The following is a 115,256-nucleotide window of genomic DNA, read 5'->3' as shown; positions in this document are numbered from 1 at the left end:
GAGAGCAGCTATGAGGGAAATGTGCCCATATTAGGCAGCCTGAGCTGAGAAGAGGAAAATGTGTGCTTTGCCCTGCCTCTCCCAGGGATTCTAGAAACTAATCTCTAACTTGCTCATCAGTCTTTTAGGTGACGCAGATGATGAGCTTGCCCTCTGCATTTGGTCCAGATCTCCCTTGTTTGAACTGAGCCTGGCCCAGCCACTGAGCCAGTTTACAATCCATCAGCATGTTTAGAATACAGAATCATCTCTCTTCCAAGTACACATGGATTTGTCTTGTCAGTGCTGTTTCACCATCCTGAAAATACAGAGGGAAGAGTAATGCTTGAGCTGACTTGCTGGAAGAGGGCTCCTTATCAGCACGGTCACTCTCACAGATCCAGGGTGGGAAGCAGGTGAGTTTCACAGCACACTTTGGTGTTCTGCAAACACCAGAAGGGAGGGAAGAGCAAGCAAGGGAAGAAAAGGTGATCACCACACCACAGTGATGAACAAACTTGTGTGTCTTTTATTGAAATAGTTACAACTGTAGCTCTGGAAAAAAGGACTGTGAATGCCTGGTCAGTGTTCATGTGAGGGAAATAATGGGGGCAGGGGGAGGTTGTGCTACCATTATATACACCTTTTGTCATACAAGGGCCACCAAGGTGATCTGGGACAGAGAGTGCCACAGCTAAGCGTTAAAGACCCTGCATATCAACAGATCAAGCTCTGTACACGTTAGAAAGTGGGTTCTGGCCTCCCCCCCCACCCTGCCCTGAGCCCTTCCCTTGCCCTGGTATTCAGTGGTGTGAATTTGGAGTGCTGGGCCAGCCTCCTGGCACCAACTGTCACAGGCATGACAGGTGAGTGGAAACACCTACTAGGTGATAGAATCATAGAATCAACCAGGCTGGAAGAGACCTCCAAGATCATCTGCTCCAACCTAGCACCCAGCCCTAGCCAGTCAACCAGACCATGGCACTAAGTGCCCCATCCAGTCTTTTCTTGAACACCTCCAGGGATGGTGCCTCCACCACCTCCCTGGGCAGCCTATTCCAATGCCAATCACTCTCTCTGTGAAGAACTTCTCCTAACATCCAGCCTATACTTCCCCCAGCATAACTTCAGCCTGTGTCCCCTTGTTGTCATTGTGCAAAGGTGGCTTCCCTCTCTCTGCACGGACTGAGCCATGGCACATGTCAAGCAGCTCCAGGTATGGCTATCTGCAGACACTCAGCAGCTCCCAGGGGCAAGTACTCCACAAGGGCCACTTTCCAACCAGTAGGGTTTGTGTCTTCTCTTGCCCTTCACCCATTCACTGTTAATGGAGTAAAGGGAGTGTCTCCCTCAGAGAAACCACCTTAGAAAACTCTCACCTCACTTTCAAATGAAACATCCTGAACCTTGTTAACCTGTGAGCCTTTCCCCATCACTTTCTTAATGCCTCTCAAACTAATGTGATGCTCTCAGATTGTTTTAGAGGGCAGCTGGCAGCATCACGACCCTCTTAGCAAGTCCCATTATGGCTACGGTGCTTCAAAGCACTACTTTGGGTGGAATCACAGGGATGGCCCAAGAGGCCATTAGCTGCTCCTTCCGAGTGGTGCAACACCAGTAGCCTGCTTAGAGCATCCCTGCCTGGCACTTCTCCAGACTTAATTCTGCTGGAGCACACTGAGCCATGCACTTTGCTGAGTGGGAACTCAGTGCTTCTCTGAGACAGCATCAGTGCTGTTGAAGCCTGGACAGTCTTAGCCTAGGACTGTCTGACAACTTTCTGGCCAGATGGGGCTTTGCTTCAGCATCCACTCAACAACACTCTTGACAACTTCCACAACTCCTTGACCTCATGCTAAAGCCAAATCCTGCTTAAGTTCCTCTTAGCGTGACTAGGACTTTGATTTGTTGCTTCAGTCACACTGCCTCTGGAAAGGGCCTTCTGAAATGTCACCACCATTTACAGATGTACAATGTCACCTTGTGCTTGAACTAAAAGGAACAGCTACCCCCAGAGGACACCAAAGAGGACAGATGGTTGTAGCCCTGCCAAAGTGACAGTGCTAAAATCCCTGTGGCTCTGTCAAATGCTAGCTTGGAGGAGAAGAGAGAAATCAATGCACAATTAATTGGGGTGGGGAAAAAAAGGCAATCTTGGAGTTAAGATGTTAAATATGTTGAGCTTTGGGCACCATTTGGTGTTTCTGGAACCCAGCCTCAACCAGTAAGGAGTACAGACTGTGAGCTAGACCACTGGGGGACAAAAGGTGAGCAGAGGAAGCAGCAGTGATTCCTGGGATGGAGGTGGAGGAGTCTTCCTTTGGCTGAAGGGTGAACAGTGGAGGATTTTGTGCAAGCATAAAAGGTTTGTAACTAATCCTGATGAAGCACTGTCTGTCCCAGCTCTCCAGCCACCCCCACACAGCAGCAGCTGACTGGAGAAAATGAAGCAGGATTTCTCCTTTCCTGCTTTAAAAAGAAATGGAATCAGAACTTATACAGGTCAGTATTCCCTGGACAGAGAGGGCCTGGTGGCACCCAGTCCACTAGAAAGGTCTTCCATAGGAAAAGAAAAAAAAGAAACAAAAAAAAAAGGGGGGAAAACCCAGAAAAATCCCAACAAGAACAAACCTCCCTCCTGCCCCAGGCAAAACGAATCTTACACCTCAACATTACATACACATTAGTGTCACTTTACACTGATTGCCCCATGCAGCCTGCTAGATTCTTCACACCTCAATCGTATCTTACAGAAACCATACTCAGTTCTTCCACAGCCACCCCCCCCTGCTCCCCTAGACAAATGTCTCTTCTGCAAACGCCACTGTCTCATGCTCCTCTGGGGCCACCTCTGCCAGCGGCTGGCTCCTGTGCCACTCCACCCTGCTCCGAAGGAGTTCGTTCTCCACTGCTTCTGCCTCCGCTGTGGGACAGCTCTTGGTTTCGTCGTGCTGGAAATACTCCCTGACAGTGTTTCGGATGGAGGTGGGGAGGATGATGCGGATGGTGTGGCTGAAGGTGTTGAAGTCCTTGCTGTGGGCTGGCGCCTGCGCCGTTTCCACCGGCTTGCTCTCCGGCCCCGCGGGGGTGGAGGCACTTTGGGGGCTCTCTTTGTGCTCTGCCTGCAGGAATGGGAGCCTTGGTCTGTTGTGGCAGCGCCTGGAGATGGACTGCAGGACAAGGGGAGTGTTCTGCCCATAGAAAACTGTCTGGGGGATATGGACTCTCACAGTCTGCAAGCTCTTGGAGAGACTTTGCTCACTGCTGCTGCTGGGCAAGGCACTGCTGCTGGGGTTTGCTGTGGAGCTCTCCTCTTCCTCTTCTACTGGCGACCCCCAGGAGCTTTCCTTCTCTGGGGCCACATAAAATGTGATCTTGGTGCGCTTCAGGCTGTCCTGGCTTGGAGGGCAGGCATCAACACTTTTGATTTCTATGCTCTTCACTACTTTCTCTCTGTGCTGCTGGTGGCTGATCTGTGGGGGTTTCTCGTTGACTAGGGGTGGTTCAAACTCTTTGGTACAATCCTGGCTCTTAAGCCCCGGGCTAGGGGTCCCTACAGCACTCAGCTGTCTCTCTTCTTCTTCCCAGTCAATGTCAGTTTCTGGGTTCCTCGCAGCAGCTCTGCTGACAGGTGGCAAACCTTTTCTTTCTCCAAAGCAATGGTTGCTCTCTGCAGCCTTGGGTTCACGCTCAAGGAAACTGTCCAGGTCACACGGGTGCAAAGGCCCAGGGGATGTGAAGGACTTGTGCCACTCCTTTGGGGACCTCTTGGCAATCCTGGGGGACACAGCATGAAGCCTGGCAGATGTGCCGAACATGAAGGGCAGGGATGAGACGTCTGTTGGACTAATGGCTGACGACTCTGAGCAGTAGGAGAAAGCACTGTCTAAGGAGCTGAGTGAGGAGGCAGACGGGGAGGTGGTAGTAGAGGACAGGCTAGAAAAGCTGGACCTGTTGGACAGGCTGGATTTCTGAGGGCTGAGTTTCATCACCCGAGAGCCTGTCTGAGGTGACTGCCACAAACTCTGCCTGGCCTTGCTGACCCCAGGGCTGAGGCCTTCATCAATCAGCTTCTGACTCTCCACCTGCAGCTGCTTGAGCCTGTGGATGTAGTCTGTGTGGCTGTGCATGATGGTGGCGTCGCAGCTGGACTGCCTGGCCACGGGCTCGTGGCTCTGAGCGGGAAGCTGGGAGCTGAGGCAGACGCTGGGCTCGGAGGAGCACCGGTCCCTGGCCGGGCTGAGCGAGCGGATGGAGCCGATGGAGCAGAAGGAGCCCTCCTCCTCCAGGAGGTCATAGCTGTCAGCACTGGCGTTCTTCTGGGCTTTGCTTTGGTAGCAGGCTGTGATCTCACTGAACAAGTCCCAGTCTTCCTGATCCTCGTCAAGTAGCAAGCTGCCAGAGGGTTCAAACAGGGCATCTGTTTCAGGTACCAGGGGGTGCTTGGGTCCTTCTGGGTCACAAGCAGAAAATTCCAGCTCGTCAGAGGAATCATCATGCTGAGCCAAGCCTATGCCTGGGGCAGAGAACACAAATCAGTTTGTTGCCTGTCTTCTAACCCTGTATGTTACCTTGCAACCAAGGCAGAGAAATACTAATCAAGCCCATGGCAAAGCAAAGATGATCCATTCTTTTCACAGGGACCCGAGCAGGACTGAGAACAGGACTGGCCTGATCCAGGGTAGGGTGTCCCTGCCCATGGCAGGGGGGTTGGAACTAGATGATCCTTGTGGTCCCTTCCAACCCTGACTGATTCTATGATTCTATGATAAAATATCCTGGCTCTGTGGCCTGAACTTCCACCACTGGCCTGTCCTCACAGGACAGCTAACAGAGACAACTTGATCTCTTTCCAACTCTTTCCATTCAACCACTTGGTGTAGCTTTACAGCACTGATCTGGAAGAAAAGCTGCTGAGACATGGCATTGCTAAGCCTACACTACATTTTTGTGATGGCTGGAATAGGTTGGACAGCAGCCACAGAGAAGACAGCTGTCCTCAGTGACACATTTGGAGTGCTGCACCTCAGCCCTCAATTCCTGCCTATGCCTGACAGGCAGAGGGATAACCAAAGCCAACTGTTTTTCAGTGCTTAGAATCATAGAATCAAGCAGGTTGGAAGAGACCTCCAAGCTCAGCCAGTCCAACCTAGCACCCAGCCCTAGACAATCAATCAGACCATGGCACTAAGTGCCCCATTCAGGCTTGGCTTCAACACCTCCAGGGACGGTGACTCCACCACCTCCCTGGGCAGCCCATTCCAATGCCAATCACTCTCTCTGACAACAACTTCCTAACAACATCCAGCCTAGACCTCCCCTGGCAAAACTTGAGACTGTGTCCCCTTGTTCTGTTGCTGCTTGCCTGGCAGAAGAGACCAACCCCACCTGGCTACAGCCTCCCTTCAGGGAGTTGTAGACAGCAACGAGGTCTGCCCTGAGCCTCCTCTTCTTCAGGCTGCACACCCCCAGCTCCCTCAGCCTCTCCTCATAGGGTTTGTGTTCCAGGCCCCTCAGCAGCTTTGTCACCCTTCTCTGGACACCTTCCAGTGTCTCAACATCTCTCTTGAATTGAGTAGCCCAGAATTGGACACGGTACTCAAGGTGTGGCCTGACCAGTGCTGAGCACAGGGGCATAATAACCTCCCTTGTTCTACTGGCCACACTTTTCCTTGGAAGACACATGAAGGGAAAAGCAAACTCTTTTGCATGAGGAGTTTACCTCTCAAAAAGGTTTTAAACACTTTTGGAAGATGCAGCGCCACAAAACTTACCCAGGGAGTCCTCTGAGTTCTTGGATGTCTTTTTGTCTGGTCTCTGAAACAAGGAGGCAATGTCACCTCCAAAAATCTCTCCTGAGTTTTCAATCAGGAACTGCACCAGCAGGGCCACCTGGCAAAGGCACGGATTTACATTCAGTTTCATGGCTGTCCAGCCACCCATACAGACAGAGCAAGCCAAATCAGCCCCACAATACTCCTTTCCCTTCCATGAAGAGGTCATTTCCTGCAGAACCTTTTGCTCAAGAAGCTGTTAAGAACATGGCATGCTGTAAAGATGTGGCAGTGTACCTGGATGAACCACACCTGAGGCAAGAATATGAGCCACATGAATGGGAACAGTGAGCTGGGTACAGCATGGTCTACAAGTTTCCTCACTGTTGATAAGCTAAAATCAAGCATTCCTCCCCCCACCTCTGATGCACTGGTGTGTTCACCTCTTCCTTTCTCTGCCAGGTGGCTTTAGAGCCAGCTGAAGTGGAAGTACCTAACTGCAGCTGCTCCATCTTTCTTGTGCTTGCTTGACCATATAGGAAGTTCAGCTGGCAAAGCACCCACAGCTTCTTTTTCCACCCTGGATAAAGTGAGTGGCTACATTCCTCAACCAGCATGGGCCAGGAGCACAGGGGAAAGGACAAAGCCTGCATGCCACTCAGACAGCACTATCACTGATCCTGTGCCTTCCTTTAGTCTACGAAATATGGTGCCCAGAAAAAGCAGTAAAAGGGGAAGTCAAGCATGAGGCTGAACCCATGAAAGATTACCTTCTTTGTAGACCTGCTCTCCTCCTCAGGACCTGTGGGACTTGGTAGCCACAGCATATTGGGTGCTATGCAAAGAGCCAGGTTAAAGGCATTCATCTGATTGACGCCAGAATTCTGCTCAATATGATGCAGGACTCCAAAGAGGTGTCTCAGTAAGATGAGGTTGGCCTCTGGAAGCTGGTTGACTAGGCTGTTCAGGCAATGGGAACAGAGGAAAAGAGAGCTGTTTGCATCTGCTCTTCAGATATCAGAACCTGCTTCCCAAAGCTTTTGGTCCCTTCTGCCCTTTTGCAACCAGTTTGAGACATTTACATTCGATACACTAAGACTGTGTCACTTCCCTTACTGACTGCTGTGAGAGCCACAACTTTACAGCCATCCAGCCCACCCACTCTGCTCTCAGAGCTGAATGACCAAGGGACCTAATGTCCAGAAGGTGGGCAGAGTCCATAATGCCTTAACAAAAGAACGGTTGCCCAAAGGAGACAGGTACAGCACCAGGCCAGCAGCACACAAGACAGTGCCAGTGCTCTGTGTCTCATGCTATAGAGACAATGGAGGAAGGAGGCTCAGGCCAGATGAATCATAGAATCAGCCAGGTTGGAAGAGACCTCCAAGCTTATCCAGTCCAACCTAGCATCCAGCCCTATCCAATCAACCAGATCATGGCACTAAGTGCCTCATCCAGGCTTTGCTTCAACACCTCCAGGGACGGTGACTCCACCACCTCCCTGGGCAGCCCATTCCAATGCCAATCACTCTCTCTGACAACAACTTCCTCCCAACATCCAGCCTAGACCTGCCCTGGCACAGCTTGAGACTCTGTCCCCTTGTTCTATTGCTGGTTGCCTGGCAGAAGAGGCCAAGGTTTGAGGTTGATCTCCTACAGGATGCCAACTGACTCTTTCTGCTCAGGGCAGCAGTTTCAAGGCAGTAAAGTTGTTTTTAAGGTCCTGGTCACCACCCTGGCAGGGCTATTTCTTCTAACTGCCAATATGATGATCAGCTTCATTTCATGCACATAAGAGAGAAGATGCCACTGTCAAGGATCTAATTCCACTAACATCTGAGCTGCTCCTGGTAGCTGAACTATTGTGTGCCTTGAGTTTGCCAGTTCTGGTAATTTGAAGCAGCTATCAGAAAATCATTTTCTGATGACATTTTTTGGGGGTCAGAAACATTAACAATGATCATAAAAGACCATTAAGAGAAAAATGTTCTGACTGGCAACACTGGTAGTCAGCAATAGCTCTATTGTGCCCTGGAGCATCACCAGGAGACTCAGAATCAATCATAGACTGGGTTGGGTTGAAAGGGACCTCCAAAGGTCATCTAGTCCAAAACCCCTGCAGTCAGCAGGGACATAGAGCAGGTTGCTCAGAGCATTGTTGAACCTGGCTTTGAATAGCTCCAGGGATAGGTCCTCAGCTACCTCCCTGGGCAACCTGTTGCAGTGTTCCTCCACCCTCATGGTGCAGAAATTGTTCCTAACATCCAATCTAAATCTCCTCTTATTTCAAACCACTGCCTCTCCTCCTATCCCTGCAGGCCTTTGCAAACAGTCCCTCTGCAAACAGTCCCTCTGCAGCCTGCTTGTAGCCCCCTTCAGGTACTGGCAGGCTGCTGTTAGGCCTCCTTGGAGCCTTCTCTTCTTCAGGCTGAACAACCCCAGCTCCCTCAGCCTGTCCTCATAGCAGAGCTGCTCCAGCCCCATGATCACTTTCACAGAATCACAGAATCAGTCAGGGTTGGAAGGGACCACAAGGATCATCTAGTTCATGGGCAGGGACACCCTACCCTAGATCAGCCTGACCAGAGCCTCATCCAGCCTGGCCTTAGACACCCCCAGGAGTGGGACCTCAACCACCTCCCTGGGCAACCCATTCCAGCCTCTCACCACTCTCCTGCTCAACGACTTCCTCCTCACATCCAGGCTGACTCTCCCCACCTCCAGCTTTGCTCCATTCCCCCCAGTCCTGCCACTACCCGAGAGCCTAAAAAGTCCCTCCCCAGCTTTTTTATACCTCCCTTCAGATCCTGGAAGGCCACAAGAAGGTCCCCTGGGAGCCTCCTCTTCTCTAGCCCGCACAGCCCCAAACTCTTCCAGCCTGTCCTCACAGCAGAGCTGCTCCAGCCCCTCTGACCATCCTCGTGGCCTTCCCCTGAACCCACTCCCATCAGGTCCAAGAAGACAACGTTTGGGGCTGTGTGCTTCCCTTTCTCCCACCCAAAGAAGCTTTTTACAGAGGCTTTCCACAAACCTTTTGATAGCTTCAATCTTATGTGCCCGATTCTCCGTGTCCACAGCTTCCATCCACAGTCCGTGCATGTCTGAGGATAGAACACTGTCAGGTATATTTCGGAGAAAATCCTGAATTAAATATATACATGCAGAGCAGTCTGGTCAGTTTGGAGTTCCTTGGTTTGCTTCCACCATGCATACAGTCATTGGTTATTCACATTAACAGCAAGACATGACACAAACGCATTTCTCCTCCCCTCCCCGGTTGCACCAAGCTGGTCTCCTCAGGGCACTTCCACTGGTGGAGGGTGAGCAGCCAGCTTTCATCCCTGCCCCTTCTCTGAACAGGACTCATCATTACTGTGGTCCCTAAGGCTGTGGATAGTTCTGTTTGAAACATTTCTCAGCTGTGAGGATTGCTGATCGTTTTTTCAGTGGACTACTTAACATCCTTGCTTGGAGAGTGCCTGAATATCTCCCCAGTCATCACCTTTTGTATTAGAATCATAGAATCAACCAGGTTGGAAGAGACCTCCAGGATCATCCAGACCAACCTAGCACCCAGCCCTAGCCAGTCAACTAGACCATGGCAGCAAGTGCCTCATCCAGTCTTTTCTTGAACACCTCCAGGGGACAGTGCCTCCACCACCTCCCTGGGCAGCCCATTCCAATGCCAATCACTCTCTCTGTGAAGAACTTCCTCCTAACATCCAGCCTAGACCTCCCCTGGCACAGCTTGAGACTGTGTCCCCTAGGCCAACAAGAGCATGAGCCAGGGATGGTTTTGGTACTTCAGGTGACTTAGTTATTCTGATCAGATTCAACTGCCAGTGCAGAATCATAGAATCAAGCAGGTTGGAAGAGACCTCCAAGATCATCCAGTCCAACCTTGCACCCAGCCCCATCCAGTCAACTAGACCATGGCACTAAGTGCCCCATCCAATCTGTTCTTGAACACCTCCAGGGATGGTGACTCCACCACCTCCCTGGGCAGCCCATTCCAATGCCAATCACTCTCTCTGTGAAGAACTTCCTCCTAACATCCAGCCTAGACTTCCCCCAGCACAAAACAAAAAGATAAGCTTTTTCTTACTACAACTTTGTCTTATCACAAGCTTCATGTCCCACCCACCACGACCCCTCTGCTTGGATTTGGCAGCTGTCCTTTCTCTTGCTCAGGGGCTGATCATAGGGTGAAGGCTTAGGGTCCAGACAGTACAGGCCAGCTCCTTTGAGCATGCTCTCTCCATATGGAAGGGGTGCAGCTTGTTGCCTTTAAATGGCTCAAATCCTCCCATATCTCCTTGCAGCCACTTCTGTGTGCCCAGAAGGACAAAGAGCATCTGAGCTGCTGCCACCAAAGAGCTTCATGCCTATGTCAGTGCAACACCCGAACTGCTGAGTCTGAGCTCAGGTCAGCTATTTGGCTCTGTCTAGATACCACAGTTCTCTTGAGGGCAGACATTCCTTTATCACCTGCTGGAGGCTGTTTGGTACAAGAAGGTGCAAAATGAAACCCTGGCCTGAGGGCCACTGCCTGTATCTGCATGGGACAACAATACCAGGTCGGGCAGGTACTGCTGTGCACACAGATGGACCAAGCCATCAGGTGAGAGTGTGCCTTGCTGGAAAATGCTTTCTATTGCCCTCCCAGTCTTCCCTACCCATAAAAACTCATGTAACTTCCTTAAAGCATTAACCCAGGCAAGTGAGTTACTTGGCCAAACATACCGTGATGACAGCTGCAGCCACAAAGACTGATTCTCCATCCACCTGGACATCATCTCCAGAGTTCAGTTTCTCTTTCAGCTCCTTGCAAGTTTTGGCATTGGCAGAACGTCTGAAAATGCCCCTAGTAGAGGGACCTTCGTGGTACAGCAGGAGCAGCATATCCTAAGAGAAAGCCCAGCTGTGTTTAAGAGCCTAACATTTCCCCCTCTTGTCTGTGTGTACTACACCTCACAGTTTATAACAGAATTAGCAGAAGACCTAGTCAGTACCATGAAGAGGACAGACATATCATGCTTTAACCAGGGACAAGAGCCTATTGCAGGTGCAGTTCATGTGGGTGCACTTATCCTGTGCCAAGTGTGAGCCCAGCAGACTCCTGCAGTGAATGAGTTCTAGGCTGTGCAGCATGGCATAGGCCACTGCCATTGCCTTCTGTCAGCTGGCTGGAGACACCCACTGAACCATGATGGCCATCTGTGCACAAGGTGATGTGGATTGCACAGAAGAGGGATGTTCTCACCCCTACTGCTGAGTTAGATCTGAATCTGAATGGGTCTTCCCCATACCATACCACGAGTGGCTTTAGATTCTGAGTGCTAAACACATCAAGCTTCTGTCAGGATGAACTGTCCAGGCTGCTCCTTACCATGATTGGCTTGGGAAGGATCCCATCAGGACAGACAGAGGACAAAGAAAGGCCAAAGAGCTTCCGTGGGGTAGTTGGTGACTGCGAAGGAGGGCTGCCCGTGGGGGTGCTGGTGCTGCGGCGCAGAGCCCAGTCAATCAAGGACTTCTTCCTCTTGGTGTGTTTCTGCAGTGACTCTGAAAGAAAGCAACACGACCTACAGTGAAACTGTGTCCAGTTCTGGGCTCCTCAATTCAAGAGAGATGTTGAGACACTGGAAGGTATCCAGAGAAGGGCAGCAAGGCTGGGGAGGGGCCTGGAGCACAGCCCTGTGAGGAGAGGCTGAGGGAGCTGGGGGTGTGCAGCCTGCAGCAGAGGAGGCTCAGGGCAGAGCTCATTGCTGTCTGCAGCTCCCTGCAGGGCGGCTGTAGCCAGGTGAGGTTGGGCTCTGCTGCCAGGCAAGCAGCAACAGAAGAAGGGGACACAGTGTGCAGTTGTGCCAGGGCAGGTCTAGGCTGGATGTTGTTAGGAAGTTGTTGTCAGAGAGAGTGATTGGCATTGGAATGGGCTGCCCAGGGAGGTGGTGGAGTGGTTGTGCCTGGAGGTGTTGAAGCAAAGCCTGGATGAGGCACTTAGTGCCATGGTCTGGTTGGTTGGCTAGGGCTGGGTGTTAGGTTGGACTGGATGAGCTTGGAGCTCTCTTCCAACCTGATTGAGTCTATGATTCTATCACTGAATTGTCCAGGCTGTAAAAGACCCTCAGGATCACCAAGCAAATCTTATAGCTGAGGAGGCAGAGTCCCCAGCAAAGCAAGGGCTTTCCATCATCCTGTGTTAAATCCCTGCCCTCTCATTGGGGCGGGCAGATGACATACAGCAGTGGAACCACTTGTTCATCTCTCAGTCATCAGCAAAACTCTTACTCAGACAGTTCTTCAGAGACCCTTCCTGTCTGTGCAGCATAAGAAAGGTAATCAAGGACTGGAAGCTAATTCTGAACATCTGCATGGACGAATTCAGCCTCTCTGCCATCTCTTGCTCTTTTGCATCTGCTCAGGTTATGACACAACTCTGGGACATGTGTATGGTGCTAAGGAAGATCTTGGCGCTGCCATGGAAAGCAGTGAGGCCTCTGCCTGGTGGCAACACACTCCTGCAAGCCCCTACCTCTCCTCAGTGACACTGGAGCTTGGAGCCTGGGTTTCAGGACAAACTGACACTGCTTTTCCTTTGGGAGCTGATCCAGGAAGGAAGCCTCTGTCCCATCAGCCAGGAGGGTGTTGTTGTTGGTTCCTTGTTGCTGGTCAGCGGCGTCCCGGAGGCAGTTCAGAGCGATGCTGAAAGGATGCTCGTGCCCTGGGGAGCAAAGAGTTGTGTAAAGGGCAAGCAAAGCTGCAGAGTGGTCCACAGGTGCTTGTGAAAACCAAACAAGTATCAAAAGAGTAGGATAAAAATGCTAGCTGCTTAACTAGGGGCTTACAAGTCACCAGTGGATTCATCTGAACGTTCTGCTTCCCTCAGCTGCCAAAGTGCAGCATGTCCTCGCTGAATGACCACTTAACTGCAGTGACTCCTTTTGCTTCTGACAGAGCCTGAAGGTAAAGTGCTCAGGAGATGCTCTGGCTGATGGACATCAGTAGATGTCCCTGCCACAGGTAGCAAAGGTGGGCTGAGGCTGCCCAAAACAAGTGTGAGGCTGGTGAGAGCAGGAGAGGATGTCCAGCTTCCAAGCATGTAACCCTGCCCTTGGAGAGTGCAGAGTCTGAGATGCCTCTCTGCCACACACACACCAGTGTAACTTAGCACTTCTTCCCGTGGTGCTAGAGCTGAGGGAACATGGGAGAGCTCTTACCAATGAGAGGGTAGGCAGGGTCATCTTTTCCTGAGATCACCCAGAGGTGGTGTTCACTTGTCCTGCCCTGGTGGTTGAGTAACAGAGAAGAGAAAAATATCAGGTGAAGGAACACATGGTGAAGGTCTCCAAGGGTTGCACTCTATTCAGAAAGCAACAGACAGCAACAAACAGCTTAAAGGCCAGGGAAACAGACATGTACAGCTCTCTCTGGGACACCTGCATGGCTGGGAAGGACAGCACTTTGGATTAGTCTGTCTGGAGTGGAAAGGGAGATGGTCAGTAGAAGAAAAGACTGAGATGCAGCAGGATGTAAATGCACATGATGGTTTCCCAGCCTGTTTTAGCAATGCTCCACAACCTTCTTGGTATTAAACTACTGGAACACAACCAAAGCTTCCCTGTTAACCTCTGCAATGGGAAAGGCTGGACCATTGCAAAGGGCAATGCTCAACAGATAGCATCAATGATATGTTCAGCATCTCATGGCTACAGCAATAATCTCTTGGCCAGCTTTGCCCAGTTCTAATTCTGGATTGCAAGCACTGAAGTCCTTTGAAATCTAAAGGACTTTATTATGCAGGATTTGGATTGAGTACAGGCATGTAAATGTCTGTCTTCATAACACTTAGCACCCACAGAAAGGGATTGCTTCAGCTTCTGCTCTGGAGCCTTCCTGGGTGGCTACAGCAAACCTAGACATCTCCACATCTGCACTGTCCTGTACACCAGGAGCTGTCAGCAGCCAGCAGGCTATGCAGCTGCCACTTACAGGAAGTCCAAGCTGTTGAAGGGTCTTCTTTATCACACTCTCTGCAGTTTCCACATTGGACACGTTGACTGCAGTAGTCTAGAATGGAAAACAGAGACAATACAGGGAGCTAAGAAGGCAGGGAGTTTGGTTGCAGTTCCTCCTAGCTTGAACATCTGAGGGAAGCATCACTCATCTGGACACTGATTGACATTAGTAAAGGGTCCTGGTTAGAGAGTTGTGTAATCTGAACTACTCTGGAATCACTGGTAAGGTTGGTGGCTGTATGCTGTGAAAACTGTTCTTTGCTGCCTCCCCTGTCCAAAGATTTGGTCCAGTAGAAGTAATGGGAAGCAGGTGGCATTCAGATGCTGTATTTGATCACATCAGAATCTGGTTGATAGCAGTGTCACTGTCACTGGCCTAACAGTAATGAACCATGAGTTTCTGGAGTCAGTCTCAGAGGGAAGAGTGCCCAAGAGGTAAATAAGATCCACTGAGCTTGGCATGAGGCCTAGAAGTGTACAATGTTAGTATGAAGAGACTGGACCACATTCCAGTAGATCAATTCAGGAGAACACACCAGTGACTCTCTCATGGTCAATATCCTCATCTGGCTGCACTGAAAACAGGAATGAATGACTGACTGGGCACTCAACCACAAGCCATCACCAATAGTGAGGTGCAGCAGAAGGAAGAGAGAAAAGAAGCTAGAGCCCAAGAACAGTTTTAAGCATTAACTGCTCTTTGGTAAGGATTTAGCTACCTCCTGCTTACCCAAACTTTCTGAGCTGGCTCCTGGGGGGAAGGATGAAGCTCTAAAAGAGCTCTAGATGCTTTTCATGTAGGACTTGAATTCAGAAAAGGGATAGCAACAGCAGCAGCACAGCCCTGCCTTCCCACCTCTGCCCAATAGCTTGTCAGGTAGCACTGGCCTGAGGAGCAGATTCTTAGTTACACTTACAGAAGAACAGTTGTCAGCATCCAGCACAAAGATCTGAAGTGTTAGGCTCTTCAGGTATTCATTCTCTTTTGCCTCAGTGATGTGCCTAAAGACATAAGACAAGGGAAGGAAATGTAATTTCCCAATTAAACTTGTTAAGAACCTTAAGATTTGGATACAGGAGGTCCAAGGAACCTGTTCCTTGGCACTGTAACAAATACAGGTTAGTTATGATGGTGCCAATATCAGGCAATGCTTTTAGTGTGGCCACATGCTCTTGCTGGTTTCTTTATCCTTCTTGAGGCCTCAGACCAGCAAAACTACATGTGGCAGTATCCCTAATGCAGGTGGATGGGTCCAGCACAATGCCTCCTAGCATCTTCACCTGGAGGACTGTCTCCAGCTCTGGAGCCCTCAACACAGGAAGGACATGGATCTGACAGAGTGGGTCCAGAGGAGAGTCACAAAAACAATCATCATGGGGCTGGAACACCTCTACTAAGAGGACAGGCTGGGGGATCTGGGGTTGTTCAATCCAGAGAAGAGCAGGCTGCAGGGAGACCTAACAGCAGCCTGCCAGTACCTGAAGGAGGCTAGAAGAAGGCTGCAGAGGGACTGTTTGCAAAGGCCTGCAGGGATAGGATGAGGGGCAGTGGTTTGAAATGAGAGAAGAGGAGATTCAGATTGGATGTTAGGAACAATTTCTGCACCATGAGGGTGGAGGAACACTGCAACAGGTTGCCCAGGGAGGTAGTTGAGACCACATCCCTGGAGCTATTCAAGGTCAGGCTTGGCAAGGCTTTGAGCAAGCTGCTCTAGCGCAGGATGTCCCTGCTGACTGCAGGGTGGTTGGACTGGATGACCTTTGGAGGTTCCTTCCAACCCAACCCAACCCATTCTGTGATTCTATGATCCTCAGATCACTGCTGTTCTCCATAAATTAAGAGACTTGCCCTCCCTATAGCTATGCAAACACTTCTGGCTGGGTGTTAGTGGGAACAACATACAGAAATATAACATGGGAAAGAAACAGCTGTAGTCTCTACATGCCATGAAAGCAAAAACTTTAGTTTCAATTAACACCTCTCTGAAGGATCAGTAATACTTGTGACATTTCCACAGTGATAAGCAAAGTCAGCCTCTGGTTCTAGAGGAGAAGAAGAGCTCCAACGATGTTATCTTCTAGTGGACTTCATCTTTTCTGGACTGTTAACATCAACCTTGCTGCCACATTCAGGTTTCTAAAGTAGATTTTTCAAACAGCAGCTAGATAATGTGCTGAAAATCAGAGGGCCATCTGACACCTAGCATAGAATCATAGAATCAACCAGGTTGGAAGAGACCTCCAAGCTCATCCAGTTCAACCTAGCACCCAGCCCTGTCCAATCAACCAGACCATGGCACTAAGTGCCTCATCCAGAATTTGCTTGAAGACCTCCAGGGATGGTGCCTCCATCACCTCCCTGGGCAGCCCATTCCAATGGGAAACCACTCTCTCTGTGAAGAACTTCCATGAGGAGGAATTTCTGTGAGGACTGCAGAGGAACAACCCAGGAAGAGGACCAAAGGAGGATCACTCACCACTGCAACGCCGACAGCCATCGCTCCTTCACGTCAGCTGAGCTGCAGATAAAGAGGGAGGCAGATGATCAAACGAGTGCTGAGTGGCTGACAGCCTTTGCTAACTCTACCCAGCCTCACTTATATATAGCTGTAAGTCAAAGTTCCTTCCTGCAAAGCCCTGGAACAAAAGTGTAGTCCTTTCCTGCTTCTGTCCTATTTTAACATGTAGCAAAAATAATAACAACAGAACAATCCCAGCCACAAACTGGACTCACATTTCCTACCCAGGCTGGTGAATGTTCAGATAAGGGGCAAGTATCTTTCTGGGATGCTGGAGTTAACTCCTCTTGTGAGCCCTTGTTTTTTTTTTTTGCAGTGACCTTTGATTGCTATTTTCTTGCTCTTATTATTTCCTTCCCAAAGGCTGCTGTTCCTAGAAGCTTTGGCTGCCAACATGAGCTCAGTGATGTGAAGGAAATGGAACTGCTGCTGAGTTTGGACTGAGACACAAATGGCAGCTTGCATGAATCCTAATCAGGAATGTATGACCTGGGAGAGACCATCCTGACCCTTGGAACTGATGAGACAGCATGTATGGAACCATGGGATGGATCTCAGCTCTTCTCCCACCAAAGCTGCCCCGCAGGAGGAAAAGCATCAGGCCAGATCAGACCTTCCTAACTGCCAGCAGAACCCCTTATGACAGAGTGACCCTTGAAGACTGCCAACCTCTCTGCTTTGCAAAAGAGAGCATGAAGCAGAGATGCCTGAGCCAGCTCCCTGTGGAGGTAGCACCTTTAGATTCCATCTAGATAGGCTAGGCTGAGGTCCAGCTCATTAAAAGCTCACCTGCTTTTTGAGGAGCACAGCACTGGGACAGCCTTTGAGGTGGCATTTGGACATGAATGGGCTACTCTCTAGCCTCCTCCATGTGTCCCTGCACTTCTGATTTTGGGGTCAGCAAAGTCTAAGCAAACTCTGGACCATGCTGCTTGTGTAGACCCATCTTGAAGACCCTCTCATTTAGTATAGATTTTAGCTGTGGACCTGGGGACAGCCTGGCAGACAACTGCAGGAGGAAGGCTTGCCCAGGAAGTGTCCATGCCACATTAAGTGTGGGTAAAGGATTTAATCCTGGCACAAGGCCAGCTGCCATTTTTCCACTGACACCACCAACCTGTAATGAAAAGCTCTCAAACTAGAGCTGATCTCCCACAGAAATGGCTGCTGGCAGGCACTGAAGCAACCTGCTTGCAGCTTGTATGATGGCACAAGCTGGTTAGCTAGGGCTGACCTGGCTGTGATGTGCCAGGGTGCTCTGCAGCAGGGTTAGCCCTTCCTATAATAACAACTGCAAGGGTTGGTCCCCTGAAAGGCTCTCAGGGACCCATCTGCAGATATCTTTCTCAGATGACTGTCTCCCAACATCTAAGTTTTTACTACACTACACTTGATCTTAGCCAAAAGGCCAAGAAGCCTGAGGCAGAACAAGCCCAGGGATCAGGATAGGTTGGGGTCTGACCTGCTGGGAGGCAGTGAAAGGGAAAAGGATTTGGGGGTCCTAGTTGATGGGAGGTTGACCATGAGCCAGCAGTGTACACTTGTGGCCAGGAGGGCCAATGCCATTCTGGGGTGTATTTGAAGGTCTGTGGCTAGTAGGTTGAGAGAGGTTCCCCTGCCCCTCTACTCTGCCCTGCTGAGGCCACATCTGGAGGACTGTGTCCAGTTCAGGGGCCCCCCAGTTCAAGAGGGACATAGAACTGCTTGAGAGAGTCCAGCACAGAGCCACAGAGATGCTGAAGGGAATGGAACATCTCTGTTATGAGGAGAGCCTGAGGGAGCTGGGGCTTGGAGCTTGGAAAAGAGGAGGCTGAGAGGTGACCTCATCAATGGTTATCAATATGTGCAGGGTGAGTGCCAGGAGGCTGGAGCCAGGCTCTGCTGGGTGATGTCTGATGGCAGGCCAAGGGGCAATGGGTGGAAGCTGAGGCATAGGAAGTTCCATTTGGACATGAGGAGGAATTTTTTTCCCTGTGAGGGTGACAGAACCCTGGAACAGGCAGACCAGTGGAGTTGTGGACTCTCCCTCTCTGGAGATATTCCAAACCTGCCTGGGTGTGTTCCTGTGTGATCTGCTCTAGGTGATGCTGCTCTGGCAGGGGGCTTGGACTGGATGAGCTTTCCAGGTCCCCTCCAGCCCCTGACATTCTGTGATGCTGTGAAGTTTTTACCACACTGCCTAATGTGAGTAGAAGTCCTCCCCTCAGTGGAAAGAAGGGCTGTAGTAGAGTTTGGGGCTGTACAGCCTCATGACACACGAGAGAGAACTGGGCAGCTGCTAGGCTGCAGAGGGAGGTCTGATGAGGTACCTGAAAGTAACAACATAGTTGGTGGTAGGCCAGCCAATGACAAAGGAGTTCTCAGGACTCATCTTTTTCTCTGTCACTTCACTGAGACAGGTGCCAGTCCACACTTCACTCAGGTGCACCTGCTTCTTCAGCTTCAGGCTGGAGGAGGATCTGCAATTCAAAGGATGGATTTCTTAGCCCACAGCCTAACATCTAGACCTTCAGAGACTGGTCATGCAGATACAATGACAGCTCCCCAAAACATGAAGAGAAAGCTCTGCAGTGGATTTGGGGGTCGATGGCTGCAGTGGGACAGCTGCAGCTTAGAGCAGTGCAATTCACCAGAGCCACATGCACGTAGGTGGTGATTGTCTATGCTAACAACTCAAGTCACCATCTATGCATGGTAGAATTAGCCAGACCAGCAGCCAATTTTCTGTCCTTACAGCTTTTTGCCCTCAGAGTGTTTCTTCACGAGGGAAAGGGCAAAACCAATTAGGTAACCTTTTACTTCAGGAAAACAGAGTGAAACATCAATACCCAGAAGAATTTCTGCTGGAGGCAGGGGGAGAGATGCCACATTTTAGATCCACACTTGTACAGAAGAGTTGCTCCACAAACAGCTCCGAGCCTAGCTCCAATAACACAGGCTGGGGAGAAGGGGATAGTGTGAAGTCTTCTTACTTGGACTTGGCGATGACCAGCACATCACTCAGCAAGATCAGATGTCTCTCCTGGGTCTGCAGGCCCACGGTCAGCTGTACTCGCTCCTCCAGGATGAAAGTGGAGCCTGGGCTGCTGAACGCCCCACTTGGCAGCCCATTGTCTGAATGGGAGGAGGAAAGGGTAGTTTCCCTGGGGGAGGAAGGAAAATAGTAAGACTTTGTCAGAAGCTTTTCTCACAAGGGTTCATGATTGGATACAGGCAACTGTTTTTGGAACAGTTTCATAACCTTCTGCTTCAAGAGATGTTGAGACACTGGAAGGTGTCCAGAGAAGGGTGACAAAGCTGGGGAGAGGCCTGGAGCACAGCCCTGTGAGGAGAGGCTGAGGGAGCTGGGGGTGTGCAGCCTGCAGCAGAGGAGGCTCAGGGCAGAGCTCATTGCTGCCTGCAGCTCCCTGAAGGGAGGCTGTAGCCAGGTGGAGTTGCTCTCTTCTGCCAGGCAAGCAGCAACAGAACAAGAGGACACAGTCTCAAGCTGTGCCAGAGGAGGTCTAGGCTGGATGTTAGGAGGAAGTTGTTGTCAGAGAGAGTGATTGGCATTGGAATGGGCTGCCCAGGGAGGTGGTGGGGTCACCTTCCCTGGAGGTGTTGAAGCCAAGCCTGGCTGGGGCACTTAGTGCCATGGTCTGGTTGATTGTCTAGGGCTGGGTGCTAGGTTGGACTGGCTGAGCTTGGAGGTCTCTTCCAACCTGGATGATTCTGTGATTCCATGATTCTCCCAGCACTGCCTCTATTGCTCTCAGGTATGACCTGCATTTGCCTATCTCTGCCCAGTTAAGTTTAGCAACCTCAGAGAGATCTAAAACTGCCTAAATGCCCACACTAAATGTGGGGAAGTGAAGCTGCTGAAGCATGTGAGCCATGATTCAACAGGACCACGGAAAACCCACGGCTGATGGCACTGCTCAGCCTGGCACAGGCAGGGACTGCCATTCCTGCACATGTTTTCCACTCTTCTGGACAGGGCAAGGGCTGCAGCACACAGGAAATGAACTGCATGTACTCATCTAATTCCAGCCATCTGATTAGGGCTTGCCTGGCTGCAATCCAGCACCCTGCTGCTTCTGAGACTGATATAGGTGCTGACTGTTCCTGAAACTCCCAGGTGGGTTTTGTATGTCAACTGCAGTCAACAAACCACTGAATCAGATCAGTTCTCTATGCTCTACCTAGCTGGAGGAGCTCTGACAAGTGCTAATCTCCTCACTTACCTCACAGCACCCTTGCCAGTGCTGCTGCTGGCTCTGGTTGGCCATGCTGGCAGCACAAAAGGTACCACAGTGATTTCCTGGGCCTACACTTGCTCTGCAAGTGGGATTGTGCTGAATGAAGGAGGAGCAGCTCTTTGCTGAGCCCTGCTCAGAGACTGTTCTCATGTGCCCGACCCTGGCTGAAGTATCCAACCTCTGAGATGTGGCCTCAGATTTACATAGGTGCAAAAAACCCCCCCCGAAATCTTCTTGTCTCTCTACACATAAACAAAATTACCTACCTTGCCTGCAGGCAAGACATCTGTGAAAGAGACACTTGACCTGAGGCTGAGGGAGCTGAGGGTGTGCAGCCTGGAGAACAGAAGGCTCAGGGCAGAGCTCATTGCTGGCTACAACTACCTGAAGGGAGGCTGTAGCCAGGTGGGGTTGGGCTCTGCTGCCAGGCAAGCAGCAACAGAACAAAGTGACAGAGTCTCAAGTTGTGCCAGGGGAGGTCTAGGCTGGATGCTAGGAGGAAGTTGTTGTCAGAGAGAGTGATTGGCATTGGAATGGGCTGCCCAGGGAGGTGGTGGAGTGGCTGTGCCTGGAGGTGCTGAAGCCAAGCCTGGCTGGGGCACTTAGTGCCATGGTCTGGTTGATTGGACAGGGCTGGGTGCTAGGTTGGACTGGCTGAGCTTGGAGGTCTCTTCCAACCTGGTTGATTCTATGATTCTTTGACTTCCCTCCCCCCTCAGCAGTACTACCCTGGTCTGAGGGCAGTCTCTACACAAACAAATGAAAAAGAGGAAAAAAAAGAGCTCTCAGGGCAGTATTTTTGCCATTGCCAGTCTTAATTTCCACTGACCTCAGAACTGGGTTCCTTTGATTCCTCAGGAGTGAGATTAAAACTGGCCAGTAGCTGCTTTTCAAAGTCACCCCCCAGCCCCAGGAATGCCTGCATTCCAGCAAACTGGAATTCCCTCTTCTCTCCTCACCACTCTGCAGCCACCACCAAAGGAATTCTTGGCTTATGCACTTGTTGCCTCTACAAGTTGAGAAGCTAAATCACCATTACACTTGATAATAAAAGCTTTCCTTATGTGTGTCAGTTGAGCAGTGAGAACCACACCGTATCACTGCCCCAGCAGTGGACCTCCTAATGCTGGAGGAGTTACATAGCTTTGTAAACACAGCAGGACAGCAAAACAAGAAAGGGAGAGAGGGAGAGAGAAAGGGAGAAAGGAAGGGAGAGAGAAAGGGAGAAAGGAAGGGAGAGAGAAAGGGAGAAAGGAAGGGAGAGAGAAAGGGAGAAAGGAAGGGAGAGAGAAAGGGAGAAAGGAAGGGAGAGAGAAAGGCAGAAAGGAAGGGAGAGAGAAAGGCAGAAAGGAAGGGAGAGAGAAAGGCAGAAAGGAAGAAAGGGAGGAAGATGGAAAGGGAGAAAGGGAGAAAGAAAGGAAGGAAAGGAGGGAGGGAGAAAGAAAGGGAGAAATAAAGAAAAAGAGAAAGGGAGAAAGAAAGAGAGGGAGGGAGAAAGAAAGAGAGGGAGGGAGAAAGAAAGGGAGGGAGGGAGAAAGAAAGGGAGGGAGGGAGAAAGAAAGGGAGGGAGGGAGAAAGAAAGGGAGGGAGGGAGAAAGAAAGGGAGGGAGGGAGGGAGAAAGAAAGGGAGGGAGGGAGGGAGAAAGAAAGGGAGGGAGGGAGAAAGAAAGGGAGGGAGGGAGAAAGAAAGGGAGGGAGGGAGAAAGAAAGGGAGGGAGGGAGAAAGAAAGGGAGGGAGGGAGAAAGAAAGGGAGGGAGGGAGAAAGGGAGAAAGGGAGGGAGAAAGGGAGAAAGGGAGGGAGAAAGGGAGAAAGGGAGGGAGAAAGGGAGAAAGGGAGAAAGGGAGAAAGGGAGAAAGGGAGAAAGGGAGAAAGGGAGAAAGGGAGAAAGGGAGAAAGGGAGAAAGGGAGAAAGGGAGAAAGGGAGAAAGGGAGAAAGGGAGAAAGAGGGAAAGAGGGAAAGAGAGAAAGAGAAAGAGAGAAAGAGAGAAAGAGAGAAAGAGAGAAAGAGAGAAAGAGAGAAAGAGAGAAAGAGAGAAAGAGAGAAAGAGAGAAAGAGAGAAAGAGAGAAAGAGAGAAAGGAAGGAAGGAAGGAAGGAAGGAAGGAAGGAAGGAAGGAAGGAAGGAAGGAAGGAAGGAAGGAAGGAAGGAAGGAAGGAAGGAAGAGAAAGAGAGAGAGAAAGAGATCTCACCAATGCTCTGGTGGCCTCAGCAAAGATGGCATCGTACCAGCTCCCTCCACAGCCATCCATCATGAGAGCCGTTCAAAGCTTCCCTCCCTCACAAGGATGTTCTCCAGCCAAATAAAGTCAAGAATTTGTTTCTCTTTGCCTTTTTATTTTTTTTTTTTGGTGCAATTTGGAAGAGGGTGGGAGGAATAACAAAGAGGCCACATAACTTGGGCAGAAGACAAGCAAAAGGCAAACCCAGTCCTGCCTTCTATATTAAATGACCCTACGGGATTGACCCCCAGGCGCTTGCCTTGCAACAGCAGGATGTACTCTGCAGCAGTTGTCTGGGGTGTGATATAAGAGGGGCACTTTTCAGGAGGGCTGATCCAAATCAAAATGTCAGTCAGTTCAGTTTGATCATCTCTCTCTCTCTCTTTTTTTCCTTCCCCTCCCCCCGAATAAGGAGTTAAAAAAAATCAATCTAAAGGAATCTCTCAGGAAATGTTATTTTGTAGAATCACAGAATGGTTTAGGGGCCTCAAAGATCAGCCAGTTCCAACCCCCCAACATAGGCAAGGACACCTCCCACTAGAACAGGCTGCTTGAGGCTTCGTCCAACCTGGTCTTGATCACCTCCAGGGAGGTTGTGGAGCACAGTTTGATTTCAGTCTGTACAGGCAGAAAGGTGGGAAAATGACTCAGAAAGGTATTTATTTCCTCTACCTGGAATGGTACTTTGACTTGCAGAGAGCTTTTGTAATGGCAGATTGAGTAGATCGTCTTCTCTGGACTATGGGCTTCATCTTCTGCAAGACAAAAAGACATTCCAGTTAGCCTGGCCACCTTGGAAGCAGATCTGCTCCCAGCACTCTAACAGTTCTCTTTATATCTACTTAGCACTCATGAAACATCAGCACCAAGAGCCACGATCTGTGCTTTCAGACACCTCCCTCCCCTTCCTTCCCCTTCAAACACTTGTCAGCTCTCGCCTTGCTGCGGGATGCTCCCAGCTTCCCTAATTTGAAATGCTTCCAGTGCTCACAGCCAAAATTCAAAGTAATGACATGAAATTAAGCAGAGAAGAAAACACCCCAAAGGCTGAAGGTCAGGAAAAACTTCCTAACACTCGTGCCACAGAATAGTTTGTTAAGGGATAGTAAAGAAATCCAGTTTAGGACTGGGCAAAGTGATGAACAACATCCAGTGCTCAAGGGAGCTGTATTTTATGAAGGGATGAGGTTACTTAGCAGGTTTTTCTCTGTTTTCATTTTCCATGATTTACAGATTCAGCAAAGAGACAGTGAGCAGGCCTCTCTCTGGGCAGTGCAACCTCAAGACATTTAGAATCACAGAATTGTCAGGGCTGGAAGTGACCTCAAGGATCATCGAGCTCCAACAACTCTGCCATGGCCAGGGACACCTCACACTACATCAGGTTGCTCAGAGACACATCCAGCCTGGTCTTAAAAACTTCCAGAGATGAGGCTTCTACCACCACCCTGGGCAACCTGTTCTGGTGTCTCACCATCCTCATGGTGAAGAACTTCTTCCTATCATCCAATCTGAATCTACCTACTTCCAGTTTTGCTCCATTCCCCCACCAGGCCAGGTCCAGCAGAGCCCTCCAAAGTACAACCTTGGGGAAAAGAGTGCATGATCACAGAATCATAGAATCAGTCAGGGTTGGAAGGGACCACAAGGATCATCTAGTGCCAACTCCCCTGCCATGGGCAGGGATGCCTCACATTAGATCAGGCTGTCCTGCACTTGGCCTTGTTCAATCTCATCCCATTGGCCTCTGCCCACCCATCCAGCCTGTCAATGTATATATGTCAGTGTCTATATACCATGTATGAATACTGAGCTTTGCAACATCAGTGATGCTCTCTAAGCAGATTCCTTGTGTCCACACATGGATGTAGACATCATTTTCTCCCTCATTCCCTGCTATGACCTTGCCAAGCAAGGCTCCGTCTTCAGAAGTTTCACGGAGAGAACTAACTAAAGACAACAGCAGCTCGAAAATGTTTGCTTAAGACAAAAATTAAATGAGCTAAAACAACAGAGAGTCCCTACTAAAAGAGCACATCTGGATTTCAGAGGTGCCTTTTCAAGGATAAAGTGTTCCTTGCAACCCACAGTAGAGCAAAGCATCAGTCACGCAGTACGCGAGGGCAGGGAGAAAGGATGGGTGCGGCTGCCTGGTGGAAAACCCCAGCCAGCTGTCAGCTAAAAGGTCACTTGGATGAATCCAACAGCAGCACAGGCTGTGTGCCAGGGGCACGGTAGTAACAGCAGTAGTTCACCTGGGGCTTTCTAGTCTGGAGAAGAGAAGGCTCAGAGGGGATTTAATACATGTTTATAAACTGGGTGTCAAGAAGGAAGGGACAAGGACAGCTTCTGCCTACTTGTGCCCTGTTGTGGTGGGTTAGGAACTTTTACTCCCAGTCAACTGAAATTTAGCAGATCAGCTCAGTTGGCTTGGAAGTAAGATGAAGCTGTATTGACAGCATGGCAAAATTTACAAGCATATATGCACAATATGTTCACAAGTATTTACAATTATATACATATTAGAAATAATACAGAAACCCAAACTGCCTCCCAGACAAAGAAAAGCTGCCCAGAAGGGCTCAAGGAATCATAGAATCAACCAGGTTGGAAGAGACCTCCAAGATCATCCAGTCCAACCTAGAGCCCAGCCCTGTCCATTCAACCAGACCATGGCACAAAGTGCCCCAGCCAGGCTTCTCTTGAACACCTCCAGGGATGGTGAGTCCACCACCTCCCTGGGCAGCCCATTCCAATGCCAATCACTCTCTCTGACAACAACTTCCTGCTAACATCCAGCCTAGACCTGCCCTGGCACAGCTTGAGACTGTGTCCCCTTGTTCTGTTGCTGGTTGCCTGGCAGAAGAGACCAACCCCACCTAGCCACAACCTCCCTTCAGGTAGCTGTAGACAGCAGACAGGGTTGGAAGGATCACAGGCTCACAGGATGTTAGGGGTTGGAAGGGACCCAAGGAGATCATTGAGTCCGACCTCCTTGCCAGAGCAGGATGATACTATCTAATGCAAAACACAGAGGAACACAAGGATCATCTAGTTCCAAACCCCCTGCCATGGGCAGGGACACCTCACACTAGATCAGGCTGTCCAGAGTCTCATCCAGCCTGGCCTTAAACACCTCCAGGGATGAGGCTTCCACCACCTCCCTGGGTAACCCCTTCCAGGCTCTCACCACCGTCGTGCTGAATAACTTCTCCCTAACATCCAGTCTGAATCTACCCATTTCTAGCTTTGCTCCATCCCCCCTAGTCCTATCACTACCTGGCAGCCTAAGAAGTCCCTCCCCAGCTTTCTTGTATCATGCAACTCAGAGCTGGACTATTTTATCAATTCCTAATGTATGAATATGTATGGGGATATGGATAGGATAGGGCTGGGTGCTAGGTTGGAGTGGATGATCTTGGAGGTCTCTTTCAACCTGATTGATTCTAGGAGTCTATGATAATGCCCAGAGCTTTCCAGGATGCTGCCAGCATCCTGCAGCCCTTCCCCACATGCTGCTCCACGCTAGAGCCGGGGAGTGCTGCTGCTGGAAGGCAGCTCCGCTCACATTAACCAGGCGCTGGACTCAGAGAGCCGCCAGAGGGACACGGAGTAATCTCTGCGCTGTTGTGATGCCATGGAAACAGATGCTCGTTTAGCCAACATACTCTGGAAGTGCTTGAATACTTGCAACACTCTGGGATGTGTTTGTGCATTACTCATCTCTGAACTGCCAATTTTAGCTGTGTATTTCTTGGCACCGGGAAGGTTGCGAGTCAAATGCCCCTCATTCCAAACCCATGTATGGCCTCTGCTATCAGCTCAGCTGGCCAGCAAGAGTGGGGTTTTTTCCCTCCCTGTTGACCCCTGCACTAGAATGTTACTCTTCAGATAGTTAAGGTGGGATGGAGCTTAAAAAAAAACCCACCTGCTTACAACAGGGAAACCTTTCTGCCAATAGCTGCCCAAAGCTTGCAATGCCTGTGGCACTTGCACACTGCTCTTCTCATCAAAGCATGGGTGCGTTGTGTCAGAGCTGATCACTGCTATGGATCAGCTGAACCCAGCAAAGCAGCATTTTTCCCTGCTCTCTGGAACAGAGCAGAAGTTACTGCCCAAATGCAGTGCAAGGTTATTTAGCTCGCAGGCAACGTTAAAAAATACTTAAGAATGCAGTTGGGAGGACAGAAACTACTGATGGCTTGGGCTTGGTTCCACCCACGTGAAAACAACTGCTGCTGCTCGTCCAGCCCATAATGAGTTTATGTTAGTGGTGGCACCCGTGCACAAGGATCTTAACGAGCTAATGTCAGACACTTCTGTGTTGGCTCTGTTGTGTCTCTTGCGTATGTGAGCATAGGATGCCCTTGCAAAGAGCATCTCTTGCAGTGGCATTTCTTGTTAGCAAACCTGAGCAGAGGGAGACAAAGAAGAGAAGTGGAAACTGTTCACTGAGTAAAGAGAATCAGGCACTAGTGATCTCACTGCTGCCCACAACTACCTGAAGGGAGGCTGTAGCCAGGTGGGGTTGGGCTCTTCTGCCAGGCAACCAAAAACAGAACAAGGGACACAGTCTCAAGCTGTGCCAGGGCAGGTCTAGGCTGGATGTTAGGAGGAAGTTGTTGGCAGAGAGAGTGATTGGCATTGGAATGGGCTGCCCAGGGAGGTGGTGGAGTCACCGTCTCTGGAGGTGTTCAAGCAAAGCCTGGCTGGGGCACTTAGTGCCATGGTCTGGTTGACTGGCTAGGGCTGAGTGCTAGGTTGGACTGGCTGAGCTTGGAGGTCTCTTCCAACCTGCTTGATTCTGTGATTCTATTCTATGATTCTGTGAACTGGGATTGTTATTTTATACTGATGTGCACTTTTAATTGAGTTTAGGGAAGATTGCACATGCATGGCTGCTGTCTCCTCCCCTTGCTCTCAGATTTTGTCTGCCACTCAAGAAACTGTACAAACTTGAGTGTGACCCCACGCCCAGGAATCTTTCTAGCAGGAGTTCCTAAAGCTGCTGTCTTGCTTTCATTTCCTCTTGCTCCCAAATGGGGAAATCCATTGCAAGGGAAAGGACTCTGTGTCACTTTACTGGGAGGCAGCCTCAGCCATGCCTACCTGTGCTGCATTTCACTCTGATGTCCTGTGTCACCCTCTAGCAGCTTGATCTTGCGTGCTACTGGCTTGAAACACTACACTCCTTCCTGAGCATCATGCCACCAGCTCCTTGGAAGCTGACTTGTTTTCTTTCTCAGCCTTAATTCCCTGCCCAGATTATCACCCAGAGTAAGATAACAAACTTTCCATTCCTTCTCCAAGTGTCCCTTAAAAGGTGAGCATTCGGCATCCCAGGCCCACAACACGAATCATAGAATCAACCATGTTGGAAGAGACCTCCAAGATCATCCAGTCCAACCTAGCACCCAGCCCTAGACAATCAACCAGACCATGGCACTAAGTGCCTCATGCAGGCTTTTCTTCAACACCTCCAGGGATGATGAGTCCACCACCTTCCTGGGCAGCCCATTCCAATGCCAATCACTCTCTCTGCCAACAACTTCCTCCTAACATCCAGCCTAGACCTCCCCTGGCACAACTTGAGACTCAATCCTTGCTGAGCATTGCTAGGATGCAGCAGAGTCTAGCAAAGCCAACCAGATCCTCAGCTAAGGTCAGTCACTGTTGATCCATTATGCTTCAGTAGCTTTACACTCATGTAATGAAGGGAAAGAGTCAGGATGAGGTCACTCAGCTTCTAGGGGAACCTTTATATACTGCTTGTATGGCAACATCATAACCCAAGCTAGGTTTGAAATATGTATACAGTGAATTATTTTAGTGTAAGAGCCTTGTGGCTTTGCTACTAGGGTTAACAGGGATAATTATTGTGGGCTTTCACTATCAGAAGGGGGCCTACAGGAAAGCTGGGGAGGGGCTTTCTACGATGTCAGGTAGGGATAGGACTAGGGGGGATGGAGCAAAGCTGGAAATGGGTAGATTCAGAGTGGATGTTAGGAAGAAATTCTTCAGCATGAGGGTGGTGAGAGCCTGGAATGGGTTGCCCAGGGAGGTGGTGGAAGCCTCATCCCTGGAGGTGTTTGGGGCCAGGCTGGATGAGGCTCTGGACAGCCTGATCTAGTGTGAAGTGTCCCTGCCCATGGCAGGGGGTTTGGAACTAGATGATCCTTGTGGTCCCTTCCAACCCTGACTGACTCTGTGTTCTATGACCCAGCATTCCTCCTAGGCCTAAAAATGCAATCTTGGCAAGGTTTCTGGCTAATGTAACCCTGTTCCAACCCATCCAGCCTCAGTTTACCATGTTCCTTCATGTCAGGTAAGGATGTGTCTGTGCTTTTACATGCCAACAGTTCACACTTAGGGTGAACATTTGGTGCCCAGAAGAGAGGAAAAGAAGGGAAGTGTTTTACCAGAAATCTGGGGTGAGTTCTGCCAGCAGAGGCATATGGCACAGCATATCCTTGCAAATACTAGGGAGAATCCTTAACCCTCCTGCTTTTAACCTCTTGAATTCCTTAAGATCCACAATTAGCCTAATTAATCAGAGGGGGAAACGTAACAAAGCAGTTGGGTGGCCACAGCCCAGCATTTCACCTGTGGATGCAAATCCCTTCAGAGTGACAGGGTAGGGCTTAATGTGAACTCAGAGCTGAGCAACTCAGGCATAAATATTTACTGAGCTCCTCTACACCGGTTCACCTCCCCCTGTTGTTCAACTGTTTCCCTCTCCCTCACTGCTAAAATGTGGCTCCAACCAAACCCAAACGTTTCTTGAAGCATGCAGAGCCCAAGGGCAGTAAATCAGTTTGCAAGGACACACTTTGAAACATTTCCTTTTCCTTCCAAGAAATGGAGCCCTGCTGCTGGTTTATTTTAAAATGTCCCATATAAGGGGGGCTGGGAGAAACAATTCTCAGCTGCCAAAAGGCTGAGTGGGTTTTCCACTCAGAGGTGGATGGGGTGGATCAGTTTGACGCACACTAATCTGTTCCATGCCACTCTTTTTTCCCTGCTCCCATGGCTTGCTGGTGCCTGCACAGCCTTCCTTGGGAGTCTGGAACAACACCACAGGGGATGGCAAGGGCAGAGGATGTCCTGCAATGCACGCAGGGGACTGCTGGTCTCATGGAGCACCCAAGGTCTTCCTCACTGAAGCAACAGTGGGTGTTAATGGTCCATGATTTGAACTGACACAGGCTGGACCCCAAGTCAGGACACTTGGATTTGTCAGGGCTTGGGCCTGTGTTTCTGGCTCTTTAACACAGTCTTGCCCACATGGCAGCACCCTCCATCATAGGATCATAGGATGTCAGGGGTTGGAAGGGACCCAAGAGATCATCCAGTCCAACCACCCAGCCAGAGCAGGACAATACTAACACAGATCACAGAAGAACACATCCAGACAGGCCTTGAAAGGCTCCAGAGAAGGAGACTCCACAACCTCCCTGGGGAGCCTGTTCCAGTGCTCTGTGACTCTTACAGTAAAGAAGTTCCCCCTTGTGTTGAGGCAGAACCTCTTTTGCTGCAACTTACACCCATTGCTCCTTGTCCTATCACAGGGATCAAGTGAGCAGAGCCTCTACCCCCCATCCTGGCAGTCTTCAGATACTTTTAAACATTTATCAAATCCCCTCTAAGCCTTCTCTTCTCCAGACTAAAAGGCCCCAGGTCCCTCAGCCTCTCCTCATATGCCATGCCCTCCTGTCCCCTCATCATCCTCACAGCCCTCCACTGGACCCTCTCCAGCAGATCCCTGTCCCTCTTAACCTAGGGAGCCCAAAACTGAACACTTGATCATCCATGAATTGGAATGAGCTGAAGGGTTTGGTCCCATGCTACGAGAGTTTAGTCCCATGATACAGCACTGGCCAGGGTCAGAAAGCAAAGTGAAACTCTCAGGTGTCACCCAAACAGCACAACAGGTACCAAAAAAGGGGGCCACAAGCTTAAAGTGGGAAGATAAAGTCACAGTTCCCATGCATGAGCCTCCTTAAACACTTGTGTGCCCACCTGGAGCTCTGTGCTTCCTCACTACAGCATCCAATAGCAGCCAGAGAGGTGAAAAGTGGTGAATACAGGAATTGTAAAGAATCCTGCTACTTCCAAGCCACTGATAGAGTGTTAGGTGGAGAGAATCTGTGAAAACGACAGGCAACTGCTGCTGAACACACCCACGGGTGGCCTTTTCTCTGCAGATCTGAAGGGTCAGCAGGAAGGGGTGTGCCTGTGTATTCTGGGCACAATTTACTGCCAGTGAGGATACACAGACATCACCTCTGACAGGATCAGGCTCTGAAGATCTAAAGGATGCACCGAGACAAAGTCTTTTCTGCATTAACAGCACCTTGAAAAACCTTAGAGTAACAGAAATCTGTTACTCCCTTCTCGGGAGCCAGCACAGCTAATGGCTAATTGGTGGCCACTGAAGAGATCAATAAATACTGATGCCAACTACCTGAAGGGAGGCTGTAGCCAGGTGGGGTTGGGCTCTTCTCCCAGGCAACCGGCAACAGAACAAGGGGACACAGTCTCAAGTTGTGCCAGGGGAGGTCTAGGCTGGATGTTGTTAGGAAGTTGTTGGCAGAGAGAGTGATTGGCATTGGAATGGGCTGCCCAGGGAGGTGGTGGAGTCAGCATCCCTGGAGGTGTTCAAGACAAGACTGGATGAGGCACTTAGTGCCATGGTCTGGTTGACTGGCTAAGGCTGGGTGCTAGGTTGGACTGGATGAGCTTGGAGGTCTCTTCCAACCTGGTTGATTCTATGATTCTTTAAACCAGTGCTGAAAGCTACCTCGGGAACCTCTCAGGAGGAATTTTGGCCACTGTAAGTCTAAAGAAAGCCTCCGCACAGCTCTATGCTCATTTATAGTCTCCAGCACCAAAGCTGCTGCATGCTCTAATCATCAGCATGATGGGGGTGACCACTGGTAAGAGTCATGTGGGAAATCAGTGGGCCACACTTCTACAAAGCCCTTCAAACCACTTCATTCAGGCTGGCAATTTGGGGTAGAAGCTTCTGTTGTAAAAAGTTGGATGTACACACAACGGTGGAAAGGAACTTGCTGGGTTTCACAGTATAAAAATCCATCACTGAGGCCAAAGTAAATGAAGAATCATGCTCTGCCTTTAAAAATGCAAACAAATAGTCCACTGAATTGAGCTTTGGCAAAAGGAAAAGCTTGCAGAGCAGCCAAACCTGAGGAGGAGAAAAATGCAACGCATTCCTTCATGTCTTTAAAAGAACCCTCCCCCCAGCCTTGGTTCAAAACTCCTCCTCCTGCCACATTCAAAATGAAACCCCCACAGACAGCAAGCAGGGTCTCCCCAGCTACAGAATTACTTCAGCCTTGCCAAAGCAGGGCCTCTGAGCTTGACTACACTGGCCCAGCCCCTGCCAGGGCTTTCAGGTCCCCTGTGCAGACAGTGTGTCTCCACTCGAGTGCTGTGGTATGAATCTTCACCTAGCCTTGGACACGCAACCAGTGCAAGCTGCCACGTTGCTAGCGGTCCACCAGCATGCCCCTGGCACAGCCTGACCAGACACACACCACCATTACACCTACCCTGGCTTTCTCTCAGGGATAGGAGGCTTGTCTCCAAGCCAGCTTCCCCCAGCCCTGATGCACACATCTGCAAGAATTGTGTGCTCCTCAAGCAAGGTCCCAAATTCCTACCTTACCAATGATGCTGCTGCAGGCAAAGGCTCAGCAGGTGACCCATCCTCTCCACCAGGTAACTGCCAGCAGCAGCCTTTGGTGCCTGCGAGTTTGGGTACCTGGTGCATGTTGCAAGTCTGGTGTTTTTCATCTATTTACAATGATTAAATGAGTTTATTTGGCAGCTTGGCCACGGAAAAGACCTTGAAAAGAGGCAGCTCTGCGCATCTGGATTTCATTAGAGCTGAACATTAATCCCTCTATGCCTTATAAGCATCCTGTTAGCATTATACAGACTTGGGGTTGCTAAATGGCATTCTCAGAGCTGGCTGGATGAAAAATAGGTTAATCAACAGCACCTCTGCTAGCACACTCACCATGAAAGGCATTTTCCTCTTTCTGTTGCTTGCTCATCTGCCTGTCAGCATCAGGATGGGCAACACACTCCAGTAACAGTCACTGCTGAACTCCTCCCCAGAACTTATGACAGGTTTCTGCTGAATTGTAGGATTTAATTCCACAGAGGTTTGCAGTTGATGGAAATGAAAAATAACTATCCCAGCCTCAAAGGAGGAGCCAAACATCAGGAACTTCAGTGGAGCTGCAAGTCTAAAGTTACACGAGCTGGGCAAATAAAAGTTGAGCTTGGCTTAAACAACTGCACTTTTTTTGCCAGATTTTGGAATTGCAGGAAGATGTTAAGGGTTGAACAGTGACAGAGGCCAAGAGAGAGACAACACTGAGCAGCAGGGCAAAGATCAGGAATGGAAAGGCAGATGGGAGCAGCACGATGTGAGCTGAGCCCAAGCCAAAAAAAAAACAAGGTGTGAAGGAGGTGTCTGAAAACACAGCCTGAAGACATGCCAGTGGACTGAGAGCAGCTAATCATGGAGGATGAAGAGCTCTGAGATCAGATAGCTTGGTGGATGGAGAGAATTATTTGCCAGGTGAGGCTGCTGAAGAAGTATGCACATTGCTACAGTGAAAAGCTCTGGAACCAATGCAAGTCGTGTGGCCTTAAAGAACATGTCCTGGTTTGTCAATAAGGCAAGAGGTGGAAAAAAGATAAGCAGCAAACTATTCCATAGGAGCAACTGCTGCAAGCTAGTACAGAAACTCATAGGTGAGCCAGGGAGAGACAGGATTAAGACAGAAAATGACTTCAGTGGAACAGGACAATGATAAAGTGCCAGAGCTCTGCAGAGCCTGCAGTTTGTAAGAGACTGGGTCCAGCTCCTCCAGTGTATCAAAGACAGAATAATGGCTCTGCACATCCCATGCAAGAGCATAGGCTGGGCTCAGGGAGGTGGTTTTGCTCTGTGGCACAGAGGGACAGGAAAGACACACTGAGACACAGAGGTGGCACCTTCCCCTGGGAGCACTCAGCCTGCTCCAGCAGCAGGGACAGCCAGTGGCCCTGAGGCTTGCCAGGGACGTCACTCCCTGTGCCTCTATTTCTGGAGCAGCCTGAAGGGGCAGGCAGTGGAAAATGCCAAAAAAAAGTTCTATTTAAAAACACTTATTCTGATCCATATATTATTCTCTGCCTTTGTTTTTCTCAGTATTTCTTGGTTTATTTTTTGTCTTAACTTCTACAGGAACAAATGTGGGACACGTTAGGGGGTACAGACAGCCCCCAAAACTTCCTAACCTGCCTCTTAGCCCTCATTTCCCATTGCTTGGGTCTAACACATGGACGTGCACACATCTGCATACACACACACACAAAGCACTTTGGCCAGTAAGTTTCCCAAAGCTTGCAGCAGGTAACTTCAAAACCAAAGCAAACCTTTTAATAGGACTGATGAAAAAAAAAATAGACATGGTTTTAAGTGACAAAAACATCCTGTTTTGCTGCAGTTTCTCTCCCACATGCCACAAGCTGGACTCCACCCTACCTGTTTTCAGAGGGACTAACTACAGGTGTCAGGTTTTGGAACCTTTCATGTCCTTATCTGTCCTGCCATTTGCTCTCAAGGGAACAAGAGAGCAGCACAGCGGAGGAGAAACAAGGTGTGTGGGGGGTTGATCGCCTGTGCCCATGTGCACCCATCCCTGTGCCAGTCTTTCAGCCACAGCTCTAAGATCCCTTGGGAGAAAATGTGGAGAGGTGGGAGATGAACAGAGGTGGGGTTTACTGGGGTTTTTTAGTTTGTTTGACATCACAGTGACTGCCAGTGTCAACCTCTGCCTGAAATGGAGAAGGTGCTGTTAAGCAGACTTGCTGTTTTCTCTGCTGGGCATAGAATCACCTAATCAGCCAGCCTGGAAGACAGCTCCAAGCTCATCCAGTCCAACCTGGCACCCAGCCCTGCCCAATCAACCAGACCATGACACCAAGTGCCTCATCCAGGCTTTGCTTCAACACCTCCAGGAATGGCGACTCCACCACCTCCCTGGGCAGCCCATTCCAATGCCAATCACTCTCTCTGCCAACAACTTCCTAACAACATCCAGCCTAGACCTCCCCTGGCACAACTTGAGACTGTGTCCCCTTGTTCTGTTGCTGGTTGCCTGGCAGAAGAGACCAACCCCACCTGGCTATGACCTCCCTTCAGGTAGCTGTAGACTGCAATGAGGTCTGCCCTGAGCCTCCTCTTCTGCAGGCTACACACCCCCAGCTCCCTCAGCCTCTCCTCACAGGGCTGTGCTCCAGGCCCCTCACCAGCTTTGTCAACCTTCTCTAGAGACATTCCAGCACCTCAACATCTCTCTTGAATTGAGGGGTCCAGAACTGGACACAGACATAAGGACTCATACCCATGAGATGTTCACAGACACATCAAAGAGGCTATGCTGAGGAGATGTGGAGATGTCAGGTCCTCAAGCAGACGCACTCAGAATGCTGGAGAGCTGGCCAGGCAGATTTCCTGGCTTAGCTGAGAAACCAGCCATGCAGATCAGACATGGCCCACACTTTAGCACCACTTCTAGCTGACCTCTGCATGTCACCTTCCAAGCAGAGCACAGGGGCTCTCCCCTGAGCAGAGCTGCCAAATAGGTGATGTGCTGCTGGCATGCTGAGATGAGATGCTGCAGTCCAATGTAGCTGTAAGTAGGACATAGGTGTGTATGGCTCAGTGCTGCTGCAGGCACGTTCAGAGATGCTTATGTTTGGACCTGTTGGGGTGATGCTTGCTGTGATGGTGGTGCTGGCAAGAAAGGAGAAGTGAGCAGTACGTGGATAAAGGAGGAGTGAATACAGGAGTCTGGAGGAGTTGTGAAGGTGCTGGCATGACAGGGTGAAACCACAGAGGGATGGTGAACCTATGGCAGGCAGGAAGACAAAATGTGGTGTGCTGGTGAAATGTTGTCCACGAGGGACTAGGAAAAGATCCACAAGAGGGATCTCTGCATTAGAGCTTCAAATCAGAATCTCTCATATTATACAAGCAGGAAAGGATCTCAGATCCCTCATGGCTAGTCATGGAGAATGACCACACACTGCATCTCCAGGCTCATTAGGAGAAACCATATCAATGGTACATTCCTCAACATTTCCCACACCTACAAAGTAAAACCAGTTTGACTACACAGTTGCTAGAGTCATATCCCCTGCTTATAGTCTAAGAGAGTTCTAGCTCCTGGAGTTAGCTCCTCTGCAAAGACAAGGTCACACACATCCCATTTCTGGGGCCAGCCAGGCTGAATTACAATGAACAAAGGTGAAACACCAAGGGGTTGCTTTCCCTCTTCCAATGCCAAACTCACTTAGACCAGAGCCACATTAAATGATCTATGTGTGGGTTTGGCCAGAAGCTTAAGTGCAATAGCACTTAAAGACAGGACAAGAGAAAGGCACAGGGCTCAGTGCTGCTGATGGAAAGACCTTCACTGAGCACCAAGGAGGCAGAAACTGCTTTTGCATCTCCATGACTCGAGATGTCTGTCCAAAACCAGGTTATGCACCCACTAAAAGTGTAGTACTGTGTCCGACAGGGATTCCCTGAAGCAGCTGACTCTCAGCAGATGTTCATCTTTCTAAACAATAAACTTCAGTTTTTGTTCTCCTCTGGAAAGCAATCTATGGTAATTTTTAAAACCTCACTAGAGGGCGTTAAATTAAGAGGCTTCCCAAACAGGGGACCTGAATCTTGGAGAAAACTTGAGTTGCAGACTTTGGGGGGAAGGTTTAAAGGGTCTGTCCGTGTCAGAATGGCCTCCTGACCACATTCTCTCTGGATCACAAACTAAACATTTTACTTTTTAGCTGTGCAGCACCAGCGCAGGCACCCAGGAAATGCAGCAGGATCTTCGATCTTCCCTGCAGCTGTCCATGAGTTGTGCCAGTACTCAGCAAGCCCTTGGGCAGCTGTCCCATGACTGGGAACCATGTACACCTATCCCATCAAGTACCACAGCTACTTTTTAGCTATGCAGCACCAGTGTAGGTGCCCAGGAAATGCAGCAGGATCTTCGATCTTCCCTGCAGCTGTCCATGAGTTGTGCCAGTACTCAGCAAGCCCTTGGGCAGCTGTCCCATGACCAGGAACCATTTACACCTCTTCCATCAAGTACCAGTGACTTAAATAGCTTAAAGTCATGGTGGCCAGACTGATGACCAGAAATCACTGGGAAGGCTGAGGTGCAGTGCCTGGTGGTGCTCTGTGCATCCCAGGGAACACATAGGAGCTTCATTTCTGCAGAAGCAGGTGTCCATGGCTCTACTGTGCAAATCAGCAACCAGCTGCAATACTGAGGCAAAGAACACACCCTCATTTTCTCTACAGGTAACGTAGAGCTGGCAGATCACAGCAACATTTTGGGTTACACAAAGGCATCAGCAAACACAGCTCTGGTTAGGAAAAAGAACATTAAGGAATGTTCTAAATGTAGAAGGTGATGGGAAGGCAGAAGCAAAACCAGACACTGCTGTCTTAGGTGGGGCTCATGGGTGAAAACTGCAAGTGCCTCTGGATTGCTGGCAGCAGGAGCTGCAGCAGAACATCATTCTGGATCATATGGACCTCTCTGGCTGTAGACATGCTCTAGTCCCTGGCAAGCACTGGAACTATTACAACTAGTTGCTGATTCTCATTTTTTTTTGAACAGAACTTGCTATTTATTCCAGTGGAAACTCCCTGCAAAGAAAACAGTTCCACTTGGCCACTGTTTGTTTTGGGACGATTTGTTTGGGAACTTCAGGCTGGCATTTTGAATGATGTTTACAGCCTTCTCCCCTTGTTTTCCATCATTTTGGGCTAACCCCCATCCTCAGTGATGTTCTATTGTTTGGTCTGTGGCGTTTAAAGGATGACCAAGGGCTGCTGCCATTTGGTACAGACCGAGCATCCCCTGCCCACCAGTACACCCGCGGCTCTGCCGGGACCCATCCACACACTTCACCCTCCCCGGAGGAAGCCGCAGAATGGCAGGGATTGGAAAGGATTCCCGCAGACCATCTAGTTCAAGCCCTCCGCTAACGCAGGGTGGCCCAGATTAGGTTGCACAGGAACGCGTCCAGGCGAGTTTGGAATCTCTCCAGAGAAGATTTCACAAACTCTCTGGGCAGCCTGCTCCAGTGTTCCAGCATCCTCAAACTAAAGAAGTTTCTCTTTAAGTTCACGTGAAAGCTCCTGTGTTCTAGTTTGTACCCACTGACCCTAACGCTGGCCACCACTGAGAAGAGTCCAGCCCCGTCCTCTTGACCTCCACCCTTTAGGTAGTCTCCTGCAAGTCTGACCCAAGAGACAGGAACAGCAGGGCCGCCGTGCCTGTCACCTTGTCCCTACACGGACGCGCTCCCGGCAGCTCTCCTGGAATAACAGCTGGATGCAAAAGCGCCTCCACCACCGCTCTGGAAAAGCGACTCTGCTCACGCCCCAGCAGAGCAGCTCCCGGAGCCCGGCAGCTCTGCAGGTCGTTCCCTCTGTGACTCTGCCCTAGCCCCGCACACCGTGCAGACACCCTGCGTAGCCCCCGCCTGCCGTCGGCAGCCAGGCTCGGGAAACCAGACCCCAGTAACCCACCTCCTCCGGGGCCGGCAGCGCGGCAGAGCTCCAGCCCCTGTCCCGCGCCTCCGGAACGGCTCTGCGGACACCCACACCCCAGCTCCTCCCGCACCTAGGGCTGAGCAGCCCCGGCACGACACGAAGAGGCTTTGGGGACGGGCACGATGAGATATCCTCCTCCCCTTAATGCAGCCTCCTGGGAGAGCGCCTCCCGAGATGCAGCCATCCACAGGGGAGGCATCCAGAGACCCCCGCTCCCCGCAGCTCAGCCCCCGCGGTACTTGCCTGGCTCGGGGCGCCGCCGCGCTGTCATGCCCGCGCCCGAGGCGCGGCGCGGCCCATGGCTGGTGGCGGCTGCGACGAGCTCGACCCCAGCACGGCTCGGCTCGGTCCCGACTCGGTCCCGTCGGCTCGGGGCCGCAGCCCGGCCGGGCGGGGCTGGGCGCTGCCAGCGGCACTGCTCCGCCCAGCGCGGGCCCCATCGGCCATTGGCTGAACGCAGGGCCAGGCGGGGCTGGCTGTGGCGCCCCCTGCCGGCGCCATGCGGCTCCGCTCGGTGCTCGGTAGGGGCACAGCGGCGGGTCCGGGCTCGGGTTACAGGTTCCGCGTCCCGTCCGGCTCGGCGAAGAGGAGAGGCTGTTTTTTTCCCATCCCGGGGAGCAGCCGGATCTGTAGCGGGGAAGCGGCAGCTCTTGGCGGTGCAGGCGGATCCACCCGCGCTGCCTCCCGAGGGAGCGTAGGACGGGAACGAGGGAAGTCATCTGCGGCCAGAGCGAGAAACGGCACCGGGTGCTCATCCTGCGTGGGCTGGAGGCACCTTCCTGCGAGTCCTCGGAGCGTTCTGGGGAGAAAAGGGCAGGCTTGTTCTGAGTGAACTGGCAGGAGCTGCCCACTGCAAATAAACCCTTTGAGCGGGGCTTGAGCGTGGGTTGTGTCCTGGGTTCCGGGCCAGGTAGAAGCTCTGGTCACCGATTCCATGGGTCTGCCGCGATTGCCGGTCAGAAATTACTGTGGAAGCAATTAGATACTGCTCTGACAAGGTCCATGCCTCTCGATTCCACTCACATTGGCAATCCCGCGATTGCAGCATGTTTCACGGGATCACGAGTAGCCTGCCATGAGGGTCACCCCATTTTCCACTCTTCTGGACCTTGCATGGAGAATCTGGTACCCATCTGTCCTCCCTGATACGGGAAGAAAAAGCTCATGCCAAGTTCACAAGACTGTGGTAGGGCTGATGGAAAAGGAGCAGTGTGTCTTAAAGCAAAGAAGAAAGACATTTAGTAATGCAGAGCCTTGTTTTGGAAAGATTTCCAGCTTAGCCTATTGCTCTTCCCTTTCTAATTAGTATGAGGTAGATATTTGTGGGAAGCCATCATTTATGACCAGTTTTGCTGGCTCTTTCACTTCATTTTTTTTTTCTTTTGGCCTGTATTATTCTTCCCCTTTGTATTCATCTTCTATGAAATGTCTGCTTTGAACATTTTGTCACTTCTTTACTGTGAGTTTTTTACCTTGATCTCTTATTTATTGATTTTAAGCATGCAAGGCGGCAGACAGATGGCCCTGACAGGGGAGCTTGTGGTGCATCCACAATGCAGGTCCAATTTGTGGGCTTCTGTATCATCCCCCATAAATGCTTTACCCCAGGAGAAGAGCTGCTGTCACAGTTTGGGAAAGGCTTGCTCACTGTCCTTACTCCATCTGCCTGACCTCTTTCTTAAGCTGGCAGAGAAGCCAGTTAATGACAATCATGCTAATAGATGTTATCATGAAGTTATCTGTTGGTGTTATTGTAATGTATGTACAGGGATGACCTTTTTTGAGAGCATCCCCCCCTGCCACGCAGAGGCTTAAGTCTCACTGGAAGTGAAAAGTAATCGAGCAGCTAACGCCAGTAGCCATTCTCTTTAAGTTCTCAGTCCAAGATTTGTAAAGCTCCTGTCATGGGAATGTTTTGCCATCATAAACAGAATAGAGAGGTATGTAAGTGCCCTCAGAGACCAGCCCAAGCTCCTTGTGTCCATTACTGGCGCTGCTTAAAGTGGGTCCTGCCTGGGAGGCTGTCTCTGGGACTATTTGTCACTGAGAAGACAGGAGAAGCAAAAGGGGCCAAGTGAATTCCCTCCCTGACTCCTCTTCTTTTTTTCTTTAAATATATATTTTTGTTGTCGCTGTGTAGGAAGTGTCATTTAAAAAGTTTTCTATCTGCACAGCAGGGAGATTTTTGTCTCTGTGGGGAAGTCTGTTTGTATTGAGAAAGGAGCCACTTGAGAGGCTGTTCCAAGGTAAACACGTACCAAGGGAGGATACTTTCACAGTTCTGTCACTCTGAGAAATATCTGTGCTGTAAAATCCTCTCTCTGCAGATGTGCCAAAAGGAAAACCTCGCATGGGGAGAATGTAATCTATGCTAGATATTTCCACCTCTTTCACCTCATAGGACCAGTCCTGCACGCAAGCACTTAAAGCGTTAAATAAACTGAAGTGTTTAAAACCCCAAAGCACTACATCCCAGTCACACAGGCTGCTAGGAAAGTCAAGTGATTGTTAAAAGCTGAAAAGAAATACAAGGAATGCTTTATCTGCCACCTGGCGCAGTGTGCTCTGCTCTTTGTTTTCTCTGTGCGTACAAGATTGCAGCGGTTGTGATTTTCCACTAATGGCATCTCCTCCATCCCTCAACAACCCTTACAAGTATTTTCGAACGTAAGATACGTCAGAGGGACTTTTGGAAAACGAAATAGTTGCCCCTCCCTGAGATGTGTATGTGATTTGCCTTTAAAAAGGCATCGCAAAGCAGCCAGCCTTCCCTTTCCCCCAGCACACGCTCGGGAGCGTTATAAACCACGCAGTCCCTCCCCATCAGCTCTCAATCTCCTGGGAAATACTTCAAAAGGCATTTCCTGAAAGTGAAAAGGTACAAATGGTCCAGGCGGATTTAAGAGTGAAAACAATGCCAGTGCTTTTAGTGCTTTTCATTCATATTTTTCCATGTCAGGCGAAGTGGAACCACAGTCCTGATATGGCTCTGCTCACAGCCTCACTGTAGTAACAATACTAAGAGTAAAACGTTACAGCCTTTCCCAAAGGAGCTCTCCAGATACAATCTCTCGAGCTTTCCCTTCCAGAGTACCTCTTTCCTCAGCTAGCAAGCAGGAGATGTTTCCTTTGCAGTTGCAAGTTCCTGCGAATTCCAAGTGCAACAACGCTAATTACACGAATTAAAACTGCTTTAGAACCTCTAAGCTTATTGTAACTTGGTGGAGCTCAGCTCTACTTATCCCCATTTCAGGGGCTGAGGAGGGTTTTAGGCTATCTGTGCTCTGTAGACCGAGAAAACACATCAATAGCCAAGGCACCTTTTCTCCTAAACCTTTGTGCAAGCTTAGACGGAGTATCCTCTTCCCTTGCCTTTGCTTCCTGCCCAAGGAACGTCCACGAGAGATCATCTCTAAAGAGCAGTTAATCTTCATGAGAAAGGGCTCAGTATTTTCTCAGACCAGTTTGTTTTATGGCATCACAGCAGCCATGTAGAAAATCAGATATGGAGAGAGGAAATAGTCGTATCATGCTAGGGTACAGCTGCTGAGGCACTGTCTCCAAAGAGCACAATTAGTGATAGGGAGTTTAGGAGGGTCAGCTCTGCTTGGGTTTGATTTGCTTGTGACTTTGCTGCTCCACTCCACCATCTGCCTTTCTGAATCACTCTGCAATGTTGTTTTTTCCCCTCTCTCTCTTTTTTTTTTTTTGAATGTGAATACACATCAAGCTTTTTTTTTTTTTTTTTAAGATACAGCTGCTCCAAGCCAGCTAAATTGGCTGAGTATCATAGGGAGGAATTCAGTCCTGGAAGCTTGACAGCATCAAAGGTCTTTAGGTCCCTGGAGTCTTTCAAAGGGGCACTGAATGTCAGTGCTCCACCGAAGCAGCCTTTTCTAGCAGGGAAGCCCATTTGCAAACAGATCAAACCCGACTTGTTCCAACTGCAGCTCTTACGAGTAGTCTTTGAAAGAGTCCTTACAAAGATAATAACCCAACACTCCTTCAAAAAGTAACCCCCCAACAGCTGGGCATTTATTTTCAAAAGGGCTTTCAAATTCCTTGACAACTGTTGTTCCAAGTTGCTGTGCTTTGGACAGATGAAGGCTGCACGTTATCACATGGGAGGCATCTCAGAGAGACCCAATTCTACACCTCTGGCTCCATCTGCATTAGAAAACAAAGAGTCAGCCAAGGGATTTCGCTCCACTGCAGTTGTTTCCTTTGCTGGTTATGGATTTGTTTCAAAACATAGTACTGCCCTGTGCAGGGCTTGGAATGCTTCCCTTGTTTATGGGAGAGAGCTGAAAACTTTGCTTTGCTGCTGTCACATCTCCTTGACCCTGTTGCAGTGCAGCAGCAATGAGGTCTCTGTCTGACAGAAGCAAAGCTGGAGGTGGGTAGGTTCAGACTGGATGTGAGGAGCAAGTTCTTCAGCATGAGAGTGGTGAGAGACTGGAATGGGTTGCCCAGGGAGGTGGTTGAGGCCCCATCCCTGGAGGTGTTTAAGGCCAGGCTGGATGAGGCTGTGGCCAGCCTGATCTAGGGTAGGGTGTCCCTGGGCATGGCAGAGGGGTTGGAATTGGCTGATCCTTGTGGCCCCTTCTAACCCTGACTGATTCTAGGATTCTATGAACTCAGCACTGGAGAGAAGTAAATTTCTCAGCAGATAGGAATAGTTTGGTTTATCTTTCAAATTTATTTATTTATTATTTGGTAGTGCAGAGAAACGATTTGAAAGAGCCTGCCAACATGCAGGATCAACAAATAAGCTCTCTGTGCTTCTGGGTTTACTTTCCATACTAGAGCGCTGCAGAAACACCACAGCTCAGCAGGCTGTGGGTGCTGCTGCCTGCCTTTGTATGGCACCGATGGCCAACTGATGAATGTTTGCTGAGCAAATGTAGGGATCAGCTAAGAAACTTTTCCATGTCTAGTACTGCACTCTCAGTGAGCTGAAACCCAGGGAAATTCCTCCTTCCCTTCAAGCATTAATTCACAGGCTGAGGCTGAGAGCAGGAAATTGGGTTAGTTAGGGCATGGAGCAGATCTGTTCAAAAAGCTGCATTCCTGTGCTGTGAATTTTGATGATAAGCTTTGATGTGTGAAGGCCAGTTCATCACATCCTCCCTACACAGTGTCATTTATGGCTGCTTGGGCTGGATCTTGCTCTTGAGCCAAAGGTTGAGCTGGCCCCTGCTATAGAAAGAATACATCCCATAGGCATTGTGTGCTCCTCTCCCTGATTTACATCGTGTTTCCTTTAGCAAGGCTTGCTGGCATCCAGTTTGCCTGGTTGGTTTGTCTGCTGCAGCTTCTTTCTGGGCTGAAAATACCATCAGGATGTCTGTACAGTGATTTGGCATGTCTGAGGAGCACGAAGGCTGCTGAAAGCAATAATGGCAGATACTCCTTTTTCTTTCCTTCCTTAGGGCAAAAAGTCAGTTTTATAACAGCCCTTCTTGCTACAACCCTCTTAGCCACCACTTCAGGTATGCATTTCTCATGCAGGTTCCAGTCACTGCCCTTTCATACCCTCAGCCTGCTGAGCCTTACCTCTCATGACTGACTCGCTGCTTTGTGAAAGGCTTTTTGCCCAGTCAGCAACAGGTTCCTTCAGTGCTTGGCTACATTTCACTGCAGTGGGCTGTCACATAGGTTTGCTTCTAGGCCAGGAGGAAAATGTGTTTGCAGCACATGTAATGCCCTCCCACAGATACCTCACACCTACCCATTCCCCGTGTGAAAGCAGTCAGACAATCTAAAGACTTTTTCAAGCTGTCTCTAAGCTGGAGTTGTGTTCCACATGCAGGGTGTCTTGCCACGCTGTTCATCGAGCAAACAGGACTAGAAAACACCTCACTTGTGATATTTGGCCAAGGTGCTGTCACTTTTGGAATCTCATGTTTTGTATTTCCACACACACTAGACTAGCCAGCTTCAGTGTGGTGAAACCTTCCTTTAGCTGTAAGAGGAGCTGGAAATACCCATGCAAAAAATCCATGACCTGCCAGAATCAGTGGGACAACTCCTCAGCTGCTCCCTGTTCCTCTAGTCAATGATAATGTTAATCACATGAGTAACCCCAGTGAGATTTGGGCCACGATGTTAAGCAGTGTAGTTAATTGAGGTTTGTCTTGCTTCTATTCCATACTTAGAGCTCTGCAGACTCAGAGGAGAAAGCCACCAGAAAGCTGTGTTCCCTAAACAGACTTAGAGATTCATGGAAGAGACCAGAAGGGAAAAGAAATGGAGAATGGCTCTCAGGGCTTTAATAGTGACAGCATAAGCAAGGCTCTCTTCCCATGGCTGTTCTTGTTATTGCTTGTCTGGACATAGCTTGGCACAAAGCAGGCTGGAAAGGGCAGGGATATGTGTGTTTGCATGGTCAATGCTTTATCTCAGGGAGAATAAAGATGAAAACTCAAGGTTTGGTTCCCAGCTGAACATCTCTCCAGCACTCACTCTCTTCTCACACACTGTTCTTGTGGAGTAGAGGAGCTCCCCAGATGCTGGGACACCTGTCACTTTGATTTATGAACAAAGGACAGGTCTTCTGAGGATTCTGCTTTGTGAAGTCTTCAGTCAGACTATCCCAGCAGAAACTCTGAAGCAGCAATGCCTTGGCCCATAACACGGAGGAGAGTAAGCTTTGTAAAGCTCCACCACAAAACCCTAACGGATGCCCCAGAGCACTCTCAGGGGGAATATTCAAGCCCTGGTAGTCATTTCACTTCAGGTTCCACCCTTCTCCTGTCTCAGTGTGATGTAACATGCATTACAACCAGATTTAGGGGCCTTGGGCTGAGTCTTGTTTCCAGATCTGGTCCAGAGCACTGCCTCTCCTCTCCCCTCACTGGAGGCTTGTTGACAGCCTCAATATTTTTAAAGAGGGGAGGGTTGCACACTGGGGGTTCAGGTTTGTTTCTTTTCACCTCCCTTGAACTTGAAAACAACTACTGGGATTTTGCTCCTGGTTTCAAAACAAAACAACCTCTTTTAAGAGAGACCAAGCATGGGAAATGTGAGGTCAGGTACTCAAAGGAAGCATCCTAAGCAGACTTATATGACAGTGGATGATGTTGTGCAGCCTTACAGCCATAGTAGCACACTCAAATATGTGTCAGTTTGAGAGGCAATGCTCTGAGTGTTAGAAGGCACAGGGACCTTTTCCAACACTTCCCATGTGCCAGAGCTTTTGAAAAGAAGAATGGTTTAAGCAGGTGATTAAAGCTGTGCCTTTTCTAGAATAGCTTAGAGAGGAGTTGCTGTGGTTCTCAGAGTGTGCTGGTGTGTTCTGTCTGCTCAATGCAGGTTTGTTTCATTCAAGGGATGCTGTCACACACTGTCAATCCCCAAAGGAGGCTGGAGACAGAGGTGTGCACTGCTTGCTCTGGACGTTTAGGGAGATGCTGCAAACCTACCCGTGCTAAAAAGGAGTCTCTAAATTGACCACCTGTGAGTCACTCCTTGACACCTTCCCAGGCTGGTCTCATTCCACAGTGAGTGTGATGCCATCTGTCCCTGGTGAGGGTGGTTCACCTACCTCCAGTCTTCCTGGGTAAGAGCAGCACAGTGCTGCTTACCTCCTGGCACAGCACCTAGTGCTCTTGGAACCTCCAGAACCTTAAAGCTAGGTTGCCCTGGCTCCTTCTTGCTGCCCACCCAGGGGGAAGAAGCATGGTGGTTCCCACAGGCTGCTGTTCCTGTGGTTGCTGCTGAGACCTGAAGTCATTTGCCCTGCCTCAGCGCACACTGGCTCAGTGAGCAGGACCTGCATGCAGAGAGAACAGTGCCTGCCACAGTGACAGCTGCGACTTGCTTCTTCTGTGTCCTCTGATGCATGTGGGGCAGGTGGAAATCTCAAGCCTCACATGCTACCTGTGGTGCCTCAAGCACCATCCCTGTGCATTTCAGTGATGGTGAAGCCACCTAACGCTTTATCCTGTGGTCCATACATGTCGCAGAGCTGCTGCCTCGTTAATGGACATCAGAGCTCCTCCCTGTGCCCGTATCAGTCCATGTGACTGCTTCTTAGTGACTGGCCATTTATGGGAAAATATGTGCTTTTGAGAGGATGAGCTTCTGCCGTGGTAGCTCTCTGCCCACGCAGACAGGGCTGCTCTTCTTGCCAGCTTCCAACCTTGGCCCTGCATTCAGCCTTTGGGAAAGGAGAAGCGATCAACGCATCCTCTGTGTGTTGGGAGAGGAATGTACAGCAGCTCATGGAAATGATTAATGGGCATGTGTGGAGCACTGAGAATGCCAGACAGGCACAGCACTAAGGAGTCCCTGTGGGATCAACCTGTGCTTTCCTCGCAGATATTGCTAGGTGCAGTTCTGAGCAACCACGAACAAATAGTCATGGCTGTGAGGAGCAGAATGTGCAGAAAACTCCCACAATTTCCATTCTTTTCCTTCCATGCTTTGTCAGCTGCTAGGACCAGAACTTTCTGAGGCTCCCATCACCTTTCTTCCAGCTCCTCTTTTTGCTTTTTTCACACTACTGCAGTTCTGGTTCCACATTTTGTCACCTAGAGCACAGAACTGCCTTCAAATGATGCTATCTGAGGAGGAGGTATAGAGAGGGTAGTCAGGATGCTCTCAGAGATGCCAAGCCACAGATCTGAGCTGGCCAACATGAAATTGACGAGACACAAAGACTATTTCCCCTTTTGACTGTGAGGGTAAGAAGGTTACCCAAAGAGGTTGTGGAGTTTCCATCCATGTAGGTATTTAAAGCTTGACTGAATGTGGTCCTCAGCAGCCTGATCTAGCTCTGAAGGGCAGACAGGACTACAAGACTTCCAGAAGTACATTTTGCTATGGTTCTGTGATTCCACACTGAATTTCCAGCACCAACTCAGAATCACAGAAGTGCAGAAACATCCAGGTTGAAAAAGCCCCACAGGAGCACCAAGTCCAACCTGGAACCCTACTCCACAAGATTCACCTTAAAAAATAGCCCTAAGCACCACATCCAAACCACCCTTAAACACATCCAGGGTGGGTGACTCCACCACCTCCCTGGGCAGCTCATTCCACTGTTTGACCACAGTCTTCATGAAAAACCTTTTCCTTATGTCCAATCTAAACCTCCTCAGTCTCAGCTTGAGGCCATTCCCCCTTGTTCTGTCTCCAACTACCTGTGAGAAGAGACCAGACTCCTAGGGTTCACAAAGTGTGTGTTGCTGTGGTCTGACTCTTTGGAAGGACTCCAAACTCATGAAGTCAGTGTAAATATCAGATTACCATGATCCTCTGGAATTTTGAGTGCAGCCTCTTACTATATCATCCTTTCTGTGTTTTCACTCTGCAGAATATTGATGAATAAGCTTGCCTTTCCCTCCCACCCCCCTTCCCTCTGTTTTGGCTTCAAACGAGTTAATTTTAATTATCAAACTACTTGGCATATGCCAATTGTTGTTCAGAAACTTGGCTTAAAGAGAGGTCTAATCTTAAAATGTCAGATGTTAGCATCCCAGAGTGACAAGGTCAGCTGCATCCTGGTCCAAGCCATGTGGGCCAGGGCAGACTCCAAACTACCTGAAGGGAGGCTGTAGCCAGGTGGGGGCTGGTTTCTTCTGCCAGGCAAGCAGCAACAGAACGAGGGGACACAGCCTCAAGTTGTGGCAGGGCAGGTCTAGGCTGGATGTTAGGAGGAAGTTGTTGTCAGAGAGAGTGATTGGCATTGGAATGGGATGCCCAGGGAGGTGGTGGAGTCACCATCCCTGGAGGTGTTCAAGCAAAGCCTGGATGAGGCACTTAGTGCCATGATCTGGTTGACTGGCTAGGACTGGGGGATAGGTTGGCCTGGATGATCTTGGAGGTCTCTTCCAACCTGCTTGATTCTATGAGTCAAACCAAGCCAATTTAAAAAAAGTTTTAAAGTTAATTTTATTTTCTTTTTTTTTGACCAGAAGAACCCAAATTCAAGCAGTTCAAAGCCTTGAAATGCAAAATGCCAAAGTCATATGGAAGAGTGTGGTTGGAAAGGCTACTTCAATGAAGGAGGAAGCTTTCATTTTCCTTGTGGGAACATTGATGTGAGCATATTTAGTAGGAAGATGGTTCATTGACTGGAAAAAATCAGGAGAAACATTTCTGGGGAGGCTGTGCCATTGGGATCCTCAAACCAGCAGCTTTGAAGTCTCCCTCTTCACTCAAGGGAGCTTTGAAAAGAAGATGCAATGTTTATTCATTGGAAGGGATGGACAGCTCTTGCTGAACCAAGTTTGGCACCCTCCCCAGGCACTCCTCCCACAGTTGTTCTGCTTCAGAAGAGGACACTGGATGGAGAGTGTTAACAGGGCAAAATAATGTGTTAGTCTGAGGGACCGGAGAAGGTGGTCAGAGCGTCCAGGGTGGGGACGGTCTGCTCGACACGGTGGTGCAGGCGCGTCCCTGCGCCACCCACAGCCCTTCCGCCTCGCATCTCCTCTCTGCTCCCGGCCCTTTTAAAGCAGACTCACTTTACAGCCGCACGCAGCCTCTTCCGTCCTGTTCCCACTCCCTTGCCACCACCTACCCACCCTCTCGAATGCTTTCTTCTCCTCTGGTTTCCATGCAGACGCCTCCCCTCCATACCCTGTCTGGCACCACATCCCCTCTTGCCCGACACAGACACCCTCCCTCTCCAGGGCATATGCAGAGCAGAGGCATTTCCTTTTATTGTCTGTGCAGCCCCTGCAACCCCACCCAGCTCCCGTTTATTCACTGCAATAACACATTTGGAGTGGAAGTCGTCCTGCTGAGAGCAGCCACACAGACCACGCTGGAGAGCCAAGTCTTGGCCCAAAATTACTCCTACTTGTAGACTACTGCTTCCTGCCTGTGTGCCCAGAGGAAGAGGCACGCTCAGGCTTGAGGTGACCTGGGCTGCTCAAGGACTGTGAAATGGTTTACAAAGCTCCTCTCTTTGCCAGAACAAATCTGGCATGGGCAGCTTCAAGAGTGAGTTTTTCAGTGCCCACTTTCCTGTGACACCTACCTTGTCTGCAAAGTTGCCTGAGCATGGAGGGAACAGAATGGCCTCTTCTGCCAGGCAACCAGCAATAGAACAAGGGGACACAATCTCAAGTTGTGTGGGGGTAGGTATAGGCTGGATGTTAGGAGGAAGTTCTTCCCAGAGAGAGTGATTGGCATTGGAATGGGCTGCCCAGGGAGGTGGTGGAGGCACCGTCCCTGAAGGTGTTCAAGAAAAGCCTGGCTGGGGCACTTGGTGCCATGGTCTGGTTGACTGGCTAGGGCTGGGTGCTAGGTTGGACTGGCTGAGCTTGGAGGTCTCTTCCAACCTGGTTGATTCTATGATTCTATACACTTTTGATACTAAAGGTTATGTTAAAAATGGACATGAGAGTCCCTACTTTAATAAATAATTCATTACTCATTCAAAGTGGAACAGCAAAGCTGTGAGGTTCTCCCAGGTAAGGGACAAAGCAGTAGCCCTATAGAAGGCTTTTGAGGACTTGAGTTGAACCCCAGGAGCAGAAAGAGCTTTGAAGGTGGAGCTACTCCATGGCCAACTCCAGAACTTCACAGAGATATAAATGTGAAGAATTGGACCAAAAAAAACCCAGCTGCTGTGAGTTCTTCAGATTTTCTTGCTGTAACTATGGCCAGAAATGCTGTAAGAGACCCTTCTCCTAGTGTCTTCTTTGTTCAGGGCTACATGAATTCACCCCTTAATGGGTGTGAGTTCTTGAGATTTCCCTGCTATAACTATGGCCAGAAATGCTGCAACAGACCCTTCTCCTAGTGTCTTCTTTGTTCAGGGCTACATGAATTCACCCCTGAAATAATGGAGAGGGAGGAAATTTGTTGTGGACCAAGCCTGGCAAGCCATAAGTTGAAATGAGGTCTAGGCACTGGGAGGTTTGACATCTGAGTACTTCAGCATTTTCACCAAATATCCATCTTAATTTTGTATGGGCAAATGTTGGCTTCTCATCTGTCTGTGTGGGAAAAGTCTTTGTGAATGGGGTTTCTTTTAACATCTAACTCAAAAAGTAATTAGGCTCCTTAATAACTAAACTTTGATCGAGGATCTGGCAATAACAGTCCCTAGCAAAGAGAGTCAATGGTCCCCAGCTGGACTGGGGTTGTCAGGCATGTCCAGAAAACACAACTGAGACCTCTCAAAGTTCATGACCACTCCTCCTGTTCCTGCTGCCCTCCCCACAGCCCACCAGCCTCTTTTCATCTTTCTTTGCTGTAGGCAGCTCAAAGAGATGCCTCTGTCCCAGAACTAACCCTGACACCAAGTTTCTCTACTAAAACCATCTCCAGGCAACGATCAGGTTTGCCACATGCCTGTTGTCTTCAGCACTTTGAGGCAGGCATAGCATATCTTTTCTTGAACACGTCCAGGGATGGTGACTTCACCACCTCCCTGGGCAGCCCATTCCAATGGCTGTTCTCTGTGAAGAACTTCCTCCTAACATCCATACAATAGGTCAGAGGAACTCTCTTTTTGTGTGTGAATGCATGCAAATCCACTGCCCTTGGAGTCCAGCTAGGTGCCATTCCATCAAAATCCAGCCAAAACACCATTTGCAGGTGGATCAGACTGAGCTGTGTGCTTCTCATGCTCAGCATAAGCAAAGCAATCACTTTACCACCCCTCCCATCCCACATGAAGATACATTTAGGCTTCATTGCAAAGTGCTTTGCAGTTCTTGGGCGAGATGTTCAAAGTGCCAAGTATCACCTTGCTGCTATCATCACTTTGGTCCCCTGAAAAGATGCTGTGATCTTCACTGAGAGAGTCATTGGACACTGGAATGGGCTGCCTGGGGAGGTGGTGGAGTCGCTGTCCCTGGGGCAGTTCAAGGCAAGGTTGGACGTGGCACTTGGTGCCATGGTCTAGCCTTGAGCTCTGTGGTAAAGGGTTGGACTTGATGATCTGTGAGGTCTCTTCCAACCTTGGTGATGCTGTGATACTGTGATATTTGAGGGGGAAATCTTATCATGGGGATGAACTGGTCTCAATCTTTTCTTTTGGTGTGTTTGACTGCAGACTTCCCTTCAACATCTGGCACATGGGTTTTATTGTTCCACTCGACTTTCTTCTTGTACAAACATCCTGACTGAAGCACATGCAAAGGGAGGAAGGGTAGGCATTCCCTTCTGTACAGGGTTGAGTTTCTCTGTCTTCTTGCTATGTGGTCCCAGGAACACATGGAGGTCCCTGCATATTTATAAGCAATTTGTTTCCTGGTTCCCAAGGCCAGACAGCACATTCTGAATGTTTTGTGTCACTTTTACTCTAGGCCCTGAATTTGTTGCAAACTGGGGTGAAATGTCCTCACCACAGTGTGCAGCTAAGGGATGTCTTACGAGTTACTGTTTGTGCAATGGAGTAAGTTGCACCAGAAAGAAAGAATAGATTCTGGCAAGGCACTTTTCTCACCCTAGTCCACCACAAAGTGATTTTCTAATCACCTGGGCATCACATCTGGTAGGACATAGCTTGGTTACAGCCATGGCAAAGCTAAAGGACCTGCGGGATAAGGTCAAGTTATTAGGCTGCAGGTATGTTCTCAGCTGCCTTCCACTGGCCACTGGGCTCAGTCCTTTGTGCTCTTATTAAACACACTGTCTGTGACATCACCTTTATTATTAATCAGTTTATTACTAATGGGATTGCTCTAATATCCATTTAACAGCACAGTGTTGAATGTGACATAAGCACACAGCAAGAATCTCATGCTAGAGAAAAGAGGAGGCAGAGTTCACTGTGCCCATGGACATTCCTTTTCTTGTTCTTTTGGGCAAAACTCCTGCAAAGCCTATGTTGTCAAGAACATGTTCACAGAGAGAGTGATTGGCATTGGAATGGGGTGCTCATAGAGGTGGTGGAGACATCATCCCTGGAGGTGTTCAAGCAAAGCCTGGATGAGGCACTTAGTACCATGGTCTGGTTGATTGGACAGGTCTGGGTGCTAGGTTGGACTGGATGAGCTTGGAGGTCTCTTCCAGCCTGGTTGATTCTATGATTCTATGAGTTTGGCTGGAGGATGTGAAGCAGATTAGGTTTCTGCTAAAGTGAGGGAAGTAGAAGTTTTCATTTGCCAGCACAAGGTCTTCTCTTAGAGGGCAAAGTATAACCATGCCCCAATACAATCCAGGGCCCACAGGACAAAAGAATTCTCATTTCTCCTGCAGCCACAAGCTGCCATGTTCTCCAGTATGTCAGATAGAGGATATCCCTTTCTGAAATGAAACAGCATCAAGATCTCCCTGCTGAACCCTTGTGCTTCCAAAACCTGGAGAAATTTCCTCCTCTTAAAATGGCAGAACTCCAGAAAAAAGACTGGCTGAAAGTTTTCCAAAGCTGAAGATAAAATTAACATTTTGGGGCTTATAGCAAATGCTTTGTTTTACTACAGAGTCAAGCTAAGAATTCATTTGAGGTCTCTGAGGAGCAATGGACTCAATCCCCTTTTACCACTCAATAAAGACCTGCTCTGTGGGATGCCTGTTAGGTGTCTCTGCATGAAATTGTTCCCCACTGCTTTCTTTCATCTGGGTCTTATTGAAGTTTCCCTAGGAGTAAGACCCATGGAGAGAGAATATTCAGTTTATAATTTTTGGCCATGTTCTAGGATGTGTTACAATTCCAGACCTTTTAATCTCCATGAGAAGCTTGATCTTCTTTCCTGCCTAAGTGCTCCAGCTGTAGGTAGTGTATAGGCTGCAGCACAGGACACAGAGCTGCTTGTAAGCCTACAACAACTGCTCTAATCAAATGGAGCCTGCAAGCCTGCAGAACAGAAAGAGGCATACATGTCCTCAAAGTCACACAATCACTCAAGTGACTCCTTACTGTACACACCTGTGTTGGGGTGCTGGGGACCATGGCTGAACACAAATCGGGGTGCTGAGGATCACAGCTGAGCAAGTGTCAGGTGCTGAGCACTGCAGCCTGGTGTATGCATCCTTGGTTCCCTGCCCTGGGGACTGTGCCCCTGGCTTCCTGGCACCCAGCTCCCACTATTTGGGCTCCCTGGGCCATCCTGCTCTGGGAAATGTGGGTGACAATTCTTGCCTCGTCACAAATGTTTGGTGGAAATTATTGTTTGGGGCTGAGGGGTTACAGGGGGTGCCTAAAACTGACAAACCCCAAACACTCTGGTGAGACCCCAGGGGGGTTGGAACTAGATGATCCTTCTGGTCCTTTCCAACCCTGGCTGATTCTACGATTCTATTCTATGATTAACAAGCAACATTTCAGCAATTACCTAACAGTTACTCCTGGCTGAATCCATCTCCACACTTCTGTGGCAAAAGAGGACCTTGGAAAGCACCCCAACACAGATGTGTGCATGTGCCTGCTGCTCCACCTTCCAGCAGCTCCCTACTAGTGACCCTGGTGCCCAGTCCTCCCTGAAAGAGCTTCTTTAACATCCAGGCAGTAGAGCAGGGAGGAGGTGTGGAAGTGAGTGCAGTGAAGCCAGGCTTTTAGCTTTCCACCCTTTAAAGGATGAAAACATAAGGGAAGGTGTCAGAAGTCAATTTGCTTTGGCAGAGAGACAGGGAAAAATACCCCTGTGGTTTGGCTGGGAGCCAGCTGGTTTGTGCTGCCTGCAGCCAGGATGATGCTGGGGACCAAGGGACAGAAAACCAGTTGTGAGGGGTTCCAGTGGCCAAGCTCTGGCTGCCACTGGGGAGAGCTGGAGGTGGTGCTGCCTCGGGGGCATGGTGGGAGAAGGACTGACCAGCTCCCAGTGTCACCTGAGGTCCTGGCCCACGCCTTGCCATCCGGCTGCACCGGGAATTCCTTTCCTCTGGCTTCAGGATGTGTATGTGTGAGAGACTCTGGGGGTGTGGGATAGGGGGTGGAGAGGGAAAAAAAAAGACACCATTCAGCTGACAAAACCTGGTTGGCACTAACCCTTACCTGCCTGGGGGTTTCTGCCCAGCTGGACAGAAGGAGCTTTCTGAGAGGTGGGTCAGGGAAAATCCATGGAGGGAAGCACACAGACCTCTGCGGATGGATGTGCCTTGTAAACCTCCAGCCCTGCTTTCCGAGTGTGTGTCCACCCCCTTGTTTTCACTCAGTGTATGAATTTCCTCATTCTGCACAGCCTGGACACCAAACTTGCCATCCTGGGGGAGACAGCCAAGGGTTTCATCTAAATTGGAAGTGAAAGGTGCATTTGTCCAGGCTCCTGAGTGGGTAAAATACCACTGTGGTGTTGAAAGTTCAGCCCATGCCAACCCCTCCCCACCCCAAACCTCTAGCAAAAATTCCAGCTCTGCTCACTGACATATCTGTCTTCAGCTGATTTTATTCTGGTGGGGTGATGGAAACGGGCATAGAAAACAGGAGAGACCTTATTTCAGAGGAGATGGAAATCCTGCTCTCATCTAACAAGCTGCAGGAGGCATCTCCTGACCTGTAGTTCTTGTTTTTGGGTCCTACATATGGAAATTGTTACTCTTGAGTTATTACAAATAATTACTTAGCAACACTGGAATTCCTCAGCAGGGTATCACACCCATGTTAACGCTCCTTCCACCGTGCTGCACCGAGCTGCTTGTGCTGAGGACATCACTGGGGCATGACCAGGCTGCTGGGGAAGGTTTGTCTGCTGTCTGCAGGCGGTGGTTGCTGGTTGAGGAAATGGGCTCTGTGCAGGAGGCTTAGTCACGGTGCTTTGAATTGGGTGGAGGAGTTTTGCAGAGCTCTCTAACCCTCAGAAGCATCACTGGGGACCAGACCGGCTGAAGTGTGATCAAAGTGTTTCCCTCAACCGGCTCCTGCCTATGGGGGGTGGTAAAAAACCCTTAGAGGAAAATGATAGATGTTTAGAAACAGTCCTGATCTCCTTCAAACAACCTGCTAATTTGCCTGTGACCTTACTCACTCTGGAAAAAGAGCATGGAAAAGCTCTGAGATCTTAATCTCATCCTCTGACACCATTGTCCTGCAGGCTTCCAAAGGCGGAGCAGCTTGGAGAGCTCTCCAGGACACCAGAAATCCCCAGAAGACTTTTACAAAGACACAGAAGTGTCCAGATGCAAACGACTGCCATCTCCCCCTCCTGACAGTGAGGTCCACTGCACCACTAGGAAACCCAAGCCCACTTCTCAGGCCACACCTGGAGTGCTGTGTCCAGTTCTGGGCTCCTCAATTCAAGAGAGATGTTGAGGTGCTGGAAGGTGTCCAGAGAAGGGTGATGAAGCTGGTGAGAGGCCTGGAGCACAGCCCTGTGAGGAAAGGCTGAGGGAGCTGGGGGTGTGCAGCCTGCAGCAGAGGAGGCTCAGGGCAGACCTCATTGCTGTCTGCAGCTACCTGAAGGGAGGCTGTAGCCAGGTGGGGTTGGGCTCTGCTGCCAGGCAAGCAGCAACAGAACAAGGGGCCAGAATCTCAAGTTGTGCCAGGGCAGGTCTAGGCTGGATGTTAGGAGGAAGTTCTTCCCAGAGAGAGTGATTGGCATTGGAATGGGCTGCCCAGGGAGGTGGTGGAGTCGCCCTCCCTGGAGGTGTTGAAGCCAAGCCTGGATGAGGCACTTAGTGCCATGGTCTGGTTGGTTGGGCAGGGCTGGGTGCTAGGTTGGACTGGCTGAGCTTGGAGGTCTCTTCCATCCTGGTTGATTCTATGATTCTATGATCCTTGAGCAAGTCTTGGGGCACCTGAGGCATGAACTCTGCTTATTAGGGAGGACAGAACACCAGGGCTAAGTGGTAAGATGGTTATGTTGATGTCTTTCCTCATCACACAATCATAGCATCAGGGTCAAACTATCAGCTCTTTTGCTGTCCCTATGTGTAAGGATTTTATGTGTTCATTGTGGGGCACTGTAGAGTTAATAAACATTAGTTAGGAATAGGACAAATCTCAGCCATGGATTTTTGTGGCTCCCATGGCAAATTAATAAAACCCAAACCAACAACATATTTGTTTCTGTTTTCTTATTCCCTCTCTTTTTTTTTTCCCCCACCAAGGCCAAATCAGTTCAGAAATGAAATGAAATGAAACAAACCCAAAGGAACCCAAATTTGTTCTTCTGATTTGTTTATAGCTAAAAACAAAAAGACAAAAAAAAACACCAAAACCCTGCCACCTTTTTACCCATTTTCATGTTTCTATCATTTTTTTTCATTAACCTTCAGTAGCTTGAAAGGAAACTATTAGACAATAAAGAAGTTACCATCTCTTGGCTTCTCAGGTTTTCCAGATAAGTGAATTGGATACAGATGGCTTTGTTTGGTGGAAATGCTGGGGACAATTGCTCTGAACAAGTGGTCCTCGTTTGCTCAGGATTATTGCTGATGCCTTCTGTCTGTTGTGCTGGCAAACCCTCTTTGCTGATAAGGAGGGAAAGAGAGGAGCAAAGAGGCATAAACTCCAAGGACTTTGGTTAGAGATGCTCAGCTTGTATCTGAATGCTTGGAAAGAATGGACTGGATGATCTTGGAGGTCTCTTCTAACCTGGTTGATTCTATGATTCTATGAAGGTGGTGTAGAGTGGTGCAGCAGAGCCCTGGAGCTCGGTGCTGTGCTGGTGGATCCCTCAGGAGCACAACTAGTTCAAGGGATGAGACAACAGCAGAACCTTTCTGAAACGCTCCCACCTTCCAGCCCTGAGTCAATGGCTGTGAGAAGAAAGACATCTGACTGCAGAGAGCGTGGGTGTGGGCACTGGGGAGGGGGACACTTCTGAGGAGGAGCCAAGGTTTATCCTGCTCAAAGCCCATCCATCAGTCCATTCTGAGCCAAGACTGCCTCTGAGGCTGGGAAGGGAGACAGTACTACCCAAGTTGTTGATGGGGAGCAGTGGAAGGAAACCTGGACTTGAGGAATGACATGGACAGGGGTGCTGTGGCAAGGGGATGTGAGCAGTATGGTGTTGGGGGAGCATCTGTGCACACCACTGCTGGACCCAGCTTTTTGCCTCCCTGTTTACCAGCTCAGGTGTGTATGCTCTTGGCTGCACTCAGGCTTGGGCTTGTTTAGCACTTCCCATGCACCTGAGTATCTGCATTTGGTGTTGCACTGAGCTGTAGTCCCCACGAGACCTGTTTAATTCTCCTTCCCTCTTGCAAACTGTCCTTGGCAGTGGATGCCAGAGGTGAAGAATTTGGGAGAGGACAATTTTTTTTTGTCTCAGAAGATGAAAAACTGTTTTCTATCAGGCAAAGTCACCTAACTTCACTGTGCAGTTTTTAAGCATCTGTCATCAGATGCAGCAGCAGACCCGAGTGGAAGAGAGTGAAAACTGCTTTCGCTGATCCATTTGTGTCTGGTCGAGGAACAAAAGGCAACAGAGTTCCTTCAGTGCAGGTTTTAATCTTCACATTGTTGTCTCAGAAATACCTAATTTCCCCCTTGCATTTCACTCACATGCATGCAGATAGCATTTGACTTTCCAAAGGAAACAGCACTTTCTGCTTGCAGCTCACAGCACTTGGCTAAGAACAGAGCACCTCTCAGTCTGCACCGTGCAAGTGAGAAGCTGGACAAGTGCCCACCTGGAGAAGAAGATGAATGAGTGTCCTGGAGGTCTCAGAAAACCTTCCCCTGAAAGGTAAAGATTTCCAAGTGTTCTGCAGCAGAGCCTTTCTCCACCAGAGCTGTTCTTAACTCGTTCCTGCTCTGACTGCTGTCCTGCCTGCTCATACAGCTGCATTTAGACGGTGCCAGTCTATCTCAGCTGGGTTTAAATGATCTGATGCTACCTCAGTGGTAAGCCTCACATGGTTTAAATGATCTGATGCTACCTCAGTGGTAAGCCTCACATGGTTCTAGTCAACAGTGTTGTCTTCTCAGCTGCTGACTTTTTTCAGTTGTGTCTCTGCACTGCTGCTCCATTTCTAGATCCAGACTCAGCTCCTTCTGCCAACACACCTAGTTCCAGGGCTGCACTGCTAACTTTTACCCACTGTGCCAAATTAAAGAGTGGCTAAATGCTGTGAGTAAGCTTTCCACAAACACCAGGATGAGGCTTATATTATGCATTGAGCTTGAACAAAACAAGTAGTGAAGAGGTGCTCTGGCTGCTAAAGCCTTGGTATTCTTCTTCTAGCATTCAAACCTGTGCCAAAATGATTGAGAGCTCAGGAACGTGGGGAACATTACAGCCTGTGAGAGCACACTCGTTCTACCAAGGCAGAGTGCTGAGCAGTGTATGCTGTGCCCTGTGCTTGTGAGGCTTCCACCCATCCATCTCACTGCTTTGTAAAGCATAAAAAAAAAGGAAGAGCAGTGATCTAACCAAGGAGGATGCAGAAAAGAAAAGGATCCTGCTGCCTGGAGATGGGAAGGGAAAAGCTTATGTGAAGGAATACAAAGACTGAAGTGGGAGATCACAACAGGTATAATCCTGTCCCCTCCTGGAGTAGTTTATCTGGGGGTAATTCTCAATCCACTACACCTGTCTAGTTCTTGCAACACACCAGAAAGGTTTGAAAGTGTAACTACTCATGTGGAAAGGCAATCATAGAATGGTCTGGGTTGGAAGGGACCTCCAAAGGTCATCCAGTCCAACCCTCTCTGCAGTCAGCAGGGGCATCCTCAACTAGATCAGGTTGCCCAGAGCCTTGTCAAGCCTGACCCTGTGTATCTCCAGGGGTGAGACCCCATTGCTGTCTACAACTACCTGAAGGGAAGTTGTAGCCAGGTGGGGTTGGTCTCTTCTGCCAGGCAACCAGCAACAGAAGAAGGGGACACAGTCTCAAGCTGTGCCAGGGGAGGTCTAGGCTGGATGTTAGGAGGAAGTTGTTGGCAGAGAGAGTGATTGGCACTGGAATGGGCTGCCCAGGGAGGTGGTGGAGTCACCATCCCTGAAGGTGCTCAAGCAAAGCCTGGATGAGGCACTTAGTGCCATGGTTGATTCTATGGACTACCTCCCTGGGCAACCTGTTGCAGTGTTCCACCACACTCATGGTGCAGAACTTGTTCCTAACATCCAATCTAAATCTGCTCTTCTCTCATTTCAAACCATTGTCCCTCATTCTGTCCCTGCAGGCCTTTCCAAACAGTCCCTCTGCAACCTTCTTGTAACCCCCTTCAGGTACTGGCAGGCTGCTGTTAGGTCCCCTTGCAGCCTGCTCATCTCCAGGCTGAACAACCCCAGCTGCCTCAGCCTGTCCTCACAGCAGAGGTGTTCCAGCCCCATGATCATTTTCATGGCCCTCCTCTGAACCTTCTCCATCAGGTCCATGTGCTTCCTGCATTGAGGGCTCCAGAGCTGGATGCAGTCCTCAAGATGAGGTCTGATTAAAGCCAAGTGGCAGAATCACCTTTCTTGATCTGCTGCCTATGCTGCTTTTGATGCAGCCTAAGATGCCATTTGCCTTCTGGGCTGCAAGTCCACACTGCTGGCTCATGCTCAGCTGAGACCAGCCCAGCATGGTCTATCAGGGAGCTAAAAGCTGACAATAAAAGGGATAAAACCCCCCAACCAAACAGTAGAAAGATTCTCAGGGGGAAAAAAATCTTGCCACTGAGCTGTGTTAAGCTGTTAATTGTTTCCTGAAAAGAATTGGTGGAAGCTTCACCACCTAGGAAAGGTTCAGCTTTTCTCAAGCAAACAATGCAAACTATCCATTAGGAGCCAATTCTGCGCTGTCCAAGCAAAATGGGTTAGACCTATCAGCATGTCTTTCTATATTTAAGTTCTGTGATGTGTTTATGGAATGCTGCCCATGTGCCAAACCCCACAGGGAAGTCTTTACACATTCCTAATTTAAAGAGTCCTCGCTGCAAAGCCCCAGAGCCCCAAGCTGTCCGGTTTAGATTCCAACAGCAGCATAGGCTTTGCTCTGTGGTGAAAAATCTTGGCTCCACAATTATTTTCTGTTTGGCTGCATCATTGCTTGAGTGAAAAATCCCATGCAGAGGTGCAGTTTGGAGAGAAAAAGGGACTTGGCATTGTTGGGTGGACTTACAGCAGGGGCAGACGAAACCTGGTTAAAGGCTGGAAGAAGGGAATTGATGGTAGCTCCTGCAGGAAGAGGAAATAAGTAGCTGGGTTTCCCTTCTGGGTCTGTCTTCCTTTATTACTCTGTTACTCATGAAAATGCCAGTGAATAAGCCAGGACCTGGAAAATTACAAAGGGCTAAGGCATCCCGAGAAAATCAAAGTCTCTTTGTGGGCAATTAACTCATCATTAGAGAGGCTGATGAGAGCGGTCTGACCTTGTCAAACTCCCTCAGCATGTTAACGTTGATAAGCTGCTTCAGCAACTTGCATATCATCTCAAGAGAAGGTGGACTGGAGCTCTTTGGCCATCCCAGACCAGTCAAAAGCCCCTTGCACATAGAATCAAGCAGGTTGGAAGAGACCTCCAAGATCATCCAGTCCAACCTAGCACCCAGCCCTAGACAATCAACCAGACCATGGCACTAAGTGCCCCAGCCAGGCTTGGCTTCAACACCTCCAGGGATGGTGACTCCACCACCTCCCTGGGCAGCCCATTCCAATGCCAATCACTCTCTCTGCCAACAACTTCCTCCTAACATCCAGCCTAGACCTCTCCTGGCACAGCTTGAGACTGTGTCCCCCTGTTCTGTTGCTGGTTGCCTGGCAGAAGAGAGCAACCCCACCTGGCTACAGCCTCCCTTCAGGTAGTTGCAGACAGCAATGAGCTCTGCCCTGAGCCTCCTCTTTTCCAGGCTGCACACCCCCAGCTCCCTCAGCTTCTCCTCACAGGGTTGTGCTCCAGGCTCTCCCCAGCCTTGTTGCCCTTCTCTGGAGATGGTGTGAAAGATACACAGATAACATACAAAGTTGTTTGCTGCTTGTACTGGGAGCTTCTATCTCACTGGAAGGATATTTTACTTGCTAGGTTAATAGTTAAAGGTCCCCTTTGCACAGTTTCCATATTCCTTTCAGCTGTAGACTTCCAACCAAAATATGCAGCTTCTCCCCAGTCTTCACATCTCTGAGTGCTTGCCTGTGCAGTCCCTGTGCTCCTCTGGTTACTCCTTGCCTGGTGTGCAAGGGCTGCATGGTGAAAGGCCTGGAACACAAACCCTATGAGGAGAGGCTGAGGGAGCTGGGGTTGTTTAGCCTGGAGAAGAGGAGGCTCAGGGCTGACCTCATTGCTGTCTACAACTACCTGAAGGGAGGCTGTAGCCAGATGGGGTTGGTCTCTTCTGCCAGGCAACCAGCAACAGAATGAGGGGACACAGTCTCAAGTTGTGCCAGGGATGTTAGGAGGAAATTGTTGGCAGAGAGGGTGATTGGCATTGGAATGGGCTGCCCAGGAAGGTGGTGGAGTGGCTGTGGCTGGAGGTGTTGAAGCCAAGCCTGGCTGGGGCACTTAGTGCCATAGTCTAGATGACTGGGCAGGGCTGGGTGCTAAATTGGCCTGGATTATCTTGGAGGTCTCTTCCAACCTGGTTGATTCTATGATTCTAATCTCAGTGCAGAAGTCAGCCACGCTATTTTGTTTCCTGGATTAGGCTCTATAAAAAGCCACATTCCTGGAATCAGGAACCTCCCAAGCCCATCCTGTGCCCAGAGCGTCACGGATGCCTCGCTGTGAGGAAACCCCCTCCACCCTCCTCTCCTAAGATCAGTAACAACAGAGCGTGAGTCCAGGAGCCCAAAATAGCACTGACGTGGGCAGCCCTTCCTTCAGGAATGTGCACTTGGTTAGAGGTGGGCAGCAGCGGGGGAGAACAAGGGACACAGCCAGGTGCTAACATCCATCACTGGGTGGAGAAAAGCAGCCAGAGAGCTGCCAAGGTGTAAGATGGTTTCGTGAGGATATCTGTGTCAGTGGTTTCAAAGGACAAAATGTACTCAGCTTTGAACTCCTTTATTTCTGGGTTAGTTTAATCCATCAGGGACTCCCTGAAGGGGGCAATAACATGATGGGATCTGAGCCTTTGATGGAATTAAGAAAGCAGAATTCCTCCTGAGCTTTACCCAATGCAGAATCACAGAATCCATGAGAGTGGTGAGAGCCTGGAATGGGTTGCCCAGGGAGGTGGTTGAGGCCCCATGGCTGGAGGTGTTTAAGGCCAGGCTGGATGAGGCTCTGGCCCAGGCTGCTCTACAGTAGGGTGTCCCTGCCCACAGCAGGGAGTTGGAACTAGATGATTCTTGTGGTCCCTTTCAACCCTGACTGATTCTATGATTCTATGATAATCACAGAAACATTCAGGTTGGAAAAGACCCTCAGGGTCACCAAGTCCAACAGATATCCCTACACTACAAGGCTCACCCTAAACCACATTCCCCAAGCACCACATCCAAATGACTTTCAAAACCATCCAAGGTTGGTGACTCCACCACCTCCCTGGGCAGCCCATTCCAATGCTTGACCACTTTTGCTGTGAGAAAAAAGCCCTTCCTAAAGTCTGGTCTAAACCTGCCCAGTGGCAGCTTGAAGCCATTCCCTCTTGTTCTATCACTACATTGATTTGCCATTGGAATGGGCTGCCCAGGGAGGTGGTGGAGTCACTGTCCCTGGAGGTGTTCAAGAAAAGACTGGATGAGGCATTTAATGCCATGGTCTAGATGACTGGATAAGGCTGGGTGCTAGGTAGGACTGGATGAGCTTGGAGGTCTCTTCCAACCTGCTTGATTCTATGATTCTGTGATACTTAGCTTTGAGAAGAGACCAGCACCTACCTCTCCAGAACCTCCTTTCAGATAGCTGTAGACAGCGATGAGGTCTCCCCTCAGCCTACCTTACTGACCTCCTGCTCTAACAAATCCCTCTAGGAGGGTTGCTGGTCTTCAGTCAAAGGCCTTGACACCAAGAATAAGCTCTGTGCAGTCAGAGGTGACCCTGGTCATTGCAGGGCTGGGGCTCAAACTTGCATGTTTCTGAAGGTGACATGTGTGTGAAGCCTTGGATTGCCTGATGCTCCCTGTCGTGTGAAGCTGGACTTGAGGGATATTGTGCAACATCTGCCTCCTGCTTCACATGAACTGCAGGCAGACCCAGAGGGGCAGGAGGGCTCCTCCAGGCACGACCAGACCTGCAGGATTTAGGGAAGAATCCACATCCCCAGGCATGTTAAATGTTTTTGGTGGGGTTTTTGGGTAGGCTTTCCTCTCCTGTCTTTGCAGCAGTGCCACGCACTGCTAAGGGTGGGAGTGAGTAGGAGAAAAAGAATGACAATGGAGACAGATGAGCAGCAACATCTGTCGGCCAAATGGGCTCTCAAGGCTGAAGCTCCAGCTTTCAGTCTATGAACGGCACTTTCTGTCTCCTGCCAGAGGGTGAGGCTGGATGGGTGCCCAGGAGTCAAACAAGAGCTGAGCAGAGAAAGCACCAGCACAGCCAGCAATACAGGAAAAGGTGGAATTCTTGTGGAATCTTCGCTCTTTCCTGCCGGTTTCCTGCTTGCTCCATGTGAGCAACAGAAGCAGCTTTTGTATTGGAAACCAAAGCATGGCAGCTATTCTGAGATGTGCAGCTGGAGAAAAGTAGCCTGTGGATAACCCACTGCCACCAACCTCATTCAGCCCTCACTGTGGTGTAGGATTTAGCTAACACCTCTGATTTTCAGGAGTGTCTGGACAAAGTTCTCCTTTTCTCTCTCTATTTCTCCCATTCCCTTGGTGAAAGCCTGGAAGGATGAGCATGCTGGAGTTGAGCACACCTGACCTCCTGATCTGTGGATAACCCACTGCCACCAACCTGATTCAGCCCTCACTGTGATGTATGATTTAGCTAACAACACCTCTGATTTTCAAGAGTTTGGGCAAAGTTCTCCTTTTCTCTCTCTATTTCTCCCATCTCCTTGGTGAAAGCCTGGGAGGATGAGCATGCTGGAATTCAGCACACCTGAGAGGTCACCAGACCTGCTGATCTCACACACAAGCACACTGCCTGCATAGGATTTTCCTCTCAGGGCCAGAAGTGTTTATTGATTATGTTGATCTACATGGTCCATTGATTCAGGAAAACTTTTATCTGGAGACCTCACAAGGTTGTTGGCTTCAAAGTAAAGACTGGATAAGGAGATTTAGATTGGATGTTAGGAACAAGTTCTTTACCATGAAGATAGTGGAACACTGGAACAGGTTGCCTAGAGAGGTGGTTGGAGTCCTATCCCTGGAGATCATAGAATCATAGAACCAACCAGATTGGAAGAGACCTCCAAGCTCATCCAGTCCAACCTAGCACCCAGCCCTATCCAATCAACCAGACCATGGCACTAAGTGCCTCATCCAGATATTCAAGGTGAGGCCTGGCAGGACTCTGGGCAACCTGATCGAGTTGAGGATGCCCCTGCTAACTGCAGAGAGGGTTGGACTGGATGACCTTTGGAGGTCCCTTCCAACCCAGACCATTCTATGATCCTATAAATGCGAGACATGAACCTGAGATTAAGTTACTTAACATAAGCTTTAGCACATGGAATGCACTACAGCTATTGTTTGTTTGTTGACATTTGGGCTGTTTTTGTGTGTGTGTGAGGACTGATAAATACCTTTCACTTGAGCTGCCTGCTTTTGAAGAGCATAAATGCAGCTGGACATTTCACCAGGATGTTTCTTTCTTTGCATCTGAGGCTTAGTAAGGCGGTGAGGTGCTGTGATTTATGGAGCACACTGCACTCAGCTCCACGATGGTGTAAGCTATGTAAGTGTGTGTTTTTCCAGAGAGATTACATTTATCTCAAAGCCAGAAGACTGGTGGTGGTGGTGGTGGTGGAACTTTCCCAGGGTCCTGACAGTATTTTGCATAGGAGGAAGGAGATGAAAAAAAAACAAACCCAAACCCAAACCAACATAAAACCTTACAAAACTCTATCACAGTGAGGGTTTGGAATGGCTTATACTGCAAAACCCTGACCTACCTGAGAGCAAACCTCACTTGGACTAAAGGAATCTGCTTCTGCTTGAAATACTTTCTTCTGATAGCAAGCAGTCCATGCCCCATCCCAAGGAACTGGTCTACCATTGCCAGGGGGGTGGGAAGCTCGGCACATAACTCCCTAACCAGAACTCTGTTATCACCATGGCTCAAATGTGATCAATTGCTGTGGAATTTGTTGGGATAATATTAGTCCTGGTGACCTCATTTGTTACATATGTTGCTGCCACTGGGCCTCCAGTCTGTTACCCAAAAGATATGGAGCTTGTGGACATCTGTGCTGTACCTGCTGTGAGGGTATCTGGATCTCTTCATATGCAGCTGCTGCCCAATTCTCCTGCCCTGGCAGCTGAAGCTGTCAAAGGAAAGTCATTGGCAGTGATTCAGATTTGGGGTTCAGAGCTGGCCCAAGTTCAGGACTGTTGCTGCCAGGCAAGCAGCAACAGAAGAAGGGGACACAGTCTGAAGTTGTGCCAGGGAAGCTCTAGGCTGGATGTTAGGAGGAAGTTGTTGGCAGAGAGAGTGATTGGCATTGGAATGGGCTGCCCAGGGAGGTGGTGGAGTGGCTGTGCCTGGAGGTGTTGAAGCAAAGCCTGGATGAGGCATTTAGTGCCATGGTCTGGTTGATTGTCTAGGGCTGGGTGCTAGGTTGGCCTGGCTGAGCTTGGAGCTCTCTTCCAACCTGCTTGATGCTATGATTCTATAGATACCCCAGCATGTTTAGACTTTGCTTTGCTGCTTCTCCACCCACTGGGAAATCCCAGCTTTGTTTTATTTATCTTTGTTGAATTTTGGCATTCAGTTCCTTTATCATCTCTCATCAGCCTGGGCAAATCTCTTCTCTTTATCCATCTTCTTACTCCTCCCTCTCGATGAGCGCTGGGGCGTGCTGACCTGCAGTGCTCCTTTTGTGCACAGAATGACAACAGAACTCAATCACTCCAAATAATCAGGAGAGACTGAATCAGTTTAAAACTCTCATTTGTTTTCCAAATGTCTGTGGGATGAGCACAGCTACTGTCAGAGGTTGCTGGACTGGGAGCTTTTGCTCAGGGCAATCCATTTTCAGCGGAATGACCATTACAATTCCTTCTGTGCTGTTTAGCTCTCAGACAATTAAACAACGTTTGACAGATACTTAGAGCCTGATTAATGCATTTTGCTTGGGCTTGAGCCCTGCTGCTAAAAGTTAGCCCCTTGCTGTGTGCATCCAGAAAGCCAGCAGGTCAAGAAGATTCCTGTGTGGGTGCCCAGCAGGGCTGAGGGCTGCTCACTGCTTCACAAGATCCAGTCACATCCTCTGTGATCTCATACCTTGAGCTATCTCAATCCCTGTGCTCACCTTGCAGGTCTGCAGTATGAGGCTCACACACACTGACCTCACAGAGGTTCTTTGGTGTCTACACCATGAGATGTGTTATGAACAACGAATTTCTTTGTCCCTTCAAGGACATTTTGTCCTGTTCTCTCAGTGTGCTCTGCAAAGATGACTTAGTGCATTTCCCTTGGCTTCATTTCACATCATCCTTTTTAATTTTAGCTTGTATCTGAAACCAGTGGCATGAAACTGTGCAAAAGGACACTTGAGATTGAAACCCAGTTAGAAAAATGTCCTAGCAGCAGGATCTGTGAAACCTTGGCACCATTTCCCAAGGTGAGGGGATGGGAGTCCTGCCACTTAAATCTTGTCAGTCTGGGCTCGGTATGCAGCTTGGGAATGTGCTGCAGGGAACCAGCTTGTGCTGGGCCAAAAGTGACTTTCCACTGGTATGAATCTGCCCACCCCAGATGTGAGGCTTGAAACAGATGCTGTGGAGGGCAGACAGCTTTTTTGTCTGTCCACAGTTTGATTTTCTTCCTCTCTCACTTTCCAAGAACAGCCTCTAGAAGAACTGACTGGTGGAAATATCTAAGGAAACAGGGTCTAATGTCAAAGCTTGCTGAGAACAAATAGTAAAGTAGGGGATGGCAGCAGCAAAGGCAGTGCCTTGGTCATGGCCAGCTCACTGGGAACAGACTCAGTCCATAGAAGCCAGGTGTGCTCACCTGGAAGGTTCTGAGCTGGGAGCTGCCTGTGAAGTGACTGCACACAGGGATGTGCTCTCAGACTGGAATGAGCAAACAGTTTTAAACAGTGAGTTAAATAGAGAAAATAAGTTCTTGTTGTTGTTGAGAACAGAAAACTGGTTGAGGGAGAGCTGTACTGAATAAAATACTGACTGTGACTAATGCCTGCTGTGCTTGAGAGAAGAAAATGAAGTGTTTAAAAGATTCTAATGGCCTTCAGAATGCTTTAAAAATATTTGCTCTTAAATGCTCTTTCTTGTAGCTTAACAACCCTGAAATCTTTTTTTTTTTCCCTAATATTTTCCCAACAAGTGTGAGCCACCCTGGATTTTAGGGATAATCAGCAACGATTCCTTCCCAACCCCAACACTGTTACTGTGGTATTTGTGTTCCCTATAAACAGTGGGGGCAAACTGTCTTGATGAGCATTGGAAGAACAGCCAAGGTAGGCCCCTCAAAATCATTTCATCATCAGAGAATCATGGAATCAGTCAGGGTTGGAAGGGACCACAAGGAGCAGCCAGTTCCAAACCCCCTGCCATGCCCAGGGACACCCTACCCTAGAGCAGGCTGCACACAGCCTCAGCCAGCCTGGCCTTAAACACCTCCAGCCATGGGGCCTCAACCACCTCCCTGGGCAACTCATTCCAGCCTCTCACCCCTCCCATGGTAAAGAACTTCCTCCTCACGTCCCGTTTGAATCTCCCCACCTCCAGCTTTGCTCCATTCCCCCCAGTCCTGTCACTACTTGATAGCCTAAAAAGTCCATCCCAGCTTTTTTATATACCCCCTTCAGATACTGGAAGGTGACATATGCAGCCCTGATGCCACTTGCTTTAGTACTTGCAGTACATGGGCATGGCACCACTGATGCTACCTGGGATGCTCAAATGCTGTCACTCTTCCTGGAGAAAAGCCTCCTCCTGCTCTCTGAATCATAGAATCATAGAATCAACCAGGTTGGAAGAGACGTCCAAGATCATCCAGCCCAACCTAGCACCCAGCCCTAACCAATCAACTAGACCATGGCACCAAGTGCCTCATCCAGTCTTTTCTTGAACACCTCCAGGGACGGTGCCTCCACCACCTCCCTGGGCAGCCCATTCCAATGCCAATCACTCTCTCTGTGAAGAACTTCTTCCTAGTATCCAGCCTATACCTACCCTGGCACAACTCTGGGTAGCAGCCCTCTGCTGGCTCACAGACCTGGCACACTGACCACATCCCTGCCTGAACTCCTCACATAGTCTGCAGTACTTCATCACTCATGCACTTGCTCTTTTGTGTTAAAACAACCTTTGTAGCAGAACTGACTTTTGTGATGCTTTTGACACGGATGTAAACATTGCAGGGTTTGAATTGTGGTCTAGTAGCTGAAGGTCTCTGAAAAAGAAGAAATAAAAGAGCAGTGTAGGAAGGCCTGATGTTCCCTGGGGTGTCCCAGTTGGCAGAGCAATGTATCAGCTACACACATCACACAGAATCATAGAATTAACCAGGTTGGAAAAGACCTCTGAGATCATTAAGTCCAACCTATCACCTAACCCTTCTAATGAACTAACCCATGGCACTAAGTGCCTCATCCAGCCTCCTCTTAAACACCTCCAGGGATAGTGACTCCACCACCTCCCTGGGCAGCCCAATGCCAATCACTCTTTCCATGAAGAACTTCTTCCTAACATCCAGTTTAAACCTGCTCTGGTGCAGCTTGTGGCTGTGTCCTCTTGTTCTGTCACCAGGTGCCTGGCAGAAGAGACCAACCCCACCTGGCTACAACCTCCTTTCAGGTAGGTATAGACAGCAATGAGCTCTGCCCTGAGCCTCCTCTTCTGCAGGCTGCACACCCCCAGCTCCCTCAGCTGCTCCTCATAGGGCTGTGCTTCAGGCCCCTCCTCAGCCTTGGTGTCCTTCTCTGGACACATTCCAGCACCTCAACATCTTTCTTAAATTGATTGGCCCAGAATTGGGCCCCAGATCATGTCCCTTCAGCTTCAGTTGATTCCCAGGCTGCATCTATGCTGTGGAACAAAACATTATCAGCTTGAGAACTTAAGCACTGGACCAGTGATCATCTGTTCTGCTTAATTGTTAGCTGACACCTTGGCAGTGTGTTAGCCTTTGCTGGCAGTGCTCTCCAAAATGATGCCTGGACATTGTTTGGACAATATAAGAAATCAGGAACAGTTGCCAATAGGCAGCATGGGCAAGTGTAGTGTTCCATGTTATGAAAACGCAGCTCTGATGGGTTGCAGCACAGGCTCTGTGCTCTTTCATCTGCTTTGAATTGAAAAATAACCAACCCTTCCTCCCCCACTCCCCAGAAAAAAAATAGTAAGAACTAAGGCTTATGCCTTAGGACCACAAAACAGAGAGTTTTGAGGAGGTTTGTCTTCCAAGTTCTCCCTGCTAAAAAGAGGTTTCACTGCAGTGCTCCCCAGGACCTCTTTTTTAGCCAGAAAATGGTTGGAAGAGGAGAACAGCTCTGGGCAGCCCAGCCTCCCTGCAGCAGCTCCCATAGCTCCTGCTCTGTCTCAAACCTCTTGAATCCTGGAGGATTCCAGTTCTTTTCAGACACAGTGTTTGCCTCAGCCCTTGTGCCCATGATGGTTTGGATGTTACCCCCTCCCCCCCTTAAGAAAACCACCCAGACTAGACTCAGTAGCTCTGGAAATTAGGATGAAGCTTTATATTTACAGCTTAGCACAATATACAAGCAGACATTTACAATCTATACAGCTAGATACAGAAATAGACAGGTTAGAAGGCAATACAAAAGCACAACAGCCCTCCCAGAAAGCAGAGTCCCCGGGAGGGGCTCCCAACCACCCTTCCACCTACTCTCCACCCCTCTACCTTAGCCCAGACTTCAAGGTGAGTTTGGAGAATTGGCCAGGGGTGATAGGAAGCAGAAGGATTAGTCACAGAGATGGCAGGTTAGAGAGAGAGAAGTGCAGCCCAAAGCCAGAAAGCAACTCTGTTATCTATATTTATGTTCTTGTTTTTATACATCTCAGCAAGCCTATGAGTGCAGCAGACATCACCATTGTCTCCTTTTCACAGCCTAGAATCTAATTCCTCTCACTCAAACATCTCAGCTAGGCTCAAACTAACACAGTGCCTTTCTTTACTGGTTTGTAGAGAGGGAGAGAGTTAGGGAGAGGGAGAGCTTTGGCAGCATCTGGCAGACAGAACATTGAGCACCCCAGGAGAGCTGGCATGGTGCTATGCCCTGCAGGTAGGCACCAGAAGTGGCAGGTCAAGGGGAGGTATGATGTAACTGGTCAAACGTTTTTGATGCTAAAGCCAGTGTTTCCTCAGAAGTTAAATGCTGACAGTCTTTTTAATGTGACCTAAAACAAAAAGGGGGGGTGGGGGTGAGAGAAAAACCTGCTTCTGAACTACAGTCACACTGTGCATGTGTCTGTATGAAGTGAGAAATGGTTTCAAAGGCAAAGAACCCCAAATTCTCAGGTCACCTGAAGTGAGAAGCATAATTGCTTTAAACTTTTCTCATGGGAACATGGTGCAAAAGGCTAAGAACCATCAGCTGAAAGAAGAAAGCATCTGAAATATGAATTTATTTTATTCTTCACTCTTTTTTTAATCAGCAAAAAATGCTACCCATGGAAAGGAACTGCAGAACCTTTTCACTTTGTCAAAGAAATGAAAGGAAATCTGAAGAGGCTCATGTCCCCTGCAGTATGCATCTATATCTTTATTGCTCTCCAAAAGACTGATTAAAGTGAAGAAAAAAATATAATGTTGTCCTGAATAGATGAAAAAATGTTTCAGTCCCTGAGAAAATGACATTGCAAACCACATTTTCATTGACTGATTGCACCAGTGGCAGTGTGACTTGGGAGCTGCTCAAAAGTCCTGTTTCTGTGTGGCAAGGAAGCTTGTGGGACCTCAGCAACGGGCACCAGAGCCTGACACACAGTGGCCAGGAGCGCCAGGTCTGTTGATGGGTTGGGGCTCATCACCACAGCGGTGCAGCTGACAGAGCAGGCACTGCCATGGCACCTTTGTTATCCTTTGCTCTCCCTCCCCACCCTCATGGGAGCCCTGATCCCTGCTGTGAAGTGCATATGACTCAGTTCAGGTGTCTTTGCAAAGTGCTAACTCCCCTCTCCCCACCCAGGTCCCGTGTGATTTGCAGCTACCAATCACTCTCCACAGCCCAGCCAAACTCACCTGCCTGCACTTACTTGCAGAGACCCAAATGCTGACTCTGCTCTTCGTGGGGCTGACTTCCCTCCCTTGGGACGTGAGCAGCTCATGGGTCAGCTCAGTTCCTCACCTCTGTCACATCCTCTTGGCCTTGGCTCTGCTACCAGCCCCTTTCCTGAGGGACATTCCAGTGGTGAGTATTCACTTGCACCATGGCTGACACTGCATGCATGTGGCCTTTTGCTCACTTTTCCCTTTTGCTCCTCAAGTTTCCCCTGTCTCAAGGCATTGGTAGCACATAACTTGCTTGTCACAGTGCTCACCCCAGATGGAGACACCTGCAGAACTGTGGACTTTAACTGCCAGATAGCAAGAAAGAATTTGGAGAGGGGCAGGTTGGAGGATACAAAGCTATAGCAGTGGGGAAAAGTGGCAGAGCTGATTTCTGAGCCTTGATAGTCAAAGCTGCTCTGCTTCTGTGTGCTGGAGCTTTGCTTTGCCACTGCAGAATGGATTCTGAACCTGTCCTTGTGAAGACTATTTACAGTCACTTGCTTTGGATCCTAACATGAGCTGAGACGTTTAAGCATGCATCTCCAGGTCTTGGGGTGTAAAAATCATGCAGGGATTCCTGCAGGTGCCTTCCATTAAGAGAGAGATGGAGAATATAGGCCAGCTTTGGATGTCACACAAAGCATAATTCTAGGCCAGTTTTGCATGTGCTCCCAAGAAGGAGCCACCCAAATATGTTAAGATGCAGTGTGGAATCTTTTAAAGAGGAATCAGGACAGTAGTTACATTACTTGATGCAGGCATCTCCAATGGGACCAGACGTGGAAGCCCTGACTCTCTGTGTAGCCCATGCAGGAGGGAAAGTCTTTCAAGAGGCCAAATCAAGACAGGATGCAGCTGTACTCCATCTTCTGGAGGCATCTCTAGGCAAAATAGGATCAGTGTCAATGACGTAGCTAGCAAAAGAGCTGGGCTCTTAACTTTGGGAAGGATGAGGCAGGCAGTGGCTGTGGTGGCTTTGATTGTCACTAGGTTTGGAGGTCTATGAGGACCAGACTCCTGTGATCACTCTGATTGGCAAACCCTTCTTTGTTTCGTTAACCCAGACCTAGCAGAATGCTGTAGCTGATACACTGATACCTAACGTCTCACTTAGCTGGTGGGGAGATGGTTCCCAGGGCAAAGACTTCAGCCCTGATGCTTCTACCTCAATTGCTGTCATTCAGCCAGAGTGCTGGAAGCTGCCTGGGAAAACGTCCCTGCTCCAGCGTCTCGTTTTCTGGGCTCACGGGCGGGCACAGCGCTCTGTCCGCGTTATTTTTACACGGGTGTTTAAAAATAAAGCCCAGGGGCCCGGACTGAGAAGTCCTCCCTGTGTTGCTCTGAGCAACAGCCCCGTCCCTGGAGAGATGGGAGCCCAGGATTGCGAGGAATGTTCCCATGCAGCTCCCACAGCACCACCCGTCATGGAAACCGGGGCCCTGCCAGCGATCGGGCCGCGCAGAGCAGCCGGGGCAAGCGGGGTCCTTCCGGCGGAGCAGGGAGCCGCGGCCGGCGCTGCCGCCTCGGCTGCGGGCAGCAGCTATGCGGGGCCGTTACTCCCGGGGCTGCCGCTTCGCAGGCACAGACTCCGCCGGGCTCCGGCACAGCCGCGGCAGCAGCGGGGCCGGCGCCCGGCGGGCGGAGCGGCAGCGACACCTGGCGGCGGCAGGAGGGAGGACGGGCCCGGGGGGCGGTGACACAGCGGGCGGGCAGACCCTGCTCCGCCGGGCTGGGTGGTACTCGCCCCGGGGTGGCCCCGCCGTCCCGGGGTGGCTCCGCCGTCCCGGGGTGCCGTGCCCTCTGTGCATTGCCACTCGCTGCGAGCAGGGGACGCGCAGTGCCCAAGGTCCCGGTGGGGAGAGGGGACGAGCCTGCGGGTGGGTCGCAACGATGCGGAACCGCGAAGTGGCTGCAGACGCTGGTGACCGTTCCTGGTGTGACCCCGTCCTGCAAACGGAGCCGTTTGTAGCGGTGACGCTCCGAGCAGACGGAAGCCCGTGGGAGGGGGGCGCGGAGGCTGCGCCCTCGGCGGGGATCTGCTCTGTTTAGACTCCTCTCTGAGTTGTGAAGGAACGTGCAAGCCCGGGACCTCCGCTCCCTTAGCTGCGGGCTCCGGGCAGATCCGGCCACCTCTCCGTGGCCTCTAGTCTTGGCCGAAGTGTGCGCTTGTCCCTTCCACTGCTTACGTCCAAGAGCTGAACGCAGGCTGTTAGGACCTCATGTGTTATCTGGACGTGCAGGGAGGGAGCAGATCGGCTCGGATGCCGAGAGGGAAGGAGGACAACGCAAACATAATCCCAGAGGAGGTCAGGCTGTAGAGATGGACAATGTGAGCACCGAGCAGTGGCTTTGGATGCAAAGCATGTTCTGTGCCACTTTTCTCTCCCTTTCCTTGCTTCAGTCACCCCAAAGACGGCTTTGTGTCTACTAAGCTGCAAATCCTCAGGTAAAGCTTTAACATACAGAAGTCTATAGAAGAAACATTGATGCAACACAGCAGAATGGCTTTTAAAATGTCCACACTCATCTCTCAGCCCTGCCGAGTTCTACACAGAAGTTTCCTCTATGCAACACCTCTAGAACAGCTTTGTCCTTGCCTGAGAACCTCATGTGTGAAAAACTAACCCACTAGGAGAGAAATGTATTTGTTTAGAAACCATTTCCTCTCTGCTCCAGTTTTAAGGTTCAGCCTTCCATCCTTTGCCAGACATCCCTGAGAGCATCTGTGAACCCTCTCCAGAGCTCTGATCTGCCTTGCAGACGACTCTGGATGACCTGCCTAGTTGCTTGATGGCATTTTAACCTGCTCAGCAGGTAGTCAATAGTCTGACGCTGACACCTTGTTCAAGCAACAACTCTGATGGGCAGTTTCTTGCCTCTCTTGGTGCCAAGTGTCTGGATAAGGCTGGGGTGCTGCTTAAAAATATGCTTTTATGAGCCTTGTTGTGCCATTTGTGTGGTGTTATGAGCCTTGTTGTGCCATTTGTGTGATGTTCCACCAGCTGCTTTGAAAGATGTTTGTATACTTGAATTCTTCAGGCTGAGGGCTTTCAAAGCTTGCTGCCATTCACCTCCTGGCACCATCAGGTTCAATAAAACCTCTTCCTTTTCCTTTTTTTTTCCATGCTTTTGCCTGAAGGAGTCTTTGATTCATACCTGAGTGAAAGATACCAAGCAGCTCAGTTGCTGTGGGGAGAGACATCCCCAGTCACTACATGTTGGCATTTCAGCCTGCATCACTGCTCTAGGCAGCAGCACATGAAATATTGCAGTGGGAAGAGTTGTGCTAATAGAATTTCACTGAAGTGGAAATTCCCTGGAGTGTCTCAAGAGCTCTGCCACAAGAAGGAATAAGTGCTGGAAGTAGGTACTGGGTGTGGGAGAGATTGTTTGGAGGGTCCATCTCAGTTCACCTATAGTATGGAGGCATGTTATGGAATGGATAATCTCTTCAGAGTTTCAGAAGAGAAGGCACTGCCCAGGTTGTGATCTTCTTCCAAACTCCAGTTTTCCTCTTGGGAAGGGTGAGAAACACTGCAGGCAGGGAAGGCACTGCTTATGAAAAAAACCTGCTGCCCACTTTTACAGAACTCGTTGGAAATTGCTTCAGTCTGCACAAATTTATTTGGGCTTGTCCCACTGTGAAAGAGTCTGAAGAAACCCTGCCACGAGGGGTGGGATTCGGGAACCCTGGCTGCAAAGTTGTTCTGTGTCCAACCAGAAGCTTGATGCAATGGTTAAAGGGAGGCCCAGCAGCGTAACACCTCACGCTGTGTGTTGCACAGCAAACCCCTCCTTTTGTTCTGTTACGATGGTTTCTGCAGCTGAGGGGCAGCTCTGCTCTTGGGGAAGCACTCAGTTGCCACAGAGGATGATGGCTGATGTAAACCCAACTGCCACTGTTGAGCAACGCAGCGCGCTAGCTGGGAGCTGAAGCCTGGTGGTCACACACTTCCCTATGACAATGACTCTGCAAGGCAAGGCAGTAGTGTTGAAATGGCCTCTGTGTGCTGGAAGTGGGGCCAGCGATAAGCTGCACATCTGCCTCCTCCCGGAAGCCCAGAGCAAAGGGCCCGAGAACAGCACAGTGCTAACATCTGGGTGGCTGCCTGTGGGAGAGCAGCACCGATAAACACAGCCTTTGGGTGCTCCTATTCCATTATTTTGGTGTACCATTCCTGGTACTATTGGTCCCGTGCTGTCTCTGAGGCTTAACTGAAGAGCAGAACATCTGCACAGGGTCAGACATGGGGCTGGGCAGCACAGCACCCTATCACTTGGGGGTCACCAGCAGCAGAGGCCAAGGGAAGAATAGAAGAACAGGGCAACTGGTATCTTCCTAGTGCAGTCTTAGCTCCAAGTTATCTGTGGCTTGGGAGCCTTTCAGAAATGGTATCTTTGGTCTTAAAAGAGCTGGTGGTGTTTTCTCCCCTGGCTTTGCCAATTTCTTTGGCCAGCAATAGCCCCTTGAGCAATGGAAGGCCAGTTTGAGACCACCACATCAGAAAGCCTCTTTGCAAAGCTCTGCTTCCTGATGTGCTCCCATGCAGGAGAGAACCTGGGAGAGTTCAGAGACTGATGGCAGAGCAAGAGTCTGGGAGTCTGCCATAGGCGCTTGCTTGCTGGGGGCCTGTAGTAATCAGCAGAGCTTTGTACCCAGGATGTTCATCTGATAAGATCTCCAGAAACTGACAGCAGAGAAACTTGGCTAATATGTGGCTTCTGAAGGCAATACACAGAGAATTGAGCATGTTCATCAAGAGACAACAATTAGCATCAGAAGCACAGACTTTGTCTACCTTCATTGTCTGTGAGAAGAATCAGCACAACCCTGTCCTTGACAACTGAAATGCTTGTTATGAATTTTTAGTGGCCCAAAAATAAAGTGAATCCATGTCTGCCTTCCTGCTATTCCAGGGCTGGACTCTGATCTGTGTGTGTGGACTAACATCAGCAGCGAGTGAAGTGCAGCTCTGTAGCTCCCAATTTCTTGAAGAGATAAAGTCTGTCAATCTTTCACACCCAGAGCAAGACTTTACTCTTTGTCTGGCCACGTAACCAGATTAGTGCAAGAGAAAAGGTAGTCCTTGAGGGGAGCAAAGATGGGAAAATATGGCTTTATTTTTCAGTGATGTGCTGGGGGTAGGAAGAGGGATGACTGCAATACAAGTTTATTTTGAGGCAAAACCTCTAGGCAAGGCTGTGGTACTTAGCATCTGTGAACAGAGGTCTGGTCTCAGTGGGACAGGGATGGAAGTCTTGGGGAAAATAAAAGGAAATCTGATTTTACTCCACTCCTGTAAAATTCACATGTGCTGGATGGGTGGGCAGAGGCCAATGGGATGAGATTGAACAAGGCCAAGTGCAGGTTTCTGCACTTTGGCCACAACAAGCCCAAGCAGCACTACAGGCTGGGGACAGAGTGGCTGAGAGCAGCCAGGAAGAAAGAGACCTGGGGGTGCTGGTAGAGAGTAGCTGAAGATGCAGCAGTGTGCCCAGATGGGCAGGAGAGACAATGGCATCCTGGGCTGGCTCAGGAGCAGTGTGGGCAGCAGGACAAGGAGGGTTATTCTGCCCCTGTATTCAGCACTGGTCAGACCACACCTGGAGTGCTGTGTCCAGTTCTAGGCTCTTCAATTCAAGAGATGTTGAAGTGCTGGAATGTGTTGAGAGAAGGGCAGCAAGGCTGGGGAGGGACCTGGAGCACAGCCCTGTGAGGAGAGGCTGAGGGAGCTGGGGGTGTGCAGCCTGCAGAATAGGAGGCTCAGGGCAGAGCTCATTGCTGGCTGCAACTACCTGAAGGGAGGCTGTAGCCAGGTGGGGTTGGGCTCTGCTGCCAGGCAAGCAGCAACAGAACAAGGGGACACAGTCTCAAGCTGTGCCACGGCAGGTCTAGGCTGGATGTTAGGAGGAAGTTGTTGTCAGAGAGAGTGATTGGCATTGGAATGGGCTGCCCAGGAAGGTGGTGGAGTGGGCGTGCCTGGAGGTGTTAAAGCAAAGCCTGGCTGGGGCATTTAGTGCCATGGTCTGGTTGATTGTCTAGGGCTGGGTGCTAGGTTGGACTGGCTGATCTTGGAGGTCTCTTCCAACCTGGTTGATTCTATGATTGTAATTAAGATGGAATAAGAACAATCTCAAGCTGCCTTAACCCACTTGAACTCCATCTGCCTTTCTGCTTCTTTAGAAGCACTGTTGTTTGTTGCACGCTGTTATTAATGGTGTGTGCTGTGCAGGATGTCTTTTGGGTCATTCAATGGCTGTGACAGTTGGTGGGGTTTTCTTATCTGTCACTGTCCATTTGAAAAACAGCCCTGAACCTCCTGGCTTGTGCCTGCCTTTTTTCTCTTGCTCTCATTTTTTTGTTAACCAGAGGTCTAAAATAAACATGGCAAATGCCTAATCAACCACAAACAGAAGCATCCTCTGCTTGCTCGACTCTGGCCTCTGCCTCTCACCGCTGCCTGAGAAGGGGGCAGGAAGGGAGGGGGATACCACTTGCAGCAAAACTAGAAGGTGCACATGGAGTGTTGATTTGCTTTTCCTTTTCTGAATGAGGTAAGGAGTGGAAATGGAAGTGAGGTGTTCACCCAGCTCAACACCTAGGTTAGCCAGCGAGGCAGGGCTCAGCTGACCACGTTCTGCTGAAGGAACTTGTAAGAAGGTCAGGGATGAAGTTTTGTGTCCACAGGCAGAATGGGAGTGAGGATGCAATGTTTCTGGCCCTGCTTGCTGGCTGAAGAGTTTTCTCCTCAGTGCCCAGCTGAAAGGGTTAAAGGCCGTGGTTGTGGAAGGATCTCCCCAGGGGGTTCCTCCATCATGTGCAGCTCAGCTTCCAAAGAATAGTTGTTGTTTCTTCCTGCATGATTGTAGGCTTTTTAGTGCCTAGAGCTAAGACTCGACTTCATCAACCAACTTCTGGAGGGGAGGACCTTTAACTTCACTCACCCCATCTTACAGGATCCAGCATCATAAATGCTTCCAGATATAAAGCTGAGAACTGCTCCACTTCATCCATTTCCTTCTCCCCTCACTCTGCTATGGTCAGTCAGGCTTTTTAGGCTCTCAGGTAGTCACAGGACTGGGGGGAATGGAGCAGAGCTGGAGGTGAGTAGGTTCAGACTGGATGTGAGGAGGAAGTTATTGAGCATGAGAGTGGTGAGAGCCTGGAATGGGTTGCCCAGGGAGGTTGTTGAGGCCCCATCCCTGGAGGTGTTTAAGGCCAGGATGGATGAGGCTGTGTGCAGCCTGCTCTAGGGTAGGGTGTCCCTGCCCATGGCAGGGGGGGTTGGAACTAGATGCTCCTTGTGGTCCCTTCCAATCCTGACTGATTCTATGTGAAGGACACTCTGGGTACTGTTTCTATCCCACATGCATTCATGCTAGGCTCACACTGGACCCCTCAGCTTTGCCCAGCAGCACCTGTAATGCAGAGAAGTGCCAGAGTCTGGCAACATCTGGAGAAACTGCCAAGGATGATGTTTAGAGCTGACTGCTGAAGGATTTGCTGCTGGCTGCTTTAGAACCTGGGCTGCTGACACTGTGCTGCAGGCTAAGTCAGAACTGCTGCTCACAAAGACCAGGAGGAAGTCTGGTAGCAACTGGCTTTTTGGAATACAACCTGAAAGCTCTCCAAGAGCCAAAGATGGAGGAAAAGAATTTGAAAACTACTTTAAAACCATTTAGTCAATGCAGGAGTAAATAACTTTCTTCACCTGGGAGAAGAACCTGAAGGAGAGTGGTTTGGTATTTTTGGGTTTGATGTAGAATAATTTGTATTTGCATCTCTGCATATGGTGGCTTCAAAACCAATGGCCTCAATCCTGCCTGCTGCTGGATAGCAGAATTGGGTTGACTGAGCAAAGGAAAATGAAAGACAGTCACTGCCAATTGGAAATCAGGCCTGACTTGTTAACATACAGATTTAATTCCTTCATCAAGAGGGGTGTGTGGACTCTGAAGATGTTTTTGAACTGAACTGTCCCAGGGGAAAACCTCCTGGCACCCTGTGACAGCTTGCTGAGTGATGGACCAAACTCTGCCTTCCCCTGGCCTTGGCTGAGCTGATGTGGATTAACCACTGCAGAGCAGCACCAAGGTGGAACAAGCCCCAGTGTGTCTGTGCCCGACACAGACTTGCTTATCCTTCATGCCTTGCTCCACAGCAGGTAAAAAGTGGCAAGAACTTGAATCTGCAGTGTGAGAGAACTTGCTGCATGCTAACCAAGGGGATTGTCTGACTCATTTTGGCCACTTACTCTCAGCTTGTTTTCCAAGAAAAAAGATGTAGTTTGGGGAACAATATACAGAAACCTCTCAGACAGTATTTGTTGGTGGTCTGTAATCCTCTCAGCTTCTCTACCTCCTTTCTTCCTCTTCCCAGAGCAAGCCACAGAGCTACATGCTGCAAACCTCCTGAAAGAACTAGCTTGATTGGGAAATGCTGGGTGCAACTCAAAGGCTGTTGCACAGAGTAGGGTGGTGTGGTGACACTTGCAACTGTGAACCATCCACCTTGGACATCAATATTGGCCTGCAGGACTGTGCAGTGTCCTGGCTGCAGGGAGGCTCTTTGTCTCCCACTGCCCCAGCTAATGAGTCTGTTCATGGTAGCATGCTGGCTAGAAGGTCTTCAGTGTCTGAGGCTTGTGCAGGCATACATAAAAGAAGCTTTAAACCAGCTGCTTTGGGATGTGGCATGGAATGCAGGCAAGGGATTCAGTGCAGATGGTAGTGGAGAAGCTCAGCCTCTAATGGGAGGTTTGCAAATGTGCCTGCCAGCTTCTCTGTGGAGCTTTAAAGGAGGAGGAGGAGGAGGTCTTTCTTCTGTTCACACTGCACACAGTAGTCCAGGTGGGGTCTGATGAGGTAGAATCCCCTCCCTTGCTCTGCTGGCCATGGTGCTCTTGCTTCAGCCCAGCACAGGGTTGCTGCCTGGGCTGCACTCACACTGCAGGCTCATGTTGAGCTTTTCATCACCCCAGACCCCCAAGTCCTTTTCCTCAGGGATAATCTCTGCTAGAGATCGGTGTGGGATGAGGATTGTAGATGTGAATTTGAGTCTGGTCTTTCAGGAATGACCAAAGGAGGTGGCATTTGCTTTGGGTGTATTCTCAGTCACTCATTATTGTTTCTGAAATTCAGCACTGACTGATGCTCCAATGAGAGTGACCAAACCAGCCAAGAATGGAATCAAAGCATCTGCCCTTATTTTCTTTCCTGAAGTTCACACATTTCAAAGCCTTTTGGGTACAAGGAGGAGAAAGAGAGTGAAAAAGAAAGCTCAGGAGATAAAAAAAGCTACACAAACTACATGGGCAAACTAACTTCTTTCCCCCAGTTAAAACTGAAGTAAAACAAACCCAAACCACCCAGACCTTTCCATTCCTCTTTTATTGTATATTTTAAAACACAGGCAGATGAAAGAGGAACTGGACAGTAACTGTATTCCTCATTGTCTAACTATCCCTCAGGCACAAGGGTCAGGATTGCTTTCAGCAGGAACATTGGCCACACTTTGTGTCTGTATGCAGACTCAGGAGTGGCTTGTGAGCATTCGTGGATTTACCTGGAGGCATAAGAGTTTTCCAGGTCAGGGAATAGGACAGAGCTGCAGGAGCATAATAAAACATGTGGCTGCAGCCCAAGCATGCTGATAACATAACTGAGAGCTGCTGGGTTAACGCAGGCTCTGGCAGCCACGTTCCACCTGGGTCCACAGCTCTGGAGGAGCTCTGTGTGGTTTGACTGCAGAGCCAGACAGCAGTGTGGAGGCTGGGAAAGGAAAACTCAAGAAGCAAAAATGGGAAAGGAAGGAGAGCAGCTGAGTACTGAGTGAGAAACTCCATCCTGCAAGAAGGATCCCAAAGTCTCCATTGTGCTGGCATGGCTGGCTGATGGAAAACATGCTTGGCATAATGCAGACACAGAGTGATGTGTTTTTAATGAGTCTTGGCCTCACAAAGCGTGCTGTGCCCCATACCAGCCTAGAGAGACTAGGAATGGCTCTCCTAAAGTCATGGTATTGCCTGGACTGGTTTGGCTTTTGCATCACTGCTGGTGCTGCTAGCTCAAGCACAGGCAGCTTGCTGGCCTCTGTTCCCAGAGCTGTGTGGAGCGGTCTTGCTGCTCCCAGCCAGGTGAGATGGAAACAGCACTGAGAGATGATGGGATGCAAACCATAGAGCCCCTTGCATTGCAGGCAGAAGGCAAGAAACGGTGGAACTTGCTTTGTCTGACCCATGCCCGCTGAGGTGACCTGGTTGCATGGGGTGCAAGGTGCTTGCCCCTCCCTCAGCCACCTCTTGCCTCTCTGGTGAGCCGTGTGCCCAGCTATGCGATGGGAGATCTGCTTTCACAACCTGGCATGTTGTCACTCACATCCAGACATTTCCTGTTATCTAACCTCAGCCTTATCTTCCCCATTCGCAGCTTCCTCTCGAAGGAGGAGCAGCCCCTTCAAAAACGAGCTCTGTGCCTGGGCTGTGCCCCCACTGCGCTCCTCCTGCACAGCCCCACGCCATGCCAACCCCTCGCTGCTGGCCATGCCCGCCTTGGGCCAGGCTGGCTCAACACGGTAGGTGCCAACTCCCTGTCCTACCTGGCCAAAGGGGTGGCTGGGGATGGGGGAGCATTCACCCTTCAGGATGACCTCCTGTTTCTCCTCCGGGGGGTCCTGAAGGACCATGGGGATTGGGGCAGCCGTGGGCTCTTCGTGTCCCTGCCAATGCAGAAAGCTGTCCTCCCACCCCATGCTACACCTTGGAGTCCTGGGGGGCTGAAGCCAGCTTGGGTTTGGGCTACCTCCCCTCTGCGTTGAGGTCGTATCTGCATGAGTCAGCAGAGCTTTCTGTTATCTCCCTCGAGGGAAAAGCAGTGATGTTGGGCTGGGTGTAAGGGTGGGAGAGGGGACGTGAATGCCGACGCTCCCAGCCAGGGAGCAGGGATCATGGTTCATTGATGAGGATGATTTGCAATTATCAGTGCTAATGATGTGTACACAGTCCTGCTCCCTGCTGGGGTGTACGTGCTGGTGCTCACCCCAGCTCACACACATGCTGTGGATGAGCTGCTGGCAGCAGGGAGATTTTGATCTGAACTAGTCACAGATGAGACAGCCACAAAGAGCAGGGGAAACTGTGGGGCAGAGAAGGGTTCTACAAGGAGAGATGGTGTCCAGCCAGGCTCAAGCTCTCTCCTTGGCTCCTTTTCTCGCTGTCTTGATGACTCCAGGACACCAAATGAAGGTTTACTCTGTCCTCCCCTTGGGTGTTGGGAGTGTGAGCAGCCATGGGGGCAGGGTCCAGTGCCCAAGAGCAGGGGCTGTGGCACTCAGGTGAGTGCAGGGTCTGCAGGACGATGTGGGGTTTATCAGGCTCTTCCTGGGTGCTTTTGGATGAACCATGAGCTGTTGGTTGCAACAGTTCTGGTTCCCAGCCTTGTGAGCTATTCCCATAGCCCTCGGTGGAACCCATGACCTCCTCAGCTGTGGGAACAGCACCTTGCCTGTGTGACAGCATGGCTGGCACCTTGCCTTTCTGTCCCCTGCAGCCATCCCTGGGTCTGACTTTCATATGTCCCCAGCTTCGGTGGGGCATCTGCCACCAGTGTGGGTCTACCTGCACCTGGGAGGGTTGCCCAGCGAAACGAGAGCACTGGCACAGCAGCAGCATTTCCTTGTGGGGAGGCTGGCATGCTGAAGGGAGCTTGGGGCCGTGCAGCTGAGCAGTCAGTGGTGCCATGGTCACCAGTGCTGGGGGACCCAGGCAGCAGCAGGAAGGGCATAGTGAAGGGTGTGAAGGTCCGAGGTATGAAACTCTGTGGTGTCTTGTTAGAGCACCTTTGTGAGAGTGCTGAAGCTGAATTAGGGTGGGATTTTTTTGCTTTTTAGAGCAGATTTGAAGAGGAAGCTGGGACTTGTAGGGCAAACTGAAGTGGAATTTTGTTGTGAAGCAGGTCTAGACAGAGGGGATATCATGCTTGGGCTGAGCAAGGAAGGATTGCTCTTAGTCTTATGATGAAGGTAAGGGGGGGGGGGGGAACCATAGGGCAGCAAGATTCTTAGGGTGGCAGGACAGCAGGGGTGGTAGTGGTGGGGGGAAGATGTAGCTGGTTTTATACTTCCTACAGTTGCTTGGGGACAGTCCTCACTGGAGTGCTTCAGGGTGTCTTTCACCTAGATCCTCTCCAAAGCAGGGACAGCTGCTGTACTTGCTGGATCCCAGTTTCCTGGAGCTCTCCTTAGGATGGGGCAGCTGCTTACCACACCACTCTGAAACTGCAGCTGTAAGGTACTTGAAAGCTCAGGGTGAGGTGGCAAGGGACCTCACAGTCACTCTAGATCCGGAGGGTGAGGGCATTGCCTCCTAGCTGACAACTCCTGAGGGCAGAGACCAGGGGATCACAAAAGCTGTGTCCCTGAACTGCTATTGCACAACTTGTGCTGGAGAAAAAGTGGTTTGTGTGCCACCTGAAAAGCTCCCTCTATACCTGCATGAGCCCTCCTAGGAGGTGAATCATGGGCTTCTCAGCAGCAATAGCATCATTCTGAGCCTGAAGCACTCCCTGCAGCAGAGCAGGCAGCACTGGGTCTGCTGTGGTACCTGCCAGCTAAGGAGTGGGAGTTCTTAACTCAGTGGCTGCACCATCTTGCCTCTTGCTCTGATCTAAGCTGTTAACTGCCTCATCTGAGCCAGCAGATGTGCCAGAGGGAGCTATGTACTTCTGTGACTACTGTTACTGGGTTTAGAGTCAAACCTATCCAATAATTTGAATTTTCATTTCTTTTCCTCACAAGTTGCAGAGCAACCTGATGGTCTTGTAAAAATAGCCAGGAGCTGCTGTGCAGCTCGGAGGGGACTTTGTGCCTTCGATAAGGGATGGGCAGAAGAATGCAGGAAGATGTCTTTTTGTTTTCTCCTCGGAGCATGCAGCTGATTGCTCAGCCTGTTTTATGGCACTGAGCTTCTCTTTGGAAATACCCTCTGCAGCTTGAAACCAGAAGCTCTGACAATGACAAATCCATTCAGATCAGATACTATCGTTATGGGGTGGGGTAGAAAGCTCCATTCCCATCTGCTGATAGAATTATCTCCACCGTGTACTGCCCTCTTATCTGTTGCTCACAGCAACATTTCAAGTGGCTGTTTTCCCCCTCAGAGAGCCACGGGGGATGGTGGTGGTGTATTTTAAGCTGTAGTTACAGAAGCAGTGCTGTCGTTTTTACTCTTTCCTTTTTCCCTCGTGTCTCTCAAGGCCACTGTTAGAAATCAGCACTGAAGCTGAGGGCAGTCTGGCCACTGATACGTGTTGAAGAGCCCACTCAGCCTTTCTGTGATCTCCCTATTGCACTTTGATGTGGCTGAGAGTCCTTTTGGGTTACCCCTCTGCTCTCATTAGTGTGCTGTGTCTCACTGAAAATCTTCTTCTCAGGCAGAGAGAACATCCCTGGTCTATTAACATCAGCAACAGCTATGCAAACTGCTCAGAGCTTGCTAAGTAGATATTTACTGTTCTGACACAGCAGAGTTGGATGTGAAAGGAGAGGGATTCAGCCAGCTGCACTGATTAGCTTGAAACAGGGACCTGTATGTCTTTATGACTGGTCTGCTGCTAAACACCACAGATTTTGGATTAAGAAACATCAACCAAGCATCTTGGCTACATGAAAACATTTGCACGAGGGTGACAAAATGCTGGGAGGGCTTCAGGGGCACCCAAGTGCCTTCAGGGACAGCCTGGTACTCCTCTTCTACAGCTGGTGCCTGGCAGCTTTGCACTGCAGCGAGTAACCTTGCAGCAAGTATCCTTGCAGCAGTGCAAGTGCTTGGGAAAGGAAATAGAACTCAGCTTTAACGATGTTTAAACCGGTGTGTCTTTTGCTAGGCTGAGCTTAAAACAGCTTATTAACAGTTTCCTAATGCACATGCTGCTTTTATCTGTTGCAACATCTTTTATCTGCCAGTGGCTGAAATTCACTCTGAGCTAGGAGCCAGGACAAAGAACCCTTCACTATCTACATCTCTCCAAAGGCCTAATGCGAGGGCAAGGAGAAGGTAAGAATTGCAAAGCCTTTGTAGTAGCCCTGTCTAGAAACTGATTTTATCTTTAAAGCTGGAGTTGTTCCCTGGCTGTTAAATCTTACTTCACTCTCTGCTGGGTTTAGAGCACATATTAAAAAATAACATATGTGACATTGTAATGTTTTTACCTTGTGCTTTCACATGGGAAAAAAAAAAGCCTTGCTCTTTCTAGGTATAATTCTAGTCCTACTAGATTAAACCTGCATAAAATAAATCCCAGAAGTTAGAGAGAGAAAAGGGTTAATACATTGCCCCCTGTTAATATGATTCAGCTGAGTTCTGTGGTTGTGTCTTTGATGGGGCTGCCTTCCAAAATCTAACATCTCCATTTTGGCTTTTCATTTTGATAGTAAAAAATGATGCAGCTGCTTTCTCACAAACTGGTGCTGCTGGTCACATGAAATTAAAATCAAGGGGCTGGGAAGGAAGCTAAAAGCATCCTCTTTAAAATTCAGCTGCATCTAGACCTGGCCGTTGACAAGAAAATAGTGTTAGGCAGAATGAGTGGGGTTTAGGAGCCATGGTTCATTTTCCTGGGAGGGTTGCATGGGATCAGAAGTTCAGATCTGCTTTTAGACTGAAGTTCTGCATGGTCAGTGTCTGAGAAGGACACGGGGCACAGTTGTACTTAGCAGTGCCTCCTTTTGTGTATGTCGGGTTTTATTTGATTCCTTTAAGTGCATTTAGTGCAAGCTCTTGTTAAAGGAAAAGGGGAACCAAGGGCATCTTTAGGTCTTTGTGCCAAAGAATCATGTGTGGGGGAGTATGTGCATCCTGAATGCTGGATTTTGTTAGCACATGGAGTGGAAAGCTCCCTTTACTGCAGGAGAGGTTTCTTCTGTTTGCTGGGCAAGAGGCAGAAGGGCATTAGTTTGACAACAGAAGAGGAAGTTTCACTTCATTCCCAAAGTTTGTTGTTTCTCTGTGTGGAGTTTGGTTTCCATTTAGCATCAGGCCCCTCACCAGCTTCATCTCCCTTCTCTGGACACACTCCAGTATCTCAACATCTCTCTTGAATTGAGGAGCCCAGAACTGGACACAGCACTCAAGGTGTGGCCTGACCAGTGTTGAGTACAGAGACAGAATGTCCTCCCTTGTCCTCCTGCCCACACTGTTCCTGCTACTCAAGTTCCCCAATTATCCTAATTGCTCTAAGGGTTGTTGAATAAAGTCTCAAAGACCTCAGAGATGCTCAGTGTGTTATTGCCACACAAAACAGCAAATGAGCCTCCAAAATGAGCAAGACAACTTTAGCAATGTATCATGACCCACTAGAGAGTCAGTCTTAAGGAGAACCCAATACTTGTTGTCCTTGTTTCAGAGTGGCTGAAGCATCCTTTTGTCCAGGTTTACCATCTATTTATATGTCTAGTTGGCCTGGTTGACTGGATAGGGCTGGGGGATAGGTTGGACTGGATGATCTTCGAGGTCTCTTCCAACCTGGTTGATTCTATGATCATGATCCTTGCAGTGATTCTGCCTGACAGTGGAGACTGAGGTGGGGACTGAGCTTTATGGGGACAAGAGGCTGCTGTGGCTGTTTTTTTGTCTTGCACAAGTGAACACACAGGGCAGTGGACTTCGGGCAAGTGCTGATGCCCGACTTTGCTTCCAGCAGAGTCAATGAAGAAATCTGTGTATGCCTAAGGGCAGGGATGAACCTCTTTTTCAGAGAGGCTCACAGTGGTGCCTCTTCAGATCTTAGGTCTAGGTGGGGAAAAAAAGATCAGTTTTAGCTGTCAGTGGCAGAGCACAAGATGAAAGCCTGCACCTATTCCTGCCAAGAGAAATTTTGTCTTTGGCAAGCATGGAGCCACCAACTTGTGTTAAATATAGAAGCCCCATGCCATGTTCTTTGGGATCTGCCAGGCTGGTTGCAACTGAAATATTCAGCTATGCAGAATTAGGTATTAAGCTGAAGTACCTTATGATAGAAGGACACTCAGAGCATATGTGACTGCTTAAAGGCACAGAGACCCAAACAGAAGGAGTTAAATGGGAGAAGCCTGAACAACTTGTTTCAATTTAGGAGATTAAAAATGAAGGTTGTGAAAGGTCAGTTAAATTGCCATGACCTTCTCTCTGACCAATGCAAAATTGTTCCCTTGCAATTATGTTCTCTGAGTCTTAGTGTAGATTTCATATGCCTAGAGAAACTTTGGTCTTCACGATGTTGTACCTGAACAGTAGGGCTGGGTGCTTGCAGGGGCAATTTATCAAGCTACCAGTGTGGATGCATAGCTAAGGCAGGAGGCTAATGTGGAGCTCTCAGCATTGTTTTCAGCTCCTCAGAGCTTCAGCCTTTAATATGGTGGACCTTTTCCTCAGCAGAAGAGGGTAACTGCTTGCGTGGCTCTCTCTCGCTCACAGAAGAGCACTGGAGAGAGAATACAGGAGGAGTAACGATTGGTTTGGCTAACTGGAAAAGGCCACTAACTTCAGTTCCTCTTTTTCCTCTCCCTTTGCACAGGCTGGCCCCCAGAAGAGGATCCCTGGACGCCAGGGAGAGCTGCAGTGCAGCACTGCGTGTATTTGACAAGCTGAGTTCGACACTCAGTGTGCAGAGTGTCAGTTTGTCAAATACCCCAAGTGAGGCACCTGCTGAGCAACGTGGCCACGCACCGAGGGCACCGGCTCCTTCCTCCTCCTCCTCTCCATCTTCTGCTCCTCTCTGAAAACCCAGGGCACTGTCTGCTGGACTCTGACCCTGTGCTCTCAGGTTTTCCCTCCACCCTGCTTTTTGGAAGTGCACCCTTTGGGGTGCTAAGGGTGAATCTGTGCAGCAGTGGGGCTGGTGCATTCCTCTGGGCTGTGAAGGCAGAGAACTGGGTGCCAGCTGCTTATTCTTTATAGCCAGACAATGCTGTTCTCTCCCACAGCACTGACTAGCCAGCTGCTATTGAATAACCCTGCCTGGTTAACAAGGATTCTGGCAGCTATCACCACAACATCATGGGTAAGGACAGTGTTATCCATAACACAGAATCTTTTCTTTGAACATGTAGGAACCTTGTTTTATTTGGAGTACAAACTAATGAGGCTGCTGATTAACTTCCCTCTGCCCCATTAGCCAGTGAACAATGCACATTTGCTCAATGTGCTTTTAAATTAGGCCATGGAGTCTTCTTGAAGCCTTGTTGTCTGGAGAAGACTCTCTGGTTTGGGATAGTTATTCCTACTCAGCACTTCAGGCTTACCTATTGCTTTTCTTGCATTTCTGCTATTTAGATCAAGTATAGAATCATAGAATCAACCAGGTTGGAAGAGACCTCCAAGCTCATCCAGTCCAACCTAGCACCCAGCCCTGCCCAATCAACCAGACCATGGCACTAAGTGCCTCCTCCAGGCTTTTTTTGAACACCTCCAGGAATGATGTCTCCACCACCTCCATGAGCAGCCCATTCCAATGGCAAATCACTCTGGCAAGAACTTCCTCCTAACATCCAGCCTAGACCTCCCCTGGCACAACCTGAGACTGTCATTCTCTCTCTAGACCATCCCACCTGAAGTTCTTTGCTAAGCATCTTTAATAACCTACTTGTAGCTTAATAACCTACTTGTATCATATGGTCTACTTGACTGGATAGGGCTGGGGGATAGGTTGGACTGGATGATCTTGGAGATCTCTTCTGACCTGGTTGATTCTATGATTCTATGATATCAAATCTGCAGCTTGAGATATCTTGGGGTGGGGGGGAATGACAGGGTAAGGAATGAAACCCCCAGATTGACAAATCAAACTCTATAGAAGGATTAAATATTGAAAACTCAGAAACTAGGGAAACACTCCCAAGCCTCTGTGTATGTATTTTAAGGATAATAGCCCCAGCATGGTTTGCAGTATTTGAGAGTGCTGATAAACTTTAATATGAAGCTTTTTTTTGGTTGCAACTATTTCTTGTTAAACATTTTGCAGAAGTTGATGTTCCTGCAAAGCTGGGGCCAATGAATGTGTGTCATTGCCTAAACGAAGTGTGTGTTCTGCTTTTTTGGATAGGTCCTATCAGTGGGGCTTCTCGTATGCTTCTGGACAAACAGAGTCCTCCTCCTTATGACTCACACTCTCGTGGTCCCTCTCAGGCACCTACTGGTGACTCACAGCCATCACCCTGATCTTTATCACTGAGGTCCGCTTCAAAAGAGAACAAAGTCTGTTGTTTCAGAGTTTGGGTTGTCCCTAGAGGATCCTTAGTGTAGCTGCGTAGACTCCAGCCCTTTCTACCACCACACACCTCAAGGTTTCAACAGACCTACACTTTTCTGCACCGCAGTTAGCCAAGTGTTCATTTATGCCTCTCATCGTGGTTTGCTCATGTGTTTCCAGCTTTTACTTTCAGCAACGTTTGCCCTTTTGCCTTTTAAACAGTGCTCTCCCAGCTTCCATTTCCTCATAGATGTCTGAGAGGAAGGGGAAGAATGCTAATCCCTTCCAGTCCTACAGGAACAGAGAGAAATTATGGTGGTACAAATGTCTTTGAGACTTCTCCCTGATGAGAAGGGCACAGTCAGGAGCGCTCTGAAGGCCAGCACAAACCCAGCGAGTGTGAAAGCCAACAGGGTCCCTTCAGCTGCCTCTGAAGCAAGTCACTGACATGGTGCTGGGCACTAGAAATAGTGCATTTTCTGGAGGCACTGTGGTTCAGAGAGGAAACTGAGGTTTCCTTCTGTGCTCAAGCAGAGCTGGCACTCAGCAGATGAGTCACAGCACTGGGTAAGTGACCAGGGCAGGGAAAAGAGAAGTTCTCTTGTTTGATGATGATAAAACAGAGCAAAGCTATCTGCAACTGGCAGAAGAAATGAATGTTCTGTTTCCAACAGGTTTTGCTAGCAAACATGCAAAAGATATAAATAAAAAATAATTAGTCTCTTGCTGCACAGGGAGAAACCACAAAGTTGGCAGCTGGAGAGAGGCTTTTTGTGTTTCTGTTCTTCTTCTGCTTATGACCAAAGCTGTTTTGATGCCGAAACAAGAGGCAGTGCCAACATGAGGTGCCTAGTGTCTGCTCCATCTGGAGCATCTGCTATTCCTGTCCTAAATCCTGTTGCCTTCTTACCTTGCAGCTTCTCCCAAGCTTCAGCTGCTCTGAGGAAGGTGTCTGGATCTCTTCAGAGCAGATCAGTGCTGGCAGGAATCAAAAGTTGGAAAAAATCACAGTGTTACATAGCAAGTGAGGGAACTTGGACCTGGGAGCTTAAAATGGCAGCAAATAAAACACAAGGCTAATTGAAAATTAATGAGGAAGGTGTTTGAAGGGTGGAAAAAAGAGTGGCATGTCCTGTTTTGGGCTTGGATCTGCTGAGGTGAGCATGGGGAAGCTGAGAAGTTTTCAGTTCCCTTCCCACACAGTATAGACCTCACTCCAGCATGGCTGTGGCTCCCCAGTCCTTTAATTTCTTCCGTCCTGCACTGCCTCTGAGACTGCTGACACCAGCAGCTGCTGTTCCAGCCTGGGTGTCTCCAGGGCCAGCTTCTGGAAGTGCATGTGCTAGCTACAGCAAACACATTGCTGTGTGTGTGAGTGACCTCACCCCAGGTCACCTTGTGCACATTCCAGGGCATAGCTCCTCTCCAGCTGGGACTGAGGACCTAGCCAGGTCCAAGAGTCAGGAGACCAGTGCTTGGAGTTGTTGTTGCCCCTTTAAGGACAGGCAGGTGCTGCCAGCTCCTGCTGCCTCCCCAGGTGCTGCAGTGCAACTCTCCCTGCGTGGCCCTTGCTGTATTTTAGAAACATTCATCATACATCTCTCTGATCTTACCTCATCATCACCTACCATGCTGAAGGAGGGTGATTGTAATTCAGAGCACTGGAGATAAAAAGGAAGCTCCTCTTCCCAGTGCACAGGTCATAAAAAACGATGTGAATCTGCTATTGGGCTGACTGACCTAGGAAAGGAAGATGCATGGCTGCAGAGACACAAGCCATATGGGTCCAAGTTGGTACCAAGAGGGAGAATTTGCATGACCCAGAGCTCATAGAATCAACCAGGTTGGAAGAGACCTCCAAGATCATCCAGTCCAACCTAGCACCCAGCCCTGTCCAATTAACTAGACCATCTGCTTCCCCTCTCCTCCAGTTGCACCCACTGGTTTAATAAAAGCCAATAACCCTCCCTACGAATTCAGTTTGCTAAAGCCAGGTGTCACCTGCCCCCATCCAGCCCTCTGGCAAGACTCTGGGACAGAGGGATGCTGCCAGTGAGTCTTGCACAAACAAAATGGACAGAGCACTGCAGCAGCACCCCAGCACATCTACAGTGCAAATGATGAGCAGTGGGGAAGCAAACCTGGCTGTTGGGTATTGGAGGCATGACAGGAACCTCAGCCAAAGGCAGCTCAGCATGCAGCCTTGCACCTGTAACACCCAGGAAGGGCCCTTGCCCTGTCATCATTCCCAGTGTCCCCATTTTCTCTCTATTTTATCACGTCTCTGGCATGCCAGCACTTCCTTCAACACCAGCCTTGCGGTTCCAGGAGAAAACCAGAGGGTGGCAGTTAGGAGGCTCATCAGCTACAGGGCTGCTCCCTCTTCCTCTAAGCAGTCTGATAGTGAAAAATGACATTCCTAGGACATCACCTCCCATCCCATCTCGGCGGCCCCTTTACCATACTCTAACAACAAAAGACTCAAGGACAAGCAGGATGTACAACAGGTATTTGTTGAGCTGTAAAGGACAGAGGATGTACATTTCCAGCACAGTCCCTGGCTTCTTGCAGTCTGGGAACATGCACTTGAACATCCACCTTGCCGGTGTTATTGGCTAGCAGCGCTCCACCCAGCTACACCTTCGATTGGCAGGCTAAAGATGTGCTCGTTTTCACTCCTTCTGACCCTCTTTTCCTCACCTTGCTCCTTCAGGCTGCTCAGAAATTACCCTCTCAATAAAAGCAGGTGGATAACCGCTCGGCTAAGGGTTTCTGCACCAAGGGGCAAGACCTCATTTGCCAAGGCCCCAGGAGGTTCTGTAGTTCCCCTGGGTTAAAGCAAGCAGTGAGACTGGTGTGCTTATCAGAGCAGAAGGCAGACAGGGGGAAGAGTTTCCTCTGGTAACATTTACCACTCGCTATCTGCGGCCCCACACAGCTGCTAGTTTGGAAGAGCTGGTACTCCACTAAATTCTATTTCATATTCTGATTCCATTGCAGTCAGAAGGTTCTCGTACTCAGAACTTTTCCTGATGCATGTGCCATTGTGGCTGTTGTCTTTAATGGTGGGAGAGTCATTGGATGTTGCAGCCTTAGGGTTTGTCTCTGTGAGTGGGCACTTAGCAGGGACTTCCACATCAGCCTCCAGTCTGGTGACATCTGCAGTGCTGTGGCTGAAACAGCAGAGCAACATTGTTGAGAAGGATGATTAGTCAGAAGCTCTTTGATTTACATCTTACCCAAAGACAAGATCTACCATATGTGGAACAGCCAAACCTGGGAGGCTCTGAAAGACACTAGAAAGTCACATTGAAGACATATATACACAAAATGAATAAACAGCTGACACTAATACCATAAACTCCCACAGCATTATCATCATTATGCTCACCAGAGTTAGCAGCAGAGAGTCTAGCCCTTAGAAAGCAACTACCACTAACAACTGGGAAAGTGGTGATGTGTGGGACTAGAGATGGCTCAGGTGTGTCTCTGAAAGCAGTGTGATGGGATTAAAGGCTGACCTGAGGACAGGACAGAAGAGGTGTTCATATGATTGTAAGCAAATAGGAGTTACACAAAATAATGCTTGGATAGGCACTGGGATGTGTTCTTAAAAATAAAGGTGTGTGTAGGAGGAACTTATCCGGAGGGAAGAGCTGGGAATTCCTGTCCTTTGCTTTGTGAAATAATAGTGGGTATTCAGTGCAGAGAACTGTTTTCCCACAACATCTGCAAGGCAGAATAGAGGACCCAAAGTGTCCTCAATTCTAACATCTTAAAGAACTGGCCCTTGCTGCCTCCTGCACTGGCATGTTCGTGTTCTCATGCTCCTAACCAAACAGACTGCCAAGGTATTCAGGCAAGCCAAAGAAATCCTTCACTATTCCCTGAGCGGAGAGGCTTTGTGGAAGCAGACATCCCTCTGATGCCCCCCAAGTGTTCTTGACATCCCAAAATTGTACTCACAAACAGACTTGATAGATCGAATCTGGGGGGAGAAAGCAAAAAAAGGAATCAAAGCCGTGCATCAACCTGTGTGACACAGAAAAATCCCAACTGCTCCCGGCCGTTCCCACCTTCAGAAAGAAACCTCCGCCCTGCCTCTGCCTAGAGGGGACGAGCTGGGAATGATGGGGATGGAACCGCTCCCACCCTTTCCCGTCCCCTAGGGAAAGGAAAGGACGTCCCCCTTTCCCGTCCCATCCCTGCGGACTAGAGAAGCCCGCCCCAGCCTCCGCCCGGTCTCACCCCTCCTTATGCCACCGCTCACCCGCCTTGTCCTGTCGCCGCCGCCGCCGCCACCGGCAGAGGATCGCGGCCAGGAGCGCGCCCAGCACCGCCACGCCCAGCGCGGCCGCCAGCGCGTAGAGGTGCGAGGGGTGCGCGGCCCGCGGAGCACCTGCGGGTGGAGGCAGGAGCTGTAGGGTGGGGACCCGGCCCTGGGCTGTGCCCAGCCGAGCCCCCACTCCCCAGCAGAGCCCCTTGCCGGGCAGCGCCGGAGCCTCCTTGAGAAGCGAGCGGAACCTGCGGCTGCAGCCGGAGCGCGGCCGGCGCTGGGGCAGGGGCAGCGCTTACAGGCAGGAGCACAGCGCAAACCTCGGGCGGGCAATGCGCTCCTCACGCCTGGGCTGGACGGCCGGGACAGCAGCTTCTGCCCGGGGGAACCCCCGTGCTGGACCGGTCCTAGGCTTGAGCCCTGCGGGGATTTCTGCCTCCACGCCTGCCACAAAGCGCAGCACCCAGGTGAGGGGCTGGTCCCTAGACAACCTCCGACAGCTTCAGTCTTGTGTTTTCAGCACTACTTCTCTGTTGACAGCACAAATCTTGTGTTTTCCACCAGTCTTGGGTTTTCCAGCATCAGCCTCTACTCACCTGTGGCTCATCTGAAGCTGGAGTCCAGTGTGGCCATGGGCACACCTGCCAGGGCTTAAGGGTGAGGCCATAGTTACCCTTCCCAGGGCTGCTCTGCCCCATCAGAGCTGGGCTTGCTCCTGAAGCAGCATCTGAGTAGTCAGAGGCCTCTGCTCCCAGGTCAGTGACTGTCACTGGTCACCAGGACATTTTGCTAGTCCCTGACTTCCCTAGAAGCCAGGGAAGAGTAAGACATGCCAAGGACAGAAGCTGGGCTCTCATCCAGTACAATCCTAGTCCGAGAAGAATGCAGGGGACATTTCCCTGACCTCTGATCACCATGAAACATGCCAGCCTCTGTGGTTTCCTTTCTGAGTGGCACTCTACACATAATTAATCATCATTAGTGTCTGATCCTGCCTGAGTCTTGCAGAGCAAGGATGAAGAGTCCTGGGCTGGGGACTCACCTGTTGTCACAGTCAGCTCCACAGCATCACTCTGCTGCACGGCTCCGGCCCCAGCTCTGTTTGTTGCCTCACAGTAGTACCTCCCGGAGTCAGAGGGATGCAGGTTGTCCCATGCCAGCTCAGCTTGGCTGCTGAGGAACAGGGCTTTGCCCTCTGGGGTGCTCCTGAACCAGCGGTAGCTGATGGGGGGGGAGCCACTGGCCTCACAGGTCAGGCTGGTCCTGGCTCCTGCTGGGACCCTCAGCCCCAGCTCACCGGCCCTGATGATGGGCTTGGTAGCTGCAACTGGAAGATAAAGGAGATGGGGCCCAGGTCATGCTGGTGCTGGTTGTGGTGGGGAAGGTTCCTCCTGCCTTTCATGGCAGCTCTTGCTTTGCTTTTAGGGTTTTCCAGGAGGAAGAAAGCCACCACCCTCAGTGACCTGTGCCTGAAGCCAGCTTACCCCAGCTATGCCACCATTGCTATCGCCATATCACACAAGCCTGCTCTGCTGAGTGTGTGCCCTCACAGCAGAAAGACAGCTCTTTCTAACACACACTGAGGGTGCTTGGGAAGGGGATAAGGCAGCCCCAGGCAGCACATCACCCACTTCCTGAAGCACAGAGGTGCTGGCTGCCTGCACAAACCCCAAACCGGACCTGTATGTTATCCTGAGCACCACAGGTTCAAGTGGCCTACTGGCAGATCCAGACTGGCCAATTCCTCCTTCCCTAGTCCTCCACGAGCAGGCCTACCACAGTAAGGGAAGAGATTGCCTCAAGAGCCAGCCTTGATGTGATAGTCAGTGTGGTGTGAAAGACAATTCCCAGCAGCTCCTCCTGGTGCTGCATGCTCTGTGGGTCAGACTGGCTGCACGAAAGAGCAGGGCTTCATCACTGGATTTACCTTTGAGAACTTTAACTGTAGTGGTCACCTCCTTTGTTACCAAGCTGTTATTTTCAGAAATCCAGGTGATTTGACAGGTGTAGTGTCCACTGTCAGTGATTTCAAGGCTCTCAATCAGCAGTGAGGCGTTCCCAGGGCTGTCCTTTGGGACACTGATGCGGTCTCGGAAGCGGGAGAGCAAAACGTGGTCACCAGAACTGTCCCTCCGAAAGATGGTTGAGCTGCTGTGGTCTCGCTCCAGGCTCCAGCTGAGCGTTTGCTGCATGAAACCTTCTGAGGGCACGTAGCTACATGGCACCATGGTGGAGCCCATCCACATGACCTTCATCTCGTGGACACCAGACAGGTCCAGGAAGGCTGCAGAGAGCAACAGTTCAAGGGAAGAAATTAGAATGCAGCAGAATAGGACTTCCTTAGGATAGACAGGAATCACCAGGCAGTGGAAATCAGCATGCAGCCACATCTTACATGTGCTGCAGACCACAGCCAGCTAGACCAGGGCCTGTCCCCACTTCACTGAGCACAGGGAAGTGAACAGTTGCTGTGACCTCATGGCTATTTTTGTTGTTTCTCTCTGGACACTTGCCAGTTCTCAATTCCTTCTCAATGCAGACAGACACAACCCTGCTCCTGGTGCTGCTACAGCCTTCACAAGACCCAAAGGAGCATCTCCTGTTCTTTCTCTCTAGCCTCAGCCTTTACATCTACATCTGCTGACTGGCTTTTGATATGACAGGCACAGCTCCATTCTTCAAATCTCACATCCCAGTCAGACACAGATCCTTGATGTATCAGTTTTTAAAGGCTTTCCATTTCTTCTCTTCCTCTCTTCACAGACACCCACCAAGAAGAGCTTAGCTCTTCCACTCTTAGAGTGGAAGCTATTAAGAAAATTGCCCAGAAATACCCTTGGGGTATTTGATGCACTCAGGTTCAGTGTGTTTGCTACCCAGTGTGTTAATCTGATCACAATTTTGTTTAAACATCTCTCCCACAGTATTTTGTATGGCTGTGTGCCACGAAATAGCTGCCAGTATCCATGGGTTCCCTCTGTAGCAGCTGCACTCTCTGTATGCCCATTTCAACAGCAGCAGGGATGGCTCCAAAGGAGAGATTATTGAAGGGATGGGAGAAGCTCAGCAAAGTAAAAATCCCTGAAAGAAGTGACACTTAAAGTGACACTTTCAGACAGACAAGATGAATTCTCTTATTGGAAGGAAAAAAAGCTGGACCAGGCAAAAACCTGAAGGGTTGTGTTAGAGATTAGATGATTAAGTTGTGCTGGGGGAGGTCTAGGCTGGATGTCAGGAGGAAGTTGTTGGCAGAGAGAGTGATTGGCATTGGAATGGGCTGCCCAGGGAGATGGTGGAGTTGCCATCCCTGGAGGTGTTGAAGCAAAGCCTGGATGAAGCACTTAATGCCATGGTCTGTTTGATTGTCTAGGGCTGGGTGCTAGGTTGGCCTGGATGATCTTGGAGGTCTCTTCCAACCTGATTGATTCTATGATTCTGTGACTCAGCAGAGGAATCTGTACTATCCATACTGCATGATAACAAGATAAAGCTAACTCTTGTATTCTGGCCCATTTTCTAAACCAGTTGACTCTCTTCCTTCCCAGCCTGCCAGCAGCAGCTGTTCTGGTGTCCATGCAGGCAGAAGCCTTTGGGGATCTGCTCTGAACTACTGGCCCTTGTTCAAGGAATGGGTGGATCAAACCCAATCTTTTTTGCTTTAGCCTTGGAGAACTTCACATTTGACCTAGATGTCTTGGATCATAACTGCTCCAACCCAATAGACACCCTGCCAAGCACTCAAGTGAGCAATGGAAAGAGGGGACAGACCCTATGGCACTTCTCACACTCTCCCCAGCTGTCTGCCCAGTGACACTGCAGCTACTCTTGCAAGTGGCAGATTACCTGAATATAGCTGGACATGGCTCACCCCTACCCATATCCCTTACCATAAAATGGTTTAGCTTGGAAGGGACCTTAGAGATCATCTGCTCCAACCTTCTTGCCATGGGCAGGGACACCTCCCAACTAGACTTGGCTGCTTAAGTCCTCATCCAACCTGACCTTGAATTCCTCCAGGGAGGAGGCATCAATATCCTCCTTGGGCAGCCTATTCCGGAGTCTCACTACCCTTGTACTGAAGAACTTCTTCCCAAGCTCTGGTCTAACCCTGCTTTCCCTCAACTTCAAACCTGTTTCTAGACACCCTCATGAAAAGTCCCTCTGCAGCCTTCCTTCAGGTATTGGAAGGCAGCTCTGAGGTCCCCCCCAGAATCTTCTGTTCTCTAAGCTGAACAGCTGTAACTCCCTCAACCTATCCTCATAGCAGAGGTGCTCCAGCCCTTAGATCATCCTCTCTGGACTTGCTCCAACAGCTGTGTCCTTCTCATCCTGCTCCCCTTTTCCCTTCTCTCCAGAAGGACAGGTTCTTCTCAGCTGCATTCACTCACAGTAAGTCACTTAAGAGGCAGAACCCAGAAAGCTCCAAAGCTGCCTTTCTGAAATGACAAATCAGGGAAAGCTCTTCAGCCTGTTTTTCTGAATGTCAGGAGCAGCCCTGTGCTTCTGTGCACAACTTGTTAAAGCATCTTACTCCTGTTTCCCAAAACCTTCCTCTGCCACTCTGGGAGTGACAGCTATGGCTCATGAGCATAGCTACCAAAGCAGAGATTCCAGCATCAGAGAGCCAGGAGGTCAGGAGAGACCAAAGGAATCATGTGTGTCCCCACAGTTACAGCTCCTCTTCTTCTCAGGGCTGTGCTAGTAGAAGGACAGCAATGCATTATTATACTCCAGCAGAATGCATGTTCTAGCTTCACAAAGGCTGTTTGGGAAGCTGCCACAGCAAAGTAGGTCCTCAACAATTACAGTTCCATTCTTACTTTGGGAGAGTGGGAGCTGACCTTCTGTCCAGCACTGCCCCTTCCACTCCACACTTATGAGCACCTTGTGGTCTCTGATACCAGAGGAGACTCCTGTGAATCCTCAGGCTCTCTTTTCCATACAAAAACAATTGAGACACTTCCCACACTTAGAATCACAGAATCAACCAGGTTGAAAGAGACCTCCAAGCTCATCCAGTCCAACCTAGCACCCAGCCCTATCCAGTCGACTAGATCATGGCACTAAATGCCTCATTCAGTCTTCTCTTGACAGCTTTTCTTGACTCAACAGCTTTTAACATTAAGACACTGTCATTCCAAAGATTTTCCCTGCCATCTTAGAACTGTTTTTTGTCCTTATACATTGAAGCATTTACTCACCACTGCAGCAGGTGAAAGCCATCGTGAAGACCACTATCCACACAGCTTCTCCCATTCTGCCAGAACTCCAGGTCTGTCCTCCTTTCCCTATGCTTTGTGAGAGACCCCCCCACACTCCTGGGACCAGAATGCAAGTGAAGAACACTTCCTTTTCTTCTGTTCTTTGTCATCTAGGATCCTCTTTCTGAAACATCACGAGTCCATTTCACTGCTGACCTAGGTGAAGGGTAAAGGATGGACAAAGGCTTTAAAGATCCTTCCAGCTCCATTTCACGTTCTCTTGTCCTCACTTCTCTTATCATTCTCTTGACCTTTCTGATGAGTGCTTTTTAATATTTTTCATAATCAAATGCTCTTTTTTCCCCACTCTTCCCTTTTTTTTCTTACCTTTTCCCTCTTTTCCCTTCCCTCTTTCTTTTTTCCCCCCCTTACCTTTCGTTTCTTCCACAATTACAGCTGAAGAGCTTTTTGTGATGACTACACAGCCAAGCACTCAGTAGCAAGGGAAAGCAAAGTTGAGATGTTTGTGAAGCACAAATTCAGTTCCCTCTGACTTCTGTATGTGATGACATTGCTCAGGAGATTGCTCAGCATCTCTCTGGGTCATACCACGAGGGCTCAAAGCTGGTCATCCAGCAACAGATATGCACCGATTCACCTAACACCATGCAGGAGCATAGGGCAGAAACCACCTTTGGTTGGTGCTCAGTTCCATTTCCCTGGTGTCTTCTCCTGCTGATGGTACTCAGCTCTTCCACCACACACCTGCACCACGCTCTGCTGCAACAGTCTCTGAAGGCAACACCACTCACTTTCTGAGCAGGTCACTTTGTGACCTGAATGAAGTCAACCTTCCCTGGTTTTTTATCCAAACAGTCTGATTCAAACCGAGGATGCCACTTTTACTGCTTCTTTTCTGTTTTAACAGAAAATGTGCTCTTTATGATGACAGCAATATCCCTGCAAGAGCTCCTTCTATCACCTGGCCTGAAGCTGCCCTACTGCAGTGTAGCTACAGATGCAGTTGTACTTACCAAAGCCATGGAGAAGCTACCCAGGGTAACAAAAGATTACCAAGCTGGAATCATCCACATTGAATTACTGGCCCGTGTTCAAAGAATGGGTGGATCAAACCCAATCTTTTTTGCTTTAGCCTTGGAGAACTTCACATTTGACCTAGATGTCTTGGGTCATAACTGCTCCAACCCAATAAACACCCTGCCAAGCACTCAAGTGAGCAATGGAAAGAGGGGGCAGATCCTATGGCAAGTGCAAGGCTTTTTCCTTCTGCTTGTGCTCAGATGCTCTCATTTTCACAGCATCACAAACTATCTTCATGGGCAGAAGTCAGCATGATTTGTGCTCTGCACCACACATAGCATTTTCTAAGGAGGTGGCTTGGCACTGGTAGCTGTGGGACCTTCTGGGTTTAAAGTACACCCAAAAAGTTGCTAATAGGTATTCTACACAGGTTTGAAATGTGCTTGTTAGTCATTACCAAAAGGACAATGAATTGCAGAAGACAAGAAAGGTGCAAAAGAAAATCTAATGGCCCAGTGAATTCTGTTCTAGGCTTTTAACCATTCACTAAAGCACTTTTTTGGAGGGGGCATTTATTCCACAGACAGGCCTTAGAAGGTAGGTTTAGCTGCACCAGGAGAAGAGCATCTCTGAGCAGGAGGTGGAGGTGTCTGAAATACAGGTAGCTATTTTCTGTTGGAGCTGGGAGGGGAGGATGGTTGATGGAGACCTGCCACAGCTCCATCCCTTCATGACAGATACCTGTTTGCTTTAACTGAAGGGTTCAAATTGCAGCTGAGCTCAGGCTGTTGTCTGCAAGTGCTGCCATTTGTCACTGATGGCTTCTTCCCTGCACAGGGCAATGGAACTGGAGACTCTTCATTTTCCTAGAGTCAATAAACTGGTAAGAACCATGCAGGTCTCTTTTCAGTCTTCAGGTGGACTTGCTGAATATGATTTCAGCTGAGCTCTCCTTCTTGCCACTGTGAAACCTGCCTGTGGGAAGGACACAGGAGCAAAAAGCTGAATGTGGTGTAGCAGGACCTGGTGCAACAAATTCATACAAGGTTCCAGGCTAGGAGCTAACACTGACTGTCAACCTGCTGAGGGAGACAGTGGAGGAAGCAGCACCACCTGTTTTTGCAGAGCATTTCCCTGCTGGTGCAGTGGAAATTTGATTTTTTGCTGCTTTTTCCTCTTGACTTCTTTAGGAAAGCTACCAGTGTGGTAGCAGTTCTGCTTGCACCTCATCTGCTCACTCTGCCACCAAGGAGCTGCTATTTGAGCCTTGCAAACAAACAACAAATTCAAGCAATGTCACTGAAAGAGAGCAGGTGTCCATTTTCAGAGAGATGATTCAAACCCAGCCTTTTGCACACCCTGGCATGAGAATGATGGTAGAAGCTTGCCCCAGCAAACTGTGTCCTATGCAAAAGGAAGCTGAATTTTGGGGAACAGGCCCTGGAACAAGATGAAAACCCAAGCTAGAACTGCTGACATGACTTCTTTCTGAACCAGACATGCAAGACTTCCTGATGCTGTAATTATCAGAGATTAGGGAGGGAAAAAAAAAGACTATTTAGCTAAAACAAACACCAAGAACTGTAGTTCCTCAAATGGGATGTATGTGACTTCTTTCTCTCCTCTGCCTTGCCTTAGCGCTCCCTTCTTCTTGAGCTGGAGCTCTAACCCCATCACACCACCTCAGATGAACAGCACTGCAAGTCAGCTTGAGCAGCCAGAGCCAAGTCCCATTTTGGGTGGGTTGCTCTGGCCATCACTTTGAGCACTACCAGAGCCCCACTGGAGGACACAAACACAGGATGTCTTGGTCTCACTGATGACAAATCAACTTCCCTAGAGCCTTCAGGGACATTTCATCACCTAGTGCCAAATCAACAATTTCTTTCTGAAAGCAAGGATGGAAGGAGAAGGGAAAGCAAGATAACTCCTGAGGGAGCTGGTAGCAACAGTGACATTGCTTAAAATGACTGCCTCAGCCTAGCACAGCAGAGAGGGTCTTTCTCAGCTAGGTCAAGACCAGCAGCAGTGGAAATGCAGGCAGGAGGCAAGAGCTCATGGCGCTGGCTGCACTGCAGTTCTTTTGTCCATACAGAGCTCAGCTCTCTCCAGAGAGCAGTCTGCTGGTCTGGATGGCTGCACCTGTCACATCACTTACAGAAAGGACATACTCTTCTCTCCTCATTCTCCAGGCAGCACATTCTGCTTCCCCATCTTTGCTCAGATACTCTGTCACTTCATTCTGCCTTCCAGTGCCTTCATATAGCACTGAATCCCTATGCTCCCATTGCAGTAAGTGTGATTCTGGGATGGAGCTCAGGTGAGTAGGTTGCTTTCCATTAACAGTAACATCCCCTTCCCCTCCTTCCTTACCAAACACGTCCACACACCCTCTTTTAACCCCTCCTTTCTAAAACACTGCTGCAGGGCTCCACAAACTGCAACCTCATCTAGAACTGGGAGATTAGGAAACCATGAGCTTCCCAGAAAACTTCAACACACTTGATTTGTCATCACATTAAAACACCACCCAGTCATGATTTGTCTGCTCTCCCTTTTTATAGTTGTGTGTCTTGCAATGCTATGGAAAGTTTTCTTCCCTTACCTTCCTCCTCCTCCTTGAAGACTGACAAAGCTTCACTGGCTTCTGACACTCCCTGTAACAGAACTCATTTTGCATCCTTCAATATCTCATTTCATCAGCTCCAAGCCTCAATTAGACTAGCAGCAACTTTTGCAGCTTAACTGTGACTGGTGGCACCTGCCACAACATCCAAAACACATTCCAGACTCCAGCAATCTCACAGCAACTCCTCTGCTTTCAAGCAGAGGGACTTCACATGCTCCTGGGAGCCTAATTCCTGGGCATGCAGAGACACTCCCAAACAGCCATTCAGACCCATGCACTTTTAGAGGGAAGTGAAAGAAGTGTCACAAAACTAACTGTAGTCCTGAAGTTTAATGATTTTTCACCTGCTTCTCCACATTGGCAATAAGCTGCATGTACACATCGACAATTGATTCCCAGACACCACCCCCAACGAGAGCTGCTGTCTGTTCCCTTCCCAGTTGAAGTGAAGGTTTCCCGAAGTTTCAAGTACATTTGTAACAAAGAGAAAGAAAACTTGTGGTGCACAAAGTCCAGGGAGAAAGGGTAAGGTCACTGATGAGTAGCTGCAAAGTGCTTCCACTGCTTTGTGAATGCTAATGAACTTTCGTATCACTCAGTTCTTTAATCTCCCCCTGGACCTCTGTGCTCTGGCCTGTCACACCATTTGCCATACTTCTGTATGGCATAAAAGAAGCATTTTCCCTCCCTGGAGGTGTTAAAAAAAAAGGCATAGGGCACTTAATGTCATGGTCTAGTTGATTGGACAGGGCTGGGTGCTGGGTTGGACTGGATGAGCTTGGAAGTCTCTTCCAACTTGGTTGATTCTATGAAAAGTGTTACCACCTAATTTCAGCTACTGGCTGCTTCCTTTTCTCTTTGGAGACCCTATTCACCTTCTCCATCCTGGCCATGGCAAGCACACCTGGCTTGGGTTGCCTCAGTCTCTGTTTTTGTGAGCTGAGGAAGTGTAAAGCATCTGCACAGTGTGGTGTCATGGCACTGGTCAGCCTCTATTACCAGTCTAAGTAACTTTGCTAGCTCTCTGAAACCCATTCGAGGCACAGATTAAGTGGAAGTATTCCATGGGCTCATACAGTCTCACAGTCCATTTTTTTTGGTAGTGCAGTGCCTCTAATGTAGATCCTTTCTGAATGCCCCCGAGTTTTCAGCTGCCTTTGCACATCAATCCTGAGTGCAAAAAGCAAGCCTGGGGGCCACCGATCCCCTTTCTTTGTCACCGATACCCACTCACCCCTCAGATTGCTCTGACATCTGTGCCCAAGGCTTTCCACAGATCCTTCAGGTCATGTCAAGCAGTAAGTTTAGTGCAGTGCTCTGGGCCTGGCATCTGCACTCCTTCCACGCACCTTTTACAGAGGTCATAAAAGAGAACCAGGAAAAGCAAAATCAGATCTGTTCAGATCTGTAGCTGAAGCTTCTGGAGAGGTTTACATTTTCACTGCAGAGATGGCTGAGGCTCTGCAATATGAGGATGAGCAAGAACTGTTGGCCCAAATTATTTTTATTTTTCAGAGGCAAAGGTGAGTAGGAAGATAAATTTTGCCTGGGTGAAGGCACCCTTCAGGACCGTTCCCAGCAGAACGCTGTTGGTTCTCATACAGTCTCCCCTACTTCATATTCAGACTCCTGAGCATTTCCAGCACAGTCAGATTTGTTCTGTTTTGCACTTGTTTCTTCAGATCTGTTTTCTGTGGGCTCCACCACATAGTTGTTCTCAGTGGAGGTGATGGGCTCCTCATAAACAGCTGTTTCAAATCTCGATGAAGCTGTTGCTTTTGAGTTTTCGCTGCAATCGAAGCACCATCAGAAAGAAGAGTTGCAAGCAGAGTAAAGAAAGCATTTCCCAACCACCAAGTTTGGGTGGTCTGATTCAAATCCCTGTAAACCTGAGTTTGTGACAGCGTTCTGAAGGAATCCTGCTTCCAGGTGGCTGCTGTAGCAGCACTGCCTCCAGCAAAGAGAGTGTTTCAGAGACAGCAAGAGGGGTGTAGGCAACATGGGGATTGCTACTATTTCTTGGAATGGCACAGCCAGACAGCTGCTCTGTGCAAGATAAATATACACAGATGTAAAACTGGGGGGAGATAAACCCAGATCATACTCTGCTTAAATCAAAGTGCAACCTGTGCGCCTGGAGCATCCAGTCTCTGGAAGGGGAATTCCTGAAAGGCACACTGGCAACTTGTGATGACTGCCAACAAACCTCATTGGGCTTAGGAGTCAGTAAATAGCTCTGGCTTGGTTTTGTGCTTGTCATCTACAAAGGAAAACACTTTTCTTCCTATATTGTGTGTTGGTGTGGAAAGTCTGCAAATAACCTTCTGCTGAGCCATCTTTAAGCCTCCTCTTCTATGCTGCTTAAGAGGCTCTTCACCTTAATAGCATTGTGGAGGGTTTTCTGCTCTAATACCATCCCCCAAACCTCATTAATAGGGTAGATAAAAGGATATACTCACTAAGTTACTTGGTAGACTTGAGCTGGAAAGGAATAACCAGAAACAGGTCAATTATTTTCATTTATATTCTCAAAAGAGAACTTCTAACGTGTCTGATACGAGTGAGCAGCTTCTGAAATCAGAGTAAGAGCCTTTGAGGTGATGTTAGGTGGGCAGTGGCTCCTGTTCCCAGTTTGGCCCAAGGAAATGAGCACAACCCATAGCCCAGTGAATACATCCCACATGTAGAGACTCAAAGTGGGTCCAGGCGGAGAGTTCAGCATCACCTTCAGAATCACAGAATCATTTTGGGGAAGAGATCTTTAAGATCATCATGCCCAGCTGGCAGCACTGCCAGGTCACTGCTGAACCGTGGCCCTCAGTACCACATCTACATGGTTTTAAAACCCCTCCAGGGCTGGGCACTCCATCATTGCCCTGAGCTCTTCAAGTTTGCTACCTGGAGCTGATCATCATCGGTCAAAATTAAATCGGAGCCCTCCGGGTCTGGGGCTAAAGGAAACAGCAAGCGGCGACGGCTGCCCGCGGGTGTTTTCAGGTAGGGCACGGGGAAATCGCTGCCGGGCAAGCCCGCAGCATCCGATTCACAGCTGCCGTCACTCAGGTCGGTGTCCGTGGGGACCGGAGTGACGAGACCGCCCTCAGGCGCCCGGGCACAGACTGAGATTCCCCCGGAACCCGTACGGGGACGGGGGCTGAAAGGGCGACTCGGCTGCCGAGGGGCGGGCAGGGTGCGGGGCCGGGCCGGTGCCAGGGTAGGGTGGAGCAGCGGGGCCGGGGCGGGCAGAACGGGCAGCGGCTGCCCCCTGGTGCGCGCTGCCGGTAGCCCCGGGGCCAGCCCGGCGCTGGTCGGGAGCGCCAGGGCGACAAGCAGGACTCCGCCCGGTGCCCGGCTGACGCTGCTAGGCTGCTGGGACCAGTTTCCCCTGAGGAAAAGGAACTCCTCAGATCTTCCAGCGCTTGTTTCGGTCCGGGCTCGTCTCGACCAGCTGCCAGTGTCATGCAGGTGCCGGAGCTGGTACCGGGAACTGCAAGCACTGTGCCAGCCTCATCTCCCAGACTCTTCAGAAGTAAAACCGAGCTGGGCTAGCACAGTGCACATTTTACTCACCGTCTTTGGGCTTTCTAATGCAAATGATAAGGGAGATGACAAGGAACAGCACAGCGCTGCAAACCACAGCAATCAGGATGATGAGGTACAGGGACAGGCCAGTCCTCTGGAAGCCTGGAACAACACAGCAGGAGACCCTCAGACACAGAAACCTTCCCAGATTTGGGAACACACCAACAACTCTGCATGCACCAACTAGGAAAGCTATTATTTTCCCCATAAAGCCATCCAAAGTCACTCTGAATTCTCTAGGGTCTTTTTGAGAGCAGCCATTAACACACTTTGCAGGCAGGACACTGCTTCAGAGGCTGAAGGTCTCGTTCTTAGCTCTGTTTTGCTCTCCACTTACCCCGAGTTGTATAGTTCTTTTCTGGATACCCCACAGCATTCTCTGAGGTCACTGCTGTTGTGGGCAGACCTACAAAACCAAGTAAGGGTGAGAGGCTTACAGTGCATTTTCAGTTCTCATCTTAGCACCAGGAAGGAGATCTAGGGTTATGGCTGGAGGGTCAAAAGAGGATGTCTCCATCACCTTTACAGTCACTCAGAGCTGGCAAAGTCTAGAAACGACTACTACTTCCATACTGTAAGGTACAGAGTATGTGTACTGCTGCATAGGCACACACTGAATCATAGAATGGTTTAGGTTGGAAGGGACCTCAAAGCACATCCAGTTCCAGCCCCCTGCCATAGGCAGGGACAACTCCCACTAGAACATGTTACTCAAGGCCTCTTTCAAGCTGGCCTGGAACACCTCCAGGGATGGAGCATCCACAACCTCCCTGGGCAACCAGATATTGTCTACATACTATATACAGTATCTACATGTGTTGTGTACACACAGGCTATAAATATACACACACCTGATATGTCTATACACATGCACCTGACACAATGGTGGAGTCCAAGAGATTGCTGAGCTACCTCTGAACCCCAACTCTGTTTTTTCTCTGTAAGAATGATCAAAAATTGTCTACATCTTCCCTCAGCTGCTGCTCTGTGACTGGTAGGCATTTAAAGTTTACAGGAAACTTAACTCCAAAAGTTTCTACTTCAGCACAGGTTTGAATTCCCACATCCCACAAACCCAAGTTCAAACTGTCTAGGCAGGGCAGACTGTTTCCATTCATATCTGAAGCAGCTTTTGCATCACCCATGTCTGCTGCTAGAGGTTCTATCCCTGCCTCCCATTGCAGCAGCTTTCATTCAGGACTGGAAAAAGCAGCAAAAATGCCCTCTATAAAATAAGAGAACAGAACCCAGGAGAAACTGTATAGTCTGCAAGCTAGGAAATGGCATTGAAGCAGACATTAAACAGCTACAGAGCTTTTTTATGTAGAAACACAACCTCCTCAAGAGTAGGGAGGCAGAGGGAAAGAAGATGCTCTGTGCTCCGAAACAGGCGAGTTAAAAACTGAGATGCAAGGATAAAAATGCAATCTCGTCAAGGTCACACATTTGCCAGGAACAAAGCCCACTGCTGAACATGGGTGTCAAGCCTTCCTCCCACCCTCATCCTTTCCACCAGCTGTAACTGCTGCTACCTGACCTGTGGCTGGGTGGTGTGTCCCTGAAGTTCCCACGTCCCTTGGAAAGGTCACTGGTGGTGTGGTTGGATCTGCAAGGTGAATGAGAGAACCACACAGGAGTACAAACATGTTTGTGATGCTGCTTCAATGTAGAACTACTTCACTGGTGGAATAAGACCCTGAGGAGTCAGCTACCATCCAGAGGCCAGGCTGGGGACTATCAGCTACTGTCATTAATAAGCACAGCCATCATTCACTCCTGATCCTTTGCTGCATGCTCTCACATGCAGCTGCCATGAGAATCACACATTGAATCTTAGTCTTCATTCCAGCCATCAGGCTCTTTCAAAAATGTCACAGAATCCCAGAGTGTCAGGGGCTGGAAGGGACCTGGAAAGCTCATCCAGTCCAAGCCCCCTGCCAGAGTAGCATCACCTAGGCCAGATCACACAGGGATGCATCCAGATTTTGAATATCTCCAGAGATGGAGACTCCACAACTCCCCTGAGCAGCCTGTTCCAGGGTTCTGTCACCCTCACAGGGAAAGAATTCCTCCTCATGTTGAAATGAAACATCCACCATTGCCCCTTGTCCTGTCATGGAGCATCACCCAGCAGAGCCTGGCTCCAGCCTCCTGGCACTCACCCTGCACATATTGACAACCATTGGTGAGGTCACCTCTCAGCCTCCTCTTCTCCAAGCCCCAGCTCCCTCAGGCTCTCCTCATAACTGGGATGCTCCATTGCCTTCAGCATCTTTGTGGCTCTGTGCTGGACTCCCTCAAGCACTTATATGACCCTCTTGAACTGAAGGGGCCAGAACTGGACAGAGTACTCCAGATGTGGCCTCAGCAGGGCAGAGCAGAGGGTCAGGAGAACCCCTCTCAATCTACTAGCCATAGCCCTTCTAATACACCCCAGAATGGCTTTAGCCCTGCTGGCCACAAGTGCACACTGATGGCTCATGGTCAACCTCCCATCAACTAGGACCTCCAGATCCTTTTCCCCTTCACTGCCTTCCAACAGGTCAGTCCCCAACCTATCCTGATCACTGAGGTTGTTGTTCCCCAAGTGCAAGACTCTACACTTGCCCTTGTTGAACTTCATTCAATGTCTTCCTGCCCTCCAGCCTGGCCAAATCTCCCTGAATGGCAGCACAGCCTTCTGCTGTGGCAGCCACTCCACCCAGTTTGGTGTCATCAGCAAACTTGTTGACAGTGCACTCTGCACAGCAACAGGTTTCACAGCTCTGATGACTGAGTTCCAGGCAAGGAAAGCAGCAAGTCTTCCCCACAGCATGCACCCTGCACCATCTCACAGAGTCTGGATACCTCAGAGGCGTGTGTGAGGTGGGTGCAGGGTGGCTCCTGACACACACAGCCCATCATGAAGAACAAAGACCAGCTTGTGGGTTTTTTTCTTCACCTGCTGAGTGACCACTCTTTTGTTCCTCATTAGTGAGCCAACGAGAACCTCGACAACCCCAAAGAGGAATAAATATGTTTTCAAATGCAAAACGTCTTTTGTGTCAGTTCCTCTGAAGAGGACAAGGGAAGTGGAACGCAGGAAATAAAGGACAGAAAGGCAGAGTTAGTGATGGGAAGTGCCCCAGAGGGCAGAAGGACAAGGCTTTTGTACTGCAGGGAAGAGAAGTGGGAGCCTTGCTCTGTTCCAGAAGGACTTTAGATGTTTTCCACCCAGCTGTGGTTCTGGGGACTCACCTGTTGTCACAGTCAGCTCCACAGCATCACTCTGCTGCACGGCTCCGGCCCCAGCTCTGTTTGTTGCCTCACAGTAGTACATCCCAGAGTCAGAGGGATGCAGGTTGTCCCATGCCAGCTCAGCTTGGCTGCTGAGGAGCAGAGCTTTCCCCTCTGGGGTGCTCCTGAACCAGCGGTAGTTGATGGGGGGGGAGCCACTGGCCTCACAGGTCAGGCTGGTCCTGGCTCCTGCTGGGACCCTCAGCCCCAGCTCGCCGGCCCTGATGATGGGCTTGGTAGCTGCAACTGGAAGACAAAGGAGATGGGGCCCAGGTCATGCTAGTGCTGGTTGTGGTGGGGAAGGTTCCTCCTGCCTTTCATGGCAGCTCTTGCTTTGCTTTTAGGGCTTTTTCAGAGGCAAGAGAGCCACCACCCTGCACAGGTTATGCTTGGCTTTGCTGTGCCTGAACCAGCTCTGCCAACCTTTGCATCTCCTACATGAAGGCTTGCTCTGCTGGGCTGATGCCATCTCTGCTCCTCTGTAAATCACTTGTGCCCAAGCAAAGGGAGAGCAGGCACATACTGATAAGTTTGGTCAAACGGAAACAACACAATATCCCAAAGACTTCCCTGATGGTCCCTGTGCCTTCAAGACACTGGGCCAGCAGATACAGGTGGAACCAGGGAAAAATGTGTGAGAAGCCACAAATCCTCCCCCAGCCCTAGACTGCAGGTGCAGTGTTGTGGACAAATGCCTCTCTCTGACCTGTTTGTTGCTTCTCACCCGAGTCTGAGACTGCTCAGCAAAATGCTCCTGCATCAGAAGTGCTTGGCCACTGCCCACCTGCTCTATTCAATTCCTGAAAGCCTCCCTGAGCCAAGCTTTCCACTCCCATGCAGCTCTCTCCTTGGGCTTACCTTTAACAACCTCCATTTTAGTGGTCATCTCTCTTGCCATCAGGCTGTTGTTGCTTGCTCTCCAGGTGACCTGGCAAGTGTAGCTTCCCCTGTCAGAGATCTCCAGCTTCAGGATGTGGAGAGAGACGTTCCCTGGGGCATCCTTCGGGACACTGACCCTGTCCCTGTACTCAGACAGGAGAATGTAGTCTCCAGAAGCATCCCTCAGAAAAAGAGTGCCAGAGCTCTGGTCATGTACCACATTCCACCTGAGTGTTTGCTGCACAAAGTCCTTTGCAGGCACATAGGCACATGGCAAGGTGACAGATCCCTTCCACACACCTTTGACCTCACTGGGGCCAGTCAGGTCCAGAAAAGCTGCAGGAAAAATGGAGAAATAAAGGTAAAATAAAAGCAGTCATAGTGGAGGCAGCTCCTGGGTGATGGAGGAGTGGAGAGGAACCCACAAAATCAGAAGCACAGGCAACCAGGGTAGGTGATGAGAGCTGGGGTAACAAAAAGGCACTTGAGGAACACAGATGGGAAACAGCTGAGTGCCAGAGACACTACCACGTGAGGTTTGGGTTTCATGCTCTGCCTGGTGCTCACCTGAAGGCACAAGAGCACCAGACAGAACACAGGACAAGAATTAGTGGACAGTTAGACCTGAGGAAGGTGTCTACCTTAGGCCTGAGTCACACAGCTGCTCCCACCACCTGACACTCTCATTCCTGGAAAGCACCACATGTCAGCAGCAAACCACTGCTGCTTTCAGGGTGTTCTCCACTGCCCGTCCTGCTTTTGCAGTCTGAGCTGAGCTCAAGCAAGGTAAGCAATGAATCAGAGTAATCTGTTGCCTTTGTCCCAGTACAGTTTGTAACTCCTAGGGCTGAACCTGTGCCTTCATAAACATTTCCTTACCATTTTCTTCTAGTTTCCACACCTCCCCTCTCCTGGGGATGCAAATCCTAATCAGATCCTTCATAGAATCAACCAGGTTGGAAGAGACCTCAAGATCATCCAGTCCAACCTAGCACCCAAGGCTGTCATGCTGAGCTGCTGGCTGTGAAATCACCATCACAACATAAACATGATCTTTGTAATTGAAGTATGCAGGCAGCATCTCTGCAGCCTTCATGCTCCAGTGCCCTTGGCTGCCACAAGATTGGAATCAGCATGCAAGATATTGGCCTTTTTTGTCCTATTTCTAGTCCCAGACCAGAACCACTCTGAACAAATACACACAGACAGCAGTGCTAAGGACACCTGCTTGCTACCCCAAGCAGGAGACCTCTCCATGGACTCACCATTGCAGAAGAGAAAAGGGCTCACCAGCAGGACTGCTCTCACCAGCGTTCGCATCCTTCCCGGAGCTGCAGCCTTTCACTCTAGAGTAGAGCAGACCTCCTGCCTCTCTCCAAGCCAGGAGACAAAATCAGGAACACTTCCCTTTCTCCTCTCACTTTGTCAGCCAGGAACCCAGCACAGTTGCTGATGTTTTTTCCTTCCTCTTTTTCAGTAAAAAAAAAGGGCTTTGGTGACGAAGGTCAGAGGTGTGGGCAGCACAGCAGTCCTGAGAAAGGGTGAAAAGAAGAAAGTGTAAGGTTGTTTTTCCTCTGTTTCACGTTTCTTGCTGAGTAGGCTAACTTCCTCTTCTAAAGTTCAATTAAGAAAAAGTTCCTTTTGTTTCTTTTTCCTCCTAGGAATCTTTTTCTTCCTCTTCTTCTCCTCCTCACATTGCTTTCTAAAAGTTAAGTTTTAACATGCCACATACAAGGTTTAAGAGAGTTCTCTCAAGGAGCTGAGCAAGCAAGGTCCTTACCCTTCCCTTTCTTACCAGCCTTCCTGTGAAGCTCACCACTGCATTTAGAAGAAAGATTCATGAGGCATCCTACAGCTTTGCTTTGCCAGGGTGAGCCAGACAACCAGGTCCCTTCCAAATGAAGCAGTCTATTCTGTATCATCAGATCTCAGTTCAGAGGTAGGAAGCTTAGGTAGACACATCTAAGAGCTACAACCCCCTGATGTGACCATCCCACACTTTCACACAGGCCAATCCCCTTTGCTCACACAGCAATTTAGCTGCTGGGCTGAATTGATTAATTGCTCTTAATTAAATCCATGGGCTAAAGCTGTGTGTACCTGCACTTCTCTGCAGACTGCTTGGGGAACAGGTAAACAGTTCTGCTCCTAGAGAGGGAAAAATGAGGTGTGCTATTTTAATTAAGGGTAATATTGGTTGTAGTTAATCTGTGTCATTATTAAGTAATTGAGGGGAAGTATCTGCTCTCTACTGAAACATTATCTTCAAGAGAGTTCACTTGCCTTTTTCTGCCCTTTATTTTCCTTATGCTCTGCTGATAGGAATCGCTTCCGCTCCATCACGGTCAGCTGAATCAATGTGAGCCCCTTGCTATTGCTGCATCCAAATTCAACATGCAACCCTCAAATGCTAGTAATCAGAAAAGGCAAACAGTCAGTAAAATCCAGGCCCACATTCTGAAGTGCAGCCTCCCCTTAACGATGGTGAGACAACTTTTGTGCCTGTAGAGGTGCAGCGCAGGATAGCAGCGCGATCGGTGCCACCTACCTGGCACTGAAGTAGTAGCAAAGGTGGGGGGAAAAATGTTTCTTCTAAGTTTATATATGGCTTAAAGGCAGCTCCACCTACATTCATTTGTTGGCAGCTTGGTGAAGTTGTGTAATTTAGCACTGAAACGGGGAGATTTATGTATACAGTGTCCCTGGGAGCCTTGATGTTATCTTGTTCCTTCCCTTTTGAGGTGTCTGCCACAGCTTTTCTTGCCTCAGAGTATTTGATCCTTCATTCAGCAATACAATGGGGAGTAGAAGCATATAGAAGTGGTTTTTTTTTTTAGGGATATTGGCATGGATCCAATCATGGGAGTTGAATTTGGCTCTTTCTATATAAATATAACATTCTGTTTCCCTGAAGCTGGTGATTATACTACACATAATTTCCATGCCTTTATTTGCTTAGGAATTCTCCATATCCTCGTGGTTATTTATCAGCCACAGCCTGGAGAATCATCTGCTCAATTGATTTCTTACCATCTACTGTACTTGCAGCCACACCTGTAATTAAAGAGGACATCTAATCAGCTTAAGGTCTAATGCTTCTGAAAATAACCAGCTCGATAAAGCTGAGAAGGTTCACAGAGATCCAAGAGATATTGGGTTTGGATGTGCTCCTCCCTCAGCATGTTTCCATGAGGTGCATCTCCAATCTGCAATCACTGGGATGGGGAGAAGCAGGGAAAGCTTGTGTGGGTTGCAGTAGTCACATACTTCTCAACTCATAAAAAGGAGAAGAAGAGAACATGTTAAGTTCAGATTCATGAAACTTCTCCCCAGGGAACACAGCAGCTGGACAGAAGCATAAACTGACTCTGAATATCTCAGACTGGAACCCAGCACTAGCAGGGTGGTGCTGAGCAGGAAGGTATAACTCAAAGTGCTTGAAAAAGAGCAAAGTTGTGTATATATTTATTTATGTATCTATCTTTTTGGTGGGGTGGGCAGTGGCAGAAGAAATCTCATCTCCTCCCTGTGATGCAGGCACAAATACCTGCACGCTCAGGTGATCCTTGGCAGCAAACTCTTGCTTCTGCTTTGGGGCACCGTGGTAATATGGGCAGTGCTTTTCAAAAGGACAGTCTTGGTTTTGGGAGAGAGCAAAGCAGTTTGATCATGGACTGGATGAGGTTCAAGGGAGGCAGATCAAAGTAAGTTTTGCTCATCTGGAAAGCTCTGTGTTAGTGAGCACATAGCAAAGCGAGATAAAACTTGATGGCTGGGCTGATGTGGTCCGGGTGGGGAGGGCTGGTCTGAGAAACAGTTACCACAGGAGCATGTGAGGGGCACTTCTCACTTTCTCACAGTGCTCGCCACGCCTGGGTGTGTTCTGTGAGTGCTCAGCATGTGGAAGTCCAGGAGAAGCAACTCTACGCCAAGCCCGAGAAGCAGCAGCAGCAGCAGCATCGCATGTTGATGCTGGAGGAGGAGGAGGGTGGAAACTTGCGTTACTATAGTGAAGCAACTGTGCTCACGGGCACCGCCAGCCCATTGCACAGCCACTCGTAGCTGCACGCTGGTCCTAACTGGCCTGCTGTGTACAGCCAGGGGGTTGTGTCCTGCACAGCTGCGCTGGCGGATCCACACCCACCGGATCCACATCTGCCGTGGGGCCCACGCTGCGCCGCTGATATCGCCCCGCTGGCATCTCTGCTGCAGATATCTCTGTGCTGCAGATGCCACTTGGCTGCAGACAGGCTTGGCCAGCTCATCGTACTGTGGGTGTCTGTCCTTGGCTCCCGGCCTCGCTGCCACTGCCTGTCCTTGTCCTTATCTCGAAGCAGAGCAGCACGTTTTCATATAAACACTCTTTGCCTTGGCAGTGGCAATGGGGAACAGAGTTCTTCACTTCTAGGAAAATCCTACACCAACTGTAGAGCCCATGGTGTGGGCTGACCTTGGCACAGGCTCTCTGCAGCCTGCTGTGCCCTGAGCAGAGGTCTGCCTGACACTGAGGTGGATCTGTGCCGTTCCCTGTTCAGCTTATCTCCAGTAGACAGAGTTTTAATCAATACCTTGTGGAGCTCGGGGGCCTTTCCTACTGTAGTTTATAAAGAATACTGTCTCTGGTGCTGCTAGCAGAGCCCTGGTGACAAATGGCTCTTT

The 115,256-nt window shown here is 49.6% G+C and overlaps 3 protein-coding genes and 1 long non-coding RNA gene across 5 annotated transcripts; 1 reads left to right on the top strand and 3 right to left on the bottom strand.

The window, feature by feature from the left end:
- Positions 1-485: 485 nt before the first annotated feature.
- Positions 486-38,778, bottom strand: LOC135183816 (rho GTPase-activating protein 20-like). The gene is made up of 15 exons (XM_064159043.1): positions 38,651-38,778; positions 23,422-23,504; positions 19,263-19,433; positions 18,600-18,749; positions 16,249-16,290; positions 14,689-14,773; positions 13,746-13,823; positions 12,974-13,040; positions 12,289-12,477; positions 11,143-11,318; positions 10,497-10,658; positions 8,785-8,894; positions 6,524-6,713; positions 5,754-5,871; positions 486-4,495 (listed from the first exon to the last, which is right to left on the bottom strand). The coding sequence occupies exons 2-15, from the start codon at positions 23,499-23,501 to the stop codon at positions 2,775-2,777; spliced, it is 3,339 nt and encodes a 1,112-aa protein (XP_064015113.1). The 5' UTR covers positions 23,502-23,504; positions 38,651-38,778; the 3' UTR covers positions 486-2,774.
- A 32,707-nt stretch (positions 38,779-71,485) lies between these two features.
- Positions 71,486-85,518, top strand: LOC135183663 (uncharacterized). The gene is made up of 3 exons (XR_010305643.1): positions 71,486-71,630; positions 81,920-82,064; positions 85,452-85,518. It is a non-coding gene; the product is annotated as an uncharacterized LOC135183663 (long non-coding RNA).
- Positions 85,519-92,210: 6,692 nt separating this feature from the next.
- LOC135183815 (V-set and immunoglobulin domain-containing protein 4-like) lies at positions 92,211-101,091 on the bottom strand. Its single transcript, XM_064159042.1, has 7 exons — positions 100,973-101,091; positions 99,191-99,406; positions 95,917-96,273; positions 95,032-95,316; positions 93,984-94,112; positions 93,680-93,701; positions 92,211-92,886 (listed from the first exon to the last, which is right to left on the bottom strand). The coding sequence occupies exons 2-7, from the start codon at positions 99,243-99,245 to the stop codon at positions 92,655-92,657; spliced, it is 1,080 nt and encodes a 359-aa protein (XP_064015112.1). The 5' UTR covers positions 99,246-99,406; positions 100,973-101,091; the 3' UTR covers positions 92,211-92,654.
- A 3,255-nt stretch (positions 101,092-104,346) lies between these two features.
- Positions 104,347-112,615, bottom strand: LOC135183814 (V-set and immunoglobulin domain-containing protein 4-like). 2 transcript variants are annotated; one of them, XM_064159040.1, is made up of 9 exons: positions 112,393-112,613; positions 111,863-112,128; positions 110,577-110,933; positions 109,680-109,964; positions 107,980-108,048; positions 106,780-106,848; positions 106,431-106,544; positions 105,320-105,341; positions 104,347-104,649 (listed from the first exon to the last, which is right to left on the bottom strand). In XM_064159040.1, the coding sequence occupies exons 2-9, from the start codon at positions 111,915-111,917 to the stop codon at positions 104,457-104,459; spliced, it is 1,164 nt and encodes a 387-aa protein (XP_064015110.1). In that variant the 5' UTR covers positions 111,918-112,128; positions 112,393-112,613; the 3' UTR covers positions 104,347-104,456. The 2 variants fall into 2 exon arrangements, with proteins under 2 accessions (XP_064015110.1, XP_064015111.1); XM_064159041.1 differs by lacking the exons at positions 104,347-104,649; positions 105,320-105,341 and adding an exon at positions 105,352-105,431 and having other exon boundaries at positions 112,393-112,615.
- Between the last annotated feature and the right edge of the window lie 2,641 nt (positions 112,616-115,256).

The sequence above is a fragment of the Pogoniulus pusillus genome, chromosome 19, assembly GCF_015220805.1.
Source record: "Pogoniulus pusillus isolate bPogPus1 chromosome 19, bPogPus1.pri, whole genome shotgun sequence".
Taxonomy (NCBI): domain Eukaryota; kingdom Metazoa; phylum Chordata; class Aves; order Piciformes; family Lybiidae; genus Pogoniulus; species Pogoniulus pusillus.
The sequence above is the reverse complement of the archived record's forward strand: the minus strand, read 5'-3'. Positions and strand labels throughout refer to the sequence as shown.

Coding starts and splice junctions, on each gene's coding strand:
- LOC135183816 (XM_064159043.1), bottom strand. CDS start 23,501: ATGAAGCCCATAGTCCAGAGAAGACGATCTACTCAATCTGCCATTACA. Junction 8,895..10,496: donor TGGCTGCAGCTGTCATCACG/GTATGTTTGGCC, acceptor TATTTAATTCAG/GATTTTCTCCGAAATATACC. Junction 6,714..8,784: donor AAGATTGAAGCTATCAAAAG/GTTTGTGGAAAG, acceptor TTGCCTGAACAG/CCTAGTCAACCAGCTTCCAG.
- LOC135183815 (XM_064159042.1), bottom strand. CDS start 99,245: ATGGGAGAAGCTGTGTGGATAGTGGTCTTCACGATGGCTTTCACCTGC. Junction 95,317..95,916: donor TACAGTTAAAGTTCTCAAAG/GTAAATCCAGTG, acceptor TTTATCTTCCAG/TTGCAGCTACCAAGCCCATC. Junction 92,887..93,679: donor TCGATCTATCAAGTCTGTTT/GTGAGTACAATT, acceptor CTGCTGTTTCAG/CCACAGCACTGCAGATGTCA.
- LOC135183814 (XM_064159040.1), bottom strand. CDS start 111,917: ATGCGAACGCTGGTGAGAGCAGTCCTGCTGGTGAGCCCTTTTCTCTTC. Junction 106,849..107,979: donor GACACACCACCCAGCCACAG/GTCAGGTAGCAG, acceptor TTGGTTTTGTAG/GTCTGCCCACAACAGCAGTG. Junction 105,342..106,430: donor CATTAGAAAGCCCAAAGACG/GTGAGTAAAATG, acceptor ATTCCTTTCCAG/CTCAAGTCTACCAAGTAACT.